The 141,610-nt window shown below is 46.7% G+C and overlaps 6 protein-coding genes across 8 annotated transcripts; 1 reads left to right on the top strand and 5 right to left on the bottom strand.

Annotated features, from left to right (window-relative positions):
• Positions 1–10,043: 10,043 nt before the first annotated feature.
• LOC128911344 (G-protein coupled receptor 55-like) lies at positions 10,044–12,715 on the bottom strand. Its single transcript, XM_054206070.1, has 3 exons — positions 12,617–12,715; positions 11,826–12,143; positions 10,044–11,139 (listed from the first exon to the last, which is right to left on the bottom strand). The coding sequence occupies exon 3, from the start codon at positions 11,124–11,126 to the stop codon at positions 10,209–10,211; it is 918 nt and encodes a 305-aa protein (XP_054062045.1). The 5' UTR covers positions 11,127–11,139; positions 11,826–12,143; positions 12,617–12,715; the 3' UTR covers positions 10,044–10,208.
• A 24,408-nt stretch (positions 12,716–37,123) lies between these two features.
• On the bottom strand, positions 37,124–44,196 carry GPR55 (G protein-coupled receptor 55). The gene is made up of 3 exons (XM_054206069.1): positions 44,116–44,196; positions 42,853–43,085; positions 37,124–39,782 (listed from the first exon to the last, which is right to left on the bottom strand). The coding sequence occupies exon 3, from the start codon at positions 39,773–39,775 to the stop codon at positions 38,846–38,848; it is 930 nt and encodes a 309-aa protein (XP_054062044.1). The 5' UTR covers positions 39,776–39,782; positions 42,853–43,085; positions 44,116–44,196; the 3' UTR covers positions 37,124–38,845.
• A 21,859-nt stretch (positions 44,197–66,055) lies between these two features.
• LOC128911341 (G-protein coupled receptor 35-like) lies at positions 66,056–69,429 on the bottom strand. The gene is made up of 2 exons (XM_054206064.1): positions 69,224–69,429; positions 66,056–67,833 (listed from the first exon to the last, which is right to left on the bottom strand). Exon 2 carries the CDS (start codon positions 67,805–67,807, stop codon positions 66,872–66,874), a length of 936 nt encoding a protein of 311 aa, XP_054062039.1. The 5' UTR covers positions 67,808–67,833; positions 69,224–69,429; the 3' UTR covers positions 66,056–66,871.
• Positions 69,430–73,519: 4,090 nt separating this feature from the next.
• Positions 73,520–80,569, bottom strand: LOC128911340 (G-protein coupled receptor 35-like). The gene is made up of 2 exons (XM_054206063.1): positions 79,928–80,569; positions 73,520–78,201 (listed from the first exon to the last, which is right to left on the bottom strand). Exon 2 carries the CDS (start codon positions 78,187–78,189, stop codon positions 77,245–77,247), a length of 945 nt encoding a protein of 314 aa, XP_054062038.1. The 5' UTR covers positions 78,190–78,201; positions 79,928–80,569; the 3' UTR covers positions 73,520–77,244.
• Positions 80,570–80,847: 278 nt separating this feature from the next.
• On the bottom strand, positions 80,848–115,093 carry LOC128911342 (G-protein coupled receptor 35-like). Of its 3 annotated transcripts, XM_054206066.1 has the most exons (4): positions 114,821–115,093; positions 111,834–111,988; positions 86,493–86,674; positions 80,848–83,036 (listed from the first exon to the last, which is right to left on the bottom strand). In XM_054206066.1, the coding sequence occupies exon 4, from the start codon at positions 82,997–82,999 to the stop codon at positions 82,067–82,069; it is 933 nt and encodes a 310-aa protein (XP_054062041.1). In that variant the 5' UTR covers positions 83,000–83,036; positions 86,493–86,674; positions 111,834–111,988; positions 114,821–115,093; the 3' UTR covers positions 80,848–82,066. The 3 variants fall into 3 exon arrangements, with proteins under 3 accessions (XP_054062041.1, XP_054062040.1, XP_054062043.1); XM_054206065.1 differs by lacking the exon at positions 114,821–115,093 and having other exon boundaries at positions 111,834–112,230; XM_054206068.1 differs by lacking the exons at positions 86,493–86,674; positions 114,821–115,093 and having other exon boundaries at positions 111,830–112,230.
• Positions 108,090–134,749, top strand: LOC128911080 (opsin-3-like). Its single transcript, XM_054205333.1, has 4 exons — positions 108,090–108,423; positions 111,218–111,546; positions 128,759–128,992; positions 134,670–134,749. Exons 1-4 carry the CDS (start codon positions 108,090–108,092, stop codon positions 134,685–134,687), a joined length of 915 nt encoding a protein of 304 aa, XP_054061308.1. The 3' UTR covers positions 134,688–134,749.
• The last annotated feature ends 6,861 nt before the right edge of the window (positions 134,750–141,610 follow it).

Genomic DNA, 141,610 nt, shown 5'->3' with positions numbered 1-141,610 from the left:
AAACAGGTGATTTCCCACTCCACCGCTGGCAGTAACTCTGTTTAAATGTGTTGTGTTTCCCTTTGTGGGCAAGGTCGTTGCGCAAGTCTCCCCTAAGTCAGGAGTCTGGGGCAGGGCAATGCCGTTAGCTCCTGGGACCTGCTTAGATGGCCACGGTAATACGGCAGCCATTTTGGGGCAGACTCTATCATGAGTCTTTTGCCTCTGTCATGCCGGATGGCAACTGTTGGGAAGGAGCTCTGAGCCTCATCCAAGGTCTCCACGCCTTGGCTGGCTGTGTGCTCCTTCCCTGGCCCACCAGCCGCAGAGATGGCCCTGAAGTAGGTCTTTCCCTTTATCAGGCACTTAGTTGTGTTTTGGGGACAAGCTGCATGTTAGAGGGGTCACGGCTGTCAGTCTCGCCTCTGCTTGAGCCCAGGACCTGAGAAGGAAATGAGGGCCAATTAAACACATTCTGTCTCCTGCCCTATTTTGGTCACTTTTCTCTATTCAGTTGAAGACGTCGAGGTCCCCTGCACTGCCAGCAGGGGCTCCTCTCTTGGCACAGCAGGCTGGGTTGGTGAGCAGTGGAAAAAGAATTGCCTGATAAAAGTGCTTTGAGAAGCATTTTGCAGTATTTGGAAAGGAGACGTTTAAACCTGATGCACTACAGAAATACGGACGGTTTGCAATGTGGCTTGGGCCCCTCTGAAATACGAGGCAGGTTTGCAATGGGCGTTTTGAACCATTTCTCTCTGAGCTTTATAACGGCTTTAAAAAATTGATTCAATTAAGATGTCATGGATATAAATGCTTTCTCTTTCTCCCCACCCCAGTATTTAAGTGTTAGCCCGTGAAATGCATGAGCGAACAACAAACAAACTCAAACCCAGTTGGCTTTATAACAGCAGGTACTGTATATTGAACTGGCGGGTTGAAATGTGAAGCGGGGAGAGGAAGGCACGTCAGTTCTGTAATGAGGTTTGCAAAGGAAATGCACTTTGCTTTCATTCAGTGCTTTTGATGAAGTTGTTTAATTGCACTAAAAGGTAAATATTTGGTATCAATCTCCTTGACAATTTGAATTCATCCAGCATAGCTGTTTCTGAAATGCCACCTCTGCCAGAGCAGTGCTTTGTACTTGCCTGTAGGGACTTGGTGGATCTTTAAATTTTCAGTGCACTTCTTTCCCCAAATTTTTCATTAACAGCAAGTGCTCGACTATTTTTGTGCTACAGCTGCTGGAACGGGCAGCTCCGTGTGGGGCTGTTTGCAGAAGCTGTAAAATGGATTAATGCCTTCTGATATTTGTACCTTGCATCCACCGGCTTTGGCCAAAAAGAGTGAATTTTTCGAGCACGGAGGAGTCTCTCCCCACCTAACACCTCCCTCTGGGGGCTCAGTGGCCGCCACCATCCCAGCTCCGGCCTCAGGCAGTGTGCAGGGCTGAGGGCCGCTCAGCGCCTGTGCCGTAGTGTATGGGGCTGCTCGCATAAATTAGCATGTCATTAACTCATCAAATAGACCCCTCGTCACTCAACTGGTTTCCTGGCCGTGCTGGCCACAGCTCAGCTCAGTTGGCCGCCTCATGGCGGCAGCGCTGAGGGAGGGCAGGAGCTGCCGGCTTGGGCCTGCATGCCGCGTGCTTCGGTCCTCTTCACATTTGGTTTTATATCTACTTTTGTTAATGTCCTGGCGCTTACCCAAGCACGAAGTAAGCGGGGGAAGCTTAAACAAATAGCTGGCTGTTGAAAACCACATTGTTTCCTTACAGAAACGTGGCCCCATGGTCAGCGTTTTGTCACTGGAGCTGTGAGCATTTCTGTGCAAATCCTTCCTCTGTACAGGAAACTTTTAAAAGTAATACTGCTTTTCTGACTGAAACTCTTTCCAAATTTGGCAAGTGGCTGTGAGGAGAAAGAAGTTAAATCATTTGCTGTCCGTATTTAAAAGAAACCCCCGGGCGCCCATGTCGAGGGGCAGTCTGCCTGCGGCTGGGCTTGCCCTCCTCGTCCCCCTGGTCTCTTGTTAGGGGCCATGGCAAAACCAGGATCCCCAGCTCATGTCAAATCCCAAATGTGGTGGTGTATTTAGGAAAATATTTGAGGGTGTTGGGGTTTTTTTGTTTGTTTTTTTTTTTGTTTTTTGTTTTTTTTTTAACAAAGCAAAGCAGCTGTGGCGGAGGGTGGCAGGAGGAGAGAGGGCTGGCGCTGCAGCCTGCTCTCAGGGGATGAGCGGCACCTCGAGGGGCGGCATTTCTTTGTCACTTGTCGTTGCTCTGTCATCTTTAAAAATGTGGTAAAAGAAGTATCTGGCATGGTCAAACGCTGGGCGGCAGCGAGCCCTTCCCAATGTGGGCGTTGGAATGTGACTTGCTGTTGCTGTGCTCTGTCAATGGTGTAGTTTGCAATGAAAAAAAAAAAAGAGGAAAAAAGCTGTCTTATGTCACCAGGGCTTAACTTGGAAAAAAATGCAAAACTGCTGAGAGAAATACATGCAAAATATATGATTTATTCAAAGACCTATCACTGTATATACCTTTTCTTGGCATTTCCCCTCTGTGGCAGTTTAAGGCTGGAGTTTTCCCCAGAGATGTGGCAGTGGCTTTAAATGCTCTCTGCCTTCTGCTGCGGGCGTTGTCGGCCACTGTGCCACCACTTGTAGCTTGCTGCACCTGCTCTGAGATGCTCCCTCAGCCCTCCATCCTCTCCCACCACCAGCCTTCCCCTGCACTTGCTTGTCTTGGGTCCAGGATGCTGTTGCCAAGATCTTCCAAAGGAGTTTTCACAGCCGGCACCTGCCGCAGAGAGCTGCTGTCGTTTGCCACCACTGCGTTTTCCTTTCCTTCTTTTTTTTTTTTGTTTTTATTCTTTTTTTCTTAAAGTTTGTTTCTCCTTTAAAAGTTTGGTAACAGATGCTGAAAATTGTTCCCATCTAAGGGTGTGAATAGGAGCTAAGTGACAAAAGGAAAGTTAAAGCAAATCGGACACTTGCTTTTGGTTGCATCTACCAACTCCCACCTAAGGATGCAAAAGCAAATCTAAAATCACTCTGAAATGTTGTTTACAGTTAAAAGAGCAGCTGATGCCTCTTGAAAAACCTCCAGCCTCGAAGGATTCTGCTGCTTTGTCTCTGACTTTTCTTTATTTATCCCTTATTGTTCTTCCTAACGAGTGCTATTTGCATGAAAACGGGACCTTTTGTATCTCAAGAGCTGATCTATTCCTATTACTTATTCCTCATTTGGACATTGACCATTGGAGTCTGAGTCTGTCTGGGGAATGCAATTAAATCAGACCCTCCAGACTCTAATCCTCTGAGATACCGGGCTCATTTCCACAGCAACTGATTGTGATATAGAAAAGGGTTTGTAACTTCAGGTGGATTAAGTATGCAGCAGAAATCGAGCGAACATGGTTGTAACAGAGAGTGGGGTGCAGCAATACAGAAAATGTAAGTTACGTTGGCGAACTACCTTTCTGACAGGGATGCTTCCCCAGAGTCCTCCAAGGGGCAAATGTAGCTGTTAAAGAGCTGAAATGTACATATGCTGTTTCCAGCCATGTTTGAAACCCTACTTCTTCCCCACGGGCTGTGAATCCTGGAGCCACAGGTGCCTGATCTGCTGCCCCTTTGCTCCTATGGGTCACCAGCAACACAGCTCTGCTCCACGGCTGGTTTGTCACCTGCCATAGGCTTGTGGTGCTGCTTCTTCATCTTACTGCATTTGGGAAACTTGCCTAATGGTACTTTGTGCTGTATTCATTAATACTCAAAATGTCACAAGACTTTTCTAGGTGTCCTTGAACTGACCAGCGAAGTGCTTCCCTCATCTCGGCTCTCTGTCAGGTCGACCTTCAAGCTTTGCTGCTTTGACATTTTGTATTTATCCAAGAAAATAGTAATTTGTACCCTGAAAAGTTTTACCAAAACTTTGGTAAGAGTGACCTATGTGGTTCTGTTTACACAGAACAGAACTGTGTTTAAAGGACATGTAAACACATGGGAGGTGGGAGCTGGATTGTAAACCTAATGTGACTATGTGGAAGAATGTTGAAAATAAGATTCTTCGATGCATGTAGCAGAGTTCTGGAAAAACAAACACTTCATCTGATGCAAGTGAAATAGTTTTTAGTATGGCTGCTGTGTTGTGCAAGTTAGACCTGATAGACTAAAAGTTAGAATGGGTCTATTTACCCATAGGATCAGATTTTTGAATGTGAAAGAGTGGGAGAGAGATTTGGGATGTCTTTTAAAGATGTTTTGTGATAGGTGTATGTGGCATCCCAAGGCAAGTGACACAGGCTGATTTGAGAGAGCAATAACCCATAATAGCGGGAAGTTTAATAATGATGTGAACGGTGTGATTATGTCCAGAAATGAAATCCAGGATAAGACTCACTGATACTGCTTGATTTCTGCCCTGTTGTTCCAAAACAAGGGAACATATTATTCTTGCCTCTGTATTTTGTGTTGCAAAGGTAGGGGACGTTAAAGGTCTCACTATTGCTACTTGAGTGTATGTAGGGTTAAGTTTTATCTTGCCATTGTAGCATGGAGTTGGTTACAAATGCAAATGTGTCCAGCCCATCGATTTACCTCCTCTCACTGCTGGTAGCGTAAATGTGTTTTTCTGAGGAATCATAAGACAAGGTGTGCCAGGCTGTGGGTAACATCCCATCCTTTTGTATGATTTTTGCAGTGAGAGACAGGTAGAGGTGAGAAGGGCCCAGAATAGCCCATCCCTGTTTGATTTGGCAGTGGAGGCTGGGTGGGATACCCCAGGGCACCTCAAATGGGAGCAAACAGAGCATTTTATAGCTCAGGCTTTCTTTTATTTTACCACCACTCATATAAAATGGTCTACATAAACAAAAATATTATTAATATCAAGTTATTTTACTCTGCATGAGGGACACAAGTCTGCAGGTGTTTTACAGCCATGCTGACCTTGGTCTGTCAAAAGTCCCATTCCTTTATTTCTGCCCCCTTCCAGCTGCAACATTTTTGAGCCACTGCACTTGCTGTTAGCATGGATGAAGTCAGGCTGGTCTCTGCTGTCTGCAACTTCTCGTGCTTTCCTAAGCTCCTCTTTAAACTGAATAAAGCTATTTCAAATAGTGCCCTTCATTGTCTCAGATACGATGGCTGACCGAGTGGGACCAGGTTAGATGCTGGTCTCTGGGAGATGGCTTTACTTGTAGTCACAAAGTTAATACTTAACAGGGAATGGTCGGGATCGTGTTGGTGTACTCTGAAGTGTAATCTAAACTGGATTTCCTGGGTTTGTAATGCTTTGGATTAACAATTGCCTGGCAGTGTTTATAACTCTAAACTGCTGATACTTGCTCTCAAGTATAATCCCAGTTTAATGCCTTTTTTTGTCTTGGAATAGAGGGAAGGATTAATAGGAATCTGCGGCATACAGCAGACGTGAGGTTTTACATCCTTTGGTGTCTGCAAATGGCACTGACTCAGCTTTTCTTCCTGGGAAATATTCCTGGTTCCTCATAGGTTTTTGGTTGTATCAGTATCCCACAGCCACTTTTTTATCATATTAGACAGTGTGGTAAATGTCATTCTTATGGAGCGACCATGTATAAAAATCAGAATAAGAATCAATAAAATAAAATGAAGGATAAACAGAGGAGTTGTAGGTATCCTTTGCCTTTTGCAGTAGCTAAAGACACTAATTCATTAGAGTTTGTTGCTATGGTAGAAGTTTGTCAGTGAGCAAGAAAACAAATGGAGGGAAAAACCTCAGCTTTTGTAGAGAATTCAGTGCCTCCATAAAGCTGAAGACAGAGGCATGTGAAAGGGAAGGAAGGATGAAGACAGGACTGAGTAAGGCAAGCTGGAGCACTTGATTGAATTGTAGCTTTGCACTGGCCATTTGCAAATCTAGGAGCAAGCTGCACAGGTCGAGTTTGAGAGTCAGAGTATCCTCCCACCGCAACCGGACACATCAAGGACTCTGTGCATCTCTGTAACACCATGGTCAGCAATGGGAATGTTGTGACACTTAGGACTTTTTTGCTTCTTTGCTAGACTTCCGTCTCATACCACCAGTAAATGCAGCAGATGAAAAGTGCACACAAACAGCTTTGCTGTGTGGGGAAATAACTGTGAAGTGAGCTGGGGTGTGATTCTGCATGTGCCTATCTGTAGTACTCCACTCACAGCAAAATTAACTATTTCATACTTCGTGTCTGTGAGAGTTTTCTCAGAGGGCTAGCATCTAGAGTGCTACAAATTCATCTTTACCTCACGGTGCTGTCTTTCTGCAGAGAAAACAAAGGACAATTTTAACCTTCTCTAGCGGCAATAGAAACGTTAAAACTACTTTGAGAGGAGTGTACGCATATGAAAATTTCTGTAAAAGCGTATACATTTCTCTTGAGATTTGCTTTTCTGAGTTTTTTTCCTCATTATCGCTGACTACAGATATGGCATTGCTCACGGTAAATATTTTCTTCAATTCGTTGCATGTCAACGTCTTTCATAAAACCTAAAAGACAATAGTGAAATCTGTAGGGGATACTGCATGCCTGGTACCTGTGCTGATTCTTTATTTTTGGGAGATGGGATCTTGGGCTGGCATTTCTGTGGTTATATATGTAAATATCATCAGTGATGTTTGCTTTTAAACCTGTTTCCTTCCCAATCCAAACAGATCCTTCCTGAGCCTGAAACACAAGCTAATGGCTGTTCTACAAGAAAAGAAATTTGGAAAGTAAAGGACAGATGTGCAGGTTTAGTGGATTCCTACGTTTGAGCTTCACTGCTTTCCCAGGTGAGTGAGTCTGCAGGAAATAGGACATTTAGCGTGTTTAAGTGTGAAATATCAAAGCTGCTGAAACGCATGCCCAGTTTTTTTTGTGAAACCTGCAAATAAGTGGAAAGTTACTATTGTGAATATGATACATGCATGAATGTCTGCAAGACAGGTCTTTCGGCAAGAAATCTGGCAGCCTCAGGGTGCATTTTGTGAAAGGCCTCTCAAACGAAATGGGTTGGTTGGCCTGGCAGAGCAGCTTCACCACCTCCCATGACCGGCTATGCAATCAGTGCTGGTTTAAACCCTTTCCCTATCCAAATGCAAAACCAAGTGCAAGTGGAAAAAGTGGTCCATAGCAGCTCTCTAGTCTCCATTCTCATTCTTTCAGAATAACAATTTTTAGTGAAGAACTTTATGTGTTAGTCCTCAGTTCTTAGGGGTGAATCATTTCGAAACAAATCCTGAGTTTTGCTTTTTTTTTCCCTCAGGTGAATCATTACCTGTATTCTGTAAAGCCTGTGATGGCTTTAAATTGCAGATTTTCAGATTTTTTTTTTCCTTTTATTTCTTAGCACTCTATGTCTTTAATATTCTCTTGGTGCAAACAGAAATCTCTGTAGTCTCACTCGATACCCAGTGTCATGATTTGGATATAAAGCCCAACAAAGGAAAAAGCTGTTACATCTACCCACCTGAGCGAAGAGAATGGATCAGACCACCCCAGATTTGACCTGGAAAGTTGGATGTTCAGAGGCCTAAAAGCAATGAGATCCACCAGAAATATAGAATGAAAGTTGTTACCGTGCCCTGATAATTATTGCTCTCTTAGAGCTGGCAGAGGCACTGTGAGCCATGTGTAGAGGCAGGGAGCTCAGACAGTGGTTGGCTTTACCCTGACTGTGGGGAGGTAGTAGCTTTTCCACGCCTCAGCCTGTCTGTTTCTAGAAAAAAATCAGTGGCCAGAAATGCTGGAGAAACCTAGGGGACAGGCTTGGGAGAAGAAATGTCTCAAGTGCTTTTAACTTGTCCTTCATATAGTTTTAATGATGCTTAATTCGGTCAACATCCCTGCCTGTTCTAAGCAGTGTGTTATTGCTGAGAGAGGTAGTCAAGGCAAAAATTCCTAAATATGGTATTCATCTCGCTACTGTCTACCAGCACTCCAAATGAAATTATAGTGCAAGTTACTTTATGATCTGTGGGACCAAGGACAGCAGGATAGCAAACAAATAAGAACAGGCATACTTAAAAATGGGAAAAAAAGCTGAGCAACAGGAAGCAAAAAGGTACAGGTAAGCTTCTGTTCTCAATTATAGCAGTGTAAGCCCTAAGTCGTGTCAGTAAAACTAATGGAGCTGCCTCGGGCTATAGCAGTGCAACTGAGATTAGTTTCCTCATATACTTTAGCATTTTCTGCCTCCTGAGGTGCTGACAAAATCTCTTTTCCCTGTGTTCAGGCGTTACCAGTTAAAGTAGAGACCGCCTTGGCATGACCCACTGCTTTGAAATGTAAAATGAATCTTCTGCATCAACACTATTTCCTTCTATTATTTGTTAACTCTGCTTCCAAAAGGAATCTGAAATCTCAGTGGTAAAACCTTTGTGTCTATTGAAGTGCAGTTAGTTAAGGGATAAGTTGTGAACAGGGAGATGATAAGGATTCAGTACCTGCTGGCAGGAAAGCTGGTCCCGTATTCTGAATTTACTGAGGGAGTCAATTGAAATGGCAATTGATATGGAGAGAATTCTTGCTGGAATATCCTGGTGGCTTTTATTTTCATGCGCTTGGACATAAGCAGGACATGGCTAGTGTAAATGCACAGCCCTTGTGTCCTCAGAAGCACGGTTCATAGGCTGAACAGCAGAAGGACCCTGTAAACACCAGCACACACTTATATCTATATTGGGTCAGTGTTACCCTCCTCAGCAACTGAACTTCTGTGGTACAGTCTCATATAAAGATGTAGTGCCTTCAAAAAACTTCACTTTTACAGACTGAAGTCTCCACATGCAAAGTCACTAGCTCAGGGAAGAAATCAATACATGGTTTGTGTGTTATCGTTCTCAAAAGTGTACAGAGAAAAGATAGTTCAAAGGCTGGGATTGGTACCTCTGCATAGAAGATACACTGCAAAGATCCAGCTCAACTTGAATATGAGAACTAGTTGCTTTTGTTGTCATCATCCTCATCACTCAGGAAAGTGGCAGCTGGCACCAGGGTAGCGGAGGGGGCAGAAATGGGGCCCCCAAGAGCTGTGAGCTGCCCCTCTCCAGGCTGGGAGCATGTTGTCATTCAGATTATCTAGATGCCTGTGAGCACTGATAAGAAGTAACTGACTGGCATGTTAGGGTCCTGCTGGTGGATTATTTTTTATTGCCTTGTTTGTTTGGGAAGTAGGAGGGCCAAAAGGTTGCTTTCCCCCTGGGATCCTATGTTGCTGGCTGCTGCTTTAGGTATCAGGGCTGCTCTTATCTTATACCCCAGTTAGGTGGGGGTTGTTCCTTCAGATTCATGTGTTTGCCACTGCGTTGGACCTCAGGCTTTTTATTTCATGCTCTTATTTGGTTTGGCTTTGTTCATGAAACTAGGTTTGTAACCAAGCAGGAAGGAACAGATATGTGAAAAGCCTGTGAACAGGAGAGGAGCTAGTGAGGAAGCCTGAAACTGGGATGGTCCGTTAATCTGAGCTATCCGGGGACTTGAGTTAGTGGCAATATTAGTTAGAAGTGCAATGTGGCAGGCACAAGACCTGTTGCTAAAACAAGCATTGGCATGCAGATCTTGCTATACCCATGTTAACTTCAAGCTGCCTTTGGACTCAGAGTTACAATCATTTCATTTTTTTTAAAATAGCATGGGCAAATCTAAACCTGACAAGTGTGCATGTACATGAGCACGAGCATACGTGATCAGGGCAGGGGAGGCAACAGAATTTAGTCTGAAGCTTTCTACCGTAAACTCGGAGTCTCTGTTTCTCAGCAGCCCAAGTCTGTAGTGACTGAAGGCCTGGGGACGTTTGCAGGTGCAATAAGGACAAGGAGGCTGAAAGAAGCTACTGCATAGAATCATAGAATGTGTTGGGTTGGAAGGGACCTTTAAAGTCTAGTCCAACCCCCCTGCAGTAACCAGGGACATATATAAGCAGGGACGCGTATAAGTGAACATTTTTTTTTCCCACAGTAAAGAGGAATCACATCTAAAGACATATGCATCACCATTTATAGGCAATAATTCAATTTCTTTTTACCCGTAAATGCTAACACAAAATGTTATGGAAGGAAATAAAGTTAAGAGCAGTCTCCTAGGAAAGAACTTAGTTTTGTTTTTTAGGGAATATTTTCAGATCTGAATATTTAAAATAAATTGCTTAGATAAGTAGTACAGGACCCTGCACTTTCCATGAAAACATTTCCACACATCATCCCAAGAAACTAACATGCAGCATGTGGATCAAGGCTTTTGCATGGCTGTTTTTTGACTGTTTTCTAACAGGTCCTCCAAGGACTCCTTTAAAACAAAATAATAACACGCCCCATCAAGACAGCAATTCAGGTTTGCCCAGCAAAGGGTGACCTGAATGATGTCTCGTAGCACTTGCTGAAAACTGGTATGAATGATGTTATTCTTCACCAAAAAGTACACAAAGTATACCACGTGGTAAGGCATGAAACAGACCAAAAATGCCACAAAGTTTGCCACCACTATCTTCTCCGCTCTGGTGGTGTGTGTTTGGGGGTTGTCTGGTTTTCTGCGCTTTCTCAAACACCTGATGGTCTGAACAGTGCAGAAGGTCGTGGCTGCCATGCTGCCAAAGAAGACAGTCTCCAAGGCGCTGAGCAGGCCTACGTTTTCCCACGTGCTCTTGGAGAAGTTATGGAAGCAGGACGAGATGTTGCGGCCCTCTCCATGCAGTTGGAAAGTAGAGATTGTCCCAACTGAGGTGCCCAGGCAGATGACAATACAGACCATAGCAGCTTTCTTGGTGGATCGCAGGGTGAGAGCTGTGAAAGGGTGCCGGATAGCAACATACCGGTCTACACAGATGCAGAGGGAGATGAGGATGCTGCCGTACATGTTTACGAAGTAAAGACTCTCTAAAGTGGAGCAAAACACAGACCCCAAGTTCCAGTTGTCCTGAAGGTGGTAGGAAATGATTTTAAAAGGAAGAGTAAACAGCAGCAAAGTATCCAGGAAAATAAGGGCTATCATGTAGACTGTAGATTCTGACAGCTTTTTGACCTTAAAAAACAGGAATGACAGAGCCATCACATTGAACAGCAGTCCCAGGGTGAACGTGGGAGCGTACACGATGAGCTGGAACAGTTTCACGGTTTCGCTGATACTGTTCTTGGCATGGGTGTCGTTCATATCTCCAGGTATGCTGGAAGAGAAGAAAATCACCTTCCCCGCAAGGAAGGATGGAAATCACATTTAAGACCTGGTACAAAGGCCAGTGAGGTCTCTGTGTGTCCACAGACCTGGAGACATCTTTTCCTTTTGGGCTGCTGTGTGATGAATTGTAGGTCCCAGTAACATGGAGCTGCTCAGTGCCAAGGGATCTGGGGGCAAGGTTGTGCCTCAAGGACCAAAGCTTTCTGGGGGCCAAGCCTCACTTGCACTGTTACATGTTACCCCAAACGGTGCTGCACTATAATTTAGTCTAGGCAGAGTATAGATATGACCGCACCGTCTCCTTGGAGTGAAGCAATCTCTTTGCAGAGCCAGAACAGCAGCCCCTGATTTTAGGGTTACTTGGATTGTGGGGATGAAGGCAATTAGTTGGATCAGATTTCCTGAATCAAGCTATCGTAAGAGACCTTGGGGAGCCAAGAGCATGCGGGTCCCCCATATTTATTAATGTGAAGATCCCAAACAGTCGTTGCCATCCTGCATGCTCTCCCACCACCGCTGGGCAAAGAGGGGCTGCGATTACCTCTGGCCCTTCTGACAAGCTTGCTAGGAGGCAGGCAGGAAGTTTCAAACAGGCTATTTCGAGCAGAGGTTAAGTCGTTAGAAGAAGAATGAGATTTAAGAACCCAACGTTTTGCCTAAATGAGCCAGACTTACCACAGTGGTTAAATTTATATCTGCAGAGACAGGAGTTGCAGAAAACATGCAGCGGTTTCTCCTCCACAAAGAGGGGACTAAAAATGCCGAGGTAGGCACTCCCTGAGCAGGGGTCATGAAGTAATTCTCTTCTTTAGAGGAGGAAGGGTGCTGGTTTGATCCTGCCCTCAGACTCTCCTGATAAGGACCAGGAAGGCTCTCATTGGTTTCTGCAATGCTGGTCTCAGCTGGAATCACTGACAAATGCAAACGCACAGGAATACCAGGTCCTTTCTTCCAGCCAGTTCTGTCACAGCAAATGTAACCTGTAAATAAAGCCTTTCGGAGATCGTTATGTCAGCGCCCAGAAATTACTTTAATCTACTGTTCTGTCATTGTTACTACTTCAACCTAGTGCCTTTCCTACGTGAGTTACTGATCTTGATGCTGTTTCATTTCAGATTTGTCAACTGGTTTCAACTGTGCAGTAAAAGTTCCTGTTCTGCAGATCAAGTCACTCTCCCACTGTTTCAGAGGTAAGCTCTCCCGTGCTGTGATTGACAGAGATTACGATCATTTTGAGAGGGTTTAGGATCAGCAAAAAGGAAATTTATTTCTTACTTAAAACCTAGCGATTATTGTTAGGAAGCAAAAGCAGGTTGGCTGTTAGCTCCTTAAGGACACACTGGTGCCAGGCAAATGATTCTCTAAGTTTCCAGTTCACATTACGGAAGTGAGAAAACCAGCTTCAGAAACCCAGCCTGATGAGGAGAATGAGGTGGTGGCAGGGCTGTGGGTGCAGGAGAGCATACCTCTGGTGGCGTCAGGTGCAGGGATCCATCTGCAGCTTTTGTGCTGCTGTAGCAGGTACAGGTTTTATTCGGGTCCCCGCAGCAGGCAGTGCTGCTCACTGGGTAAAGCACCTAACAGCCTCCTTCCTTGCAGAGCACTGCTGCCTGTAAGGCATGGGGGGATATGGTTCAGTGGGGCAGCAACCCTGGCAGCTTTGCTGCCACCTGTGAGGGACTGAGGGAGGACTGAGGAGAAATAATGAAATTCCGTCGCTCAAATGAAAAAAGGACAGGAAAGCCTGAGTTTGTCAAGCGCTTGGGGATCTGAGTGGCTGGAGGGGAGAAGCACCCCTGATTAAGCTGCAGGTTTTTCACTGCCTGGGAGTTAAGCCCTCCCGCAGCCACGGGGCTGGAGAGTTTGTGGGGAGCTGAGTTGGGTCCCTGAACCTCCGGATTCATGGCAGATAAGGGGTTACACTCACAATCTAGGCAGAGCTACTATCCGGTACAAGAGGGTGGTCTAGGCTCGGCAGCCTAATATGTTCCTTTCCTGCTGAGTCCCGTTCATCAAGTGAAGTACTGTGAGTCTAAGGCTGGGAGGGAACCCATTACTGAGAGCCAACGGGGTGAAAAGTTAATTAAGGAATTACTGAAAAGTAAGAAATATTGACAAAGTTCTTTACTTCATTGCCTCTGTAGGAGATTTCATTAGTCCTTTTTTGTTTGGTTGGTTGGTTTTGTGTGATAGTGTGTCTAGGAAATTCTGGGTCTAGAGAAATAAAATTCCAGCTTCTTATCAAGAATTTTACCTGAGAAAAATCTAGTTATGATAAAAAGGCATCTTAGACTAGAATCTGTTGTGTAAATTTAAAAACAAAATAGAAAAAAACTTTTAAAGCATAAATGCAAGGGGTAGCTCTGCCCATTCTTAAAAAAAATAATATGTAGATATGCCATAAACAGAACAAGTCACGTAAAATATTATTAATTTCTGGATCTTGTAGCAAGAAGAAAGCTTTTAAGGCAAGGTTTCACTACAGTGAAATATTCTCTCTTGTCATCTTACCTTTGGGTGCTCTGTAGCTCTGGTGGTTGACTTCTGCTTCTCAGCTTGTAGAATTCTCAAGTCCTGTGTTTTCTTTTAAGGTGGTGGAGTGAGCTGCATGCAAAGTAACTGCTGGTCAGGATGTCAGAAAATATGAAGTGCTGCTGCTTTTTGTTCCATCACATATTTCTATTACAACATCCATCTCCCCACACTGTGGCTGCGTGCACGCACTATGTACATAGTATGTCACACAGAGATCATTTAAGGATGTAAATAGATGGCTTTGTGGGGCTAGTGTCTCTGTGAGTCACCAATTCAAAAGTCTCCAGTAACAAAGAAGGAAATTCTAGCCCTACAGATTTTTTTGATTTTTTTTTTCTACAAGTTGTGATTTTATTCATTGTATGTAACATCTGTGGGTAGAGTTAGATGTCAAAACGTGCTTTAAGCTAAATCGTGAGCTACCACTGTCATTGTTGCCCTTACTTTTCATGATACCGAAAAGGAAAAAGAGATCATTGATTTTCAGCGGTGATCTGATATGTTCACTTCAAGTTGGTATTTTAATAAAAGACAAGGGTTACTCTTAAATTTGTTTATACTCCTAGGGAGCAGGGAATGTACCCATGGAGAGTGTCAGGTGCTGATTTTGTTCGTGGGGTAAAGGAAAAGAAAGACTTTTTTGCCCATTGTATGCATGTTTGCAATCTTCCTACCAAAAGAGGAAAGAAAGGCCAGAGGAGTAGTTTTGCTTGGTCCTCTGCATAGCCCTTAAATATAAAAACTGAGAATTATATTGGGTGAATTCAAATGGTGTGTCTGTGAAAGAGATGGGGGATAGGAGACAAGAGAAGAAACAGTACTTGGGGTTTCCCCATGGTATTTTAGTTGAAATGACTCTACTTAAGGAGAAAAAAAAAAAGAAACACCACCAAGGGGGAAAAACATGATAGAAGGTCTGAGTGAACAATACCTCATCACATTCCTCAGCTAGGTTTCACTTCTGTGATACAGTGCTGGTCCTGTGACCATGACTGCATTTTGGATATTAACAAAAAACGCCACAAAACACAGGCAGGCACCACTACTATCATGAGACCCGTGGGGCCTGAGCTAGCCTAGGTGGTGGGAACCAAGGCTGATGTAAGCATGGGACGCAAGCCCAGTTGCCAGGCCGCTCTCTGCTCCTGTCCTGGTCCAGGGTTTGCACATGCCAGTTCTGATACTGCCACCAATGCTCAGAGTGCGTGTTCTCTCTTCCCCGTTCAAGGTTTTCCCCTCATACACTTGGAGCTTTCTCTTCTTTCTCATTTTCTCTTTGATACTCATATTCTCGTGACATCTAAACACTGCGCACCTCGCCAGAGGCTGCCCAGAAGCATGCCTCCCTGGGCGTGCTTGCTGCACAAAGCCCTGTGTGGCTACACGCCTGGAGAAAGACGCTTTGGAAAGAGGAGGATGAGGAAGCAACAATGCCGCAGTTCACGCGTCATAGTCTAGCCAACACCAGTAGTTGGTCTGCTTTTGTTTTCTAGCAAACACCCTTGTGAATTTTTAGGGAGGGATCTGACGAGAAATGGCCAGGAAGGCACGCAGTGGGTACAAGGTGCACTTGGGACACGGTTTGAAGGCCTGCTCTTCCTTCAAAATCAAAAGGGTGAGAAAGGATGCTGCTGAGGGCTGATGGTGAGGGGAAAATGAAGCCGAGTGAGCAGTGTACTACTGGCAAGGCTGGGATAGTCCGTGAAGGATTCTCAGCCTGTTGATTAATACCTCAACTTGTGATGCAGAGGTGAGAAAGCTGTGGGCAGCTGAGATACATTTCTTTTCTCACTGCAGGCCCTACGTGTGCTAATGGGACGTGACTCTTCACAAAGTCCTCAAGACCAAGTGTGTGGTCCCTTTTCTTGCAGACCAGGGAGAAGAGGGCCACACCCTGCAAACTCTGCTCTGTCCTTGGCGCCTCTGTGCGTGTCACCAATGCCACCAGTGTGTGAAGCACCTGCTGCTACTTGTGATTTCAGATGCTGAACGCATCATCTTGTTCCTTTTTTTTTGTGAAACAAAGGAGCTGTTTCCCATGCATTTTTTTTGCTAGTATTCAGAACTTTGCCATATCGCCGCTGCCACACAGACCTCCCATTCAGGCTGTGTATGCATCCCTGGGTGGCAACCAGTGAAGGTCTGCTGATTTCCTGTGCTTGCCCTTGGGGCCAACCTTCTCCTTGCAGTGCTGGGCTGTGCCAACCCTCCCAAGGTACTGCCAGTCCATTGCTGAGCCCTGACACCAGACCGCACTGCAGGCAGCAGTGCCATGGTCCTGGCTCTTCAGTATGGGGCTGGTGCTGCTGACATCCTTCCAGTTTAGGAGCTAAATCAGTAACCGTTGCACCATACATGATCATGCAGTGGAAACATGGTGCTTTTTTGTTGATCTAAATCAGAGTGTAACCAGTGAGAAAAAGATTTTCTCTGATTGAGAAGACAGAGCATCCAGTGCTGTGATCCCTTGCTTTCTTCCTTGATTTCCCCCAGATGCCCTTCAAGTCTTCTCCACTTTTCAGTTTTATTCACCTCCCCACTGCCCTCCCATGTCCCCAGGCCCCTGGATTTTCTCTTTTTTGAAGGGCTGGTCTATCTCTGTGCTGGGGAGGAGGGTCCGGAAGCTAGCCAAAAGGAAACAGCAGGAGGTTGGGCAGCACAGGCCACAACAGAGCAATGTGTGGAGCCTTGTGATGGTCCCAGAGAAGCTTTTACTGCTAGAGTGTGCTTGGTTGGGGTTGCCATGGGTGGCTGAGAGCATGTTTGAGCTCCTTGGTCTTGCTATGAGGCCTCGCTGGGTGGCACCCAGGAACACCAACCTCTCCCTGTGTCCCACCTGGGACATGCGCCAGGAAGCTGTTGGAGCTTGCTCCTGCCCACCATGGGCCACGTACTCACCTTGGGCTATTGCAGCATCCCACCAGGGCTGCCTGCAGCCTCCGGGTGAGCCAGAACTGGGATGAAATACCCAATCACCTAAATCCAGTCACTCTGCAGAGCCGTTTGTTATTGAATTGCACCATCTCGTGGCTGCAGGGGAAATGAGAAACACGACTTCAGCCTTGTGATGTCTCTGTCACTATCTGTGGTTTCTCACCAGGAGGAACAAACATCTGTAGTTCAGATAGCTTATCCCACAACTTGCCTCCACCAGTCGAGCACTAAACTCCTTGTCTTCACCAGCCTCTGTGTTTGCTCCACTGTCCACACTGTGGACAGCCTGGGAGTGATGAGAAAACAGAGATCCAAAAGCTCTGATGGTGATGCGCGGAGAGGGCCAAAGCACAGAAGCAGCTGAAACGGAACTTTTCTGTAGAGATAGTGACCATAAGTGCTGCCTGTAGGTTGCTGGTGAGACTGGGGCCAGAGCCAGGAAGCTGCTGTGCTGGGATAGGGCTCTGACCCCAGTGATGGCCTTCTCACTGGCATTTAGTGTCCTCTGAAAGGACCCTACAGCTTGACGGAGGCACCAGCAAACCTTGGGTGCACCAGGGCCAAGAGTGTCACAGTGGAAAAGGATCCTTTCAACTCTGGAGAAGCTAAATCTGCTGCTTGGGAGAGCAGGTGAGCTGGTTTCTCTCTTTAAGCCCTGACATGTTTAGTTTTGAAGTGGTCTGGTATTTGTTGAGAGACATGTTTTGGTTTCCACAGACAAATCAGCTGGGGATGCTCCTGTAGGACTCAGCAGGGTGGGTATTTTCTGTGTCAGTGCTCTGAGGACTGGTGAAATGTGAATAGACCCAAAGGAACTACCGCCCTGTCAGCCTCACCTCTGTGCCTGGGAAGATCATGGAACAGATCCTCCTAGAAGCTATGCTAAGGCACATGGAAGACAGGGAGGTGATTCGAGACAGCCAGCATGGCTTCACCAGGGGCAAGTCCTGCCTGACCAACCTACTGGCTTTCTACAATGGAGTGACTGCATCAGTGGACAAGGGGAGAACTACAGATGTTATCTATCTGGACTTCTGCGAGGCCTTTGACACGGTCCCCCACAACATCCTTCTCTCTAAGTTGGAGAGATACAGATTTGATGGGTGGATGGTTTGGTGGATAAGGAACTGGCTGGATGGTCAAATCCAGAGGGTGGTGGTCAATGCCTTAATGTACAGATGGAGAGGGGTGACAAGTGGTGTCCCTCAGGGATCCGTACTGGGACTGGTGCTGTTCAACATCTTCATCAATGACATAGACAGTGGGATGAAGTACACCCTCAGCAAGTTTGCCATGACACTAAGCTGAGTGGTGCGGTTGATGTGCCAGAGGGACAGGATGTCATCCAGGGGGACCAGGAAGAGCTAGAGAGGTGGACCCGAGCAAACCTTATGAAGTTCAACAAGGCCAAGTGCAAGATCCTACACTTGGGACGGGACAATCCTCATTATCAATATAGGCTGGCGGATGATGTGATAGAGAGCAGCCCTGTGGAAAAGGACTTGGGGGTACTGGTGGATGGAAAGCTGGACATGAGCCAACAATGTGTGCTTGCAGCCCAGAAGGCCAATCGCATCCTGGGCTGCATCAAAAGAACCATGGCCAGCAGATCCAGAGAGGTGATTTTGCCCCTGTACTCTGCTCTGGTGAGACCGCACCTGGAGTACTGTGTCCAGCTCTGGAGCCCTCAGCACAAGAAGGACATGGACCTGTTGGAGTGAGTCCAGAGGAGGGCCACGGAGATGATCAGAGGCTGGAGCACCTCTCCTACGAAGACAGACTGAGAGACCCGGGGTTGTTCAGCCTGGAGAAAAGAAGGCTCCAGGGAGACCTTACAGCAGCCTTCCAGTACCTAAAGGGGGCCTACAGGAAGGATGGGGAGGGGCTGTTTGCAAGGGCATGTAGCAATAGGACGAGGGGCAATGGTTTAAACTAGAGCAGGGCAGGTTTAGATTAGACATTAGGAAGAAGTGTTTTACACTGAGAGTGGTGAGGCACTGGGACAGGTTGCCCAGAGAGGTGGTGGAGGCCCCATCCCTGGAGACATTCAAGGCCAGGCTTGATGAGGCTCTGAGCAACCTGATGTAGTTGAAGATGTCCCTGCTTACTGCAGGGGGGTTGGACTAGATGGCCTTTGGAGGTCCCTTCCAACCCAACACATTCTATGATTCTATGAAAATAAACTCTTTTTTCCCAAGTATTCTACTATGTTCTGACCTAAGGCCCAGGCAATTCAGGCATTCGTTCCCCTACATCCTTGTTCTGCTATCTCAAGCTGCAGCACCAACGGTAACAACTTGGTGGAGATCTGTCTCTTGCGTTGCAGCTTTTGCACTTTTAGTTATTCTCCGACTCCGCAGAGCAGACATTCAAGCAGGGCTTGCACACCCCGGCTGAGGGCTCTACATACCACATCACAGCGTGTGTCTCTTTCTAGCCTAATGACTGAGTCATTTTGACACTTCTAAGGTATTTTTCTATTTTATTTTTTTTTCCCTACTCAAACCATTAGCTACACTGGTCTTCAACTCATAATTACCTTTGAAAGACTTGAGACAGCATTTTCGTAAATCAACTCTTTCTCAACAGGTCATACAAATCTCCAAACCATAAGACTCTGCCCTCCCCCAGCATGATGAGGTAGGCACTTCAACTGCAATTTTGCAAGGTGAGAAAAAAAAAAAAAAAATCAGTTACTGAAGATGATCAAGGAGATCTCATTCTATTTTTCACAGTGCTGAAGTGCACGTACAACTCCAGCAAAGTAACTGCATAACAGGACCTCCTTTTGCCAAGGCACTTGTACATATTTTGAGCCAACTGGGCTGCTCGTATGGCCGAGGAACTGCGTCCTTCTGGGATTCACCCTGTGGTGACCGGGAGAATCTCGGTCAAACCCCACACGGCTCACGGCTCCATTTCTTCCTAATGGGAAAGGTCAGTTTTCCTTGCCTTGTTTCTGGGGCCTGTGTAATGGCACAGCATATGTCTATGAGAAATCGTTAGGCATATTTACAGCAGCCTTCATAGCAGGGAGGGAATTTTGTTGAATGTCATTACGAGAAAATAATGAACTGAAGAAGAACATAAGAGTCATTTTAGGCGAGAGAAAAAGTGCATCTAATATGGCATCCTGTCTTTGACTGAAGCCGGCAGTGGATGTATAGGGCAAGAGTGTAAGAGACTGAATTCCTATTGCTGACAGTGCTTCCAGAAATAAGAAGTTTAGAAAATAAGGAAAGATTGGTCATAAAGACTCCCTTATTTAGGTTCCAGACTTTCCTCTTCCCTTATTCCACAGTGTTTTTCTACTGAGGCCTTACAGATATATGCCATGTACTGAACACGATATGCCTGTGCATCTTTATGCTGAAATTACCAAAATGTTTTATCCATGTATCATCTGTCGTATTTTAGGGAACCAGTTGCATATCAATGACCTGTATTACCTGAAAATTGCTGCTTTGGGAACATTTCTTAAAAAAAAAAAAACAAACAAATTGCATGATACTACAACTTAAAATTTTCCATTGTTTAGTAGAGGTAGTTTGTTTGTTAGAATTGCTTAACAGAAAAAACAGGTAGGTTGTCAGCTGAACCGTGGTTTCTGGTCTTTCTAATGTGGCAGAAATTGAAAGACAGCAGACCTCCAAATTTAGATAATTAGCATGAAGAGATGAATTAGTTAGAAATGCAGTGACAGCAGTCAGAGTTTGGCAATGCTACTTTTTCCTGAATTTATATTAATAACATATTCCTCAAAGGAAATAGTTTTACAAAATGATATATTTTCAAAGGACTTGGGGGGGGAGGGGGGGAGAAAACTTTTTTAAAATTAATTTTTTTTAAAATTTGGTTTGCTTTCTCTGTGTTCTATTCTATTTCTTCATTATGTAAACTGTGTGTACCATTATTGTGCCAATCATCAACTCATGGCCTACTATAACATTAACAGGCCAGCAGCAATGCATATGTTTATTATATCATGACGTAAGATTTAACTTTGCTATCATTAGAGGTACAGTGCACGGAGGATTTGGCTGTTGATGAAAATTCCTCTCTTGTTGTATGCATAGTTGGACATGTTTAGTGCTTCACTAGCGTTACAACCTGGTCATCAAATATTAGCTCTGCTGAGCGTTGTGCTGCTGAGGTGTGGTGTTTGCTGTGCCTAACCACACAGCTTTTAGGGTCATTTGGATGTCTTCACCGGACATTGCAATGCAAGCTTGCCTGCTTGACACTCTCAAGGTTGGGGTTTTCCGTCCTCTCCTAAATGTATCTGCTCTGGTGTCGTCCTGGTGGCGTAGGTAGGATCTGTTACCTTTTCCATTTCACATGTGGGCAATCAAAGCGGAGATAAGCAAAAGGACTTTCCAAAGGTGACACAAGTCACCTGCAGTGGAGTGTGGTTTCCCAAATCCAGAAACCTCCCTTCCAATGCCAACACTATTTTTAGCCTGTGCTTTCCTGGGGCCCAGCTCCCCTGTCTGCACCCCAGGAGAGACAGCATGGCATGAATCATGTCTGGATGCTCACACTCCTCCCAGAATTCCTGCATTTTTCATAAATATTTTTTATGTTTGCCCTTTTATATTCAGAAATAACAATTCTTGGTTGGTAAGTGCTGATACTGTTGAAACTATGTAGTAACATGCAAAAGAAGTAATCAAGAATATGACAATGTGTATTTCATGGCATTTTCTGTATATATGTGATTGCTAAATTAATTTTAATCTTTCAGTCTTTCTATTTAATTTCAGTAACGTTTTAGTTAGGGTGAGGCTGTATGTATGTGATAAAAGCATAGTGTCTCTGCAATTATACTCTGTGCAGATTTCAGCAAGGATTGAGAGAAGAGTATCTTTCCCTCCCTCCTTTTTTCTGTAGGTGAACTCAGGAAGTGGTGGCTTTCAAGCAGATCTTGCACTGTTGTGTGTGTGTTGATGGTATGATGTTTATTCAACTTATCATTTAGTCACCTAAATTATGTAAATTTGCTGAGCACTCATAATTCATCATTTCTTTTTCCATTATTAGTCCTTTGAAGATGATACCAGCTTACAGAAAGAATCTGTACTTCTAAATATTTGGTTTCTTTGGCCAAGTGCCTCTTGTGCATTTAGCAGAAGGATTTCTTCTTTTCGTGTCTTGCCTTGCCTTGCCAGCACAATTTTTCTCATAACAGGCACAGGTGCTGAAACACCAGTTTGGTTACGCTAAAGCCTATTGTAGTGCTGCTGATGGTTTTTGAACTACTGTTATGCAGTGGTGTTAAGCATTTGCTTTCTCCTATATGAATCATGCGTGCGGCATCACACGTCTCTGAATCACAGAAAATAGTCTGCACATTTTTGTTTCCTTTTCACACATTTGTAGTTTTCTTACCTTTGATACAGTATTTTTTTTAGTTATTTTTTTTTTTGAGGCTCTGATTTTTATAGCTTTGGTTGCTAACAGCAAGAAGTTTATGCAGAAGGAAGCCCATTCTCTTATTCCTTTCAAGTTCAGATGAAAGGCAGAGGAAAAGGAAGACTTCTGAGAGCTTTGTGTCCCTTATCATTGCTACCGTTTGGCATTACTTATCTTTGCAAGAGCTACCTTCTGAGCTGCTCTCTCTTCTCGGAAGAGCTACTGTGCAATAACCACATTTGGGCACAGAAAGGGATTTCTGAATTTCCAGCCCTATTTTTAACACCCAATGCCTTTAAAAGCAGATGACTAATGGAATAGACTATTTCAGTTGGAAGGTACTACAGCGATTATCGAGTCCAACTGCCTGACCAATTCAGGGCTGACCAAGCTGAAGCATGTTGTTAAGGGCATTGTCCAAACGCCTCTTAAACACTGAGGGGCTTGGGGCATCAACCACTTCTCTAGGAAGCCTGTTCCTGTTTGACCGCCCTCTCAGTAAAGAAATGCTACCGAATGTCCAGTCTAAGCCTCCCCTGGCGCAGCTTTGAACCGTTCCCACATGTCCTCTCGCTGGATACCAGGGAGAAGAGCTCAGCACCTGCCTCTCCATTTCCCCTCTTCAGGAAGCTGCAGAGAGCAATGAGGTTGCCCCTTAGCCTCCTTTTCTCCAAAATAGACAAACCAAAAGCTCTTAGCTCCTCCTCATAGGACATTCCTCCCGACTCTTTCACCAGCTTTGTTTCCCTCCTCTGGACACATCCAAGGATCTTCACATCCTTCTTAAATTGTGGGGGCCAGATGGCACACAGTATTCAAGGTGAGGCTGCACCAATGCTGGGATAATCACCTCTATTGACCAGCTGGTTATACTGTGTTCGACGCACTCCAGAATGCGGTTTGCCCTCTTGGCTGCCAATGACCTCACGGGCATCTTCCCATTGCCTGGCATCGAGGCTGATGGAAGGAGAGCTCTTCATGGGATGGGGTGGAGAGGGGCTCTGCTGCGGGACAGGAGCCAGGGACCCTGGTGCATGCATCGGCTGGGACTTTGCACGGCAGGTTGAGCTGTGGTCACTGGCTTGTTTCCGTCCTGCAGGCTGGCAGCCATGCTCGTTGTAAACCAAAGCAGCAGACCAAAGTGCCTGAAGAAGCTGGTCAACCAGCAGCCCTATAGCTCGACAGGGTGAATTAACCCCCTCAGTGTTGGTTTACCTGTAAAATGAGGAATGTACGAGGTTTAATGTTTGTGGGGCAATATGTACAGTTTAGTTTTGCCACCACGTTGCCCTTAAAAAAGGTTTGTTGAACCGCATTCAGGACATAACTGATGGACTTGTTCAGAAAAGCAATCAGCAAGTGGCACGTTTAACCCTCTGAGCCCCTCATGCTGCAGAGGCTGGGGAGAGAAAAGTTCAAGCATTGTCTCAAGAAATAACCTGTAAATAACCTCATTTAAGGAAAGCAGGTCTTCCTAATATCCATTGTTTTGCATCTTTTTATTGTTCCATTGAATCGTACTAAATTCTTGGCTCTGAGACAAGAAGAAATGTGGTTTAATAGAATGTGGGTTGGCTTTTTCGTTGTTTTGTTGTTTTTGTTTGGTTTTTGATTTTTTTTTTTTACACTGTGGAAGTTGTGGGTTTTGATCATGTTTGCAAGTAAAGACTTTTCATATTATTGCTTATGCTCATATTTCCATTATGCTTTCCTGTGCCCCTAATTGTTCAGTAAGGCCAAATTTAGGGTCAGTTTTTACTATTTGTTCTCTCCAAGAGAGAACCCTTAGAGGTGCAGGAGGCTGACGCAGACAGGAGTGATGAAGCCTCTGCTTGCTGTCTGTCTGCACATACTTGTGGGGAGAGACAGGACACAATGGGAGGGGGAGGAAAGATGGAGGAAAGGGGTTTGATGGCCTTTCCACCTTTTCGCATGGATTCGGCTGAAATTGTGAGGGGGGTTTTTGTCCTTATGTGCTTTCTTTACATTTTTGCGTCTGTCCTTGCTGCAGGTGTGTGCAGGATGTTCCTGCCCTGCGGAACTAGGGTAGGGAGAGGTTCATGCCACCCATAATTCTAAGCTAGACTTTGTATCTATATGTAACTATATGCTATAGTGTTTATGCAGAGTTAGGTATGTGTGTGTGTGTGTGTGTATATATATATATATATATATATATATATAAAAAGGGCCCCACATGGCACCACAGCCTGGGTTTCAACCAAAGGAAGGGAGAGGCCCTGCTCCTGCCTTCCCCTTCATGCCATCTCTCTCCTCCTCCTCCTTCCACTGGCCATCTCTTGGTTTCTTCAGAGGGCTGATGTGCAGGGGCTGAGGCTGCACCATCTTGTGCCGCCTCTTTTTTTTTTTCTTTCTTTTCCCCCCTACGCCTTCAGTGAAAGGTATAAAGGGCTTTTTTTTTAGTGGACAGCATTTGCTATGAGTTTAAAAATGTCTGTCTCTTCCTGCCTAAAAATGGAGCTTATTTAACTGCTAATTTTGTACCATGATATGTGTATACTTCAGACTTCTTACATTTATTAATTCTTAGTGAAATCAAATTCATATGAGTAAATATAACACTGATTAAGTTGTTACAAGCGTTTATCAGGCCACATCCTTTTCCTGTTGTTTTCCTGGTAAGCAGTTCTAAAGTCAAGTATTTAAACATTTTAGCATAAAATTTCTCTGGTCTTGAACATTTCTTTCTAAATAACCACAACCACTGAAGAAAAAATAACTAGGGCTATAGCTTTGATGCTGATCTAGCAGTCAGGCTTGTGATCTGAATTAAGGGGGGAGGGGGAGAGGGGGAGAAAGTGTTAGAATACCTTTTTCTTTAACTATAGGCTTTTTTTTTTTTTTTTTTAATATTCCTACCATAGTTCAGTCATTTCAGAGTTGACACTTGGTTCATGTTTTGTAGTGTTGACACCTGTTTTTTCTGAGGAAATTATTCCTGGATACAGAATACTCTTTCTTCCGTTCCTTCTGTATCTCATAAATTTGTGAAAAGTTAGATCAAATTTGAGATCAAGGTGCGTCCAAGCTTTTAAAATTGCAGTTTAATAGCATATACGCAGTCCACCATATTTCAGCCAAATATCTTCCTGGAACTTTAACTAGTGGTTTAAAATTTGTGCCTCTTGTGTAGGAAAAATGAGTAACCACCCTAAATTAACTATTTGTTGTGCTTGCTTGCTTCTTCTTTTAACCTTATCTGGTTTATCAAACTAAGCAATATTGACCGTTTCTGTGTAGGGGAATTCTTTCTTATGATTCTGGATTGAGGAGAAGATACATGTTTGGAGGAAAACCCATACACACAAATTTAATTGTAATTCCCCCACAAACAAATGGATGCACTATATAATTTTGGCTTACCACTCTTCTGCTCAATAGCATTTTCCACACCAGTGTCCAAATGACCCCTGGTAGAGGGAGCTGCTACTCAGCAGGACAGAGATTTACGGCCCGGTCCTAACAACGTGTAAGCAACAGGCTAGGAAAAAAAAAGAGGTCCGTGATGCTGTAAAACCATTTGTATTTGTTAACTTGGTGCTAGTTAAACCACAACGCTTCTTTTCGTACATACTGGAATCACAGCGCGAATGTGAGTGCTGGGTTTTGTTTTGCATTCAGCTGAGTTTTCACAGCCAGGTCGTGCATTGCTGTGGCGTGCAGGCATGGAGGAACCACAACTTGCCTTTAGCCCCACCTCCAGCTTGCAGGGGGTCCAAGGCCCAGTTGCTACCCAACAGAAGGGCAGGAAAAGCAGGCCAGGCCCCCAGCACTGGCTCTGTGGGAGCCTAAATATTGCCACCTTGCACCTTCCTCCTCATGGGCCATGCTCAGAGATGGGCAATCTCCTCTTCAGAAATCTCGCTGCCTCTGGTAAAGGGCTGTGTTTTAAGATGTTTCCATTACTTAAAGGTGTTTCATATCACTTCAGATAGGTCTGTCTCCTATACCAAGATACAGAAGACACCCAGGCTGCGTCGTGCTGCTGAAGGCAAACCTGAGCGAGTGATTGAGAATGGCCTGGGTGCTGTGCAGTGAACCTCCCAGCAAGAAGGAAACCCAGGCAGGGTTTTCATGTTCATGTTGTTTTCATGTTGCACACCAGTCATTTCATTTCCCCCAGTTCTTCACTTTTTACTTAGCACCATGTTCTTCACCCCCAGGTATACACAACATTTTCAGGTTTCCCAGCTCACAGAAATGAGAAGAAAGGTGACTCAATCTCACACCTTTCAATGTACAAGAAAAAGCGGCCTTTTCTCACTGCTGAGGGGAATCCCAGGCAGATTCTCTGAAGAGTCCCAGCTGTGGCTTTCTAGCAAATGTCAAGACTGGGGAAAGAGCACCGTAGACAGGTGAATCCCTGAATGGACAACACAAGGTGGAAGAAGGCAGAGGATGCCTGAGGAGCAGGAGGAGGGGGATGGCTGCTTGGGGTGACCACCATGGGTGCTGGAAGGGATGGCTCTCCTTTTCCCTGGCCCGGGGAATCTTGGTAAGTTTCCCAGTGGGAAAGTATGGTAAGGAACCAAACAATCAATTTAAGCAACCAAACCACAGTCCAGTTTTGAGAACTGAAATGTAACATTAATGAGCCAAATTTTAGGTGCAAGTCTTGGGAATGGAAGAGGGTTTGCATTTCAGCCGAGGCCATGCTCAGGGACAGAAACATGTTAAAATTTGCAGTAATTGGTATTACCTTAGGACCTGGAGGAGGATTGTGATGTATTTGGTATGCTAGATGGTACAGCCACTTAAAAAATGAAAGAAATTTTGGTTGAAGAGCATAGCTAGCTCAGAATTTGTCTCAGCCCAAGCTCTGCACTTGCTGAGAGGCTGAAAGTGCTCCTGAGATCACTCTGCTAGTGTGGGTTGGATCCCTCTGCCAGTGTGCGTTGGTAGCTTGGCTGCCTATGGTGATGGGGAACAGACAGAGGTTTATTGATATTGTTTTATAATACACGTATTTTTTGACTTACTGACCTTTGCAAAAGGAATTGGTTTGAAGCTGTTTGCCAGGTCTTGTCAATGCAGCAGGTGTGTGTTACACGCTCTGTCATTTAGGGACTGGCTTCCAACATGGCCCAACTTCAGTGCTGCTCTCCAGGCTGTGCTTGTGTTAAAGAAGTATGCAAGTATATCACAGAAAAAGAGCGGAGCTGAAGTCTTTAATCACTTGAAAAAAAATCAGTACCTTATGATTCATGACAGCCTGCTGTTAAAGAGGTTTCTGGCCACAGAGGTGAGTCATGGACAACATCACATACATGCGATGCACGAGCAGACATGTTTAAAAGGACCACGGCTCAGCAGTGAGTGTCACTGTTGTGGTCCTGAGCACGCCAACCTGCAACATCTTCCTCCTCTTCAAACCTCTTTTTCAAATGGGGCTTCGCCAGGTGCTGCCCTACTGCTCCTGACAGCCTGCCAGAAAGGGAACAATCTGCCCATTTAATGAAGATGCCTGAAATTTGTCTGTGACTTCATGCCCAGATAGGTTAAAAAGCCGAGTGACACCTTTGATCTTGGTAGGTGATGTCTGTGCAACTTTGAGCTAGTCTTTTGGTTCCTGAGTTCTAGTTACAGTAAGAAAAACCAAAAAGCCCAATCCTGTAGACACCCAGTCTTAAAAAAAAAAAATAATTAAAAAAATCAACTATTGTTAAAAGACTTTAGAAATTACAATAGTCTGAAATTATTTTGAAGTTCAGGTGCCTCCTGCTAATGTTTCTCTGATCTTTAGGCATTTACAGATCTCACTGAAGCTTGTAGGTGTGCTCTCCACCTTCCAGTCAAACGAATTGAGGGAACAGCTGACTGTTTCTTTTTCAGTAATGACTGAAAAAAAGCGGACCTGAAGACCAGACTTATGATGGTGAGTCCCTGGCACTGATGTTAACTCTGGGATTGATGGAGATCGGCGATGGTATCAGCCACACTGAGCTCTAGTTCATTTTAAAAAACATTTGGTGTTAGCATTGAAAAAGGTTTCCATCAGTGGGTGGACTGGGTGCAAACAGGATGAAAGATTTATCTGATCACAGCTCTTGATTTGTAGAGGGGCCCAATTGTAGAAAGAATGTAGAAGAAAGCCAAGACACAGCATCTTAAAAGCAGGAGACAAAACACCTGAACCCTGGCTACATGACCAAGGGTGTTTCAAGGGCAGAAAGCTGGAGGGAAGATGTAGCTAAAGGCTGAAACTAAGAATATGTTTCCTTGCCATTTCCGACCTACTGCACGCTGGGAGACAGAGAAAGATTTATGTTCTCTGTTAAAAAAATTGTATGTTAAATCCTGTCAGCTTCTCACAGGGGACAATTCTCACTGGTTGGTTTGCTGGAGTCAGGCCAAAGGTGGTGATAGTATATTCTGACCTAAAGATCAACTTAAACACCTGTTCTACATAATAGACCTGGTACTTGGTGCGGTTAGGAGATACTGGAATGTTTTTATTTGATGGTAGGACTTTTTTTGCTACTCTTTTTCTCCTGTCTGCAGTATTGAACCAACACACGGGCAATTCCCACTGAGTTAGACTGAAATCTGCAAGTGATGACACTTTAAGGCTGTGCTCTAAATGAATAATGGTGTAAGAGAGAGCAGGCGTTTGCTTTCCAGCATAAGCGTGGAAAGGGAGCATGTGCTGCTTCTCACACGCTGTCAGCATCCTTGCTGGCAAGGCCCTGGCTGTAGCATCGGCTTTGATCCCTTCTTATGTTTGTGTGTTGCCAGAAAACAGCACTGAAATAGACTTTTACGAAGTTCAGCCAGCACTGAATTTGTTTGACAGGGATATATAAATAAGAAATGATCCAGCTGAATTTCCCCAAGCTGAATTTCCAGCACTGGAAGTCAAAACAGGAGAAAGAACAGCAGGTTCTGCTATGTCAATCAGGCAAGTGTGGTTTAGATTCATTTAGAGAAGTTTGTGACTCAAAATGAATCATGCTGTCTACTTTCAAGAAAAAGATTTAATTCTCAGGATATCTTTGTGTTTCTGCTACAAAAGCCTAAAGAGAAATAGCTTTTGAAGGTGATACTTTCTGTAATAATTTTACTGTCTTTATTGAGCTTAGTGCTTGGTGTTAGTTAAAAAAAAAAATAAAAAATCACACTTCCCGCAGTTTGGATTTTGGTATTTTAATCAGTCAAGTGATCTCCTGTAGTTTCAAGGCAATGGTGTCACAGGGCCCTGCTTTGCAGTATAATCCCAGTAAGTCAGAAGGAGTGACCTGGAGATACGTAGAGTTCTCTGATTTTGCTGGAACTGTAACGTGCTGGGCATGCTTAAGAAGATACAGTGCAGTGGAAAAAGAGGGACAGAGATTTGCAAGAATTCAATGCAGTTATTTTGATGACTTTACACTGTTTCAGCATTTTTTTCAACTGCTCTAGGAACTAGGAGTGAATCTTACTTTTACTGGATTGGAATTACTTGCCTTTGGAAAAGGCTTGGTATAAGAGCAGAGAAAAGGCAATGTTCTGTAAAACGTTCAAAGCTGAGGTATTAGGATTTTTTAAAAGAAATGGCATATTCCACATGCATTGATATGATTGTAGGAAATACTGAGGAAAATTCCCCAGCCAACATAAACTTGAAGAAAGGGGAGACGAATCGTAGTTATGTATATTCAGTAAATAAATGGATCAAAGGTTTCAGAAAAACACCGGAATCTTCATTATTTCCCGTAACACCAGGCAATCAGTAGATTTAATACAGATACTTATGACTGTTTGAACTCTTATTAACCTACAAGGGCAGTCATGTGTGGTCTCCTTTCCAGGGCTCAGATAGCTTCTGGCGTAATTATTGGCTGCATCTTTTTCAGTAGTGAGTTGATTGGGGTGGCAGAGATGCTTAATAAGCAGCTCTATGGTTTCATCTGCAGGATACAGATACGCAAGTATCTAACAGATGCGGAGTACACAGATAGGTGATCTGAGCGCCCAGATATCCTAGCAGCCTGCTGTCCTTGGGGAGGATGGACTGGTTCTTGTTGAGGGCAATCCAGATGTTAAAAATTTGAACTGCTTGCTGGAGATGCCAGAAGCTCTTCACTGACTGTTGAGGGAGCCTCATTAGTTTCTGTACTTGGCGCTGCAGTTGGGTGCTTCGCTTGAGGTAGGAGCAGTTGTTTTGCAAGAGGCAGTATTAGCTTTAACTGGAATGTCTCGTGTATTTACTTAAAGCTGCGTTTTGGCTTTTGGTGTGTGATCCTGATGTGGTGATCGTATGCATGAATGCTGCTGTTTGCGGTTTCCAGAACTGTAGTAACACTTTACCCATGCACTGAACTAGGTAAATGCAGTCTTGGTCAGAATGAAGATTAGTTGTGGAACAACTACTCTCACTTACTTACAAGTATAGTTTGCCAGGTCTCGGGAAATATGAAAAAGGAAGCAGTAGACTAGGGCCTTAAAACTGAACAAAAAAAGCAGTTTCCCTCTTATTCTTTTAACACAGAAATCCACCTGTATTTGAAGCTGTTGTGCTTTAGTAAGTGGGGCGGAAAAGTAACTGGGTTTTGGAACCTTCCATAAACCTAACAGTTCACAAGCAGCAGCCTGCCCTTGGCAGCAATTCTGGGCATGAGCTGAGTGCCATGGAGCAGGCTGCGAGGGGGCTGCCATGGTGGCAGCGTCGTTCAGCTGAGATAGGATCTCTCGTGCTTGTGGGAAGCTGGCCACTGCATGTGGGTCCAGGGCTAGGGCCCAAGACACTGGCTAATAGAGGAGCTGCAGAAGTGGCAAGCTGGGGTGAGAAGATAAATGGCAGGGCGTGGTTGCTTTGAAACACCTGCATCTCAGACAAGCTTTGAGACGTGCCACGAGGTCTGCAAGCGTGCCCTGCCTCCCCATGGCACTGCCTCCCCGTGGCACTGCCTCTCACGGCTTAAATGAGTAAGCACTGCGACCTTCAGTACAGAAAGCATGTGTAAAAGCAACCAGACATGGTGTGGAGGATGTGTCAGCTGCTGGCGGAGGGTTGTTTTTTTTTTTTTTGCAGTGAAGTGTTTCAGATGGTATAGATCAGACAACATAGATGGCATCCTGGTGCCCCAGAGCAGATTTAGTGCAAGTCTGTTTGACTTGGGTGTGTGCAGTCCAGCAGTGTCCGAGTTCACTCCTGGGAGGATGAGTCCTCACCTTGGAGCAATGGGTGCTGAGGAAAGCAGTGCCATCCCTATGGCCTGTTGGCAAGGCAGAAATGGCAGTGATTTAAAAAATAAGTAAATTAAAAATCCCTTTTTCCTGCATGAATTTGGTTCTGGTGATCCCTCTGTCGTGCAGTATGCTGCAGTGAGTGCTGCCAACATTTCTCATTCTATAGATACTTTAAAGTGAAATAAATGAGAGCAAAATTTCCTACAGGGCCAAAGGCAATGAATTGTGCCACTCCAGGGACGCAGAATCACATTGCAGGACCTGAGCTACACCGGCTGCTTGGCTGCTGTCCATCTGGTTCACCATTCCTGCTTCCCATGTTGTCGGCACTAGATGGAGATCAGTCTGTGCAGCGGAGGATCGCGTCTCTCTTCAGTCATTCTGACTTCCTCAGATGAAAGACAGTATATAAATACAGCTATTCTTAGTCTGGCAAGATGTGCTTCAGTGCTAACGCTTGCTTTAGTCTGTGTATTGGCCTGATGATAAAAAGATAAACAGAAGATTGCTTGTGTGAACTTGACATGTCTGTGCTGAAGGGGTGAGTTTCATCTCTTTGGAGCTTTCTAGCTAACGCTGAGGTAACAGAACTACAGAAGATCACACGGTGATATTTTGTGGCAAGCAGTTCCTAGGAGTGATATTCCAATGAAAATAGCTCTCATGCCAACAGAAACTCATTTCATTTATGTGTTTAGAAGCAGCACAGGATCCCTCATTGAATATTTTCCATAGACTAAAATTTCCTAACTTTAAAAAAATAGGTGGTTTGGGTTTTTTTTTTTTCTTTCTCCTATGCAGCTTTACAAGAGAAATAGTTTTATCTGTTTTCAGACGCAGTCACTGTAGCTGAAGGAAGCCTCAGTTTATGCAGACCAGTGTCCATCCCTGTGACAGTGGGCACCTCCCCTGAGTAGAAAGATGGGCACCACACCGTGTTCCCAGTAACCAGTCCTGCCCTGCCGTGTCCTGCCTGCAGAGCAGGGTCTGTCTCCTGTGTGAGGGACGGGTGGGAGCTGGGATGTGGGGTGCTATGGCAAAGGGCATGACTTTTGAGAGTGCTGGGTGGGCACCTTGGGCTGCCCAGGCAGATCCTTCCCATGGCAGGAGGCTCAGCTCACCCTCTGCAATAACCACTTTCCACTACACGCTGCAGCATCCTCTTTTCCTCTTCCTCTGGGCCTTTCTTCCCCCATACAGAGACAGCAAGCTAGAGAGTAAGAGAAGAAACTGCTACCCCTTTTGGTAACTGAGCTTTTGCACTGTTCTCTCCATGTTCCATATTTTGGCAGTGCTGGGAGAGCAGCCAGAGCAAAGAGTGTGTGTGTAGCTTGTCTCTGTGTTTCTCTACATGCTTAGGAAGCATGATAATTTGAAATCTAACCAAGCCAACTTTCCCATTTCTATTGTTAGGTAAATAACAAAGACGGGCAGGTTTCTTTTCAATTTGCTCAGGGCAAGCACATTTCTGCCCCTCTTTGTAAAGACAGTTCCCTTTGGGAAATGTTAAGTTGCTTTTGGTGTGTGACAGCCAAGGTCTCATCATCCTCCTGGCTTCATAAAGGGGTTTTCTGAGCTACTGCCATTTGCCGCTCTGGTGCTGAGCGGGTCCCCTGCAGGCTCTCGTGGCAGCTGCCAGAGTCATCTTGGGAGGTTTGTACGCAGGGCTGGTGGGCTCTCCGCTCTCTGTTTTCTCCTGTTAGACTTGCCAGTTCCTCAAAGAACGCTGCCTCTCCATAGCTCCTCTCCTTCTGTTTGGGTAGAAGGATGGAGAGTGCTCCCAAGACTCGTAGGAAGGAGTTAGTCTAAAGTGGAAGACGTTTTGGATGTGAGGGGGAAAAACCTGCAAAACCGTTTTGATGAGAAAGGCAGAAGTCTACCTTTGAGTAGCATTGGCTTATCTTCCGTTCCTTTGCGTGCATTTTGGACAGGTTAAGTTGCAGTGTTGGAGAATAACCTTTGAGTGAAATACCGCTTAGAGCAGCACACAAAGACATGAGGTTTAGGACGGTATCTCTCTGAAGATCAGTTTCAGTCTTCAAACCTGTTTCAACTTCATTTTGTGATCTGGAGGCTGCCTTAAGCAGTGAGGTGGCTGCTCTTCTCACTTTGCAGATTTCCGAGCACTTGAAATTACTTGATATGATGAACTGCTAGACTGGTATTTATTAGTCTTTCTTTGTGAGTAAAACTCACAAAGAAGAAATGGTGGTTGATCATTCTCACACGGAAAAACTGCCTGGTTTATGTTTTATAACTAACATATTTAATCATAATGAAATTATGTTGGACTGCCCCTACAAGGGCGCGTGTCCACCTCTGCTCACCACGGCCCCTTGCTAGAAGGCTGGAGACTATCAGTGCTTTGATCTAGGCTTGGATCCTTCCTCAGATGCCTTCCAGCTCGTAAATCACCTAGTTTGATACAAGCAGTTTTATGAAGGCTATAAAAAGAAGTTCCGTTTTAGATCCTCTACTTGCTATTAAACCAGTTGAATTTAAATTAAATTTTTTTTAGTTAAAAATCATTTAGATATGTTATTTCCAAGGGACTTCTGGGGCAATATTACTTTTCAAAAAATCCCACATTACTCTGACAGTACTTTTATAGCATTAGAAGTTAGTGGAGTGGCACTGATCTGAAGTTCAGTGCTCAAGCAGGCTTGGGAAACAGAAGATGATATAACACACCAGGCAAAGGGACAGGAAAAGAGTCTGGGGAACAAACCCTTTGTGGTTTTGTTGGGTTTTGGTTTTTTCCTTTTTTCCAAACTACTTTTATGCTTTACGGGCTTTCAATTGCTGCGTGAGTCTACAAAATATAGCTTGGGGATCACATTCGCTATTGAACAAATGCTAGTTGTAGGATGTTGGTGGAGTAATCTGCCATTGATAAAAACACTCTTGAGAGCAGCCAGCCCTCTCCTATGTTGTGAAGACATGTGGGCTTTGGACCAGCTGGAGAAGCTTGACTGGATAAAAACAAAATCACTTTTTGTGAATATTCTCACCTGGGTGTCCTGACACAGCCTTCTCCAGAAAAATTAAGGTTAAATACAACTGCTCTTTAAGGACTGCGCTTAATTGCATCTTTTTTTTTTTTTTCAATTCACAGAAGAGAGTAGCACTGAAAATATAATTTTTAAAGGCATTACTTTTGGTGGTTTTGTTTAGTACTTGATTTTTTAAAATTTTTTTTATTTTTCCACTAGGATGATGCTTGTTTGGCTTTACAGTATAACTGAGTCCCTGGGAGGAGACCTGGGTATGTGAGGCATTCACATTCACATTCCCACTGCTTTTCTGTGTATTAAGAATAACATCAAGAGAGAAGAAATCTCTTTTGTTGTGCTGTCTGAAAATAGAAATTGTGAACTTGTGTATTGACTCAGGAAGGGTTTTGTTTTTAAAATGTCAAATGCTTTTCAGTTTTATTCATCAACAAAATTGTTGAGCACCTTCTCAAGCTGCAAGAAGTTTTTCATTGCTTTTGTCCTGGCATAAAAATAGAACCAACTGGAGATTCTCCAGAGGTAACGGTAAATTTCATAAAGGAGCCTGTATGTAAAATTATGATTTAGAAAGAACTGTAGTCTTAGCTGCAGGTCAAAGGCAGAATTTAAGTGTACTATTTAAATGTAAGTTCATCTTGAAAAGCGGTGAATTGAAAGTGACACCTTCTTGCTCAAAAGATCTGCTCTTTTTGTGCTAAAATTTTTGACTATTGTAATAGCCCTGTAAAACCAACACAGCTGGGCTCTCTTCCTTCTTTCTCTTTTTTTCAGAAATTTCAAGTATGCTTAGACAGGCTGCTCTTATTTACATATATGATAGGCAAAATTTAGACAAATTTTTATATATAAATTCACTTTTGGCCAACAAAGAAGTGGCGCTGGTGGGAAGAAAGTAGTCCAATTTAATTTTCAGATTGTGTGCTCTGAGTTTGCTGCCATGAATGACATGAGCAAAGTGAGTCTGTGGGTTCCGCCACTCCCCATTATTACAGCTGATTTTCATAAACTGACTTCTGTTTCCTTTACTGAGAAAATTACGTTGATTTCTTTCTGTAAGTGGAAGTCTCGCCCTGCCTGAGTGTGATGGACCTCAACCACTGACCAAGCATTGGCAGGAGTGAATCCTGTCTCCCTAGCCCTGGCAGATCAAACTTCTTCCCCACCCACACATACGAGAGTCCCTATACACTTTTCCTCTCTGCCTGCTCCATATGTGTGCTTATTCCTTTGAAGATTAGAAAATTGTCTTTTCCAAGTACTTAGTGATAAATGAGTTGAAGACAAAGGTACCGCTTCATTAGTCCTGGCTTTAAATATCATAGCCTTGTGTGATGGGCCACAGTTGCTGCGACCTAGTAATTTTTAGGCAGCTAGTGCGTTTCCTCAGTCTTGCGCTGTGCTTGCAATAGAGCTGCTGACAACCAGTGCCATAACCTCAGCAGCACTGAGAGGTGGCTTTTTGTCTTGAAGGAGAAAAAAATAAACAAACCTGCTTTGGCTGAGAGTCACAGAACAGTGGAAAGGGATATCTGGAGACAATTTCCTTCCAACAGTAGATCAGATCAGCCATGACTTTGTCTGGCTATATCTTGGAAACCTCTGTGAGAGGCTGTTACAAAGCTTCTCTGAGTAACCTCTTCCAGTGCTGCATTGCCCTCCTAGTGAAGATGTTTTTCCCAATATTGAACCTGAACCAAGGGAGTGAGTCTGTGGGTTTCAACTCCTTGTTATGTTGTTGGGAACTACTGGGCAGTGCTTGGCTCCATCATCTCTGTCACTGCCTTCCAGCATGCTGGATGAAACCAGTCCAGCTCCTTTGACCTCTCCTTGTAGAACTGTGCCCAAGATCCCCAACCATCCTGCAGACCATCTGCTTGAATGTCTCTGGTTTCTCCCCATCTCTCTTGAAGTGGGATGCTCAGAGCTGGACATCCTATTCCAGTAAAGCCTCACCAGCTTGAGTAGAAGAGGTTAATAAATTTGTTGTTTTCTTTTTTTTTTCCATTTTTTTTGCACTGACCCCATTTTTAGTGAGTCCTGGTGTCAATTTTGCCATATTTACACAGAGAGGGCACCACTGGCTTGTATCGAGCCTGGTGCTCCCCGTTGCCCTTTTTGGAGAACATCAGCCGCGTTTTCCCAGCCTGTGCTGGCCCATAGGGTTGTCCTGCACTGGGTGCAGTACTCTAAGCTTCTCCTTGCTGCACTTCAAGAGGCTTTTTCTTCCCTATCCTGGAGATTGTAGGGCCTCTGGAATGAGGCTTTGCCATCTTAGCCATACCACTGGTTTAGTGTTGTGCACAGGCTTGCAAAGGGTATGCGCTCTATCATCGCGTCTGCATGAAAAGCTTTAAATAAAAAGGCCAGTATAATACTTTGTACCTTAAAGTGCTGTGGTTTTTGCAGTCACAAATTGCACTGATGGTAATGTAAATTTTCAGATAGTGGGCTAATTGTAAAAGCAGGAGCTCAGAGCATTTTGGAGGAAAGATTGTAGGGGATTTAGCAGGGGATTGTGAAGAGTTTATGGAGAGGGTTTCCACAGAAAATTTATTAAATTATAATAATCCAGACTTCTGGGTGTGATTATCTTTCCTGGTTTTACTTTTTCTGTTCATTACTGTTTGTTCAGTTGTTCTTGATTGCCATAGTTACAAACCTGAAGCAGTTCCTGGGAAGAAAAATCTCCAACTAAGTCTTGGAGCTGTTTTAAGGAGAAAATGGTAAAAGTTGGTGATGAAATAGGTAGATAAGAATCATACACTGCTGTCAGATTGGGGAATTAAAATGTATTTTCAAATCATACACTTTATATACAGTTTATTTAGCGGAACTTGTTCTTTCTCACGCATGTTTCATATGCAAAGTAATGTGAAAGGTGCAAAAAAAAAAGGTTAACTCAAACTGAAAAGGCTGCAAGTTTCTGAATGATTGAGGCAGTAGCAAATAATGTTTTGAAAACCTACTGTTTTGGAAATCTCTTCCTCTTGCCCCTCTGCAGATAATGGCGAAGACGATGATAAAAACCTTTCTTTGCCTCTGAGATCCTTGCGTACCTCAGCTGGGATCACAGTTTTAGTGCTAAAAAGTTTTAAAATGCTTGTACATTAGGCCCAGTATTAGCTACGTGCAGCTGCCCACTTGCACAATCAATCATTTCTATGGAAATCAATTGATGGCAAACTGTATTTTCAGAACTGGCCCGTTTCTTTTTAATTTGCTCCAGACAGAAGGTAATTTCTTTTCACATTTTGAATAAAGGGAACATCTGCCCCAGAATGACGACTTGATTACAACCAATTGTAGACCATTTTTACAGCTTTTTTTAAAGGGTGCAGAAATAGATTTCTTGATGTGAAAGTGTTTCTGGCTAGAGCATGAACCATGCCAACATAACGATAGGTTTAAATTGCGACAAGGAAACCTTTAGTTTAGACTCAGAGCCAAACTTGCAAATGGCATAAGGGTAGTGACTGAGAAGGCTTGAGGCATATTCAGAGAAGTTTCGTGAAGCGTACAGTACAGGCTAAAAGGAATTCTCTAAGGAATGAGGGGGATAGAGATGGTCCAGTCTTCCAGCTGGGAGCAAGGAGTATATCAGACAGGTGCTCACTATTTTTCTGTGATGCGGGGCTTGCCTCCCTGATTCCCCTCCTCCAAGAAAGAATGAGAAGACAGGCAGAAGAATTTCATACATATGTCGCATTATATCTTTGATAGAAATACAGAGATGTAGAAATACATTTAATCACATACAGTCTTTCATGCCATATTTGACGGAGTTCCTTTGGTTTTCATGTGCAAAAACAGGTTTAAAATTGCAGGAGAAAACCATGCCGATTCCTCAGCAAAGATAATCAGAAAATGTTTGTTGCTCAAGGAATTGCTGGTACCCAAGATACTCTGTTGGGGTGCTATACTGAGCAGCCTGTCCTCCACGAAAGAGAAGGCCCTGCTCTTTCGTGGAGGACACACTGCTCAGTATACCACTGTCCTGTGTAGCAGCCCCGACCAGTGTATAATGCTTACAGGAAGGAGGATTCACTATTATCGCAGCCTGGCCAAACTGTTCAAAGCAAATGAGCGCTGACAGTGACTTTCTGTAAGATTTACAGAAGGAAAAAGCACTGTCAGACTTTTGGCCAGATACTGCCTTTTAAGTCTCAGATACTTTCTAAGTTAGAAAGAAGATTTTGAGTAGTTATTTCTATGTTTGGCCATTAGCAACAACTTTCTGATCACATTGACAAAAAGAAAACTGGTGCAGCAATGACAAAACCTGATTTTTAGTGGCATTCCAGTGATCTGGGTAGCTTTCCTCTGGCAAGTCTTTCACATTTAGTATATACCGTCAAGGCTAATGCTTCTCTTGGTGTCACTCCGTCACTTTGGTAATGCTGGTTCTTTCCCAATATGTTTCTCCTTTTGTCTTTAAAGGGAAGAAAAATATGGAACAAGTTCACATTCACTGGAAAAACATTGTCCTCCCTCCTGCACCCTCCCTGCCATGGTCAAGTTCACCCTACTGCTGTGTTGGGGATAATGCTGTTGGCCTCCTGTGAGGCAAGTGGGAGCGGAGGAAGAGGCATTCTTCCACCACAGGCAGTCCCATCATGTAGCACGAGGCTTAAAGACAGGACATAGTTCAATAACCTTTTTCAGATGTGTTTTCTCACGAAACTCTTTTGCAGCAAAGTAATAAAAGACGGCATCCAGGCAGCAGTTCAGGTTGGCTAATATCATTGACACCTGAATGAAGAAGCTGATGCTTTTTTTCAGACTGCAGTCCACTATCACATGCTGTCTTACCAGGCACTGTAGGCAGATAGCAAGGTGGATGGGTGTGAAGCACACCAAAAACACCACTAGGTTGATGATAATGACTCGTAAGGAGCCACTGCCTTCTACCTTCTTTTTAGCTTGACTTTTGTGATTCAGAAGAATCAAGATGTTTTGGGCAGAGCAGAAAACCATCACTGTGAGTGGGATCAGAAATCCAAAGACTTCCAGAGAAACAATGATGGGGGTGCTCCATGCAACCTGTTCTGACATGTTGTAAAAGCATTTCAAATAATTTTTCTCTTGAAAAATATACATTGGGCTGCTGTAAAGCCAAGTGACTGCCCAGATGAAGCAGCAACTCAAGATAGCCCATTTGGGGGACTGGTTAGCTCGCCCTTCAAATGGATGTTTTATGCAGATATATCTGTCGACAGTAATGCAGACAATGATGAAGATGCTGCCATACATGTTGATGAAATAGAGAGACTCTATGAATGAGCACAGAAGTCCGGGTGCTTCTGTGGTAGAGTAGTACAGCTTGAGCGGGAGCGAGAGAATCAGCAAGACGTCTGCAAGTGCAAGATTGATCATGTAAACTGAGGTTTTGGTCTGTTTCTTCCAAAAACAGCAGAATACGGAGAGGGCTAGGGCATTGAGAACCAGCCCAAGAATGAAAGTGGGGATGGAGATCCCCAGCTGCAGGGTCTTTGCCAATCTGTCAATATCTGTAAAATTGCATTCCTTGCTGCTGTTGGTCATTTCTCCCCTAAAATGACAGAGAGAACAGGTTGGAAATGTGTAACGCTCTCAGTTAATGCCTTGATATATCAGAGCAAGATACTTTCAAACACAACTTTGGGCTTTTTTTGTTTTGAGCTATACACTTAATCAGTCTTTGTCAATCCTCATTTCAAGCACCGAGCTTTCTATTTTCAATTTCAGTGGATTGATCTGTTATAAAGAAGCCTGATTCTCAATGGCAGGTGGTCAGCATCCATAGATACCATGCCCTTTAAGATAATCCCATGTCGATATTGAAGAGACTGACCCATTCAAACGTATGTTTTCAAAATCTAAAAACCTTTAGTACACTGGCTAACCCTAGGAACTTGTACATCTATTGAAACTTCTGTAACACACGCGTTCGGTTCCTTCCCTACACAGAAATTAATGAAATTATTGTTCTGTATTAAGGCAGCTCAAATTGATTGCTGGGATTTTACTCTTATATCCATGATTCCCTGTGCATGAGTACCTTTTGCTGATATGCTTTCACTACACCTGTATTTATATGGATAATTTAATTTCATGTAGTACTTGTATCCGATGCAGCTTTTTAGAAGGTCATCTTAAGAAGACTGATCTTTTATCTAGGTGAAAATTGAGTAAGCGCATCTTCTAACTCGTGTTTAACTTTCAGCATTGGTTAAAATTTGGGTTTGCAAGTACTTTAAATTTTAACTGATTATCTTAGATAATCTGGCAAAGATTAGCAAATGGAAGGCATGACATCTTAATAATACAGTTCTTTACAAAAGTATAATTCGTGTGGAGTGTTATCACTATTCTTAAAAATATACATATGCTTTAACAAACTATGCCTTAAAAGTGCTTTTTGATAACCTCTTTAAATCAAAATCACAAAAAATCCTAGTGAAGGAGAAGAAATTGGCAGTTAAAGTTTCCAGTCCAGCTCAGCTGATCAAGTAGGTCAAAAGAAATTTTAGGAGTAAAAGGCGTTTTAAGGAGAACTTGATCAAGAGGTGAATCTCTGCTTTGGAGGGCCAAAAGTGACAGGTAGCTCATAAGCACAATCAAATGGAGCTGAACTATGCTAAAGAAACCAAAAAACAATTAGAGAAAGATTTTTTTTTTGTTTGTTTACATAGCTAAAATAAAATATAAAAAAAGAGAGAAAGAAATGGAGAACAATTAGATCTGCTAATTTTAACTGAGGACATGGCCTTGAGTTTTGCTAAATCTTGTATCTCAGCTTTTCATAGAGATGCTGATATTGTGCTGGAGATCAGAGGTGGGGTGACTTACAGGAATAGGTGAGTGATAATGGAAATAACTGTATCTGAACACAGAATAGACTCAGAGCTTAATTTGCTTGTATTAGGGAAAACAGTTTATTTCCAGCTCAGACTACAGAAAGAAGAGCCATGTAAAGTCCAACCCAGTAATTGTTACGAAGTATGTATGTTACTAGCGTATCTGGGAAAGGATCAATCTAATCTAGTCTATCCTGTTGAAGGAAAGAGTGTCAAATGTGATTAAAGCAATTCTATAACTGTTGAGTCAAAGCTTTGTACAGATTTTTAAGGAAAACTACTGAGTAAAGCTTTGACAGATGTTGCCAGACCATTACCATCTTTGGTGATGTATCTGCTTTTTCAGATAAGGGAAAGGCTGAAGGTTGAAGGCTCTTGCATTTCAGTAAAGTGTACTAGAAATAACTAAATAGCACTGGAAAACCTGGGGGTTAGAACAAGGACCGTTAAGTAGGTGAGGAAATGGTTGCAGGAAGGCTGATGAGGACTCCAAACAGGCTGGATGCAAGTTACTGAGGGAATGCACAAATTCACAGAGTCCACTCCTTGGCAGTGTTTCCCCCAGTGACCCCACTGTAGGAGCGAGCGTGACCTGCGGGGAGGTGCTGTCGGTCAGGGGATGGATCCCACTTCCAGAGAACTGGACTGAGCTGCATGAGTGGAATTGCTGCAGCTTTGTGAACTTAGGAAATAGCAAAAGGAAATCGGATTGTTATTGGGGGATTTATCTGTCAGATATGAGAACAAAAAAAAAAACACCTTGGTTTGTTAGTCAATCCGGGATTGAGTCAATCCCTCTGAGCCAGCTGCTTACAAAATCAGGTGATTGTGGTACATGAGAGGTGAGATAATTCCATTACAGGTGGAGATGCATTGGTGCCACATGTACAAGGGATTAGTGTAGGCAGACGCAGCTATCACCTGCAGGCTGGACAGGTAAGAAGAAATAGGAGTTTTGTGCTATTGTGTGAACCTGTGTCCTGTGACAAAGAGCATCCATTTAGCTGGGTGAAATCCAGGTGACATTAAACATTTTGGGGGAGTGACAATCCCTGTTAATCCAGGACTTCATGTGCTATATAAATGTATCAGAAAATTGCTTGTGATGTATCTTAAAAGTATGAGTTTTGATTCTACTTTTATTCATTTTCTATTTCACTGAATGCTTTTTTTTTTTTTTTTAGAATTCATTAGTACAAAGTTACGTATAGCATTACTGCTGAAAATGGTTAATGTCAAGAAGATGTTACCCAGCCTTTAAACTGGTAATTTCAAGTACTCCGATGGAGCGCCTGATTCTCAAAAACTTGATATTTTTTTATCATTTTGCCTCCCCTCAAATTTAAATTTCACATCTTGAGTAATCCAAGGGAATTGTTTGCAAACAGTTCACACTCAGTAACATGTTAGCCCCAAATTAGTTTAATTGACAAATAACCTTGCAGTTGTTTCATAAGCATCATCTTTACTGCATTGTGTAAATTATTAATAAAAATACTGATGATACTGAATCTGAAAGATACTGAACTGTAATAAATGCATCTTTCCTGTATAGTAGAGACTGATTAGTATCTTAGTGGGTACTCACTAATCATATAGAAGTTTCATACAGATCATGTTTCCTTTGTTTTTTGCTTATGAGAATTTCTTTAGAGATAGTGTTTGAAGCCGGTTTCCCCCTCCTACACTCTGTCCCCCACTGCTGTCAGTGTGTCACAGAAGAAAATTAAATTACTTCTATTTCAGTCATTCTCAGATGAATCTCTGCAGATTGTTACTTACCGCTGCGTTGTCTTCTGGGTGCTTGCAAAGAGATCTTTGGTGGGTGATTCCAATATTTTCCAAATACTGAAACCAGGCTTAGTGATGCACCATTTCCCAACTCCTCCTTTTCCACTCTCTTAAGAGATAGTGACCACGTTTGCTCTTTTCTCGTCTTCTGAAGAAAATTCCTCTGTCCTCCAAGAATTTCCTGAAGGAATTGCCTGCAGCTCTAGGATTGTTTCAGACAAGTTCTAGAAGCCAAAAGGTAACATAAGAACCTGTAATTAACACTACTCAAGGGAGTCTGTCTTAGCTGGTCCAGACCCTGTGTCATCACTGCTCCATTGGTTCTCCATTTCTCCTCCTGAGTGAGGATTTTCCACGTCCTATGGACTAGTTAAATGTTCATTGGGTTTACTGATAGCAGGGGCCTTGTGGTTAAGCTAGCGGCAAAGGTCTACTGGAAATGGAACAGCAAGGTTTTACAGTATTAGCTTTGCTACATTTTTTTGCAGCACAGCAGGATGCATGAATGGTTTTCTCTTTGTAGATCAGATCTAGGTTTGTCTGGCTCTGGTTGAGATTGACACAAGTCTGTATGTTAGCACAGATTGGGGATGGCAGATTGAGGATATTCTTATCCATGAAAGCTTCATTATCAGGAACATCCTCATCATAAAATGTATAACTTACTGTACATGTACGTGTAGCTTTAATAAAAAGGAACTGATAATCAGATGACAGAACACAGCAAACCAATCATTCTTAATCTAGCTGCGCTGCAAAAGAGGAATAAGGAAAATTCAGGTCACTGCTTCAGCAAGGACTTTTGCAGCGTTTACCATAATTACTCTCCTAATCAATACAAACCAAGTAATGTTACTGCTATGAAGCAGACTTTATTTGTATCTATTTTCTAGAACATTATTCATGTTAGATATAAATTATCCTCTTGTGGAGGCACAGGAGAAGAGTAAGATGGCTCAGTGCAATGAACAGCAGTAAGTCCCACATCTGCCATACATTTCATCTGTAGTTGGATAATTTCTTATCATTTTATTCTGAGTATTTTGATTGCAACAGAATATATTTATGCTTATCACTAAAGCTGAAATCTTTCTTTCTGCTCTAAGCTAAGCAACACTACATCTTTGATCTAACTGTTTGATCTTTATAAGAAATAATCATCTAACTAGCTTAAAAATAGTGCTCTACAATCAACACTACTATTAAATTATTGGGGAAAAAAAAAGTTATTCGTTAAAATATGAATTACTTTACCTGTACCCCAGCAGGCAGAGCAGCAGTATTGCTTCAGTCCGAGTTGTTCTATAAAACACGAGAGCATTTGCTTACATAGCATACCCTACCAGTACTCTTACTAAATGGCATAACCACATCCTTCTTTTCTTCTCTCTTTTTTTTCTTTTTTTTCCTATTTCGAAACACAGTCTGTGTTTCTTTATATAGACAAGTGAAGGTGAAAGAGTGTAAAGACTTCAATTCTCAACTGTTTCCAGTTAGTAGTCAATGTAGGGTGGGGAGCAGTTTGTCTCTAATGGGTTTGGACTGGACTTTATCTGGTGTGAAGCAGCTGAGAGCTTTTATGGGCTTATGGTTTCTACCTCCAAATTTCCAATTTTTCCTTGAGCTGGAGGGGAGATGGGGAAGTGGAAAGTTGTGGGAGAGGCTGCCATAGAAATAGGGCTTCTTGCCCCAGTTTCTGCTCAATTTGCATACTGGAGAGCAGTAGTTCAGCACTCAGATGCTTCTGAAAGATACAGCTACTTAAATGCATGCAGCTGTTAAACTATTTAAAGGGCATGTGCCAGTTTTAGCCAGTTCAGGTGTTTGATTCATAACTGCAAGTCAGCAAACAAATGCTTATTGGTGAGAGGAGTGTGAGTATATTGTGAGTCATATAGTGGCCGGGACACACTTTTCTTGAAATGATCTTTCAAGGCTTTTCAATAAAGGTAATTATGTTTGCAAAGAATGAACAGCAGGAATATGGGGGCATTCATCCACTGCTGTCTTCAGGAGACAATGGACAAGTGTGGGACATAGCAAAGGACCCCAAGCTCCTGGTCTCCTCAGGCCCTGGCCAGCTGTGGCTTGGTTGGGACTGGCATCAAATGAGAGTTTGTGGTTACACGAAGTGACACAATTTACTGAAAAAGACTTAATTGCTCTTTGATGACAATTCTCATGAGCAACAAAACTTGGAGAAGAATAGAACCCTGAGCAGGGGCTCATCTGTGTATGTCATATGGATGCTTCATTTGGATGAGTGCAAATAATGCCTCTCTGGAACCCTCTGGCTGAAGTGTGTGACTCGTTTGCTAGTGCTGAGAGCCACTCTGCTGACTTGTGGACTGCCGTTTTACTGTACACGCCGCAAGCCTTTGCTGCGGCAATAAGTACAGAAAAATAAAAGCTCGGTGACATTTTTCAAATTGTCACCTCATTTTGGTGGCAATTTGGTCTTTCTGGGGAAATTCTGCACTTTCTACAGAAAAAGCAGCACCAGCATTTGTACCACAGGACTTGGAGAAGAAAAAACCTGCCATTTCTTAACCCCTTTTTTTTCTTCCTGTCTTATCTAAAAATGAGATATGAAGAAAGAAAAAAAAAAAAGTAAGCAGAACCCAAACAAAGTTTGGGTAAACCTCATAAGAAAATCACATAGCAGAGGAAATGAAGGCAATACGATTCATATCATTTGAGAAACACATTATGGAATTGGGAGGTTTCAAGGGCTTTTCAACTTCTGTCTTCTCCGAGCTGTGGGCTAGCTACCAGTCTCAGTAATGGACCGTAATGAACCTGGAGTCATGAAAAGAAATCAAAGAGTGCAACTAAATATTAGCAAAAAACAAATACCCTACAATTATGTGTAACCTTTGAATGAGTTATTCTGTGTCACGTTGCAGCTGAAATAAGGTTGCTTCTTTAATTCTCTCGCCACAGGCATGTTTCAGACGTACTTTAAAAAATAATCGTAATGCTTTGTGGTGCTGTCACTCCCAGCACTAGGTTCATTCCTTGTGGTTCTATGAACTTCCCACTTAGTATCACTCGGTACAGCAGAGCTAAACAAAAAGTCAGCATTTCTGCATACATCAACCGCATGTTTGCTAAGTTGGTAATTTGTTTGTGATTTGTCTGGGTTCATCGCTGGTAGGTGAGCGTGTAATTGTTAGTGTGCATGTAAGTCATTCTTTTGCAGGTTGGCCTTTTTGGTTTAAATTAGGACAACTTTAATCTAGAGCATATTTAATGAGGGCAAGTTATGAATGACTCAGTTCCACACCTGCAGATAGATTATTGGCTGAGAAGTCAGAGCCTGTTTGCCCCCCTGTCTTTGGTGACTGCTTTTGTAATTTCTCGCACCAGGTGCTACATGTGAATATGTTCAACAGGAATTATTTCTGTGAGTCCTTTGTGCTCCCAGTGCCTTTATCACGCAGCACACTGCTGCTTGCTAAATGCTGAATTCCAGTGACCCAGATGGCTGCATGGCTCTGAGGTTTTAAATGGGAAGAAGGGCTTTGTTTGTTTCAGGGTTTTTTTTTTTAATTAACCACAAAAATGTGATGGATGTATATTGTTTGGCCTGCCTAGAAACAACCTTATCAACCATTCCAGCTAGCAAATGAATAGTCACTGGAAGAACCTAACCAAACTCTAACTAAAAGGTAATGTACCAGCAAAAAATTTGTAACCCTTACAGCAAAGATGAGTAGGATTTTTGTTTTTTTGTTTGTTTGTTTGCTTTTGTAGAGGTTGGTGAGCTTTCTCCATCTTTTATCCTCTAGGTCCAATAAGTGCTGCTCTTGCTAAGGTTAGGCAACGGCAGGCAGCACTTGTCATTTTCAAGTAATCAAAATCTGTTTCAGAGGAAACATTTGTACAGCGCAAAACCACATACATTTGCATTACAGCATCATGAATTCTGCTGTTCTTCTTTTTAAGTGGAAAATATATGAAAGCAGCTTTGCAGTTCAGCTTTCACAAGTGTCTAAAATATGTGTTTGCTTGTACTTAATGTCCAGAATGGAATAAGTTGGGTCTAGGACCTAGAATTAGGATGCTCAAGTGCAAATGAATCAAATTTCAAAGGTCGGGTCCAATGCGTTTCTCTGCCACTCTGAAGGCATGTGTGACTGACTTCTTCTCCCAGACAGCTATAAAACATCACCTCAGATAACAAGACTTAATCATCCAGGGCAAAAAGAGTCAGGAAAAGACATTGCCCAGTAGAGAGCTAGGAGATGAGTGAAAAACTGTCTGTCCTTGTGAAGAGTGCTGGATGCAGTGGGGAAATAGAAGGCTTATCAGCCCAGACCTGAGTCTAACTTACCTGCTGTTTCGTGCTGTGACTGGTTTCTGATATTTTTGTGTTTAAAGGTTTCAAAAACTGGATGGACAAAGTGAGTTAGGCTAACAAGTCTTGTTCTAAGCAGGCTGCCACAGCTTGCTACCACAAAAAGGATTGGCCTCCTTCTTTTAAGAAGGGAGATGCTGGGGACTTCATCTAACTCCAGATGAGCAGCAGCACACTCCTGGAAAGGAGAACTACACAAAGAGCTCGTGTTGCTAGCACCTACCCAAAGATGTACCTTAATGCTCGCTCTTTCTGAAGAACAGGTAAATTAAAGAACAAGCTCAATTTTCATTGGTGACTTAGAAATTGTTGTTTGCACTTGAGTTGGAATACAAACATTTTTTTCTTTATCAGAAGGCCTTTCACTTCACACTTCTGCTCTTTGGGTTGCTCAGTACTCTTTTCCTCATCTTCATAAGCAACCAAAGCCTGGGTTACAGTGAACTACCTTAATTGTGCAGTTGGGAACTTTGGATGGCTATGGGGTTGTGGTTTTCTCATGTAGCCGCTTTTTTGCAGCAAGTGCAAGAGGCTGCAAAACTGTAAATCAGGAAACCTGGCAACCGCTGTATTTTATGGGGAACAGCCACCTTCAGCCTCTCCAAGATGAGGCAGAGACCTTTAAAGGCAGCCCAGGGCAGAGCAAAAAATGCAGTTGTTTTTGGAGCTGGCCAGCTATGAGTTTAGATTTGTTTCTGCCTGCATTTGAGAAACCTTACAAAGATTTCTTAGGGTTGTATGTTGAGAGGAAAGGAACTGGCCAGTCTGGTGAGCAGCCGGTCTCACGCTAGTATGGTTGAGTGAGCAGAACCGTGAGAGCAATATTTGAAGGTACTGAATATCTTCAGCTGTATCTGAATCAGAAGTTCACCAACAGGACACCAGGCATGCAGGGTGGCATCTCCTTCATAACTTCAGAGACCTACAGTCTACAACTGAGATGAAATTATAGTTGAGTTTGGTCTTCCAGAACCAAAAAGGCCAGTTAGACACGGCTAGTGTCAGCCAGGTGCCAATGAGGACATGCGTTTCATGGCCAGTCCATCCCTCCTCCGAGGCAGGGACAGAGCAGCTTTCATCTAGCCAAAAGCAATTCTTGGTTGTGGGTGTACCAATAGGCTATAGCTTTTCTTGGGTATTTGTAGGAAGGAGCAGCCAGTCAAGCTGCGAGCTCAGCTTTAGTGAAACTGTGTAAGAATAGACACAGGGCTTCCTGCACGAATGTGCTTTGCAGTCCGTTCCACGAGATTCACCAGCACACGCCACCTGTGCCAGCTGGCCAGTCGAGAAGGTTTGTGGTTGCTCAGGATAGCTGGGCTGGTGTTGGTGAAGCACAGCCCACAGCAATTGCCATCCACCAAGATGCACGCAATTCTTACAGGTGTTTCCATGGGACGTATACAGACTGTTTCTTTCGAGGAGTCTCCTGGAAAGCGAAAAATGCGAGACTGCTATGTTGATCTCTTAAAACAGAGGAAAGGGTTTGTTTAATGAAGATGGCGGGCTCACTGAGCAGTAGCACTACCAAAGGAAATGGAAGGTGTGCACAAAATTAAGGTTTCAGATTAAACCACCAGCTAATTTCACAATCATCCAGTAAAAGTAGCTAATGATTAGCAGCAGTGTGGATACAAACCCAGGACCTGAGCAGGGAGACCACATGGCTTCTTAGCAGGCCTCCTGAGCACTCAGGCTTCTGTAGGTTATAAAATCGTATTGCAGTGAAATACGATATTTCTCTGCTCTGTCTTACTGCGCCAGTGGCAGTGCATGGTTATTGCACGCTATTCTTTTTCCTGACACAGGCAGTGATCAGATCAGAGAGTCATGTTATCCTCGCCCATCTACACCATATCACCTCATACTCTGACAGCTGGTGTCCCTAGATTTTTTTTTTTTTTTAGAGAAAAAACTTTTCTTCTCAGCCTTTGCATTACATTTGGTAATGAAACACACAATAAAAATTATTTCCTTTGCATTTTCATTATACCGAGTATTACCTGAGCACTGTTGACTGGACCATCACTGTCTTCCATTTGGACTGGTGGAAGTCAACAACCATCACTACAGTCTGGTGCAGAGAGACGCCAGTGCAGGAAAGCAGCAGCAGCAGCCACACTGCACATTCGTGCCTTGCACAGTCATTCCTATACCTTTCCGCAGACGGCCCTGCACGAAGGGGTAGGAGCTGCCTCATCGGCAGGGTTTATGCATTCTCAGTGCTACAACTTTCTGGAAGATCCGTTTCTGTCAAATGGCTTGGAGAGCTGACTTGTGTGGAAACTGCATTTTTTTCATTTCCTTTAACTTTTCCTCATCTATCCTCAGCGTAGGGAGTGGCATTTCTGTAAAGGAAGCCCTACACACTGAAGCCTATAACTGCAATGGGTTAGAGTCAAAAGAAAATCACAGTTTGGCCTAAAAGTAACATTTTCCAGATCTGAGATTTGCCTCGTTTCATTAGTGCGTGTCATCTTTGCGCTTTGGTTCTTTCCCATTTTAGCTTAGGTGTTGCCACTACCTTTTTATCGTTTTCAGACCAGTGTGTATTCAGCTGTGCGTTAATAAAGCATGTCACAAAGCATGTCTCAAAGGACTGCAGGAGGCAGGACCAGCTCTGGCACCTTGCAGTATGGCTAAAATGAACATTGCTGTCCCAGGGACAAGGCCATTTGAGACAACAGTTGGGGATTGTTTCTCCTGCTGGTATTGTCTCACCTGGACAATGGCAGTTAGCATGCCCATGGCTCTCGTGTTTGCTTAGCTTGGTTTTTCTTGAGGTTTCTGCAGGCTATAGTATGAATTGCTCCATCACAGCCCAAATGTACTGGCAGGGTGTGCTTGTCAGCGCAGACTTCCAGCCTGTGGCCCCTCATGTTGGCACTTAGACTGAGGGTATGAAAATTGCTGTCAACCTTGCTGTTGCCGTAAGAGTGTCCTGACAGATCCCAGGGCACCAAAGTCCTAACTTGAATCACTGAGTGAGTTAATGTGGAGACGCAGTGAGTGCTGCTGAGAAATAGAAAGTGCCCAGGAAGAACTAGTGAGACAGACAAAAAAAAGACAAAAAAATAAAAGGGAAGTTTAAGAAAATGCTTACAGGGATCCTTATATTTACTTCAAAGTCGTAGTTTCGTGTCGTTGCTGGTGCTGGTGGGGAAACTCTACCCAACAGTGCCATCTTGGGGTACGTTCTGTCTATGAGTCGGACAAGAGGCATCAAGGTGGAACTTGGCTTTTCCATTGTGAGCTTCTCTCTCTCCCCATATGTGTATATGTAAAAAAAATGTATTTATATATTTTTGTGTGCATCAATATTATACTGACTTATTAACAGTCATTACTTTATGCACGTGGGTTGCATGCACACCTGCTTTATGAGCTTTATTTTGTTCTCATCTCTCCTACTCTGTCTTGGCTAACCACTCTTTATTTTAGTAAGATAGCTAGCCTTTGAGAGAGAGCGCTCTGTTTCATGCTGCTAAAAAAAATGCCTCTTTGTGAAAACATGGCTTTGTCTGTTCTCCCTTGGAAAGGGCAACTAAGCGAATTTATTTATTTATTCCAGTGCAGAAGGGGTCTCTGCCGTGAAGAGAATTGGCCATTCTTAAATCTGGCTTCTGAAGAGGTAATGGAGGTAAATTCAATCAGCTGCACTTGTTTCTTCTATGTATTTAGGTTATCTGCCCTTGCTAGTTAGTATTTAAAATATAATTGGTGGGTCTTGGATGCTGCAGAAGGGGGAGCAAGGTGGGGATGCTGCAATGTGGTGCCAGCCCAGCTGACTCCCAGCAGGGAAAGGCACTCTGGCTTGTTTTGCCGAATTCATCCTCCTTTGTGCACAGAGAGGTTCTGATGTTTGAGCCTGAGGGTGGCTAGGTACTTATTTCTTTCTGATGTGTAATGTTAGTCTAGCTGAGTTGATAACGGTTGTCTTTGTTCTGGCTGCCTGCCATAGCCAAGTGTCTTTACACATGAGTTAGAGTGAATGAATGACTTTGGAAATAAAACTACACTTCATTTGAGTATAATCACGCCACTTACAAAGATAACCTTCTAGCTTTCCACTTCAAACCAAGTGCTAGAGACTTATTTGAAATGGTGAAAAGGCCCCTTCACTTTAGCACAGGTGCGTTCCTATAAATAGACTGTATAGAAAAGGGATCAAGAAAGCAATTTGCAGAAAAGTGAAAAACCCCAAACAGGTGAAAACCTTTCAAATTAACTGATGCTAGAATGGCAGAAACTATCACGTATTTTGGTCTTTGCAAAAAGGGGCTTTATATGTGATGCTGGGCTTAAATTTTCCAGGCCACAGGAAGAAATTCCTTTGCAAATCATTTCACTGAGCCTAAATCTCCAATTGGCATTGTTCTGGAGCACCCAGCTATACAATGGCAGCTCACCAGATGTGCAGCTATTTCTCCAATTCCACCTTAAATCTGCAGCATTCCTCAAAGAACAAATCTTTACACCCCAGATCACAGCCTGAGGGTCATCTCCCAGCCTGAAAGAGCAAAGCTTCCCTGGAGATGCCTTCAGCAAGTGAGTCAGGGACTTGCAGCCCGCCAGAGTCTGGTCACAGCTCAGGCCTTTGCCACTCTGCCAGAATGGGTGCTGGGGGTCTTCTCAGGATCAGACCCTCTGCTCCCATGGGATGAAGCTGCAGCCTGCAGGGATGCCAGGGAAGGCCAGCATGATGGAGCCCCAGAGCTCTGCTCAGGGCCATGGTGGGAGAGGGTTCAGGGCCTCCTCTGGTCCTGAGCAGCAGAGGGCAGTTTTGGCCTGGGGGATGTGTTCATCGGTCACTAGTTAAACATAAAGACAAATTTGGTCATCACTTTAGCCCTGACAGAGTTATCCTGTCAGGCGTGGGGTGAAGTAGAAGCCACCCGATGAACCCCAGAGTGCCTGGCTGCGGCATTACGCTGCGTCTCTGCTGTGCGTGTTGTTCCCTGTTGTTTAACAAAAAGGTCTTAAACTGAGGTTAATGTAAAACCAAATTGTGTTGCCTCTCAGCTTTGCTATTCTGAAGCACAGCAGCGGTGTTGCTTGTGTTGCATAGCTCACAGCTTGTGGAGGAGCAGCATCTGTCACGTTTCTCTGATCTCGCGCAGAGGAGGGTAAAACGCCTCGCTTTTGCAGCCTGTGGGAAAGGGCTTTACCTTCATGCTGTCTTTAGATCTCTGACAACTTACAGTCAAGAAATTGGTGCATAAAACAGAGTTCTTTCATGAGAAAGCAACAGTATTTCCCAATTTTTGTGTAGGCTTTTTACTAACAGCGACTAGAGTAATTCATAATGGCACAAAGAAAATGGCTGTACTTTGTGACTGTACGAACATACTCTTTTAGAATGATATTTCCCTATATTATTATAAAGAAATGAAAAGTGTTTCACTGTTTGCGATCTCCTTACCTAAGAATTAGCTCTGTTTACAACATGATTCGTTGTTGCAGGAATGAGAAAGTCTACAAGACAGTGGAAATGAAATTTAGTATTTTAAACGGTGTTGATAAGTTGGATAAATAGTTTGGGAAAGAAAGAATTCAATGAGGAATAAAGACATATGCAAAGTTTTGCACATACATAGGAATAGTTGTAAGCACAAATGTGAGGTATGAGTGAGCTTGATACGCTGCAAACCTGAAAAAGGGGATCTGGGGCTTACAGTAGATTGCAAATGACATATGACTGGAAATGAAGTGGAAGATTATGCTCTTGTAGAAAAAAGTCAGCATGATTCTGCTCTGTCCTGCTGAAATTTAATGAGGAGAGCTTGCCTCAGTGTGCTGCTTGCATTGCAAATAAATTAACGGTGGTCAGAGCATTACTTTTAAGTGTTGCCTCTTCGTCTGGTATTTCTAGCATTTGATCAGCATCCTCGCCGCACCCTCAGATCTAGACCGCCTGAGGGGGTGTCGTGGGCAGAGGAGCTGTTGGGCAGAAGCGTGGGAGAGCCCGGCTTGGGGCTGGGGCGGGCGCGGGGGAGAAGCGCAGCAGCAGCAGCAGCGCTGGTGCCCGCAGGGCTGTTGTCAGCAGGGGTCACTGCTTCACAGCGCTGGGAGCTGCCACGGCCTCGGGGCTGGACGTGCAACGCTGTGGAAAAGGCACTTTACTAACTCACCCGAAAGCTCTCAACCCCGAGCCGTGCTGCATCAGCTTATGGGCGAGCGCAGGCTGCCGTGTGCACCGGGACGGGCTCTGTCGCGGGCAGGGATGGCCGGTGTCCGGCTGCTGGCAGGCTGAGGCCGGGGAGGACGTCTGTCTGTCTGTCTGTCTCTCTCTCTCTCTGTGGCTGCGTCCTGCGTGTCCTGGTTCACAGGTTGTCACTTTGCTGAGGGGGGTGCCTGGGATCTTGGGTGTCAGAGGTCGAGCCAGCATCTCGGTAGGCCTGGAAACATCACTGCCTGTATTTCCCTTGTTAACTTGTGAAGCCAAGAATGAAGACTTCTTTTATTTACTTATGGTTTTTAAAAAATTTACGGACTGTGAGATGGAAATAGGTATGATGTGTGTTGCCGGGTGTTAACCCTATCAATATCACTTTAGGTGTGTACAAAGGACATGATATCGCCTCACTCACTTGATCGGTTCATCCTATGAACTCACTTGCCACAAAACACCCCTGTGGCCAGCTGCTTTTGCAAATCAGTGCCCTCACCTGTGGCCAAAGGTGTCTGGGTCCAGTGGCCCTAGCCCTCCAGAGCCACTGCTGTTGCCTCTGACCCGAGCTGGTGCAGGTGCTAGCTGAGAGCTGAATGCATCACTTCAGCTTGCTGCAGTGGTTTCAGCTGAGGAGAGTAGCTAGGTTAAAGTATTACCTTCAAAGTCTTTATCTTCAGTAACTCCAACATCCCTGATATCTCTAATAGCATACATGGCCCCATATGACTGACAATACCAGGAAAGTACCATTTTTACGAGGCTCTTCTCAAGGTACAGCAACATGGCAGGCCTTCCCAAAAGAAAAACTACTTCAGTGTTTCTTTTTCTGTGTGCAAGATGTTTTTCATCACAGACCAAAGCTTTTCCAGAAGCGAAACCACATCAGCCTCCCTCTCTCCCCCCAGCAAAGGGGAAGTGTCTGGCCAGTTGTAATGACAGCACATGGGAGAGGTGCTGCCTGGGTGAAATGGATCAATCCTTCCACGAAGCTGTCTCCAAAAGGGAACTGCCCTGTGAGCCGGAGTGACGCAGGAGGAGGGGCTGCCCCTGCAGTGAGTGCCAATCCCCAGAGAGGGGTGGGGAGCAGCTTCATCAGCATCTTCCTGCTTATCGCCAGGGGTGGGAACATGTCTGTGACGTTTTCTTTTTTAGATTATCCCTCTGAAGCAGAATGGGAATTCCACTGAAAAAAATGACATTTCTTGGCTAGTGTTAGCCCCTGCTTCCCCTCCTGTCGCCCATGGAAGTGAGTAGAGTGAGAGCATGAGCATAAAGGCATTTTAGAGGAGCTGAATGCATTTCAAAAATATCAAAACCAGTGGTCGTTTGCTTCACACCCATGTTTCTTTCCCTCCTCCCTTTCATTTAACCCCAACTTGGATTTCCTTCTTTCCCCAAATCCCATTTGTTTGACTTTGAGGTGAGCTGAGGTCTCCCTGGCTACCTGCATAAGCACCTGTGGGAAGGAAGAAAATGGCTAAAGAAGGATGTGGAAAAGCATTTAGGAAATAAGTTTTCAACTGATTTTTCTCTTCCAGATGTGTTAGACATACTGCTGCATGAGTATTTTTAAATGTCTCTGTAGATACCCAAGCAAAGGTATCCGGTACCCTGGTGTAAGTTTCCAGGGAGTGTCCCTTGGGCAGCCCAGCAGAAGTCTGTCCCAAAACACTTTTCCCTGCTTTCTAAGGTGACCTTCTGCCCTTTCTCTCCCAGGTGTGCTGGAGATTTTGTTGCAGGCAGAGGTCAGGTTTCCCTCTAGTGGTTTGACACTTTCTGTGCAGCCCTGTAGTCTTGACAGCATAACTTGGGCCTTTTGGAGTTTCAGAGCAATCTTTAGCTTTGGCAGCTCTAGGTGGGTGCAGATGTTCTCCATTCAGAGGAGTATCCAGCTCAGGATTTACCTGGTGGGCTCTGGCTCCAGCTGTCTCCTTTTGCTCTGCCCGGTGTGATGCTGCACCAAGCTCTGGCGGGTACAGGGACATGCTGACTACACTGCGAAAGCTAGTTATCGATGGTGTGTTAGATTTTTAATTTTTTAAATAATTTTACAGATATAAAAAGTTATTCTGTGTGCTCATGGAAGGCGGAAAAGCCCCTGATGGGCCATTTTACATAAAGAACTAATCTCTGGTTTAGGAGGCTCCTAAACTACAGGCTGCAGTAACCTGGGAAAGTATCTGGTGGGCTTCCAACCTGCTACAGCAAGGATGGTCTTCCAGCTCTGCGGTATAATTCCGGGGCCCTCCAAATCCAACCTTCTCTGGGCTCAGATGCTGTAGACAGACAGCCTTGCAGCTGCAGCGAGGACTGGCACGGCATGGAGTGGGCTGGATTTCTGCTTCCTACCAGACGGACTACAGCTGGAAAAAACCTCGTGGGGAGGCGACCTGTACTGCGAGAGGCTGATTTCCATGCGAGGCTCTCTTCCTCATGGCACGTGGGAGAGGTGGTGAGTGCATGCACTTGCACTTTTTCTCTGGCTGCCTACAAACAAGACCTTTGTACTGACAGGGGAACCCAGAGGCTCACAGAAATTGCTAATACCGTGCATCAGAGCTAAATCTGAGCCAAAGGAAGAAGTTTTGGCTACCAGTGACTGAAGACAGTTGTTTTCAAAAGACCCACAGAGAAGTGTGGGAACACGACTCCTTCAGACACTTGAAAAGGCAGCTTAGTACAGAAATTAATCACTGATTGCCAAAAAAATAGAAAAAGCCTACTTTCAGTTTGGAAGTCCCATCTGGAGAATATTTACTAAAACTTCTGGTTCATGTGGAACATCTTAGAATCAGGAGTTCAAGAAAATAAAGCAGTTTATAAAAAAAAAAGAAAAGATATATAGTAAACTACCCATGCTCTCTGCTCAGAAATATTAGTCATGGGGAATTCCTAATTTCTCTAGTTTTACAAGCCTAATGCATCAGGAACTAAATTTATGCAGAAGTTTTTGTTTTCCACTCCTGCTTTCTGCAGCCACTGCCATTTCTCCATCGCTGCATGTCTCCTGGATGCTTACCTGCTTTCTGTTCCCCTTACATCCTCTGTGACACACTGCTACTTTTTGTCACCAGCATAGGGAAGAAAGCAGAAAAAGGGAGTATTTCGTCTCTACCCTGACTGATGGGTTATGTACTTTTCAACCGGAGACTGAGGTTTTTTTTTCACAGTGTTTCTTCTCAAATCAGGATTTTAGACATGATAGAGGATGACTCATGGAGAGTTTTTCTTTAGCTCTTGTCTTAAAATGAATCTTCAAATATTTTCTTCTTCCTTCCTTTTTTTGTGACAGCTTTCTGGTTGATTGACCTCCCCTAAGTTACTGACATCTAGGGTTTGTTGCTCTTGTACAGGTCATTTATTGAATCAGATCTGCTAGAAATCATTTAATGGTGTAGGCTTTGTTGATCAGAGACGGGCTACTCTGGCACAAGGTGGAGAAGCAACAGGTCAGATGAGGAAGGCGAAAGATGGTTCCTCCTCCATTTTTCAGGCTGGTCCCAAGTTATCTATGGAGCTTGGTAATAAAATGGGTGTCGTGGTTTAACCCCAGCTGGCAACTAAGCACCATGCAGCTGCTTGCTTACTGCCCCCACAGTGGGATGGGGGAGAGAAACAGAAGGGTAAAAGTGAGAAAACTCATGGGTTGAGATAAAGACAGCTTAATAAGTCAAACAAAGAAAACCAAGGAATTTGTTCACTCCTTTTCATCGTCAGGCAGGTGTTCAGCCATCCACAGGAAAGCAGGGCTCCATCACATGTGATGGTTACTTGGGAAGACAAACATCATCACTTCCGAATGTTCCCCCCTTCCTTCTTCTTCCCCCAGCTTTATATACTGAGCATGACATCACATGGTATGGAATATCCCTTTGGTCAGTTGGGGTCAGCTGTCCTGGTGGTATCTCCTCCCAACTTCTTGTGCACCCCAGACTGCTTGCTGGAAGGGTGGTGTGAGGAGCAGAAAAGGCCTTGACTGCTTAGCAACAACCAAAACCATCAGTGCATTATCAACATTATTCCTATCCCAAATCCAAAACGCAGCACCACACCAGCTGCCAGCAAGAAAGTCAATTCCGTCCCAGCTGAAACCACGACAGTGGGTCAGTGAGGGATGCTGGTGCAGGGGGGGTCAACCTGGCCCTCGGGGCTAGGGACTTTCTCCTGCTGGGTTTGTCACTCCTGCAAGGGTGGGTTGGAGGAGCAGACCTTGAATAATCATTGCTCCGTTTGGGGAAGAGGGATTGCTGGTTGGGGTCTATTAGCCATTCACCTTCCTCTCTTCGCTGTCTGTCTTCTCTTCAGTCATGGGCTGTTTTGTTAAGCTGTGGCAGTGAAGGGGCTTCACCGAGGACCAAGACAGTCTGATTTCCCGGTCCCAACTTTCCCAGTGCCTGCTTGAACCAGGGGTGATTAATAGTCTTGTGAAACCATACTGGCCCTGCATTGGCACCTGTTGGGAGGGGTTAGACCACTTTTGCTGCCACTGGAAAGGTGGGTGATGTTGCACCAGAATTAGCAGTAAATGTTGCTTTTAGAGAAAAGCACTGTATTTTCATGAAACCAAGGCTCCCTACCACCTGCATCAGCATGGCCTATAAACATATTTAACAACAAGACAGTAAATACAGACCTGAGGAAAAGCTCTGGCACCTACTGCTCTTATCTGATAAGAGAAAGTGTCTATTTTTAACTTGCATGCATTTCCCCAAAAATATTGCTGTTTCCCAAGCCAGCTACTTATCCTTCATTATATCCCTGCCCCACAGCAGTGCCGCAATCTTACAGCACCAGTGCAGCACCTGGTGGTTGGGCAGCAAAAGGTGCTGCAGAAAGGAATGGGCTTGCACAGCTCAGCACTTTGCAAGTTCACAGTTAAAAAAATTGCCCTCATGCTGTGGTTTCAGCTTCTGTCCTGAAGTAAATTCATTGTGATGAATCAGGCTCTCAGCATGCTCACGCCTCCAATATGCGTTTGACAGCTGGGGTGGCAGGTAGGCAGGGCAGCCAGGCCTTATGGAAAGATCCCTGACTTCGGTGATCCTTTTTTTGTAATAAAAATATTCTGACCATTACATCTGGCTTTAGATTAAGAATGGTTTTTCTTAAAAGAGGGAAGGAAAAGGAGTGTGAGTGAGACAATGCCAGAGACAGACAAAAATCCGGTACTTCTTGTGGAAAGGTTTGGGTTCGGGGTTTTTTTATGGTTTTTGTTTGTTTGCTTGTTTTTAGGTTTGTGGGTTTTTGATAATTTTTACTGTAGTTGATAACATACTAAAAAATGCCCTGGGCAAGGATGACTGGCCCATACTGGGGCTGGATGCTCAGCGCTGGTCAGGATAACTCACAGCGGCAGCAACCAGCTCTGGCCACCAGAATGTGTCCCTGTGACTACTGAGCTGTTTCTGGGGTCATTTACAGGAGAAGATGACAAAAAAAGGAAAAAAAAAAACCACCCCAAGACCTGGAAAGGATGAGTCCAAGTGTTGATGGAAATAGTGGCGTTTTGTAAGACACACCTCTTTCCTCCTCATTTGGTGGCCACATCTCTGCATACCCAAGAATTGCTCACACGAATCACCTTTTCTATGGCTGGTAGATCGGTTAGTTTGCTTGTTGTTGAGGTTTTGTGGTTTTGTGTGTTGTTTTGGGGTTTGCTTGTTTGTTTTTGGTTTTTTTTTTTTTTATTTTTATTTTCTCTTTGCTTCTTTTTTCTTGCATTTATGCATGTGGTGCATGTGTTTCCTCACTGAGAACTGCGCTGGGTACCCTCAGGCGGGTTGGGGATATCACAGGTCTTCTGAAAAAAGCTTGCCCTGCAGGCATGGGACCTTCCCCGCCTCCTCCAGCTGTGGTAGCCTGTTCATCCCCTTGTCCTGGTCATGTCCAGCCTTTCCAAGGGGAGGGGAACCCCCTTGTTTCTTCAGCTGATGGCAGGGGAGGCCGGGTGGTTTTGCTGAGCAGCTGGATCCTGCGTGGCCATTCACAGGCAGGCCAGCCCAGCTGGTGGCATGTTGCAGTGACGTTGGATAGTCAGAGACTTTGAGTGATCCTGCCAAGCACTGGCTTTTGCTGAGGACGGAGCCACCTGAGGAAAGAAAGCCTCTGAAAGGTAAAAAGAAAACAGAGCTGTGCAGCACAGTTCACTCTCTGAAAAGAGTAATTGCTAATACGGCATTCTAAATTTAGAATTTCTAAAGCAATTCTAAAGCAATTTCTAAAGCTAGATTTTCATGTGGGTCTTGTACCCCCGTTTTTTTCCTCGGTCCCAGCAGTATAAGACACAAAGACAGTTTGCCATTGCAGCAGGATCCTGGGGCAGGCTGGGCATGGGTAGTAGCGCTGGGGTGGGAGATTCCCATGCCAGAGAGTCTGGAGGACGACAGGGATATTGGACAGCTGGATATTGTGTGGCCAGCAGGTCAAGGGAGGCCATCCTTGCCCTCTATTCTGCCTTGGTGAGGCCACATCTGGAGTACTGTGTCCAGTTCTGGGCTCCCCGGTTCAAGAAGGACAGGGAACTGCTGGAGAGGGTACAGCAAAGGGCTACCAAGATGATTAGGGGACTGGAACATCTCTCTTATGAAGAAAGGCTGAGGGATTTGCATCTCTGCAGTCTGGAAAAAAGACGGCTGAGGGGGGACCTTATCAACACTTATAAATACTTAAAGGGTGTGTGTCAGGAGGATGGGGCCAGGCTCTTTTCAGTGGTGCCCAGGGACAGGACAAGAGGTAACGGGCACAAACTGGAACATAGGAAGTTCCATCTCAACATGAGGAGGAACTTCTTTCCTTTGAGGGTGGCAGAGCCCTGGCACAGGCTGCCCAGAGAGGTGGTGGAGTCTCCGTCTCTGGAGACATTCCAAACCCGCCTGGACGCGTTCCTGTGCAACCTGCTCTAAGGTGATCCTGCTCTGGCAGGGGGTTGGACTAGATGATCTCCAGAGGTCCCTTCCAACCCTATGGTTCTATGATATGCACACCTCCTGGAGCCAAGGGAGGGCATTTCTTGAGTCACAGATGGGACTGAAAGACTCCCAGAGCTTCTCTGCTCATCCCTTCATGGAGGAGAGGTTCATTGGCTGACTCCAGTGCAGATCCAGGTGCAAACCATGCTGGGGAAGAGGACAGGCCAGTCCCTGCCCTGGGGACAGGGCTTGTGAACCAGCACCATCAGTGCCAAAAGTGATGGAGCAAAGAAGGGCTGTTTTGTTGCTGTTGTGTGCACTGCACCAGGAAGCTGCCGGTCCCCATTGCTCTTCTAACACTGGCAGAAACCTTTGTGCCATTGGGGCATTCACCAGTACTAAGGGGGTGGTTTTAAGTGCACAGAAAAGAAGCTCTTGTGATTTCTCTCTTCTGTATATGCCGACTGACATGCTGTGCCTTTGCACAGCTGGAAATTGAAGCAACTTGGCCAAGCACAAGTGACACACACTCTTTAGCATCTAGCTTATGCAGCCCTGTCTGAAAGCAGAAGAGCAATTCCTCCTTTGGTCACTTTTACCAAAAAAAAAATTCTAAGAAGTTAAATAGGGAAATGTTTCAAGGGAAAGTAGAGTAAGATGTGAGGCACTTGTGTGTTTATGAGGAGGAGGATAGTGTTGAAATAAACCAGTGGAATTAAATCAGCCCGGGATTTACTGGCAAAAATACAGCCAATGTGAATTAATCATAAACCAGAAATATGCTGGATTTAATAACTGATTTCAGTATCATCACCTCAAATCTGCCTCACAATGATCACGTGAATTGTCACCAGCAGCACAGTTTGAATCTGGGGTGTGCCTTTAAATGCAAAATCTAGGAAACCTCTTTTTGAAACAGAGTGCTTTTTCTGCCATGTTCTCATCTCCATGGGAGGCCTTTTCTCTTCTTTTTAATTTTGTTTTATTTTTTTGAAAACCAGTGGGGGATGCCGCCTCGTTGGGATCCCTGTCCCAGGCAGGCAGATAGTGGGATCCACTTCTCTGTCATGGGGGGAAGGCAGTGGGTGTCCGGGGAGGTGGGTGCTGGGGTGGCCCTGCCCTGGGCAGCCCAGGAGGAGGTGGGCACCTGGGTGCAGGGGAGTGCATCGCCTCCATGGGACCTTTTTGGCAGGTCTTCCATTTCCTAGATTGTGCTTTATCTAGTGGGGAAGTTGGTCAAGCACCTGCCTCTACTGAGACCTCCCTGCTGGGACTGAAATAGCTCTGAGATCCCTGATGTGTGAGATGAGAACAGAAGAATCTTAAAAAACAAAACAAACCAAAACAACCCAAACATGCATATCTGGAGCACTGCTGTTTTATTTGACCTCCCCTGTCCCTTCTTCCAGAGCTGGAACTTCTGCAGGCCACCATCCCTCTGGCAGGCAGGAGGTGAGATCCCCCCGTGTTGCTCTCTGCCTGCTGAAAATATCACCTGCTCATCCCAAAGGGACAAAATCCACCATTTGGATCCAGCCAGCTGGTAAAAGAGAAAAATTCCAGGTATGTTATTAAAGTCAGATATATCTTTTATCATTGCACAGTTCATTGCACCTTTGAAATTTTTCAAAGTTCTGTTTCTTTAAGAACAAAACAGAAGCCAAACCCCACCCCTGCTCTAAAACTGCTAAACTACTCTGAATATGGCTGTGTCACTTGAGTCTGATATGGTCAGTGCCCAGAACATGAAAGGAAGCAGCCTCAAAGTAATAAGATAAAGGGCTTAATTCTTCATGATTACTCAGTTGCCATTGGGAGAGTACAAAGGTATTGAACATCAGCTGCATTCTTCCATTCACCAGAATAATAGCAAGGAAAGGAAGTGAGCAGCAGTAGCGTTTACCATTAAATTCTAGCTTAAACAATAATCTCTTCCTTCCTGCCCCAAGATCCCTCCTGACCTCCTTCTGCCCGCACTGCCTTGCCTTGCCCATGGTGGTTGTTGAGCAATTGTCCGTTGCTGCCTCTCTGCAGTGAAACCAGATTAGGTTATGCAGTCCCCTTCCTTCTGCCACCCAGTGCTCTTCTCAGAAGAAATTATTGAATAGCTGTTGTGACAGGTAGAAGTATAAATGTGTTAACTTAAGTAGGTCATGAAATAGCTGCGGCAGCGCAGAGGAGCTGTGTGACCCACATAGAGTGTGCATGATGGTGTCCTGCCCCTCTGAAGTGTGACGTCTCTGTGGTGGAGACATGATGCAGAGTTTCTCTGCTGGGGTGCTGAGAAAAGCTTGTCCTTTGGTCCCTGGTCGGTGAAATGTGACTTCTGGTGGAAAAGTGATGTTTCTGCAGCCCATTTTTGTACAGCAACAAGGGTAAAAGGCAAGGGTTAAACAAGTGACTGTGGGCTGTGGCACCCACCAAGGGCAAGAGACCTACAGACTTGCCGTTGCAATTTTGAGGCTCGTAAAAGTCAGGCTTGAAATATCTGTGCCAGATTTTTACCAAACCAAAGCAGAGAGCCTGTTTTGAAGGCCAAGGGCCAGAAAGGCAGAAGTAAGAAGTATCCATCTGGTAGAAAAATGTCAGCAGGCAGAAGTGAAACGGAGTTTTGAAGTTAGTAAAGCTGCTGGCAGAGTGCTGCTGGGGTTTCTGATGGACAGGGTTGCAGATGCTGCAGCCTTTTAGCACCTTTGAGGATGAGGAATGCCTGGTGTCAGACGCTGTCCTCAGCTGGTGCATGTGGCGCCCACATGGGATAACTCATCCTGTTGGAGTGACCTGGTGATGTTTCAGAGCCTTAATGCAGAAACTGAGAGACACAGGAATGCTTCTATCTCAAGCTAACGACAATGAGCCACCTTGATTTTCACTTCCGCAGAAGTGCCCTCTTTTTCTGTCTTCGATCGTAGCATCTTTGAAGTATGTCACAGTTTTTTGGTGACAGGTTTCACACTTTCCCCCCCCATCTGACATTCAGTTGAACTCTCGTTTTTCAGTCAGCTGCCCTGGTTCAGTACTTGGCAGCAGGCTTCATTTGAAATGTGACAGCAACAGCAAATGGAAAGCCCCCAGCAAGAAAACTGGTGTGAGACGTTACCAGACCTCTGTGAGCAACAATGTGAAAGTTAGTGAGAGGTTTGGATGTGTTCCTACACGACGCTGTGTGTGTGTCCTGCCGGCGCAGCCACCTCCAGTACGCTGCAGCAGCTGCACTCCTGCTTTCAAGTGATCTGTTTTTCTAACAAGTCCATTCAGTGCTTGTGAAGGGTATCAATTTGGCTGTGTCCAGCTCTGCCATCAGTTCCTAGAATCAGAACTAATGTAATGTCAGAGATGCCAGTGCAAGATGATTGTGGTTACCTGTGTCTTGCAGCTGGTGGGAGGGCAGCATGGCCTGAGGAGGGCAGGATGCAGTCATGCGTGGTGGGAGAAACTTGCCTCAGCCAGGCTGCGAGGTGTATGTTCCGGTCCTCCTCACACTGGTACCCTCATCACTTGGAAACTGTGAGGTTGATATTGTCCAGACTTGGCTCCAGAGAAACACGGGAAGTCTGAAAGGCAGAGCGCATCCTATGCTAGGAAGGTTAAGTTACACATATTCGAAAGCTTGGTGCATGTGATGAGGTAGCTAGGTTTTTGCAGCAAGATCAAAGGAAGCCAGGCAAGGCCTACTCCACCTGAATAGCTATGGTCTGTCTGTGCGTGGGCTGGGGGCTGTCTGCCTTCTAGGCAGCGGTGAAGGAATTGGTATCTTGTTGGCAAGTGCTCAGATCACCCTTGTCTCCCGGAGGTTGCCGAGCCCACCAGAAGTTTATTACTGTACATTGCTGCTGCCTCCTCGCTGCTTAATTCACCCCTTAGTTCTTCTCTGTAGGGTGTGGCAGAGCTTGGCCAGAATGGGTTATGAATTTAGAGGACACTCCTTCTCCTAAATCAGCCCAAAAGCTCCAGGTGGAAAAGGCACAAGAAAAAGTGAGTAAACAGAACAGCATAATCCAGTTTTCTAGCTGGGGAGCCTTGAGGGAGTTTCTTGGTCCTTGTGCCACATATTTCAGCCCCAGCCCATCTGAATACCAGGCTGCCCTGTACTTGGACAGACCCTGTTCAAATGGTGAAGAACAGAGGTTTTGGTCCTCTGTCAAAAGGATAGTTTATCATACCTCTTATCTGAGAGTGAAACACGCTCTCCTGCCTCTTTGCCCACACTAACCTGCTGCTCCTGAGCAGTCATTAGGAGCGGCAGTGGTCCTGCTCAGAGCTGCTGTGGAGGCTGGCTGTGGCAGTGAGCACCACCCCTGCGTTCCCTGCCCAGCACCATCCTGCACTGGCACAACCCAACTGTCTCCTCCACAGTCTCTCCGAGGCTCCCTCCCTCTCCAAACCTCAGTAAGCACCTGAGCTGTACAGAGGCTTTGGTGTGAGGTTTCTGTGGTGAGGACGTTTTGCCATCTTTGGCCAAGCGTTCATGGTACACAGATCTGGGCGAATGGCTGCTAGAGGAAGGGGCGTTACTCGGAGCAAGACGGCTTAGCAGAATCTGCTCGGAAATTCTTTGTTTGTAGGCAGCTTTGTTTCTCCTCCACCCATTTAATTACCGGTTACTGGACAAGTATTTTTTTCCTGTGCATCTAAAATAGCAGTTTTGTTTGTGCAGAGCTTTCACCTCATGTTGGTGGGACTGAAGGTGTAGATAAAACACACTGGCAATCAGGTGATCTCTCAAATCACTGTGCTCTCAGCACACAAATCCCATACTGGGGAGGAAATCTTAAAGGCATGTTTAGCCCTATTGGGGAACAGTCTATCAAATTAAAGTCACAAAGGTGCATATGTTACTACAGTGATGCAGGAGACCCACCATCACACAGGGATGGGGAAGGTAAAGTGCGAGTCCTGCTGCACCGGGCTGAGCAGTGTGAAATCACTGCCAGGGCCGTGCTGCACCTTAGTCTGGGCTGGGAGGAGATACCCATCTCTGCATGCACAGCACCATTCATTTGATCTTTTCAAAGAAAACGTAGGGGTAGAAAAGGGGAGAAACCAACCTCTTTAAAATGTCTTTTTTGCAACCAGACCCTTTCCTAATTCCCCTTTCCAATTGTGCGGTGAGTGAAGGCGAGATACTGCTTTCAGACTTTGGTGATGACAAAGCAGATAACCCGTTTCTACCTGAATCTCTGGCAAGTGTGACAGCAAGCCTGCATCCCCTTGGGAAGGTGTCAGGGCTTTGCTACTGTCCTGTGCAGCTGGTGTGGGCTTTACTGGGCAGCAGTGCAGCCGCTGGCCAGGTGGATGGAGGGCTCTGCTCAATGATTGTCTGCAGAAGGGTCTCTCCTTGAAGGGTTTTCTCCTTTTGGCATATGGCTTGAGTAGGAGGAGATGCAAAGGCCGAGCTGGGTGTGGGGCTGTAAGGCTGCTTAGGTGGTGGCAGGGTTTGGCCCAGCATGAGCAGCCAGATGGAAGCCCAGCCTGGGGTTGGGAGGGGTGAGTGGAGGTCTGTGCCTGGTACGTCCCATCCAGTGGCATGGTTTTACCTACTTAGCTGCTTGTGGGTAAGTGCGTCGTAGAGTAGCATGCGCTGCTCTGCCTTTGAAAATCCTGCTCTCCGTTGCAGCTCATACCCACTGCCCCTTGCGTGGACAGCGAGGAGATGAGCTGTCCCTCTTGGGGACAGACAATGGAGCAGGTCCTGTACCACCCAATCTCCCACCCTTTCCATTTAACTCATTAAGAGACTGAGCTCTGTGCCAGTAACACAACTTTATTAATGTTGGTTTCTTTGGAACAGTTTGCTGCTGTTTTCTTTAGACAGTCCTTTACATTATAGGGTTGAATAGACCCCTAATACAGAGTCCTTAATCCCACTGCCCCACCTCAACTCTCTGGATAGTAGTTTTAATGCCATTTGACTTAAACACTTTTGATGTAAAGTTTTTCCCCAGTACAAGGAATTGCAATTTCTTCTGACCTTGTATTACAATTGATGATTATTTTGTAGCTGTTATGTAGTATGAATGGTGCTGCAAAGTTGTCTAAAGCAGGCTGAATCTGCTTCTCTTACTGTGATTGTGCATTGTTACTAACTAAAATACAAGATATGACTTACAAAAATACTCTCTTTTTCTGCTGGGGTTTCTCTTTGACTTTTTTTCTTTTTTGATGTTTGGAATAACCTCTGTTTCTTTGTCACAGCTACAGCTGCATAAAAACTGATCCAAGAGGGAGGCGAGGGACAAAAAAAACCCCTTTACCACTGGATGTACTTGTTCGGGGTTTTCTGGGAAAATGAAAGACAGTTTTTGCAGGGGAAAGCTATAATTTTTCTCAAATTTGCATAAGGCAGAGAATTATCAGTGGCAACCTAGGTCATTACAGCAGGATCTGGACTGCTGTGGTGGTCCAATTTTCTCGTGTCTGAATCCTTCCCATTAGCAGAAAGTCCTTCCATCCCACTCACACAAAAAGAAACTGCGAAAGCCTGCTATTGAGTCCCAGTTTAACTTGAACATAGTGAGTCCCAGTTTAACTTGAACAGAGCAAGTATAAAACGTGTGCTGCATGTGTTTTGCACTAATATGTTATGCATGGGAGCTGAATTTCAGCTTCTTCACTGGCTTCAGATTTGGACTTTGCTAGCTTGGGAGATGCTTCCTTAAATTCCTTGTTGACGAAGTAGTAACAAATAGCATCGAGGCAGCAGTTTGTGTTGGCGAAGACTGAGGCCAGGTGAACAAAATTATTAACCCTCTGTATTGCAGAGCAGTTGGAGCTGATGGAGTCCATTACAAAGCGAAGGAGATGCCCAAGGTAAAGGGGTAAAAAGCATATGATGAACACAGCCATGTTTGCAGACACGATGTAGACCGCCTTCCTGATTAACTTTTCCTTGTGACACTTCTCATTCTTCTTTCTCATGAGTTCTGCAATGACTTGTATGGAGCAATAACTCAGGATGATCAAAGGTATGAAAAACCCTATGATAATCGCACACAGTGTGATCACTGAGGGCTTAACGGAAGATTTTTCAAAGCAAAGTTCATCTTCTCCTCGGTCCTCTAACTTTTTAATGAGGGACATCACACAGATGATTACTATCCAAAGAAATCCAGAGGCAAAAGCTGCCTTCAGCGGTGACCTCAGCACCTTGGCTTTCAAAGGGTACTTGATTGCGAGGTACCTATCAGCTGCTACGACAGTGATGATACTGATGCTCATTAAGCGGTTTATGAAATAGCCACCTTCCAGAACCAGGCACCATCTACTTACCTTCAGCTGATGGAACTGGGAGAAAGTTTTAAAAGGCAAAGTAAAGAGCAGGAAGCAGTCAGCCACAGCCAAGTTGACCATGTATACTCTGGTTTCTGTCCATTTGCTGAGTTTGCAGCAGAACACCCACAGCGCCAGCACGTTCAGTAAAATGCCAAAAACCAAAACTGGGATGTAAACACACAGCTGGACAAGTGGAAAGATTTCATAGGCTGTGATATTGCAGCTGCTGAGGTTCATTTTGGGAGTATTAAGACGCACAGTTCCTGCAAAAGCAGATTAAACCTTTTAGAATCTAGAGTCTTGACTGAATCGGTGATTAATTCAGATAGTTCAGGGCTTTACCAACAGTGAAAACTAGACCGTAGAGATGACTCTGCAGAAGAGCGCTGTCTGTGGGTACCTAGTGGGAAGAGGAGGGTGCAGGACATGAGCCTGATCACTTGTGGAGGAGAGAAAAGCACAGGTTCTTGCTGGGTCCCATTTGGGGAAGACTGCTTGCGGAAAGCAGCAGAGGAAAATGCTTGGGCCTCTGTTTTAGGCCAGACTCAGATCAGGCGGCAGTAAGTATCCTACAGCTAGCAGTTATGTGAGCTGTTACAACCATCTGATAATGGAAAGGGGATGCCTAAACGTATCTCTCATCCTGTTCCTTATAGCCGTGCTCAGAAGCCGCCAGCCAGCATCCTCGCAGCTCAAAATTCTCCAGGACATGTGCAGCCAAAGGACGGCTGTCCTCTCCTTCAGTCCTAAGCTGTCTCTGCAACACTTCTCATCAGTGATAAGAGCAATTATTAGCACATTGCTCATTAGTTTTAGCTGCCATTAAATCCTGTGCTCAGTGGCGGCATTTAGTGTTCTGCAGCAAGAATCATAGTACTGGGATCTGTATGCTGCCTTTCAAGGATCATAAAAGTTGGTCTTCGTCTCAGAAGCATTAATCTGCCACAATTCCAAGACCAAACACTCCACCAATGCCATGGCAAGAAATGTGATCGGCAGCCATGTGAAATAGAGAGATGTGCTGTATCTGGTCTAGTGGGTGGTTTTATCACCCTAGATCTAAGGGGAATATTGTTGTTTGCCCTCCTGCTTTGGAGGAGTTAATGCAGGAGTATATTCCAGGTGCAATTGTTCATGGACAGAAAAGACCTGGGAGGTCTGAGATGTCTTTGGATTTTCCCTGCAAGGGGAACATGGCTCCATGGGTGCAGGTTCCAAGGGCTCAAAAGCATCCTGAGCGAGCAAACCATAGGACAGTGCTGCAGCATCTACGTGCTAGCAGCTCTTGGCTAGCTTTGAAAACCATGCTGCTGAGGAATAATGCCAGGAAACCTCTTCGGAGGTGAGAGAATGTGCTACAGCCAATACCTGCAGCAGCTCTGTGCTTTGAACACAAGGAATGAGTTATGAGCCCAGAATATATAAAGGCAGATCATAACAGAAAGTAGAAAGATCTAGCAAAGGCTGAGACAGCCTTTAAGCATCCAAAACATGTCTAAAGTGGCCAGTATCCAAATGAGCCTTTGAAAATACACAGTCTCTAGCCTTCTCTCAGTTTCTCTACCGCCATTTTGGTGTCCCACTATGGCTGGGGAAAGGCAGTGCCCTGCAGAACCCAAATAACCACGTCAGCAAAGAGCCAGGAGGAATTACCTGCTTGCTCGCCGTCCTCAGAGAGAGTAAATGTTCCTCCAGACCTGTGCGGTGTGGCATGCAGTCACGATGAGCCCTCCTAGTGCTGCTCCTTTCATGTGACCAGCGAGGTGTCCTGCGATGACCATTTGCCGGTGGCACCAGCAACACTGGTGGAGAAAGCACCCCCACCCCTCCTCAATGCATTTCCCCGGGGTTGAGCTTCCTCTGTCGGTACTGGCATGGCTCGTAACACCCCCTGTTGACTGAAGAGCCTGTAATAGCCCTGCAGCGAGGTGAAACGCTTGTCTGCCATGCGGCCCTGCAGCAGTCGCTCCTGCGATGGAATGGCTTTGTGTTTTTCCGTTGATTTCCTTTCCAGTGCCTGATGTCTGACTAGGCAATGGCCGTTGACCTTCCTTGCCCAACAGGCTGTGTGCATTGCTTAGAGGGGACCCTGGAGGGTTCTGAGGTCTTCTCTCTGCCTTCTAGACTGTCACTCCTGCTGGGGCTGGGGCAGGGACTGCTGCCTGCCGTCACACTGCCGAGCCCCAGGACAGAGCAGCCCCGGTAGGCCCCCAGACCCATTCACTGAGCTGTTGGAGAAGTGAGGGCCGTGGTTTGCAGACAGTTTTGTGATTATTATAACTGGATTTCACTCTGAATCATGATAATTCTCTCATCTTCAATAGTTCTCATCAGCCAGCAATTCTGAGAAAGCGTGGCACTGTGACCCTGTGACCTGCTGACTTTATGACTGCTCTGTGGTTGCAGGTGCCTGCTGGCCAGGGTCTGCTCCTTGGCTGTCCATTGCAACCCATTTACAAGAAGAGCTCAGACAAGTTGATCAACAAGCTCAAAGGTCCCACTGTGTGTTAGTACCTTGAATTGCTGTCTTGGGCAAGCGCGTTTCCCCTTCCCACTGTCCAAGTCACCTTAGAGCAGATTCAGGAATATTTCTGCATTTTTTGCCTGCGCATTGCAAACCAGCCTTTGAGATTAATTCCTTGCCAGTGTATAGTCAGTATAAAGCTTAGCTTACATACTTCTCCTGAGCTTCCAGGGACTGCTTTTGCCTTTCTTGTGGCTGCTTCTTGGTGGATACTGATAAGTAGTTACTGACAAGTAGTTACTGACCTATTAGTACACCCAGATCGTTGATCCCCAATTGCCATCATTTTCATGTCATGGTCCTTGTTAGTACTTTAGTTTTCAAAGTCATTCAGCTTCTGGGTTGTGATAGTTTCACCACTGTATAGGAAACACTTCACTTTGCATCATCCTCAAGTGTTGTCTGCTCACTCCTGTTGTCTATTTCAGGGCAATCACTACCGGTATTAACGATGAGCAGCCAAAATCAAGCCTGGAGGGAACTCAGCTCATAGCATTTCTCCAGTCTGATGCTTCCCATACACAGCTTGGTGCTGTGGTCGCCAGATGAGGGCAGCTATGTCTCTCATCAGCCCAGTGAAGCTTCAAGGGAGTGACAAACTGTTTACCCAGGCACAACGCAGCTGGCTGTGATCAGCAGTTCACCAGGATACACCCGAGCAACTCAACAGCAGCTACCAGTAGGCAAAGCTACAATGAAGTGTTATCTGTGGAGAACTTACATGTCTCCTGGTGTGGCTCTCAGGTCCCTGTCTGATTCTTGGGCACCACTGGGTCAGGATCCTCATGCTTCTCTTATCTGCACCTCAGCTCCCCATCAGCCACCCTCTAGGCTCTTGCAGCTGCTTATGGCCCCCTTCTTCTATCCAGTTGCAGGTTTTGTCACCTCTGTCATGGACCAATAATGCTCACTTGGTATTTTCCGTTGCCTCTGCAGTTCTCAGCCTGTCTCAGCCCTGCAAGTGCTGTCACCACGTGGCGCAGTGCAGGTGACACTTGTGCTGTTTGCTCTCTTCATTGCTGGCAGATCTCTGGTAGGGTAGTCAGGGGGGCCTATGGCACTGCTGAGTACCAGTGCCTGTACAAAGTGCATTACCGCTCACAACATGCTCCAAAAGACCTTTTACCAACACCAGTGTCTACCACACCTTGGCTGGAAAAGTGATTTTTCTCAGTGAAAGAAGCCAGTGAGACAAAATACTCCTGTCAGTTGAAGCACCACTTAACTTTTGCCTTTCTATTTGTTCCCTCCCATTTAATGTTATTCAGACATGTTGTGAAACTGGACATTTTTCAGATTTGAGCATAGCAGAGCTGCTACTGGCCAGACCCTTCCCTTTCTTCCCCCATCCTAGAGAAGGGACTGTGTTTGATGGTCGCTGCCCCCTGATCCTATTTTGGCTGACCTATTTAAAAGCCTTGCTGCTGACGTGAGATTTCATGTGCCAATTCCTTTAAAATTCTAGACTTCTCAGGTTCCTCATCCTTACTGAAAGCTGTGACAAAGCAATTGGATAGTTTTCAGAACGTACCTGGACAATTTTATTGTTTTTATCAGCAGGAGTACTGGGTGGTCTCACTTCTTTGTCTGTACTTTGTAGGTAGCTTTTTATATCTAAGGGAAGAATTTGCTAAGACCCATTTGATCTTTACACTTCTTGATCTCTAAGACTTATTTCTGTTCTGTACAATGTACAATCATTTTTTCTTCCCTTGTAAGTTCTGCCTGATAGCCTGCTTGAGTTTGTTTCCCAGACAAAGAAAGCCCTTCTCACGAAGTTTTCCTATGCTCCTGGTGCAGATTGCTAATAGACAGGACAGCTCAGATTTGATAGGCTCCTGCCTCCTTTCCCTGCCAGGGAAGATCTCGGTCTCCTGTGCCCCCCAGAGAATATGCTGGCTGCAGCCACTGTCATGTCACAGTGGGCCAGAACCTCTGGCAAGGTAAGAGAGGTACTGGTGCCTCCACAGGTGTGAGGGGGACACGGGACACCGTGCTACCCTGTGGCATTCGGGTTCTTCAGTGCCTCTGCCCCATGTGGCTTTTTCCCTGGCTTTCTCATGGGAAGACAGGATGTTGCAACAGCAGATCTTGACCAAAACAGAACTACAGCAGAGCAGAACGTGTCAGTCTTATTTTTAGCACAGAAAGCCTGTGAAATGGCAGTGTCAGGTTAGCTGCATCAACCTCACACGTGATCGTTGAGACTGTTTCCCCTTTCCCCTTCCTTTGCACCACACAGGAACTGAGCCACGTCAGATAACACGCTCCCAGGGCTCTCTGTACTGTCAACATCAACAGCATCAGCGCTGAAGGGATCAGACATGTGTCTCTGTGCAAACATACCAGGGAGGGCAGGGAAAAGCCTGTGCTTCCCAGCTCCCTGCCACTGCTTCGGTGCTTGCAGAGTGCCCTGGAGACTGCTGGGCCATGCTCGCAGTTGGAACAACTGTGCTGCACTGAAAACCAAAACCCCAGAAAAACCTCTAAAGCTGAAAGCAGCACCCGACTCGCTAAAATGCAGAACTCCCTGATATGTGTCCTTCAGCCACCGGGAGAAGAGTGCTACTGGAGCCCAAACTTATGGTGAGAACTCAGATTTCAGGCCTGCCCAAATGCCACCAAACAGCAAAATACTGTCTTACATCAGCCCCTGCCTTCCCTGCTTAGAAGGGCCAAAAAATGCTAAATCTGATGGCTGCTCACTTAGATGCAAGATTCTGGATTACTTTGTAGGCTTTTCCTTGCGTTATCTTTTTCTCTCAAGCCTAAATTTTGACTGCAGCATCAATTTGCTCATTTAAAGTTTAAGCCGTTCTTAGCATCTTTTTATTTTAAGGGGCAGAGAGATTGTATCTTGCGGAAATGTCAGCAGAATGCAGTGGTCCAGCCCTGCTTGTTGGAGCTGCTGATGGATGGTGGCTGCTGCTCCCCACTATCATTAGCCAGACTCTTGTGCTAGGAAATGGGAGAGATTTGTGGATAACCATGTCACTGTCCTCATGCATTGCCATTCCAGTGCTATATGATGGCTGGTCACTTGTTGTAGCCCAGTTGCTGATAGATCATCTGTTTCATTTACTGGGAGCACTCAGGGAGCGGAGCTTTTGTTCCGACTGAAGAAAGGTGTCAGAAACCCATCATAAACATCATTATAACTTGACGCATAAACCAGATACTAATTTTTGTCCAAGGTAGTACATACGTCTTCAGATAATCAGAAAGTTTATTGCTCGTGTTTGAGTTGCGCTATAAATATCCTGTTGTAAGGCAGATCTTACGTCATGGTAGCTAAGTCTCTTCTCACCATCTCCAGTACAGGTTGACCATTGATAATAGAGGACTCCGATGTATAATGGTAATAAATTAATATTTACTTACAAATATATTACTAAGAGATAGCTTTATTTGCACTTTGTTTCACTTTATTTTCACACAGCAAAAGAATATTTCCTTTTTTGCTTTTGTTGCGTTCAGTACAAACAACAAAAAATATTATTTAGTGATGACAGGGATTGTGAAGTCAACAAATTTCCACTTCACAATACGAAAAAGGAACCCTTTATTTTTTAAATTTAGAACATGAATGGCAGGAGACCTCAGTTTGCTCCTTACAAGAAAAAAACATTAACTTCATCCAGGTCTATAAGCATTAAGCTTGGATATGTATAGGAATGGCAACTGTAAATTCTTTAGTGCAGCTGTTGTGCTGGTTTTGGCACCGACAGGGAATGAGCGAGCGGCTGCGCAGTGCTTTGCTGCTGGCTTGGGTGAAACTGTGGCAGCTGTTTAGTTTAGTAGAGTGCCTTGTCTGTGATCCTTCCTTGATTTAAAAACTATAGGCTTGGCTGAGAAGAAAGTGCTCTGAAATTCTTTGGTTACAAAACAGTAGCGAATGGCATCTCAACAACAGTTAGTATTTGCTATACTCTGAGGCCTATAAATGAGGCCACGTGCACAAAAGCATTACTATTTTGTGTTTCAGAGTAGACAACCTAATTGGAGCTCATTTTAAATTGGACAAGCTGCCCCATGTTAACAGGGAGAAAGCATGAACGTGACTGGGTTTGCCAAAAAAGTAAGTTGTTCGCTTTCTGGATTAACAGTAGGATAACAGGTTGATATGAATCACCCTTCATCTTTTTTCAAAATACTAAAAAATTTCATAATAATCTGTTTGGAACAGGCATTCATTATAACCAATGAGATGCAAAATCCCAGAGGGGATCCCAGAGCCAGAAGTGGTTTTGGAGGCCCTCTGCACCATTTCCAAAAATAGTCTTTTCCCTTGCTGAACACCACTTGCCTGGACACGGGAGTGATGCCTGTCCTGAAGATCGATGGCACACCACAAAGGAGAATGGGCTAACAGGGACCCTAAGCCTCTTCCTCTCCGAGGATAGTTAATTGCAGCGTATTTGTTGACAACTGCAAGGGTGACACCACTCATGCATCATCTCCTTAAGCAATAGATGTTTTTAAGATCAGGCACTATTTCACAGAATCACAGAATGGCAGGGGTTGGAAGGGACCTCTGGAGACCATCTAGCCCAACCCCCTGCCAGAGCAGGATCACCTTAGAGCAGGTTGCACAAGAACGCGTCCAAGCGGAGTTCGAATGTCTCCAGAGACGGAGACTCCACCACCTCTCTGGGCAGCCTGTGCCAGGGCTCTGCCACCCTCAAAGGAAAGAAGTTCCTCCTCATGTTGAGATGGAACTTCCTACGCTCAAGTTTGTGCCTGTTACCTCTTGTGCTGTCACTGGGCACCACTGAAAAGAGCCTGGCCCCATCCTCCTGACACCCACCCTTTAAGTATTTATAAGTGTTGATAAGGTCCCCCCTCAGCCGTCTTTTTTCCAGACTGAAGAGACGCAAATCCCTCAGCCTTTCTTCATAAGAGAGGTGCTCCAGTCCCCTAATCATCTTGGTAGCCCTTTGCTATACCCTCTCCAGCAGTTCCCTGTCCTTCTTGAACCGGGGAGCCCAGAACTAGACACAGTTTGTCTCTTGTATCTTTTCCTGTCTTTGAAAATAGACTTTAAAAGGTAGAACAAAGACCAAACAGTGTGCAGTGATCAAGTTGGCCCCATAGGCACACAGCCCTTTTGCTCTGCTTGCACTGAAATACCAGTAATGCCAGAGCATTAAATAGTACACCAAAGAAGAGAATGGGGACATAAACGATCAACTGAATGACCTGAGCAGTTTCATCCATTTTTGTGCCGCAGTTGTTCACTGCAGCTTCCATCATGCTGGGACCTCTGCCAGAATATTGACAGAAAGCAGGTAGATATAACATTTGAACGGGGAGTGCTTTCTGTGACAGGAAGAGTTGTTTCCCGTGTTGTTTGGCCCATGGCTAGACAATGGTGTCAGCATGTGGTCTGCAGGCACCAGGGGGTGACAGGCCACTTGTAGGGGATCTATTTGTAAGTCATCACTGAGAAAGTTAATTGTCTGTAGGTTTAAATGAGCAGAGTATGGGTTTGCATTCCCCGGAGGAATTTTTTAGGGGTTTACAAGTCAGAGGACACTGAAAGTCAAGGACCATGAAGCCAACATACAGCCATCACATGCATTTCAAAAACTCTAGAATGTTTCCCACGCTGACTTTAAGTTATTGGAGTGACTACGTGGTAAATTGTTAGATTAAATATCTACGCAGATAAACACAAAGTAGTCACACCCTGGCATTGGCTCCCCTCTCAGCCCAGGTTTCTCTATGGGTTGCTTCCTTCTGGTGCCCCAAGACCTCCCTTTGTGGCTTAACTGTTTTGTGCTGCTCTGTTGTCATTTCCCTGTGGGGTGGGAGGATACGTGGTGCAGAGTCAGCAAGCACAGATATTATAGAGGAATTTGGTACCTGGAAAGCCAGACATTAAAACTGATGTCTGGTCTGGGATGCAGCTAGGATAGATCAAGGCTGTCTGTATAATGCACGGAAAGAGTTAAATGTCTCAAAATGAGGTGCAGGAGAGCTGTTGAACCCCCACTGTGTACTGTCCAAGCAGCTGCAAGAGAAAAAAAACCCAAATCCAAAGCAAAAGCAATGCTTCATCACACAGGGCAATGCCGAGAAGCCATCAGTGGTGGGCCTGCCCTGTCTCTGCAGAAGGGGCCTTATACACCCCAGTTTCAACGAACCTCCCCTGAAAACTGTTCATGGATGGTGAGGGAGGGATCAGGGCTGCATCTGCTTCGCGTTGCTCACTGCTGCTTTCTGCACATCACTACTGCTGTAGCGTGAGGCTGTGACGACTGGGGCAGATGCGATTACCTCTCACCAGACAGGACACCCATTGAAGGTGTGGTGCCATTAAAGTACAACAAACCTGTCACCAGGGCTTATGGTAGTCACTTGTGTGAGGTCAGATCTTCACAGCTTTATACTTGATATGCACAATGCTAGGGGTCTGTTCTGTGGTCCGCAACGCTTTACATAGCTCAGTTTTTCCATGCAATAATGACTTTATTTATACCCACAATGATTTTAGTCTCACAAATGCCAGGGCACTGCAACAAGCTAATACAAGTGTTATATGGCAGGAACAGGGAAATAATCTCAGGCCACTCTCTGACTTCTGCAGTTTACTCCATGCACAGCAATAGCTGCATCCTGGTGATAGCTGCAAGCTTCAAAATTATATAGGCTGGTAGGAAACTACCACTGTAAGAGCAAATTCTTTGATGTGAGCAGCACAGATGTATTAGGTCTGGCATTGTAGTATAGGGGCTTTTTCTTGTTTTTAAGGGTCCGTATATATTACAGTGCCAGAAGTGGATTTGTGTATTACTGTAAGGGTGCTCAGTCTCCTACGTTTAGCTGTATGACATGTACAAATACACACATGGCAGAAACAATGGCCTTTATAATCTATTCTCCATACCACGTGGCTCTCCCCCTTGACTAGGAGATGCCTGAAGCTGCAATACAACGATCCAAGACAATAGTCAGAGGTAGAGTCAAGTCACTGAGGGCAGAAGGACAAAATTCAAGTTAATATCAGACCCCTGGGAGGGGGTTGCCCCTTTTTGTGGGTGTGCCTATACCTACAATGATTGCAAATGCTGCAGGTGGTCCCATTACCTCTGCCTCGAAACTTCAGCAGCACTCTGGCTCTTAATACCTATAATGCCCCACACCTTGTTTATGTGATGACTTGATCTGTGGGTGGCTGTGACTCTTGGCTTTGGTTCATCTTGAACCTCATTGATATACAGGTGGGGAACACAGAAGGAAATTCCGGAAATTCCTTGGCTGCAAAGTAATAGCAAAATGCATCCAAACAGCAGTTAGAATTTGCTAAGCATGCACAGATCTTAATAGAGGCTCTAACTTTCAATAACAGAGAACAAGCTCCACCAAAATCCACTACGAACCGCAAGAGCAGTGAGATGTAGAGAGGTGAAAAACACACGATGAACACACACAAATTCACAGAAATAATGTGGATTGCTTTCTGGATTAACTTTGTCTGACAAGGGCATGTGGCCGTCTTCTTTTTGAGACATCTGATGACTTGTACTGAGCAAAAAATCACAATCCCTAAGGGAATAAAAAACCCAAAGATAAGGGAGAATAACAATGAATAATTAGGTTGAGTGGATTCTTTCTGAAAGCAGACTGTTTCCTTTCTTTCATAGAAGTTTCGATGCCAGTAGGAATAAATTATCAGCATTATCCAAAGAAACACACAGATAGAAGCCGATTTTAGTGGGGATCGAAGCATCTTTGCTTTTAGAGGGAACTTGATTGCAATGTATCGATCAATTGCAATCAGGGTGATGATCAGGATGCTCATAGGCATGTTTGTAAAATAGATGTCCTCTATGGTGGCACACAGGTTGTCTGTGGGATGCTTGTACTTGGTAAAATATGTCACAAAAGGCAGGGCAAAGAGCAGGAAACTGTCCGCAACCATGAGGTTGATCATATAGACCCTGGTCTCGGTCCACCTCTTGAGTTTGCAGCAGAAGACCCAGAAGGCAATCATGGTCAGGGGCATCCCCAAAGAGAGCATTGGGATGTAGACGATAAGTTGAAATAGCAGAATGCCTTCCTGCAGCGTGTCATCTTCAGTGCAGTTCTGCATGTTGGGCCGTCTCTGCAAGAAAAGGGTGTAAGCACGAGACTGAGCTCAGGGACAGGTTGTCTGGGGGGCGGTCGTGCTGCAGAGCCCCTGCTGTCATGGCTCTGTGGCTCCTCACGCACCTGTACTGCATGTGTAGGCAGCCCCTGGAGGGCTCGGTGGCTCATCAGGACCGTCTGTCCCTCAGCCATCAAAGTAACACTGTCTCTCGGCACCAGCTAAGACAAAAACACAGAAGCAACCCTCTCTTGCAGCTATTATGGGGTTAAGCCTGCCTTGCCCTCCATCCAGTCCTGGTTTGCACAGTTTGAGTAATAGCAAAGGGTCTGCAAAGCAGAATGATAATTTTTGTGCTCCCTTACCTTTGCTGCTGCTGTGGTTACCAGAGAGCTACTGGCTTTAGGGCAGCCCGAAGCAGAGCTGGGCAGCATTCCCCTTTTCCCCTCCAAGGCCCTTGCTTTGCTGCTGAAACCACCCCATGGGTTTACTCTGGGTCTTACAAGGCCTGTGAACCTCCACAGGACTTGAGCCCTTCCAGGTAGTTCAGGTGGCTTTACTCCCGGGGGTGGTGGGAATGCTGCTGCAGGATGGTGGGTGGGTGACCTGGGGGCAGGCTGTCCCCAAGCTCGACCATGCTCCTCTCACTGCAGGGTGCTGGGGAGGAACAGCTCAGCATGTGTGCTACCAGCCCCAGCAGGTAACAGCTCTCTAAAGAGAGAGGGGAAGGTGAGCACAGGTGCCTCATCTCAACCTTCAAAGACAGGCAGCCAAAATGTTGCTAGAGTAGAAAATATGAATCCAAGAACTTAGACTATCTCCTGGTATTCCTTTAAATATTTCAGGGCATCCACTACCAGCAAGGAGGCCGTGGGAGATGAAGCAGACTTAGTCTGCAGCTCATAAAGGAACTGTTTACAGTGAGGCAGGAAAGGAAAATGCCCAGATTCCTACAATCTCTTATAAATACATTGCCTTATAAGTCAGCAGCTTCTAAGCATCAACGTCCAAACAGTGAAAGAGCCTGACTGCATGAAAAAAGTGAACTGTTTTTAGTGTCCAAGACTCAGAGACAGATCTGGCAACCACGGAGGAAAACGCAGCACCTGCCCTAGCACCAGAACTGGTACAGCATTACTGAGCCACAGGGATACAGTCATTTTTAGGGCGGAATTTATGGAGGAACTAACATAGGGTCAGTGTCCTGGCTCTCTCGGGCTTTCAGCCTCACAGGTCCTTGGCTGCACTGTGGTACCACCTATCCTGCAGCCATTCCCTGCCACCCTACTGTGGTAATGCCGTAGTGCATGCTTTCTGCATGCATAGCACTGCCCCGAGGAGCAGCTGAGCCCTCCAGGTTGGGCTGGGCACCCCAGCCCCACCGAATCCGCCATGAAAGCACAGAGCCGGTGGTGGTTCCTAAGGTCCCGTGCCGCAGTGTGCCTGGAGCCAGGTGTCTCCATGCTCACGGAAAAGGTGTGGTAAGAAACACTGGTGTGAAACTGCAGCAAGAAATGAAGACACCCCCCCCGCCGAATGACACGTGTCTGAAAAACGGTGAAGCGTAACAGTTGTGAAAGCAGTAGGAGACTGAGGCATTTATGTACCGCTGAGGACTAACTCGTAAATTAAGAAGCAGGCATCCCCAGCTAGCGCTTCAGGTTAGAGGTGAGAAAGCACATCCTGAAGTACTGAGCAGAGCACACTGCTACACACTGGCGTGGGAAGAATTAAAAGACATTACCTGCTTCTTCTGGGGCTGTCAGGTGGGTTTAGTCCTCAGAAAGGTTGCAGCGTAGGCATGGGCGTCCTAGCAGGGGATGACATCTGTTGGGGCCGTGGGTGTCGGCGCAGGGGCACAGCCGCCCAGGAGCTGCTGTCAACAGCTCAGGAGCGCTGTAACACAGCAATGAACTCCTCTTCTCCAGAAGTGGTTCATTTATCACCTGCTTTTTGGGACGGTGGAGTCTCTGGTGCCCTCTGTTGTTCTCACATCAGCTCAATGCTTCACCATCATTTTTTCCACCCAGTCTGCGCTCCCCCCCCCCTCACCTCACACAAACCAGCAATTAAAATTTAATATTTTTCAGTCATGGGAAAGCAAATAATTTCTGAAAAAAACCCATAATGGTTGCAAATTGCGCTTCTGGCAGTGAAAGGTCCCCTAGGGAGCACAGCAGCCCAGGCAGCCTCCAGTGTGGTTGCAGAGAGTGCCCCAGGCTGGCAGTAGCATGGGGGCTGATGGCCTTTCTGAGGGGGCACATCAGTGCTCCCGCACCCTGTGACAGTGAGCCCAGGGCAAGGGGACCCAGCATGCTTCTCTTCGGTGACAGATGTTACAGGCCTGCTTGTCCTCTGTGAAGCAGCAGGTGTCTATCACTGCTCATCAGCATCACTGTAAAGCCCAAGCTGGTAATGACAGTAACTGCCAACTGGGCACAGGTGTGAAATACTGGTGTGGCACTGAGCACACCATCGGTGTCAGGACCTGTAGAAACATATTTAAGAACCTGCCCCAGTGGTATTTCATAGTCATTTTGGTGGCTTTTGCTCTCTGTTGGCTCTAGCAGTTGCAGTCCCATCTATGTGAGCCAGCTGATGGGAGCCAGACTCTGACTCCCTCAGGGTTTGTCCCATTAACTCATGTCTCCTGGGACTGTGGTCCCAAAGGTGACAACAGCAGATTGAGCAGCAGCCGTGGGCTCCCTGAAGGCAGATGTAGGTCCCGGGGGAAACTGCATAAATGGGCAGGGAAGACTCCTCCACACTGTCTCCTGGAGCACTCTGAGCATTGCCTGGGCGGAGCTTGGAGGCCATTTTGGAGATTTTTCAGCACTTTTTTCAGGAAAAAGCCCAGTCCTAGGGAGCATTTGAATAACATGTAGGGGGTCAACCCATCCCGCATCTCCCCTGGCTTTTCTAGGCTGCTGACTCATGGACAAATGCATCTCCCCCATGGAAATGTCAGGGGTGTCAATGTGGGCAGGCTGCAGAATCCCGGACCCAGCCATGTCCAGCTGGGGGGTGATACTCTGACCCTGAGCTGTGGCCGAAGAGTGAACCTGGGGGCCAGCCTGGTGCCACAACTTAAATCAAGGGAATAGCAATGCACGGTGGTAAAGGTCGAGACAGAGTTAAAAGGGCTTCCCCGTGGGTGGGAGCAGCAGCCCCTCAGGAATGGCTGTTCTAAGGAGGTGTCTCTGTGCCAGGGCTCAGCAGCACAGCAGGCGGGGAGCCAGCAGGAGGACCCAGCTCTGAAATCTCCTGGTCTTTGTGCCTTTATAGCACTGGACAAGTCTTGCTTTCATCCTAAAAGTGTTCTCTTACATCTATCTGACCCATTGACTTGAAGGAGAAGGGCAGTCAGCAGAATCTAGGCTGTTTTGTAGGGCCATGTACCTAGTAATATGCTCTCACACACACCCCTCGCCAACGGAAAATGATAAAAATACATTGGATTATTTTAATAACGTAAACAACCTGAAATACACAGGGAGGTAAACATGATATATTCTTTTGTACTTGTTGGCAATAAGGATCAATTGACTTTAGCTGCAAAATGAACTAAAAAAGGGAGATATGCATGGGTCACCTGTCAGAGTAACAAGTAGATGCTGGAGGGTGGAATGGAGACATGTTAGTGACCAGCGATTATATCCACACTTTTACACATCTCTGTGAAATAACTTATTTGTTTCATAGAAACATAGAGTATAAATCGCAATTAACTTAGTAATGCTAAACCTAACAAAGATCTACCTAGAGATAAGGAGCAATAGTTATCCCAATGACGCTGAAGCTATATCGTCTCTTGATCGTACAGAGTTGTTGTGGTGTTTTCTGGGTTTGGTGTTTTTCATCCCCCTCGGCTCCCCCCCTTCCTTTAGCAAGTGTGTGTCTGTGAGGGGTGGATTTGATTTGTTTTTTCAGTGCTGGGTTTGGGCAGTGGAAGGGCTTCGTGGAACTCCTTGGTCACAAAGTAGTAGCAGATGCTATCCAGGCAGCAGTTGGACGTGGCAATACACCTTGTCACAGAGGAGAAGTTCTTCATAACCTGGAGCAGGAAACAGGTAGCTCCAACTCTCTCCATTATGAACCTGGCAAGTAGCCCAAGGTAGGCTGGCAGAAAACATATTAGAAATACAACCAGATTTGCATAAATAATGTGAACAGCTTTCTGGATTGATTTCTCATCTGGTGAATTTGTGTTCAGATGTGTCTTAAGGTTCCTGATCACTTCTGTGGAGCAAAAAGTCAGGATTGCTAACGGAAGAGTAAAAACAAAGAAAATGTAAAGCAGGCTCAGAGCAGCGGGTGCAGTGGTATCCTTCTGAAAGCAGAGAGTGGCTTGTCTCTGCCAAAGCTGTAAGGTGGCACCGATTATCACAGAGACCCACAGAGATCCGCAGAGAAGGGCAGCCTTTGTTGGAGACCTGAAGGTCCTGGCTTTCAAGGGGTGCTTTATGGCAATGTATCGATCGATTGAGATAAATGAAACGATGTAGATGCTCACTACCATGTTGATAATATATATTGCCTCTACAAACTGGCAGAGTTCATTTCGGGTTGACTTATTCCAGAGCAAATAAGACATGGAAGGCAAGGTGCAGATGACGAAGCAGTCTGCAAAGACTAAATTGATTACATACACTTTGGTTTCTGTCCACTTCTTTATCTTGCAGAAGAACATCCAGAGGGCAAAGGCATTAAATAGTGCTCCAAAAAAGAAAATGAGGTTATACAGAACAAATTCAGTGAGACGAACATGATGATACAGTTCTAGATTTGCGACACTGCAGTTGTTGGACACATTCATTGTCCTGATGTGTAGGTGTTGTATGATGTTCTGAGACCTGAAATGGGAAAAGACATAGTAAGATTTTCCTCCTACCTCTTAATGGCTCTATAAAAAAGGGTATTTAAGTAAATATTTACTTTGTTATGAATGTGAATTTGAGCCTACAAAGCTGACCACCTCAGTCAGCCTGTAACTGGGATGCATCCTTTGTCAAACTTTGTTTATGTTTATTCAGTTTATGAGTAAGTATCTCCAGGTACTCTTCCAATAGGACGTGGCAGACAGCCTTTATTAAATAGGGGGATCTTGAATGGAGGGGTGGAATAGCACTTAAAAGAGCCTTCACAGATAGCAGGGGCATCCTGCGACAGTGTGAACACTAATTCTTTAAGCCAGGCTGTGAAAATGAGGTAAAATTACCCGTAGCTTGTTTTTGAGCTAGCCAGGGATTGCAGCAACCAAAGCTAAAGCCCAGCACAACCCACAAGCAAAAGCTCTTCTACAGTTCTGCTGGTTTGGGAGACAGACTAGGGGGGGTGAAGGGCTACAAAGGCATGGCAGATGTCACTTGGTAGACACCCTCATGCTCTTGCTCTAACTGGGCAGATTTCCGAGCCTTTGGGCTGCCTTGTGAACCTGGAGCTCCTGCTCCAAACTGAGGAAAACAGAGCTGAATCTGAGTTCCTGCATCCCAAAATCATGCTTGAAACCCTAAGGGAGTGAGTGAGGCATTGCTGCCCTCCACCTCCTTGGGAGGGGAACATGGGATGGAAGGATTAACCTGATTTTAAGCCCGTTCATTCCAGGAGAGAGTACAAGTCTGCAGATGTAAGGCAGAAAGACACACCTGGAAGAGGAAACACCAGTGCAAAATAAGGACCTGCATTAGGTGATTCCTGCTCAAGGCAGGCATCCTGCCGCCCTGAGAAATCCCTGAGGTGTAAGCAGTAGGTGCTGAGCCTCTGTCACACTGGCTGCTAGATATTTCGCAAGAGTATTGGTTGTGTGAAGAGTGTGAGTTCATGGGCTGATAAAAATCAGCTTTCGTCAGACCCCATCCTGTGCAAAGTGGCTCTATGTGACGTGCACATGGAACAATTCTCTGAACTGGTGATTCTGTGTGTCACTCAATTTCTGCTTGCATCTGAATGCGCTTTGTAAAGAATTTATCTTTTTAATTTAAGATAAGCTATTTACCACTCTAACAGGAGAGTGAAGTGGTGAGGGAGCTGGTGAAATCCTACAGCTTTCCGAGGTGTAGGAAGGGACACCGTGACTGACCATGCCTGGTTAAGCAGTTATTTGCCTCTGCAAGCAATGCAGGCTTTCTGGTCAGTTGGTGAGGGCACTGCCTGCAAAATCAGACTTCAGTCCTGAAGTAACTGATAAACACACAAATAACTCAGTTGCTGGGGGGATATGTAAGTGTTTTGGGCACTAGCAGACAATAATGTGACTCCTGCGTAGAGCACTCTCCCAATTCTTGTGTGGTCAGGTCTGGATTTCCCAGCAGAGACTTGCTGCCTGCGCCCTGCAAGGAAGCTGATGGCTGTCACCCGAGGAAAACCTCTCTGAACTGCAGTAAGTAGCAGCAAGGAAACACCTTACGCCAAGGGCTGAAGCTGCCACATCGTTACGCTCACTAACTGCACAAGGCAGATGTATTTGGCTGACGCCCAGGTTGCTTTTCATTGGCCCTGGTCTGCAACTCCGGCAGCAGCACCCGTGCTGAAGTACAACGCAGGTAAACCATGCTGGTGTGCTCTGCAGCATGAAAGGGCTCCGGCCAACACCACCTTTGGAGCTGGAGATGTGGCCCAAATGCAGTTCCCAGCATCAGGGCTTGCAAGTGCCCCGGGCCACAAGACAGCCCAGCGGCTAGTGGGAGGATGGAGGAAACAAGCAGAGGGTTTTAAAGAAGGCCACATAGCACAGATAGGATATGACTAAGCACAAAATATCTTTAAAGAGATCGAGTTTGATAAGCTAGCTTATCTTGTGGCTGCCGCAAATGCTTAGGGTGGGGTAGGTGAGGTGGCTGCAGCATCAGAGGGGCTAAGCAACCTACAGCTGTGAGAAAAGGATGGAGACGGCTGTAAAACAGCATCTTGCTGCCTGCTGGAGGACCAGAAACAGGCTGGGGCTCGACAGACAGGGTCACCAGTATTGTGGAGTGTGTCCTGCTTACCCCTCACCATAGACTGGGGAGAGCTGTCCCCAGCAGCCGTCCTCCACCATAGAAGCTGGTGACCATCTGGAGAGGAAGGCCAGGTCTGGGCTCATTTCCTCCAGCAGCTCAAGAAGCAGCAGGCTTCTTCCACACCCTTAGCGGAGAGCTTGGAAGAAGAGAAGCAAGGCAGAGGCTGAAGGAGCAGTGGGCATTGCAGTAGCACCATGGGGGCAAACACCCTATGTATTCCCCAGTGGGATGCCTGTGGAGAAGCAGCTGCAACGGAGGGGGGGGTCTTGCATGTAAAATCCTCTTCCCGCCTTTTGGGGGAAACTCAGAAGTGAGCAGGTATCAGAGGAGCAAAGGGCAAATGTGGTGGGTGAAATGCCTAAGGACACCGCGGGAGCCGAGGGGTGGGTAAGGGAAGGGAACTGGAACTGAGCAGAGGGAGAGGAAGAAGGAGAATGGGGTAGGGAGGATGGGGTACACCACAGCATCTTCTGCATCGACTGCTTTCAAACCTGCCACGCCCACAGCAACTGCCCTGATTTTCACCAGCTTTCCTATAAATTGAATGAGCTGCCAGTGAAGATTTAATAAATACGCTGCAGAGGTATGAGGATAGACTTGGACAGGGCAGTGCTTCACAGGCGTGTTAGGGCCTTGCTCACAGGGCCTTGCTGCCCAGGCAAGCTGGCCTGGGAGGGACGCATGGCTAGAAAGAGAGAGCAGATAAACTGTTGCCATGGCAGAAGAGCCCTAGGTGAGGGCCCTGCCACAGCACTTAAGTGAGGAGCTTTTCCTCTGTGTTTCCAAACAGCATAAAGAAACCTGGAAACTGCCCGCTCTGACTTTGCTGCTGCTGTTTACAGCTCTCAAACACAGTGATCTAAGGCACAACACATTTCGTTTCTTTTCTTTTTTGAAACTTCTGTTGTTTCAGGCTTATCTGACAGTGCATCCCTTGAAAACAGTAATGTGCTCACCCTAACCACAGAACTGCTTTGAAAGACCCTGGATGGGGACGCAAGGGTTCACTTAGACAAAAGAGAAATCTCTCGGAATTGCTCGTTTCCCACGTTGGGATGATTTTAGCTACCAGTTCCCAGCTGTTGTTAGGAAGTAATATGCCATAAAGGTAAAGTACCCAGAGAATACCGTAGAGTAAGAACAGAAACCACAAGGCTCAGAGATCACAATCGACGGCGGGGACCTCTGCATCGCAGGGACTGCACTGCCCTGCAGAAATCAGGCGTCTAAGCCTCCCCTGCCCACTCCCACCCACAGCAGGACCCTGAGCAGCAGTTCACAGAGAGCAAGAGAGAATCAAAGTGTTGTTACCTGTAGGTTTAATGCCACAAAATTAGCAGCGGGTCCCGCTGGAGGCAGGGCACGTGGGGGCTATGCAGCCACGCGTCCTGGCCAGGAGGAGCAGGGCTAGCTGGGCCACCCAGTGGGTCTGGATGACAGGCACGGGCTGCATGCTCACTGGTACTTGACGGTTTCTATAGCACCTCCTCCTCCTGCGTAGGGGAAGATTACATGTCAGTTTGGTCTTGAAAATAGATGGCAGCAATACTTTCCAGTGAGGTCTGGCACCTCGTCTTTCAGCACTTTCTAAAATGGTGTGTTCAGCAGCGAGCAGTGGTACTGCGCTACTCTGGATTTGAAATGCTGGGCTGCAACCTAAGCCAAGCAAGGCCAGGAAGATGCGATATCTGGTATTAGATCACCCTGTGCAGCCGGAGGTGCTGGGCCCTCCAGCTGAGTGCTGAATTGAGTCACGCTTAAGCAGCTCTGGGTGGGAAGGTGGGCATGCTGAGCAGCTTGGCACGTAGCATGGGCTTTCTAGGCTGGAGAAGGTCTCCCCAACCCTCCTCAAATGGAGATTGCTGCACCCAAATGGCACCTTGGGGTGGGTTTAGTGCCTGGGGCAGGGATGGGGCAGGAGATGGCCATGATGGGGCCAGCGGCAGGGCTCCAGCCTGCACTGTTGTTTGAGCACAGGTACAGCCAAAGCACCTGAGATCTTCAGGCTCTCTGAATCAAGGCCTTGACATCTCACATGGGTGGCAAAGAGCCTCACTTGTCAGACCATGCATTGACGGAATTGGAGGGGGGGTGAGAGCTGTAAGCCCTAAAGGGCTCAGTGATGGGCTATTTAATTGGTGTCGATAATCATCATGCAATACAGCTAGTGGAGAATTGTCTTGCTGCCTGTTTAGCCTTAGTACCTGACCAGCTGTAACACTTCTTCATTGCAGTGACGCTAATGGTGGTTCGCTGCTCGTAAAATAGTACGATGGGTAGTCTCCTGGCTATGTGAGTTGTGAGAGCAGAGAAGCCTGCTGACTTGAGCTCAGGGGTGAGAGCTCGGGTGGTGAGCAAAGGATGGTAGGATGCCAACATGGCCCAGGTGTCCCTGGCTCAGAAGGCACCGTGAGACATCCAGCAGAGCAAGTGCTGCAGCACAGCTGTCCAGCAAGGCTGTGCAAGGGAGAGTACCCAACAGAAGATCCTGAAGATAAGGCCCACTCGCTCTGCTCCGCCACATGGCTTACAAACCTTGCAGCCACCCTATAACCACAGAGATGTCCGTGCCGATGATAGCCCTCAGGAGGAAACCAGGAAGCCAAAGCCCCCCAGTTCATCTGTCATGGAGGACAAACCATCATTGCACAAGGTAGGAGCCACGTAAAACCTCTCTGAACCACACGCTGAAAAGACCCTCAGATACCATCTGGCATTTGTGAGGTGCTGTGACAGAAGAGGGCAGGGAAGTGTGTTGATATGAAACGCTGCGGTGGCTCCCTGGGATGCAGCATGGAAGAGGGACTGGAGGGTCACTGCAGGTGTTTAAGGCCAGGAAAGACATGTGTGAAGAGAGCCACAAAGGAAAGGCTGTGGGAGCTGTTTTCCTGTACTAGCTGCAGATGTCCTTCCCAAAGAAAGGAGGATGCTGTGAGTTGTTTTTGACTGAGAGCCCAGGATGATGGCCTTGTTCACAAGGTGGTTGAGGTTGGAAGGGACCTCTTGAGGTTTCCTCCAACCCCTTGCCCAGAGTCCATTGCTCAGGGCCATGTCCAGTCTGGTTTTGAATATCTCCAAGGATATCTCCACAAATTCTCTGGGCGATCTGTTCCAGCATTTCATCACCCTGAGAGTAAACATTTTTTCTTATGTTTAATGGACTTTCCTGTATTTCAGTTTATGCTCATTGCCTCTTGTCCTCTACTGTCACTGCTGAGAAGAGCTGCATCTTCTTCACTCCCTCCCATTGGGTATTTATACACATGGATAAGATCCTTGTGAGCCTTCTTTTCTCCAGGCTGAACAGTCCCAGCTCTCTCAGCCTCTCTTCACATGAGAGATGCTCCAGTCCTTCAATCATCTTTGTGGCCCTTCTCTGGACCTGCTCCAGTAAGTCCATGTTTTTCTTGTACTGGGGAGCCCAGTACTGGACACAGCACTCCAGATGTGTCTCACCAGTGCTAGGTAGAGGGGAAGGATCACCTCCCTTGACCTGCTGGCAATGCTCATCCTAATGCAGGCCAGGATGCTGCTGCCTGTCGTTGCTGCAACGGCACATTCCCGGCTCACGGTCAGCTTGGTTTCCACCAGGATCCCAAGTTCTTCTCTGCAAAGCTGCTTTCCAGCCAGTCAGCCCCAGCCTCTACTAGTGCCTGGGCTTGTTCCTCCCCAGGTGCAGGACTTGTCACTTCCCCTTGTTGAACCCAATGATATTCCTGTCAGCCCATTTCTCCAGCCTGTCAAGGTGCCTCTGAATGGTAGCATAACCCCCTGGTGTATCAGCCACTGCCCTCGGTTTTGTATGATCTGCAAACTTGCCGAGGGTACACTCCGTCCTAACACCAGGACATTATTGTCTGGCGTCTTCATTTTTTTGCCCCAGTCTCCACCCCCAAGGGACTCCACTAAGGAATGGCCTCCAGCTGGACATCATGCTGCTAATCACAGCCCTTGGACCTTGGCAGTTCAGCTAGTTTTCAGTCCATCTCACTGGCCATTTATCTAGCCCATACTTCCTCAGTCTGTCTATGAGGGTATTATGGGAGGCAGTAAGGCTTTCAACGCTACAGTTGAGATAAACAACATCCACTGCTCTCACTTCATTGATCAAGCAAAGTCATCTCTTTAGAAGCAGCTACCAAGCTGGCCAGGCATGATTTTGTAAATCCGATCACCTTCTTGTCCTTAGCATGATTTTAAATGGTTTCCAAGAAGATTTCATCCACCTCCTTCCCACGGATCAAGGTGAGACTCACCGTTCTGTTGTTCTCTGGATGCTCCTTCCTGCCTTTCCTGAAGACAGGGGTTACATTTGAGTAAGTCAGCAGTGTTAAAGGGAAGAGTACACCATGAGTGCCAGCTCACATGCAGACCTGGCTGGAAAAAGAGAGACGAGCAGCAGTAGGAAATTACTTTGGGCAGTAAGTAAAAAAAATAGAAAAATAAAAGGAGCAGGCTAAGCTTTCCTGTGGAAGATGCCAGCTCCAGCTTTATCTGCTGCTGTCCAAAAATCTGGGTATAGCGCCTGGGACAGGAGCAGTTTCAAATAGAAACGCTGCACTGAGTGTGCTTGCTGCAGCCCCTCAAAGCTGCAGAGTGGATGCACTGATGGAGGGGAAGCAGAAAGGCAGGAACACCCGTCTTCCAAATCATAGACAAGGCTTTGAACTCTGAACTGCTGAGTGAACAAAAGCCACAGGCCAGTGGGGAAGGGAGCAAATACCTCCCTGGGGCTTTGTGAGGGGTGATGCTTTGGGGCAGCAGCATGCTTCAGTGTCTGAGAGTGTAGCATGATGGAAACGATGCAGTGGAAACCATAAAAGCACAGTGCTTTCCCTTCCAGGGGGTACTTGTTGGTAAGTGTGTTTGTGGCCACAGAGACAGCATCAAGATGAGTCACACGAGTGTCAGCTCTGCAGAAAGGCATCTGTCAGCCCCGGGCGCCAGACTGCGCTTTCCTGAGAGCCCACTGCCGGGGGTATTGCGCCCACGGCCCCACTGCGACAGAGCCAGACACCCAGCGTGGGGAGAGGCCGATCCCCGCCGTGGCTGTGCAGGTGAGCTGTCAGCCAGGCAGAGCCAGGGAGCTGGAGCCTGCCGAACCCCTGCGCAGCGGCTGTTGCACACCTGGTTGCAGCGGGAGTTGTGCAACAGTGGGGCACCTGGGTGGGAATAGGTGGCAGCATCTGGTGCTGCCGTGGGGCTGGGCAAGGTGGCAGCTCGGCACCACGCGCTGCCTGCGTGACCTGCCAGGGTGGCCCCCACGGGCAGGGTGCCGGGCAGGGGGACACACAGCTGGCATCACCAGAGTCATGGCAGGGGCTTTTGCCGCGTGGAGGCAGAGCTCCTGTGTGAAACACGCCAGGGGTTGTGAGGGTGTTTCAGATCAGGTTTTCCCGTGGCGTACATGTACAGTGCTATCGCCTCAGTGTGTCTTATCTCATCCTTCCTCCTCCTCCTCACCACGGCTCAGCTCACTTTCCAGTCCTACCTGTCACTTAAACAGACACAAATGCCTTTGCATAAGGACACTTCTGTCTCACGACTGTTGAGTGTGCCCCACATAAACCTTCCCAGGGCAGTACTCTGGACTACCAGTGCAGCAAATTCATGTGTTGAAAAGTGTCTAACGGGTCATAGGAAACATCCCGGTTGCCGCACACACACTTGTGCAAACATGTCCTGCTCTTTCAGTTAGTGCTAGACAAGCAAAAGCAGGCTGCAGAGAGCAGGGTGTCCCCGTGCACGCTTACACCGCTGTATTTACCAAGGCAGCCATGCTCACTGTCCATCACTCCCAAAGAGGTCCCCTCCGTGGCAAGGTCGGCACAAGAGCTTCATTTTCTCCTGTTCCCTGTGTTTGCAGGGAAAGCAAAGCCCTCAGCCTTGGCTGTCTCCATGCCAATGGTGCCCAGGCTCACTGGGATGCGTGAGCTCGGTGATGAGCCCTGTCGTGTGAGGCAGGATGGGGGTGAGCGGTGACTCACAGGGTCACCCGCCTGTCACCCACCTACACACAGCTGTGGTTATCTCACTGCATGGTGGGAGCCAGGAAGCTCCTGTAGGGTGGTGTGGCCCATGTGGTGGGTAGCTGCCTGCTGCCTGTAGGGCACAGAGGTCTCCCTGAGAGGACTCGAACACAGTTTGGGGCAGCCTGTGGAAGAAACCCTGTCCATAGCCTAAGTCCTTGAGCAAGCTGTCAGCATTGTCCATCCAAGCTCTGTCATCCACAAGCAGGTCCTGGGAGGACAGGTGTCCTGCCAGCAGGACAGACTGCTCAGCTGCACTAGGTGAGGCAGAAAGACCTGAGGGGCCCCCACATGGTTTGGTGACTCTCTCAGATGAAGACAGGAGGATGTCGTGGGTCACCTGTCCTAGCACTGAGACCCAAGGAGCAGCTGAGGTAGGTGTGGTGGGATACATCCCTGGCTGGACTCCCATGCACTGCCTCCTGTCCAGGGTCTCTGCCTTCCTCAGGGACTGGGGAGAGTAGGGTGTCATCCAGGGGACAGACCCCGCCAGCCCTGTGCTGGGTGGAAGAATCCTTTGGGTTGCATGGTACAGCCTTTGGCAAGCGGAGAAGCAAATGAGCTCCTCCAGAGATGGTGGCTGCAGTGGTGTTAGCACAGCCTCGTGTGCCACCATGAGCACGCAGGAGGCCGCAGTTGGCAGTGGGGACTAAGAAGTTGGTGGCTGACAGTGCCAGCGCCAGAAGGAGATTGAACTCAGCCCAGGGAGGAGGGAGAAGGGATGGAGGAGTATTTCATGGCAGAGGATTGGAGGTGCAGGTGAGAAGCAGCTAATTTGGAGATGGTGGCCTAGGAAAGAGCCCCGAAGGGGGATGTAGGCCAGGAGGGTAGGGCGTCTGGGGGAGGAGACCATGGATGTGGGGACAGGCTGGCCACATGGTCAGGACTGATGTGCTCCATCCTGCGCAAAGGCTGGAAGTGACCAGGGCACACAAGAACATGGCAGGAGAGAACCTCTTGGATGGTGGCAGCCAAAAAATACTGGGAGAAGGTAGGTCTGTGCAAGTAAGGCCGGTGGCACCTGCCTGCAAGCAGGGTGTTTAGCCTGGACACAGGGATTTGTTCCTCCAAGGAAGATAGGAGAAGGCTGTTCATGCTGGGACTTCCTGAGGACCTGTATGTTTTCCTGACATTTCTCACCTATCTCTTACCAAATCTCAGTGCTGGAGGATGCTAAACTAACACAGATTACATCTGTGTTTTGCTAAAATATAGTACACTAAGCAGGACTAGACGATGTGGTTTTGGTTGTTATGCGAAACGGGGACCGCCTACATGGGATGCTGCAAACCTTCATGAGACAATCTGGGTGACCTTTGAGGATACCACCTTTTCCATGGCAGCAAAGGAAAAACACTGTTAAACTTGGGTTGTTTTTTTTTAACTTCCCACCCCTCAACGATGAACATCTCTTTCCTACGTTAGCAATTTGAAAAGGTCTCGTTGCTGTGCAATCCTTTGGGTGTGGAAGGTCTTCACCTTTATTTGAATTCCAAATTCAAAGCTTAATTTACAATTTACATTCACATGTCCAAGGAGGAGGAAAAAAAAAGATGATGTAAGGATAGCACTATTTGTAAAGCCAGCCATGCTTTATTCAAGGGCCGGCTGCAACAATACCCCACTTGTACAACGCTGTAGAAATACATCATACAGGTGCCTCTGTTTTGAATGAATCTTATGTATGACCTGCACACATACTGGAATGGATCATTAGTGCTCTTCAGGCTGTATACCAGCCTATTCAGCCTCGTTGATGTTGATGCTACAGACCCATATCATTGATTTCTTGAGCTGAAAGAAACCCTTTTGTTCTTAAAATATTATAAGAACCATTTTGTTTCTGAGTGCCCTGCGCTTGGGTGGAGACACTTGATATTTCAAGAGCTCCAGCGGATTTCTTTATCTTTCTTTCAACTGCAAGACACACATGCACGAAAAACATAATTGGTTTTTGCTAATAGGAAGCAACAGAGGAGAGTGGAGGTAGGTCTGATAATTGTAACACATGCGCGCCTGACCTTGTTCTTTTCCCAGGAGAACAAATCAGTTTACCCTCTGCTTTCGCCAGCTGGTCTGTAATTTGCCTCCCCGTTTCTACATTTGAACGGAGGCACATCCGGACTAGGAGGAGGACTCACTCCCACAATGTAGCACATGCAAGTGTTAGAGCTTATATTTTTGGACTTTGCCCATGGGACTTTTTTGTTCCTCGTTTTCTAAGTGTTACTGGCATAGACTAGGTTAAATACACGGATTTCCTGGCAGAAGAGTGTCCTTAAAACTCACTGCCCTCTGGATTCATTACCTTTCTTCCCCCATGCTTATTTTTCTACTTGTCTTGTAAATTACATTACATCTTGTTTTTTATAAATGCAGATGAGAACCTACAGTTTAGCTGCTGCCTACAGAAATGGCTCCGTTGCCCCATGCGGTGGCATTTCCTACAGCACACAGAAGAAAGCCCCCTCCCCAGCCCTTCCTCCACTCTCTGCACCCGCTGCTGCCTCGTCACAGGGGCAGGGGTGGCTAATCAGCACACCATCAGCCTTTTCGGGTGCTGAGGTGGGGGGTGGCTCCAGCACAGCACTGCTCAAGACCTGGAGCCAAGGGTGCACCCTGCGCCCGCAGGCACGCGAAACAGAGCGCATAGAAACAGCATAGCGAAGAAGTCAAAAGCTAATGGCCATTTTCTCCTTTTCAAAGTCACCACTCAGGGTCCCGTTTCCACAGGTGACCTTGCCTTTATGGAAAAATGGCCATACCCTGCCACAAAGACCCAATGCATCATTAAACTGTGAAACTTTTGCTGCTGGAGGCCAGAGACAGGAAAGCAGTCAGAGGGTTCACAGAGGTACTGGGGGAAGAATGTTCCATACATATGCATTTTTCAGAAAGAAAATTATCGCATCATTTAAGAACTAGCAATGAATCAGCAAAGGAGAGGTGACAAATTAGGTTCAAATCCATCTCATGTAATTCGTGAAAGGTGATAATGCATCTGTGCCAAAAAGCTGATGGTTTATCACAGATCTCAAAAACATTTAGGAGCAAATGTTTCATCTGATCTGTTGTCATTTCCTGAAATGGAAAACAAATTTAGGAATACAGTTTAACAATAATAATCATAACTTAATACTAATAATAATTAGAGTCAATGTTTTCCGAAGGTCAATGAGCTAACTGACTTAAGTCTCTGAGGTTAAGAAGAGATAATTAGTGCCAAAGAGTTATAATTTAATGTCTTCTTCATTACTTCATTCTTCATTCTTCATCATCCAGCAAGGCCAGGCTGGATGGGGCAGCCTGGTCTAATGGGAGGTGTCCCTGCCCAGGGCAGCGGTGTGGAACTAGATGGTCTTTAAGGTCCCTTCCAACCCAAACCAGTCTGTGATTACTGTGTACCACATAACCATGCGTGTTTCTGCTGGAGAGGTGAGTCATGCACAGGAAGGTAGCAGATAAGCAAAAAAGCCCGTAGAACCGCATGAAAAAGCACAATACAGCGTGGCAGCCTTGTTAGTGATACAGTGGCGATGGGTGATAAAGCGGACATGTCACAGCGTCACTCAGGACGCTGACTGCACTTGGCGACCGCTGCTTATAGTGCTTGGGCTGGGGTCCTCAATGGGCTGCACCGAATGGGAGGTGGAAACCCACCAAAAAGCATTCGGTGGGGGGTCAGCAGTCAGGAACATCGAAGTGCCCGCCACCAAGGAAGACTGGCATGGAGGAGTCGCCAGATGGTGATCCCCGCCTGGTCCTCCAGATGCCACAGGTGACTGCACCAGACCCGCTAACAGCGTCATTACAAAACCCAGCATTTGAAGCTCTGCCTGGCCTTGAGCACACCATCAGATTCCAAACCCTACGTGAGGTGTAGCCTGCATCCAGATAACCAAGGACACGGCAGGACTGCGCTGAAGGACTTAGGCATGTTGTTTATCCCTCCTGCGTGAGCACGTGGATAACGCTACAATGCACCAGCACCTGTCCCAGCTCCAACAAAGATCAATGTCTCATCAAGGATTAAGTGGCTAAACACTTGTTTCTGATCAGTGATTTACCAGATCTGTCAATGACATTTCACAGCTCCAAAGCACTGGGACGGAGGGCACACCAGCTAATGCTGGGTTTTTCCTTCCTGTGTATGCTACCCAGCATTCAATATAATTAAACTGTGCAACTGGAATAAAGGGATTTAAAGCACATGACGCTACCTGAGCCTGCTGGGTGGTGTGAGCTATAGATCTGTCTGTGCATTTATAGAAAATGTAAAAGGTCAGTGATTGGATTGATTTTTAACCTTTGCAGGACTGCCTCTTAGATTAAAAGAGTAAGTTGTTCATGTTTGCTTTGATTTTCAGGACAGGGAAGCATATATGCATACCTATAAATGTCAGCCTTTCCTTTTTCTGGAGCTGTGCTGACATATTACACTCAGAGAATAAAACAGACGAGCAAAGAATGTGAACCTGACCAATGAGCACGGGCTCTGGAAGATGGGCACATTTCCCCCTTACATGGACACGAAGCAAGGAAAATGTGGTTTGAGAAGTTCAGCTCCAGATTCTGCCACTGGAATTTAATTTTGAGCTTGGACATCTTGGCTTTCAGCATCTCACAGTTAAAACGAGCGTGAGGGAGCGGAGCTGAAAGCAACACACCTACAGAGAACAACTGATTTGCACCAACGCGTTTTTCACTCTGAATCGCTCTTTTACTCAGTGTCATCCAACTACCCATCACCAGTGAGAATTCAAGGCAGCACGACACTTGGAACCCCCTGACCTCGTGCCACAGACAGCCTTTAGTCCCAAGCCCTGAAAACGCGACAGCTTTGCCGGCATACACGCGCATTCCATAGGCCTCCCACTTGAAGACCTCAGTGTTGTCTAGAAAGAAAGAAACAAAACTTGGGCAGGAAATTTGGCCAAAAAGACACCATCCAGTGGTGGTGGCCGCTCTCCTCCCCGGCCCTCGCCAGCACTGAGCGAGCGTGGGGCTGCACAGAACAGTGAGCTGCGGGCATCAGGGAGCGTGCGAGGAAGGGAAACCCAGGAAACGCGTAAAGTTGTGTTGGATCCCGTTTAACTACAAAGTTCATTTGGTGGCTGGGGCTTTGTCTGCTTTGCTCCGTTACATTTCTTCTGTGCTACAGCCTCTCACCACAACTTCCTACTCATGAAAGTGGCAAATTTCCCCACAGTTCCTTTGTGCAAAGGTCTGACCACAGTGCGTTTTCCAGATGCTAGTGATACGGACCCTGAGGCTGCAGATAAACACGCACGACGTCAGTGCCGCCTCCTGCCTTTTCAGGGCAGGGTTTCACTTGGTGTTAGTCATGTGACTTCTACACCTGCCCAAGTTTTGTTGTCATCGTACTCACAACAGGCTCTTATTAGGGTCCCCTCCTTTATCTCTCCCTAGATTTAATGGTTTAAATATTTCTAATGGTTTAAAATACTCATTTACTGCAGTATTGGTGTTTTTGGAGAAGGAAGGACCTCCTGTGTGAAGTCGGTCCTCAGGAAACATCACCGGCATCTCCTGACTCCCTTATCCAGCAGGGCCTGTCACTGAAACATAGTGATGTCACCGGCTCTGCCAGCGCTCGTCCAGTTGCTTCAAAAACCCGGAGATGGATTAAAGCACTGAGCAGCTCTCCCAGCGACGGGACCGCGTTAGCAGGTCAGTGCTAACCATTCAGGAGACAAAATTTTGGATTCACTTGCTGGGAGTCTCTGGCAGCTGCTGATGTCAATGCTGCTGCACACGTAGAAGCTCGTGAGAAATCCCCACCTGAAACCTGAGGTTTCTGAGCAAATCGGCTGCGGGCACTCTCTAAAATGCACTCTCAAAATCCACCCTCTAGTGTAATATATAGATAGCAAACCCACGAACCCTTGGGTCACGCTGCAGCAGGAACCTCTGGGGACACATGTGCTGCTGCAAGTTGCTGACGCGACTTCGGACAATTGCTTCTTTCCAACAGCCCCTCAAACACGCCTAATTCATTTCAGCGAATCAGTATCTTTTTGGCATTTTTGACTAAGATGTACAGTCGCTCTACTCGCCACGGCCTTGAGCACAGTACGGTGTGTCTTGCACACAGACGAAACCTCTCATCTAGTAGTTCTCCTCTCCTCCCTAAAGTAAAAGGTCAAAGAAAAATCAGTCTCTCCTGCTGGTATTACCAGAAGGCATACAACAAAGTCAGATGTGCTATTTATTTTTTGCCTCATAGACCCCTAGGTTTAAAAACTTCCAAGTACAGGAAGTAATTCCCCGTGACTTACATTAATTTTTAAAGTCATTTTCTACTTTGCAGAGTTATAAATCGGTTGTATTGAAACTCTGGGCTGCTAAAACACGGTTACTATTAATGTGCCCGTAACCCTTAGTCACTGTAGGAAGAAGGATGGTGATCCTACGTGGCTGCGAGCGCGGACCTGTCACCTTAGCCATGGAAACCTGCGTGTATACTCAGCAAGATGTCCCTCAGCAGTGACACCATGGCAGGGTCTGCTGCACGGGCTCAGCACACCGCTGAAGGGGCACCAGCCACGCAACGGGCTTTCCTTCAGTGTAAGCAATCCCCTGCCCCACGCCGAGGAGCCGGCAGCAGCCATTAAACCAGAGTGAGGATGGCGGGGGACTCTGGGCACAGCGGGAGGGGAAAGCTGGGACAGGCACCGCCAGCACCGACCCTGCCCCAAGCCACCCTCGCACCCCGCAGCACTGTGACCTGCTGCCCCACGGCCCCCATCGGTTCATCTTTTTTTTCCCATTGCCAAGCTGTACTTTCCCAGAGAATTGCTTCTTTTTGCTATTGATAAAGGATAATGCACAGGTAGGGGGCCCTGAGCTGCCTTTGAGCAGCAGAGGACTGCTCTCCCCAGTGGAAACCATGGCTCCCGGAGGAGCCCTCTTCTCCAGGACCATTCCAAGCACACTTTTTCCTTTGACCTTCCCAAATTCATGCACCTCGTACCAAATGCAGGCTGTGTTTTGTTCCTCCTCGCATTAGCATAAATCCAGAGTGACACTTTAACAGCTGGACAGACGTAGGCCCTCATATAGAAATACCTGCGTCCAGTAAATCCGAGCAGAACCGTGTCCTCTGCTTGAACAGGGAAGAAATGATTTGCTCAACTTGCTTACATGCTTAATTTCAAAAGTCATGGTTCCTCCTTTCCCTTCCACTCAGTGACATTTATTTCATCGAAAACCTTTCGTCACGGGAAATCTCTGCTTGATTTGCGTTTGGATCATTGAATTGCTTTTCCTCTAAACGGCGATCAGTCTTCATTTTGCTCGCAGGCTATTTTGCAGTAGCTCTGTGGGGAACTAATACTACTATTTTTCTAATCGCTCTGTTGGATGCTGTAACAACGTAGGTCATGAGAAGGTTATATCCAGGGGAAAACAGTGTCTGAACTAGGTGTCTAAAGGTCATTTTTTAACTTTGTGTCACCACTTGCAGCTCAGACAGAGTTTTTAGGTGCGAGAGTTTGCACCCTCTCCACAGTTTGCATCAGCCCCACTGCGTGTGGGCAGGTTCTCGTGACAGCCATGGTTCCTCTTGACATTTGGGCACGTCCAGCTCCCATGGCCTCCAGCCCCTCTCCAGGGAAGGGCTCAGCCCACACCTAGGAGGGAGGCAGTCATCCCTACCGACCTGAAGTCCTAAATCCGGTTGGGGCTATTTTTAGGTTCTACACATACATAGTAAAACCCATTGCTGCCCAAAAAATCTTGGGGTTTAAAATACCCAGTTCTGAAAGCACAGCATCACCAGCATTAGTCCAAACACGGCCCAAACAGCCCTACCAGCCCGGCGTTGTACACGTGCCCAGGGCAATGCCACACGATGAGCCCTACCTGCCACAGCCAACGGCCCCGCTGAGGCCTCGGCATCCAGCACAGAGCTTTTGCTGCATTTTTTGAGATTTCAGGATAGGTCTCTCACAGCCGGCACTCTGTACTTATAAAGTTTGAAACGCCAGAGTTTACAGCCCTGGGTCTTGTCTTCTTGAAGGAGTACCCCTGCAGCCTTTCCAACCCAACAGGAGCTCGCTGTGGTACCCGCGGTGTGTGAACCTTGTTGTTTATATCTTCTGTCTAGGGGACGTGCACAAATTAATAAGCTTTGCCGTCTTGATCTGCTTGCGTGGGCAGGGGCTGGTGGGGTGGTTTTGGGGCCGAGAAGAGTTGATTTTCCTGAGAGCAAGCCCAGCTCTGCAGCAAGAGCTAGTGTAGTGCAGGGAAGAGAACCAGAAACCGCAGTTTTGCCACATCATAACCCCAGAGAATGCAGGTTTACACCTACAGCTGCTGAGACCGTCTTCAGCCCTTTGGAAATAAGAACAAACCCAAAAGCCACTATTATCATTCTTTCTTATGGGAAGGGCTTCTCACCCCCACGCTCCTCGGTGTGTCTGGCGGGTTTGTGCCCTTGCTGAAGCTCATCTTTGGTACCTTGAGCTAAAGGGCTTCGCTGACACCAAAGTTAAATTTGTCTGGGGGACAGAGGCTCAAATTAATTTTAATGCAGCCAAAGAGGGCAATTGGCTCATTTGAGATACTAAGGTCTGTCTGGCAGATGTTCCCATCGATACCACGAATATCAGGTGTGAACAACACCGAGCTTTGGGAAATTCACATTTGCATTTCAGCCTATTGGAACTGGTCATTTATCAGAGCAACGAGTGTCACGTCTTGTCAGCACAGCTCCCCTGGTGCAGCTGCCAGCAAGACACCTCAGCTCCGCAGGAGGCTGTTCTCTCGTTTGTCTGGAAGAAAAGTGACACCTGAACCACAGCGGAACGTATGGCTTTTGGGTGTGTGAACCACAATTTATCTATGTTTCCTAGCCTGCCAGGCATGCAGCAATATTGCAGATCTCTAGCACTGTAAAGGGTAGCATCTGCTCGACATTTTACAGTTATAAGACTTCAAACATACCTTACCCGACAGAGGCTTATAGACCATAACACACACAGCCTTTTTCACTGACTCCCTTTCCCGGCAGCCCCAGGTGCCGCTCCCAGGGATGGCTCTGTTTCTAGCCCCCTAATTTCAACAAAATATCACAACAGAGCAGTGCATGCAGGCAGACGGCGCATTTCCAGAGACCCCTCTGTACTGATGCCGCTGTCACATCCCGGTGATCCCCAAGCCTGCGGGAAGCCCAGCCCCACGGATGCTGCCCAGGCAATCCCAGCTGCAAAGCACGCAGAGTGACAGGGAACCCGGCCGTGCGGGGACAAGGTCCTTGGATCCTGCAGTGAAGCATGGCGAAGTGGCGTACGAGGACAAGATAAGGCCACTGGGGATGAGAACTAAAAAGTCTTGAAATTTTAACTCAGTGCACACCCAGCAAGAGCTTTGGAAACCTGCCTGTGGATTCCCCACACCGACAGCATCCCCTCCGGTTCAACAGCTGCTGACGGAGCTCACACTGTCCATGGCATTAGTGTCACCTTGCAGCTAACATTGAGGAGCGGCTGTAACAGAGCGCTGCTCAATTGCTCACCCCAGGGCAAGTGTTCACTTTGTGCCGCTGCTTCTTACAACTTAATGACTGCTGCAAAGTTTTGAAACTCTCCAGAAGAAAAGTCATAAGTACATTTAAATGCGAAGATTCCTGCTTTTAATGAAATTCCTACATGCTGTAAATAGTTGTCCTGAAAAATCAAAGACTTACTGCAGGACCACATTCACCTTTCTGTACTGTAAGACGTTTAGACTGAGAATGTGACAAAGGACGTTTTAAATACTTGCAATTGGACCAAAAAAAAGTTAACCAGCAGGTCCAGAATTGCTTTTGGGATCCAGCTGCGTGTAGCTGGAGTCTCCCAGCACACCCTGGTTGTTCGGCACTGACCCTAAACCTTCACTTAAACCTAATCCTTCATGGTGCTGTGGCCATGGCACATGTGCACCCTTCAAAGTGGAAAGAGGCAGCTGACACCAGGCTCACCATGTTTTGCAGCCATGAGTGCAAAGAGGTGAGCAAGTAATCCAGTAACCTATCCAATGGGCTTGCCTAACTCTCAGCTGGGGGTTTTTGAGGAAGCCGCATCCACAGCCAGTGCCCCCCCGAGCTCCAAGCACTGTCCTGCTGGGACCAGCTCCGTGCTGCGCCCATGGGGCCAGGGATGCCCACGGCCGTGGGAGCAGGGCAGAAGCATCTGATGGCTGAAAGGGAAGGACTCCCTGAGTATTTGCCCTTTCCTAGTTCTGGAAAAAAATAATTTCTGGAAATGTCTGTAACACTGAGAGTGCAGGGACCTCTTTGGCTTTTAGCTCACTCCAGAAGCCTTAATAGGCCTTGAAAAAAAAGGAGAAGAAAAAGCCATTAAGCTTTTTCTTTGTTTTCACAGGCTATTATCTACCCTCTTATTTCACAGTCTCTTGCGTGACCCGTCATAGGGCAAATAATGCAATAAACTGCCTTCACTGCCAGTAATTGTCCTGCGCTGCCCTGGCCACGCCACTGCTGCGGGGGCCACCTGTGAACCCCGCCACACCGGGGTCTCCCAGCTCCCCGAGGAGGGGGTATCCACACTTTCTGCATCCTGGAACACACACAGCTGTCACTGCAAAGACATGGCTTGTGGCTCAACTGCGAGCAAATGCTTTGCTGTGTGAAATCCGGCTGGGGGTCTGGCGGAGAGGATAGACCTCTTGCTATGCAGGCTGCTGGTGGACAAGAAATACTTTGGGGACTGTGATTTTTCTACTCCTGTACAGAAAAACCAGGAACATAAAAAGAAAAAAAAAAAAACAACCAACAAACAAACAAGAAAAAAACAGGAGAAAGTAAGATTTAATACTTTCAACATTTGAGACAATGACATTGTGAACAATGACAACGTGTCATTGACCAATTTCATAGGATACATTTTCTGCAGCATGGATCCCTTTCATATCATGGCGGTGCTGTAGCCTTTGAGCTGTGCTGGGGGAGCTTCACATGATGTGTACCCCCCTGCCTGGGCCACAGGGCAAGGAAAGAGGCCAGTGACTCCCAGCAGCCAATGCCCTTCCCTGGTTTCCGTTGAGGTTTCTGTGTAGGGAACACCTTGGTTTTGTACCGGCTCTGCTTTCACCGCTACCGGCTTTAGGATCTCAAGCAAGGAAGAATTTTGTCTTTTTGGTGTGTAATTGCCCTCAATGCTAAATGAAAGCTGCCTTTCCAGTTTGATACCCATCAGTTTAAATTTCCAGTCTCCCTGAGTCACACTTTTCTCTGGGACCCTTTCCCCTGCATGGAGCAGGACGCTATCTCTCGGCTCTGCTGGTTCCATAAGGACACCAGTGCTATGCTCGTTCTTTCCATGACGCCCCATCTTTTTGTGAAGCTGGAAGCCTGGAGAGGAGTACAGACTGCAGCTCTGCACTAATAAAAACTACCAAGAGCAACATTTTGCATGATACAGGCTGCTCACAGCTTGCGGCAAGAGCTGAGCCTGCAGCTCGGGGCTGAGGCACACTGGGTTTCTCTGACCCCAGCATAACAAAGCAGACCTCAAAATGTTGCCATGACAATGTGTTACTTTCTCTTCTTCATGACTATGCTCAGACCAGGGACATTACCAGAAGCCACATAGGTTTCATGTAGCATCAGGGGCTATTTTAGAGAACAACCACCAAACCAGCAACAGGCTGCCCAGTGGAGGTCTCATTTTAATGGGGGAGTATTTCTGTCAGTAGGATAAAGCCTCTGTGTGTGTGTGCATATGCGCACACACGCTCCTGGGCAGCAGGATGGCTCCGTGCAAGCCGTGCCAGCTGGGAACCTCCAGGGCTGGCACAGATGCTGGCCGCTGCCTTCCCCCACTTTCACCTTGCCGTACTTTGCCTGCCCACGGGCACCCTTGGGAGCAGCATCGCTGTTGCTGTGTCCCAGGACAGCACTACCGCAGGCAAAGCTTGTCCTCGGCATCTAATTAAATCTCCGCTGGTATTTGTCCACACACTGCAAAACATTCCTGATAACCTGGGGACAACTGGCTGCTAATTAGTACGGTTCCTAAAGGCTTCATTACTATCCATGGCTACTGTTGTTTGAGTTTTAGTTAAAAACAGTTTAATTCCATAACTGTTCATTACTGGCGAGAAAAGGGTGCACAGACCAAAGCTGCTGCACTCACAACAGCAACAAGTTTGCCCCCAAAGTTCCCGGTAGAGGACCAGCAAAACACACATTTGATGGGACAACCCAAAGGGATCCCAAGGGAAGCATTTGGGTGCTTAGAAAAATAGGTCATCCTAAGCACCCAGCACCTCACTAAAATCCTACCAAAAATCTAGTAGGACCGTCATTAATGAGTGCTCCCTAAAAGCATCAACTAATATTTATAACGATCTATATCAAAATAATGAAATGACATCAACCCATTGCACGTTCAAACTCACCAAGTCCCATTAAGATACCTTGGGGCTAACAGCCCTGCAAGCAGATGATGATTTATAAAGAACTAAAAAAAAAAAAAAATCTTTAAGAAACAAAAATACCAAGCCCAAAATACAAGAATAAGAAGAATCAAATAGGAAAGTCTGTTCTGAGCCTGCCCATTTATAGCAAAGAGTAGCACTGGTTTACACGGGAATTACTAACACAAACATTAGGAAACTCATTAACTAACAGAGTTTATTTCGTGGAATAAAGATGAGATGTCATCACGGACTGCAACAGCAAAAAGACAGATAATATCAAATGTTCAACTACGAGCAGTTAGAGGAGTGGCTTTTGGAGGAACTTGGGCTGATCTGCCAGCAAAACCACATCTTTGCCATCTATGGCCAACCCAAAGGGTGGAGGGCAAGAATTAGTGTGCAGTAATTAGAGTTACAGAGTCAAGGCATCCAGGACAAGGTAAATTAATGGTGAGAGGACTTTATCATGTGTGTTACTGGCAGATGACCATGCGCAGCTCTGGCAAGGGAGATACTGGCAGGCGTTAGGATTACTGACCCCAGCACAGCCGGGTGGTGACCTCCCAGCAGAGGGCTGGCCACAACCCGCGTCTGCTTGGTTGACCCCTACCAGTGTGTTTTGCAAGCAAGGATGGATAAGGCAGGAGAGCACCCCAACCTTCTCAACACATGTCCCAAAGAACTGGGGAGCTGCCTCCAAATCCACAGGGATCCAGCCGTGCAATGCCAGGGAGACACCCAGAAAGCTGTTGGACTGCTAAACCTTTGAGGAAATAACTTTGATTTCTGACAGCAGCAAGAAAGGGCTGGCAGGTAGGAAGCGGAGCAGGCAATACATTCTTTGTGACACACAACCCAAGTTTAAGTCAAAACCAACCAGAGTTTTGCTTCTACATAATCTCCCAGCCCTTTCCCTGCAGCATTTAATCCTCTCTGATTAATTACACCGTGATTTACTGAGATCAGAATAGATGGGGCAAGAGAGAGCCATGTACAAAATAATAATTGCTATTCACATAAGCGTCTTTTTTCATGTAAATTGTAACTCTTCAAATACTGGCAATGGGAGTTATTTTCATTACCATATTTTCACTGGCTGTAATTAGCCAAGGAGGAGGATTATTACCGCTCTTATCACTATTAAGAGAGAAAAACTGCTTGGCACATCCCAGAAACGGCTTGAAGCCCAGGTCTCATGGGCATCATATGCCTGGATTTCATTTTCCAGCAGCCTTTCCTCAGCCTGGATTCAGGCAACCTGGAAAACCCATTTCTCCCGTGGTCACATTCTCATCTTCCTCGGAGGGGCCCTGTGCCATCTTGTGGCCATTGTGAAAATGGAGGGAAACTTAATCAAACTTAATAAAAAACCTGCCGCTGGCTGCAGCCCCTGCCCCAGCCCCGGCCCCCACTGTGGGGGATGTGCCACTGCTGCGGCAGCTCGGCAGCGAAATCGGCTTTTTTAAAAAAAATAAAATGGAAAAGAGAATTGAAGCGAAATAAGATACGCTTCTGCTTGAAAATATGTCCTAAATTTACCTCTGACTTGCCCCCGAAAATGTACACCAAATGCCATACGCGAAGGGGGTGCCCCACACCTGCCCCGCAGCCCCCCGGCAGCAGGCAGGGCCGGAGGTGGTCCCAGCCAGGGCATAGGGATCTGGCCAGACCCAGAGGGCAGCAAAACTCACAAATCATCACATCGCAAGCTCTCGTTGTCTATAAATTAATCCTAAATTAAGGTGGGGCAGTGCAAAGACCCCAGGACAAGTGCATTATTTCTTTATTCACATCAGGAAGGATGAAAAATACCTTTAGCAGAAGATTGTCCACGAAAGCAGAGAGAAAAACCATCGGGACAATATGGATTTTTTTTTTTCTTCAGCAAAGACTGGTGGGAAATGTTTTTGGTGCTCTCAGCAGGCACTTCTGCTGCTCCCCCAGAGCCCAAACGGCACCCTGCTCCTTGCTGGGTACCAGCTCCAGCCTAGCTCTGAAATCTTCTGAGACATAAATACGCATTGCAAAAACTGTACATTCCACTGTCTCTGCAGAGCAGAGGAGACCTGGAAAAAGGGTGAATTGTCCCATGTTCACATGCCACCGACACGGCCACACTCTTCCCGGGGAAGGGACCGCAGGCAGCTGTGGCAGGGCTACCCTCCTGCCAGCTGCGCTGCTCTCCCCCCAGTTGCCCTCCCTTGCACCCACTCGCAGAAGGTCCTGAAGGGCAAGTCATCCCTGCGTAGTGCCGCGGAGAGCTGCTGCTGGCCCCGGCGCTGAGAAATCCCCGCATCTTACTGAATTTAGGGCTGCAAAAGATACTGGTGTGGCAAGTGGCTCTTCCAATCTGCAGCCCATCCTCCGCACCTCGACTGGTGAAACTCTGCTGTTAAGCCAGAAGCAGAAGCTGGTTTGGGTTTGGTTTTTTTTTTGTGAACAAACAACATTTCCCTCTTCACTGTTCCTATCGTAATTTTTTAACTAGAATTTACCCTTCCTGAAGCATCCCCAAAGAGCTGTCGTGGGGATAAATGCATTTGTCATTGCCAATACCTTTCTTCTGCCTTCAAAATCCAAGACCTGCTCCTCAAAGGAACTTCAGCACCTTGATATTTCCATCCAGCTGAAAATCAACAAGCTGCAGGCTGGTAGGGAGCATACCTAAATAGATTTCTGTGCCATTAAGTTCCCAAGTCAATGACAAGAAGAGAATTTAGGAAATGAGTCCCGCAGGCTGTATCGCAGTGGTATGTGATCAGGGGATTAGAATAGCCAGGGATGCAGACTGGACACCCAAAATGAGAGCCACTGAGGACGCTCGGCCACAGGTCCTACACAGGCAACCCAGTTTTCCACCTCTGCAAAGTGCAAAACGTTCCTTTGCTGTCTCTCTGCCTTGCCTAAATCTCTCATTGCCTTGCTTTCCTCTTCGCTTACTATTTAAGGCAGCAAAGGGACTTGGCATCTCATGTGCAGCAAAGGTGCCGCACAGCAGCACATTTGTTGATTTGATCATCTGGGAACTTGACTGAAATTGCACAGCTGCTGGTGAAACTTGTTTCTCCTCTGAAAAATGGGTAGGAATTACCTAGAAATAAACGTGAAATCTCAACAGATGCTTTTCACGGATTTACTTCTCTGAATACTGTTTCACATCCAATACATTCTTTTGTTGGGTTTCGCTTTAGTAGGGAGTGAAAATTCCTACTCCACAATATTCACCTAGAAAATCATATCACTTAAAATGAGATGATGAGTTCAAAGCGATTTTGTATTATCAAAATGATTATTTGACACATTTTTCAGTACGTGGCCTGAAGTGTCTCAAGCCAGTGGAAACAACCTTTCGGCTTTTCACCTCTTTTCACCTCTAATCAAAGTTCCCTTTAAGAAACACATAGGACCTGAATTTTACTTATATTAATATTTATTTTAATTCTATTAATATTTATGATTATATTATAGTTTCCATGCAGATTACCTAGTGTTCTTGACCATCCAACAAGCCAGCCACATGTGAACTCTGCCTTTCTTCATTTTTGCGGGCAAAGCTCTTTGCCTGCCTGCACAGGCAGTGCCCTCTGTAAGCAGCCCATCCTGAGCGCTGCGACTTATCTACGCAGATAGGGGCATGCAAAGCTTGAAATTAATCAGACGTTTTTTTTTTACACAAGCACACAGAAACTTACTTCCTATGGGCTCCCAAGAGTAGACCCATCAGCAATAGTTCACAGGAGCATCTGGATCATCCCATGCTCTTCACAGCTTTACCCTGAAAGGCTCTACCTGGCAGATCTGAGACATGCATCACTTTTAGTGCTATAGTTAAGTATGTTCTGCATTTCATAGAATTGTAGAATTCTATGATTCTATGATGATTCTATGACAATTCTGTCAGGCAATGATTCTATATGCCACTTACCGCTGGAGTTAAGTACGTCCTGCATTTCATGTAACTTGCTGCCTAAACGCAGCCGACTTTTGCTCTGATCTGAATTTATTTGTATTCCCAGCTTCGCAGCAGCTCCCCGAGCTATGAGACCTCGCTCGACCGCGATACCCCCCCCCCCGCCCCGCCCCACCTCTGCCCTGTGGAGGTCTCCCAGCCGCAGCCGTGGGAGGAGAGCACTGAAGGACGCTCATCCCCAGCCCGCGGCGCAGCAGCTGCTCTGCGCCAGCCTGGGCTCCCCGGGGCCGCTTTCCCCACCCACACCTGCGATGAGGTCGCGCCCGGTCTCAGCCCTCTGGGGGAAAGGCGCCAGCTGCTGCCGGCCGCGCGGTGGAGCACGGCCGGCACTAACACCCCCCCCCCCCACGCCTCCCCCTTTAGCGTAACGAAGCAGAAACCCCCGGCCGGCGCTCGGGGACTGGCAGAGGCGTCGGGGAGCGCGGGCAGGGGGGGTCCTGCGATGCCCGGCGCCCCGCAGGGATGCCGGTGCCCGCCGCCGCTGCCGGCTGCGGGGCGGCGGCCGCTGCCCGCGACCCGGGTCCGTGCCTGAGCCCCGGCGGGCGGCTGGCGGCCGCGGTCTGCCTGGGCGCCCTGGGCAGCCTGGGCTTCTGCAGCAACCTGCTGGTGCTGCTGCTCTTCTGGCGCTACCGGGCGCTGCGCTCCCCCATCAACCTGCTGCTCCTCAACATCGCCGTCAGCGACCTGCTGGTCTGCGCCCTGGGCACCCCCCTGGGGCTGGTGGCCGCCGCCCACCGGGGCCGGGGCTCCCCGGGGGTCGCCTGCGCCTGGCACGGCTTCGCCAACGCCCTCTGCGGTGAGTGGGACCGGCACCGGCACCGGGGGGGTGGCTGCGGGGTGCTGCGCCCACGGACGGGGGGACGAGGCTGCGCCCCGCAGCCTGCCGTCGGGGAGGGGACGGGGAGAGGAGAGCCCCGGCAGGTGCAGGGGAGCAGAGGAGGGTTTGTCCGAGTGCAAGCGGGCTGTGTGGGGCGCTGTCAGTGGGGAGCAGCTCCCCGAGGATGCTCAAGGCCCAGGGTTGGGGTTAAACTTGCCCAACTTCAGTTGCTTTTCTGGAAAAAAGGCTCATAAGCCACCAGGCAGCGTTAAGTACAAGTCCTTCGGGCTGCAAGTGCGTGTTTCTTGCAGTTACTTACTCGCAGAAGAGCTCCACGAACTTTAAAGAATGAAAACGGAGCAGGCAGCTCTGAGCCTCAAGAGCTGCTATTTCTCTGAAATCTCCTGGCTTTCAGACCCGACTCCAGGTCCTGGCTGCGGGTACAGGCAGCGCTGGGCAGGCCAGGAGGAGGTTGCACACCCCGGGGCAGCGGGAGCGAGGTGGGGGCAGAGGAGCCACAGGATGCTGCCATGCAGGGCAGTCGCGATGCCGGTGCAGAGGGACCCCAGGAGCACCCCAGTGTGCAGGAGGGGAGTACAAAGCTCCAGCTCCTGGGGACTGGCGTGACTCCCGCCTTTACCAGCCCCTTCCTCGCATGCCAGCTGGGCACATGGAGGGAGACCCACATTGCAGAGGGGGCCATGGGGACAGCAGGTACACAGACCTGCCCCTGCCTCATCCTCCCAGCTCTGTGGTGTTGCTGCCTGAGCTTTAGAAACAGAAGTTTAGAGTAATGTCACTTTGAGTAACAATATCGTCTATTTACAAGCTTCCCAGCACTCAAAATCTCTCCCAGCCTCCTTTACCACTCCAGACACGGACACCCAGCAGTGGGGCCCCCCCCCCCAGTTAGCACTCATACGGGTCAGAAGCTTTCGCAGTAGGGTCACTGCTCTGCCCATCAGTAACAGCCCTGAACAACCGGAGGAAAAGAGCTCAGCATCCCATCCAGCCTGCCCGCCGCGGCTTTTGGAGACGTATCACTTAAACCCACTACAAAGATACTTGCAGCAGCGGTTTAGGTGTTCGCTGCCACCTCTCTCCCTGATGAAGTTATACAGGGTAGCAAACCAGCTTTGCGTACGTAAAACCTTTACATGCCAAGGAAAGTTTGAAGAGAGCATGTCAGCATTAACCAGCAGCTCCAGCTACATTCACTTGTACCTGCCAGCATCGCTTCCAAAAAGCAGGCTGGGAGGCGTGTGTGGAGGGGAAAGGACAAACTCTAACATCAGCATTACAAATTATCTCCCCCCCAGCACTACTGTTTGCAGAAGAAATCTTTGCTTTGCTGCTAAGGGCTTTTCTCGCCCCATTCCTATCCGCTGACAGTACCCCAGTTGCAAGAGACCCATAAATGTCTCTGCGCAGGCTCACGAGCAGCCCAGCACGGCCGTGCTGAGGCACACCAGGGCACCTGCTGGCACAGTGGGCTTCGTGACATGTTTTAATCTACATTTCTTCGTTGGCATATGGCGATAAGTCCGTATGAAAAACCTGGGGGGCTGTGCTTCCCCAGAGGGGGTTCAGGCTGCTGTACTTGTCAGCCGGCAGAGGGGCACCTCTCATTTTCCCCATCTCAGAAGAGGTGCCTTGCCCTGTGAAGAGGACTTAGATTTTTGCTGACTATTAAAGTCAGCTTTAGATAAGAAAAGTGTCGCTTTAAAGAGCTGCGAATCTTGCCCTTGGAATCGAGTTAGGTTTCAAACCCAAGCAACAAAGCGTCCGTGTTCCTTACGCTCTTTCTGCTTTTTCTGGTCTAACACGGAGAGACACAGCTCTCTATTTTGACTTTGTGGTTTCGTCGGGAGTTACAAACGCTCTGCAGGGAAAGCTTTCCTGTCTCTCACCGGGAGATTTATTTAAGCAGGTTCCTCCGGTGACGCACGCCCTCTTCCCACTTCCACAGAAAGGTCTTTTCTCTCCCACAACTGAAATTTCTCAAGCAAAGTCACTTTTGTTCCTCCGCAGTGTCTGCCCTTGCTCACGTACATTTTGTTGTGAGAATGCCACGTTCTCGAGGTCCAGCACAGCACAAGGCTGGGGGGTTTGTGCGAGTCTCCAGCATTCATACGGCCGCATGAAAACATCCAAGAAGTTCCTGGAGACTGTAACGTTTGGGAAGTGGGCAAGGAGAGGGAAGGTTGTGTGAAGAGCTCAGAATACAGGCATAGGCATTTATTGTTCCTCACACACCTTTCCCGCGGGGGAAAAAAAATACAAAAAAAAAAAAAAGACATCTGGGAGAAAACATAAATCCCAGGAAGCAGAGCCAACACTACCATTTCAGGCAGAAGCAGTGATGCTTAAGGAAGCCTGTGAAGCTGGATAAGCCCTGAACTTTGGGCAAATACCGCTATTAGCCCTTAATCCTTAAGTCTTACCAGTGCACCGAATACCAAATCCGGTAGAGAAACCAGGATTTTGCTGCAGGTCACACACACGCATAGGTATACATGCAGAGGGATGTGCTCAATTATTAATCAGTGTTTTGGCTGGACACATGTTTAAAGACTCCCCAGTTTTTGGTGAGGGAGCTCAGGCTCTCAGCATCTCCTGCCCTTGGAGGGACACCTCCAGCCCCAGCCCTTGCCACTGCCCCACAAAGCCACTGCCATCAGTCTCACCTTTAGGTGGAGTATTGCTTCGGGAGATAAACCAAAGCCTTAATTCAGCCACTTCTGCTAATGCAGATGTGTTTTTTTTCATACAGGCATCGTCTCGCTCATCTCCCTGGCTGTACTTTCTTACGAACGTTACTGCACCATGACGGGAACGACAGAGGCCGATACCACAAACTACAGGAAGACATGGACAGGCATCATCCTGTCCTGGACGTACTCCTTGGTCTGGACCGCACCCCCTCTTTTCGGCTGGAGCAGTTACGGGCCAGAAGGACCAGGGGCAACGTGCTCCGTGAACTGGCATTCAAAGGACATTAACAACGCCTCCTACATCATATGTCTTTTCATCTTTTGCCTTGTAATCCCTTTTGTCATTATTGTTTATTCGTATGGGAAGCTGCTGTGCGCGATAAGGCAGGTAAGTAGATTCCTCAACTGCATTTGTACTATGACCCCAAACCACTCAGAAACCAGTAACCACCATTTTCCACCATTACAACTTCTCTGCTGTCAGATGCGCTGCCACCCTTGGAAACTGGCTCTCCCGTGACTGCCTTGGTGACTGGCTCCAGTCTACCAGGGCTTTCAAAATCACATTCCAGTGTGAGCAGCTGCAGGTCCCTAGGACAGCTTCACAGACAGTTTGCCAGACCACCCAAGATACTCCTAATTACCTCGAATTAAAACTAGGAGGGACTTACTTACCTTGATGAGCTTGGTCCTAGGACTTCAATCCGCAGCAAGCCTATGGAGGAGTGAGCATCGCCTGCAGGTTCCGAGGCTGTATGACCTGGGGGGGGTGCTGGGAGCTGGGATTTCTGAAGATCATTGCTTCTTCTCTGAAAGCGTAAGAGCGAACCCTGGAAAAAAAGGGTGCTAAAAAGAAAAGTCATATAGAATCCAGCTGCTGGCAGGATCCAGGCAAAGTGAGAAGCTGGAGTTTAGCAAACGCAAGCTGTAAGGCAGTCCTGTGGTATGAAGCTTACTCCCTGCACAGAAAGCAAAGCCAATCCATAAATGACCATGAGCTGTTAATCTTTTCCCAAGATAAGAGAGATTCGCTTTTAATAGTGCTAACCCACCCAGTGCAGCCTTTGGTACGGAGCACTGTCAGGTCGGCACTGTCAGGCAGCTGGAAATGCTGATGCAGTATTTCTTTTGTTTTCTGGTGAGTAGCATCTGCATTTAGCCCGAGCTCTAAGGAGCGACGCACCAGCGCTGCCTGCTCACGGCACGACAATGGCCCTCGTGGGAGAGGACCCATGAGCGTGGCAACCCCTCTGTCGGGGACCAGCCTGCAGGCAGGCAAGGACCAGGCAGCTCAGGCCAGCCCACCCGCTCTCCCCCAGCACAAAGGGAGCATTCGCCACCCTACCCAGCCTCCCTTGGCCCCTGCACCCTGGGAGCCCACCCCAGGCTGGGCGTGAGCTCCGTCAGTGCTAGGAGGTCTGGCTTTGTCCCAGCTCGTGCAGCAAGTGCCTGAAAGATAAGAGGGAGTTAGATAAAATCACTCTATAAGCCACATTTCAGATGTAAACATTTAACTTAAGCTTATTATTGCTTTGGGACTTTGGGTAGAATTAAATCAAACCAGTGGAGATGGTTGAGTTAATCCTTCTCAATTGCCTCGTCACAAACACCTTTCGTTCCCCTGGTAGCGAGCTCAGCCCTCTTTGGCCACCCTTTGCTGGGAATGGCGACTGCTCCGGCACCACCACGGACCTGTCCCTGAGTGCGGGCAGCGGCTGGCTCCCACAGGACTCTGTTTTTTCCACCTTTTGAAGCTACAAAAACTGATTTAGAGGTGCTGCAAGCCAGTCCTGGCAGCCAAGACTGGAGCGGGAGAGTCTCTTCCTCTCCAAAACTACTCCACGGGCAAAACCCAGCGAGATAACCTGGATGGAGGGTTGTCCCCTGTGGGAAGGCCGTGCTGTCCCATAGTTGGAGCCAGCCCCAGGGCTCAGACAGGTTCTCCTGTCCCTGTCCTCCCCAGGGCAGCAGAGCCTTCATTTCTGCTGGGGCTGCACCTAGGTGGGAGCACCAAAGGGTGCTCCGACTTTTCAAATGAAATACTCTTCCCATTGATGCATCCATGACATAACATGTGAGGTTTTGGCCCCGGAGAGCTCTCTGTCTTCAGGACAGCTTCGGACACTCTCACGGGTGTGAGCGTTGGTGTGCCACCAGTTGAGGCGGCAGCAGGACTCAGCAGCTTTAGCAGAGCCCTCTGCAAACCCAGCGAGTGATGGGACCCCTTCAGGGATATGAACTGGTCCTCTGGTGACCACTGTGGTGTGGAAAGGTGACAGGGTGGTGGCAGGGGGCTATAGCACCTTTCCTCAGGGGTGACGAGTGTGGAGGTCAGGAGCTGCCTTTCCTGGGCTGCCTGGTCCTGCGGGGACCCCAAAATATGGGAAACCATCTGGGAAATAACATGAAAATTATTCTTGGAAGTGGAAGAGCCATTTTTCTGCAGTTTGTGCCAAGTCTGCGCGTGTGATGTGTTATATTTGTTTCATGACCCTGCGGGACGGGGCTCCTGAAGCCCCAGCATCCAGGACAGCTGGTTCTGAGGCTCAGCCTCTACCAGTGTCATCACACCTGATTTTCCAGAAACATGCCTCTGTCTGGATGCAAGTTATCCTGCCATGAAGGGGGATTTTTCATGAAGAGGGAAAGTCAACACCAGCCAGTGCTGCCGGAGACACCTGGAGCACGAGGGCTGGACACTGGGGAGCTCATTTGGGAAGCTGCAGAGCAAGGGGAAGGCAGGAGGCAGCGGAGCCCCAGAGCCTCCCATTGCCCACGGGCTTCTCCCAGCTCATCTTCCCCTGCAGCAGCAAGGTGCAGAAGAAGCAGCAAAATCCCTGGTGGGTGTAGGAGGGAGGAAAAAAAGGCTGAACAAAAGAAGCTTCACATGCAAGCTAAATATTTAAGGGATAGAACAACAGACTTTTTTGCTTTTACAAGGTCCCAAATTATAGGGAATACTCTGTAAGCCTTTTATCGTGCCTTCAGCTCCTGCCATGAATAGCTCCCTGTGACGGAGGTTATCTGCATCGCTTACAGAAGTAAAGTTGCAGTGGGAGATCGGGGTGTTTGGTTTCAGCCAGGCATGAAAAATTATATCCTTTCGCTTGACATTTGTATTTTCATGCTCTGGTTTCTGACATGATTGTCATCACAGGAGGTACGCAGGGATGCTTAAAATCTTGGAAATCAGTCCAGGCTCTCATAGTTTCCTGTGCTGCTTGCAAGTGGCTGACAGATCCTACCGTCTTGCTTCGAGCTCTCAGTTTCCTTAAGCCAAACTGTCACCACTAAGGGAGGACCCCCTTTTGCCCCCACATCTCATTTCAGGGTGGCAGGCGACAGCCAGCGGGAAGGGTTCGCTCTGAGCCATTCCAAATGAATAGCAGAGGAGCTTGAACATATTACAGTACGCTGCTGACAATAAATCTGAATACTGAAAACATCCATTAGAAAATGAGGGCTATTTAGGTTCCCAAACACCTTCAGCTTTCCTCTTTGTTATCTCCTTTCTGTTTTGATACCAATTTCATGCCTCCCCTGTGAAGCGCTGTGTGGGACCAGGTGAGAGCAAAGGCTGCTGCTTTTCCCGGGGGAGGCTGTTGTGCTGCAGAAGCACAATGAAGTTGTGCAGCGGCAGACAGCTGGGTGCCAGGGTTTACCTCTCCTTCCCAATGTTCCTGCGCGGGGGGGTTCACCACAGCACCTCAGCGGAATGGCAAGAGCCGGCTTTGCCTCCCATGGCTGTTCCCGTTCCCATAACGGAGTTGCTAGAGGAAAGCTGCTGAGTGGGGTTTGCTGCAAAGAGGAGGATCACAGAATCATAGAATGGTTTGGGTTGGAAGGGACCTTAAAAATCATCTAGTTCACCACCCTGCCCTGGGCAGGGACACCTCCCACTAGACCAGGTTGCTCAGAGCCCCATCCAGCCTGGCCTGGAACACCTCCAGGGATGGGGCAGACACAGCTTCTCTGGGCAACCTGGGCCAGTGCCTCACCACCCCCACAGGAAAGGATTTCTTCCTAATATCCAATCTAAATCTCCCCTCTCCCAGTTTGAAACCGTTACCCTGTGTCCTCTCACTACACTCCTTGATAAAGTGTCCCTCCCCATCCTTCCTGTAGGCCCCCTTTAGGTACTGGAAGGCCGCTATAAGGTCTCCCCGGAGCTTTCTCTTCTCCAGACTGAACAACCCCAACTCTCTCAGCCTGTCCTCATAGCAGAAGTGCTCCAGCCCTCAGATCGTCTTTGTGGCCTCCTCTGGACCCGCTCCAACAGGTCCATGTCCTTCTTGTGCTGAGGGCTCCAGAGCTGGACACAGCACTCCAGGTGGGGTCTCACCAGGGCAGAGTAGAGGGGCAGAATCACCTCCCTCGACCTGCTGGCCACGCTTCTTTTGATGCAGCCCAGGATGCAGTTGGCTTTCTGGGCTGGATGCTTTTTCCTTAGTTTTGTTAGCAGAGTTTTGGGAGCGTGTTATTTCCCCTATAGCTGAGCAGGTAGCTTCAGATGAGTACACAGGATCACATCCATGCTACGTGCCCCAGCAGGGAAGCTGTAAGCCCTCAGCTCAGACGGACTTAGAAGTTCACAAAAATGACAGAAGTGAAACAGCGCGTGGGAGACAGCTGGCAGCCACCCCTCAGCCTGCTGCAAGAAGCTGAAAAGCAATTCAAACAACTGCTTCTTATTTTGAATAGCCCAGTGCCCCAGGAGGTCCCAGGAGCCTGAGCAGGGTTAGGGGACATCAAGCTAACACATTCCAGTGCTCAGGATGAACCATGCAGGTGGCTGCTCGCAGCTGGGGAAATCCTCTGGGACATGAAGCTGAGCAGCACAGGAAAGCTGGATGCATCCTCCATCCAAATCCCCGTACTGGTTTGAAAAGCCCAGTCACGTCTGTTATTTTGCTGCTTCAAAACCATTCTAACCAGCAGAAACAGTGCTGGACATGGACAAGTCTCAAAGACAACTTCAGCAATGCAAACCATTCATGGGCTACTGAAAACCATAGTTTGGGATTCCTTCTAGGACAAATACTTCATAGCCAGCATCAGGTTCAACCTGAGCTCTTGGATGTCCTGGAGAAGCAAGAGATCTTTCTGGCCATTCCTGGGTTTCACCAGCACGGCCAGCCTTGTGGGACATGGGGAGTAAAGATGCCAAGTACATACCTGCTTGGGTGAACTGTCACATCAAATGTGGTCTTCATCCGAGTTCCCCCACTGGAAATAACCGGCTCACTGAAAGTAACACACAGGCAGCGGTTCCCCCGTTGCATCCATAAAACTTGCAGGAGACAACCATTCTGCTGCCGGGTTTCGGAATAGCTGTAGTCAGCACATGAGACCTTAAAAATGTTTGTTGGAAACAGATAAATGATTTGTTGAGCACAGGGCTTAAAAAGTCATTATTTAGAGTCTTTGACAAGCTTGGCAGAGTCCTCTCACATGAATTGTCAGAATGCAAATATAATCCATTCCAGCTTTTGTATCACTATATTACACCATGGATTTATATTTTTTTCCTTAATTCACTGAGAGGCTACTCTTCTGTCATCTCCTTGACAAATGAATCCGAAGTCTTGCCTCCAAATTATTATCTGTGGTTTATCCTTGGAAATTAGTACATGGACTCCATACTTTGCATTTCCGCACAGATTCCTGCCCCGGGTTGAGTTGCATCAGCGTAAAACTACCATAAGTGCAGCGATGCAGAGCTCCTGAGGTTTAAGGGAGGGTTAGCAGCTCTTTCACCTCAGACTCCAAATCTGACCAGTTTCCAGACTTTCAGTTCCCCTTCTTGTCCCACCCCGCCAGAGCATCCATCCTCGCAGGGGGAAAAGGAGCAGCAGCGCAGCAGCAAAGCCTGCCAGAGGCCAGGTTCTCTGGCAGGGCTGCGGCCCCATCTCCCCTTCTCCAGCTGGCACTGGGACACCAGCCAGGGGACAGGTAGCCAGCACCAGCGGCCCACAAGGACATTCATGCCATGGGCACCCATGCCAACGCACAGGCTGGCCTGCTGGCATGGGGAGGGCGAGGAGGCAGAGCACAGCCCCAGGCGATGCTCGCTGCCCCCAGCACCTCCCAGGCATGCTGGATCCATGGACCAAAGGCATGTCGGGGACTGTGGTGTGGAAATAATCACCTGTGGGTTCTTAAAGAGTATCCAGGCTTGTACCATCCTCGTTACCCACTGCAGAGCCCTCTGAGCCCCCTCGCTCTAGGGGGAATCACAAGCAAGGCAGGAAAAGTCAGGATCTAGGCACGCTTTCCATCAGACCTCTGCCCTCTTAGTTCCTCAAGTGTTATAGAAAGGAAAAAAAAAACGTAGCAAGGCATTTGATGTGTTATATATTAATTTCATTAATTAATCCAACAGTTTCTAGTGTTGGGGTAATAGTTTCGTATGGCTTGGGCAGAGGAAAATGGGGGGAAACAGCACTGTTTGACAACGATTCCCTTCCACTGATGAGAAGGGGAAAGGGTAATTACACTGGCCCTCGAGCATTTATCAAGACAATTATTAATGCTGCTGCACTGCTTACCCAGAGCAAATTGAGACTGAACTGGGGATGTGAGACAAACACATTCCCAAAGGCAGGAAGCATTAAAGCTTAAGCACTGAAACCCTTCAGATGCCAAATAAGAGAAATCGGACTTCAGACAGCTGAACCCAGAGGAGCCTGCAGTAACAGCACAGCCCCAATGATGGAAGGGAGCAATCACCTTTAGAAACAAGAAAATCTACCCACGTACAAAATAAACAAGGAATTGGTTTTCTTTGCTCCACTCGACTTCAATCCCAGAGAAAACGCAACTGTGGGATGCATTTATATTTTCCCCACTCGAATGGTAGCGGGCGCTCTCCTCATTAGAGCTGCTCGTACTTGGTTCATCATCAGAGCTGCCCATACTTGGTTGGTCTCTGCTGCAGGTTCTCCTGCAGTCAGTGCTCACTCTCAGAGCTGGAGGAGCTCTTCCATTAGCAATGATAACCATGGGCACTGGAAGATCAGACATCTACGCGAACACAAAATACAAATACAACAAGGGCAACAGGCCACGTGGTGGCTCTGAAGCAAGGGGCAACATTTCCACCCCCGGGTGCTGTGATTCCCTGTAGGATTTGCTTTAAGGGAGGGCACTGCGACTGTCCTCAGCTTCTCCAAGGAGGAGACATAGCCTGTGCTCTGCCACTGCGTTTGAGTGCAGCAGAGATTTTTCCAACAGCAGTCACTTACCTGATGAACACACTAAGGATTTTTCTAGTTGAAAACAAAGCAGCTGTGAACGTTGGGGTTTTTTTTCCCCCCTTCTAGCTCAAATATTTTTCAGCAGGTGTTTCAAAAACTCAGAAGCGAAGGGTTGAAGCCTTTGCAGTTGGGGAAGGTAAGTTTTGCAGACTGCTTTCAGGCTGCAGGACAGCAGGGAGCAGCCGTGCCCCGCAGGCAGAGCTGCACTTTCCTTCTTCCCAGAGCACAGTCACCCGCCAGTGCCAGAAACCACATTTTCCTCCTCCACTGGCTCTACGTGATACTTCGCTGCGTATCGCAGGGGTGCGGGGCCAGCCCAGGCTCACATCCTGCACTGTGCTACCTGCCAGGCAGCGTCTCCATCCATCCTGTTCTCTGCCCCATCACTGCCCTGGGTTTCAGCCCATGACCATCTAACCTGCAGGGAAAGTGTGCTGTGGGAGTGAGAAGGGAGAAATCGGCCCCCAGAACTCAGCCATTTTATCATTAGGTAAAGGAAAAAAAACTAGCGAGGAGACTCAGCAAATGAGCAAATCCCATCTCTGCCTTTCTAGGGGAGCACCCCTCGCAGCAGTCCTTGAAGCACTGCTTAAAATCCCCTCCAACTCAGCAACCAGATGCAAATCACTTCTCATTAGCAGTTGCTTTGGGAGAACACCCTCTCACCCATCAATCCCTGGTCTAATGACTGGTCTTTAAGGCTCTGCAGAGAAAAATACCACAAAAATGCAAGTCTGGGAGTAAGATTCACTGCCTCACTTTTACAGGTGGACTGTGTCCGAGCTCCCCTGCCCTGACAGTAACCTGCCCCCAAAGGGGCTCCCACTCGCTCTTCGAGCCCAGACAACTAGAGATAGATCTGCAGGGGACCGAAAGGAGAGCAAAACACTAACCCGCAGCACAAAGCCATTTCAAGCCTAATGAAGCTCTACTCCAAACACCATAGGTTTTCCATGATAGCAGCCAGGTTTCACCCCCAAATGGCCAAATACTCTACCTGAGCATACCGGAAGACACAACAGACACAGCAGCACATCGCCAGCTCCCTGGGTTCACAGAGAGGGATCCCCCTTCACTAGGAGACGAGGTTTGGCACTGCAAACCCTCCACACAGAGGAGCCTGAGAGTCTTCTCCGAGATGTCCTGCAATTGCAAAGGTCCCACTTAAGAGTGCACATCAGCACAGAGTTGCTATACAGATATACTTGGCTGTTACCACATGCAGTAGCACTAATTCAATTAATTTTCTTTTAAAACACACCCATCTCGGAGCACGGCTATTGCCTGTGCTCTTTGGGAGACCCGTGCAGGGTGTCCCGCTCCCCTGGAAGGGGAAGCACTAGGACACCCTTCCTCATGGGTGGGCTCTGCTGCGTGCCAGGAGTGAGCCTGCCCTCCTGGACACCCCAAGGACACGCTGGACAGACTTGGGTGAACAGATCCTGAGGGTCCTATTCTCCTAGTATTTGATTTTATATCTAGAAATCACATAGTGTTTGAGAAAAGCTCCACTCTCAATGAGAAGAGCGTGCCATCATCACAGTCATTACCAATTACAGCAACAAAGAAAGATGCAGAAGGAGGGGAACCAAACCAGTGTGAACAGAAATAGTGCTGAAGTATTTTAATATTCATTCTCACTGACAGATGTGCTATGCAGATTAATAACTCCGAAGGACATGCTTCCTTCGAACTGTAAATGTTTCCTGCTTTACCCATCTAAGCACCCCAAAGCCTAGAAGCTCACCCGCTGCGTTACAGAAAGCTAAATAGGAGAAGGACGAGGCAACGCTGAGAACCCAGAAACCTCCCAGCAGCGCTGCACCATGCCCGCACTTAGTACGTAAGCTTTTGCAAACATCAACCACGATGAATTATTTCAATATTCTGATATTTAATATGAATAATTAACCACTTGTAGTGATTACAAGACCTCTCCTTACAGTTATAGAGCCCTCTGTGTTTATAAAGGCAAGCGAGGAACTGAATTTAGATTTAAATTTTAATCTTCAATCAGGTGGTCCACCCTTGTGAGGATGGGGATGGGTGCAAGAGGATGCTGTGAGCATTTGAGGGCATGTCTGAGCCACAGCGCTCTCTCCCTCGCACAGCACAAGGCCCTTACTATTACTCGTCTGGCACCTTCCAAGCCCTCCCAGAGATGAGAAAAATTACAATAGCAGAGGTGAAAGAGGTCAGCACAGCAGATGGAAATGGAATTCTTCTTCTCTCTCCCCCGGCTTGCCTCCCTATAATCTTTGGCAGAGGTCTGCCTTAATGTTGGAAACCACAGCTTCCAGAAAGCAATCAGTGGAGGTCCCTGCAGGGGCCGTGTCATCCCCTTCCAACGGGACAAAGCCTGGGACCACCTTCTCTTGCTTACAGCCACCTTTAAGTGCTTTTGGTCAAATTTCCACAGTATCGTTCTTGTTAATACGCTTACCACAGGAGATTTTCCACAGCTTTAATTTATTGGAAAAAAAGACGACTTGCAGAGGCAAGTTTTCACCTGACTCTTAGGGCCAGGCAGCACCGAGAGCACAGCCCAAGGGTCAAGAGTTTTATTTGGACCCACCTCTTAGTGTCCCCTCTGTAAGAATAAGCAAACTTGGGATATTCTGGCGTAAACCCAACTCATTAAGGTATATGAACTTGCCTTTAAGGTTGAAGTTGTGTGGTTTTAAATACAATTTGATGCATAAGCATTAGCGGGGTTCAGGAGCACAAGACGTTCTGCACATCATGAATGGTCATAACATCTGTCATCTGGTTCCCTTCCCCTGTAGCCGGGTGAGGTGGACATCTCTACAGCACTCCAAAAGCAATGGGATGCTCAGGTCAGCCCAAACCGTGCCTCAGTCACTGAGGGAGTCAAAGGTGAAACAGCATAGGAAAAAGGCAGGGAAAAGGAAATGTTTGGCTGGAAAAATAGATCGCTTACGTGGACTGTCATCAAGCCTCAATAATAAAAATGTACTCATCTAGTTAAAGGTTTCTTTGCATTTTCACACGGCCCTAGAAGAGAGGGTGCCATCTCGTAGCAGTGTAATCCACAGACATTCGCTCTTAAATCTCTACTCGGGCAAGAAGTGGGCAGAGGGGCAGTGCAGGTGAGACCAGAGACCTTGGGCAGGGAAAGCAGAGCATCTCCTAAGTGAACCCACACACGAGGCTCAGCTCCCTCAGGCTACATGGCTTTTGCAAAAAAAAAAAAAAAAAAGAAAAAGGATGGAATTCTGGTTGAAATTAATTAGTGGTTTGAGGCAAAAGCAATTTCTTACGGATGTTTTAGTCCTCCCTGTGCATAAGGTGTTCCACTATCCATAAAATTACACTTAGTCCCAGGCAAGAAACCAGGCGCCAAGAATGCTGTGTGCTGTGGTCATGGAAGAAATGTGCAACTGCTGCTGCGAGAGTCTCCACAGCCCGCCACCCGCCGCCTGCCGACACGCTCGCTTCCTTCCTGGAAATCCCGAGGAAGGTTTCCCAATCTTGAGGATAATTGCATTTTTTGCTCTTGAAACTAAGTATTTTAAAACAGTTTCCACCTCTGCTCCCCACTGCTAGCTCAGCTTTGCTCGGGCTGAAGCAGGAGCCAGAAGAACCTCCCGGTTTCACCGAAGGCAGAACGGGGAAGCTGCGGGAGGTGGTGGTGCATTTTCTCTGACTTGCGGAGGACTGACAAACCTCTTCCATTTCACAGTTTCTACAAGGAATCGCACACATGCAAAGAACTAGTATACAAAAAAAAATAAATATATAAATCCCAGAGAGGTTTAGCAGCTGCCCTCTTGTACATAGGAAAGACCTGGACCCCAACAAGGCCAACCAGCTGTTATCGCACAAGGGACACAAGAAAAGGTTTATCTTTGACTCAGATGAAGGAATCTGAGTTTTTGCCGCTAAGACAGTGATACTGCTAAGCCTCACGAGATGTTAGTTTACCAGATCTAGACCAGGAAAGCAGCACACCAGGAAACTGGAGAGGTAGAAGTTTCCAAGTGACAAACCAGCATTGCTGCTGCTTTTTGCCTCAAGTCATTTTAAGTCCTGTCTCCTGTTTTGTTCTTCCCCAGCTCTCTCTGTGCTGTGCTGCAGTCTGACCAGCTGGGTTCAAACCTGTTACACCGATGTAAAATCTGTTTGGTGAAGTAAAAGCCCAAGGTCTGCCAGGAGCAAAGCGCTCCTCCCATGGACAAGCGTTAAAATGGAAAAACAACATAAAGTGGGCGACTTGCTTTTCTCACTCTTGTTTCCACAACAAGGCACTGAATGCACGGGAATTTTAAGAAAGCCTAAGCTCTGAATCAAAGATTGTATGAAAATATTGTCATTATCAACACGGGTAACATGTTTCTAGGTTTTATGATTGCAGTGAGAAGATTTTAAGCATAATTCAAAGACTCAGATGCTAGGAAGGATAGAAAAAAACTTCCTTAAAATTAAAATCTAACCTGATCTTGCAACGTTTCTGGATGGTAGCATCAGCCACTTCTTTTCCTTGATAAACATCAGTATTTCCTCTCCAAGTAAACTTTTTTTCATTATTAGGAGAGACCATGAGCTACTGTGAAACCAGCCACCGTATCACTGCCCCCTGTCTCAGAGCTTCAAGGACATTCTCATTAAGCTTTTGAGGTTAACTTCTTTCTTTCTCTAAGCACCCTATTGACTTTTTGAAGCTTTCTGCTGGGCTTCCATTTCTTTTAGCTCAGCCTTTGCTAAGCAAGCCTGTGCTTGCAGAGGTAGGCTATTCTCACGCCAAGAGGTCTCGTGGACTCTAGACCTCTTGTCCCCGCTTGTCAGGCTCCCTTGGCTTTGTGCATGGGATACGCCTGATGGCATTTTAAGCACCTCGTAGCTCTTTCCAAGCAACACACAGATGTACTGACGTGTGTGCCCATAGATCTCCTGACCTGAGGTATGAGCATCAACCAAGAACAGACAGCACAGTAACACTGCAAAGGGCTGAGAGTTTCCCCTGAAGCATCCAGCATATCTACTGCAAACCCACTACCGACATTTATCAAGTCTTGAGAGTAGGGCATACGCTGATGTGCAGGGACCATCAAGAAGTCTCACACCCACTTTAGGAGATTGAATTGACCTTTAATGTACAGGCAAACCAATTTAATTGCAACTTTCTTAAATTATAGTCTGGTTCTCTAGTACGTATTCAAGTAACTGCCACTATTAATTCACCAGGGCAGAGTATGACGGGGTATATGTGATTTCATAGCTCTCAGGCACTACTTCTTGATGCACAGGCAGTGATGTCTGAGGTGGTTCAGCTGCTGCCACAGCTCAGGGGTGTCTGTGCTGCCTGTTTTAGAGAAATACATCAGCATTGCTCACGTAGGCCAGGGGACTCAGCTGGTGTGCTCAGGCCATCGCATAACCAGTTTGGTTGAGGTTTTTTTCCTCCCTCCATCTCGCTTTATTCCAACTTTTCTCAAAGATCCCCCTCCTAGTCCCGTGAGTATCCTTGTCAGCTCTCCAAGCTCTAAATACTATGGTGTTTTGACAAAAAAAACCCAACAGAAAACACGATCAGTCACTCAGCTGAGATTCTCAGATCATCCTGGGGATTCAGGAATTAATCCCAGTGGGAGCTTCATGGCTAAAGCTCCCAGGTGGCCCTGGGTGTACTCAGCTGTGCTCTCTTGTCCTGGATGTTACTGAGCAATCCCATACGCGTTGCTGAAAAAGCATATTTGACTTTCCTAGCAATGTGATGACTCCGTTATTTCTGCACAGTATGTGTCAGCAATATCAACCAGGAATGTGCTGTGTCCACAGTGACCTCTATTTAAACCTGTTCTTATTGTTTGTTGCATTATTCTCTCATCCATGTCCTTCTCCTGACCGTGGCACCCAGTGCCACACCACACAAATGCTGTATTTGTGAGCATGCCCGTCCTACACCAGGAGGATGGATGTGTCATTAACGGATTACGGTCAATGAAAAAAAAGAAAGAGAGGCAAATTAATCACTTCTGCAGGCTGAATCACCATCTAGAGGTGCTTCTCTGTGGTAGAAAACATAAAGTAACTTGGCTATTAAATGATAGATCTCAGCACAGGGACTGTCCTTCTCCTGTATCCATGGCCATCTCCACCATGGATCCTGTCTAAGAGCAGAAGTTCGTACACGGCAGAAGCACATCATGGTTTATAATGTCCAAGGCAGAGGCAAACAGGCAACACAACAGACTCCTGCTGCATCCAGCAAACCCGCAGAGTCATGGGCTGCATTAGGAGAATGCATATTCCATCAGCTCATCTAGAAATGCCTATATAATATATGGGACTAAGTACTTCATTGGCCCCAGTGTTTGGCATCTTTGTGATCAAGCTTTAGATGAATTTTGGCTGGAAAGGGCACAGTGAAGACTGTTATGGCAAAAAGGACAGATTACTTGCAAGAATGAATGCACAATAACATTTCCAGTACATTAGCCTTTGTTCTGCTCACGTAAGTTCTCATGGAAAGTGACTCCAGCCCATCGGGAAACCATCTTTTCACTAGGCAGTGATGGTCCCCAACGTCAGCCTTTGCTGGCTGTCCATGGACTGAATGCTGAGCAGAGCCCAGGATAAACGTGGTTAGGACCTTAACTGGGTGTGGCAGATGTTTGCAGAGATTGCCAACTATTCCTGACCTTTTTTTAGTTTCCCGTGTCAAAATTAACACCTGTGGGAAGCATGTGAAAACATCACTTTTGTTACATCCCAGTCCAACTACATCGGGCCCAGGAGAGGTTCGCAATGATTCCAAGTGCGAAATTAAGACGCGAATAAGGTCAGATGCTGCTCACTGCAGGTTTGCAGGTTTATTGTTATTCCCCAGCAAAAGTGACTAAGACAAGCGATAGAGTAAAGGCAGAAGTAGAGGAAAGACAGAAAAGAGAAGCAGTATTACGGAGCGTAGCAAGAGTATACTCACCACCACAGGCACAACAACATCTCAGCGATCCCCCAGAAGTTCAGCGGCATCCCGTTGATCCGTGGTTGATGGTGGTGGGAGTCTCGGTCCTGATTCCCAAATTGTGGTGGGTCATGGCGCTGGTTATAGTCCAGGTAGCCCAGGTGGGGGTCCATAGCTTGACCAATCAGCGTGACGGTGGCCTTTGGCCGGCTAATTGTCATTTTACACGGTTGCTGTATAAGCTTTTCCTGCCCCCTTGCTGTTTGGGCAGCGCTTGGCACGTGCTTCAGCAGTTTTGGAGTTAACATCAGAGGCTCAGGTGGCCCCCGGGCTAGGCAGGGTCTGGCCACTCTGATAGCCAGGGGCCTGCACCCTCCCCAGCTTGGGGGGCAGCTCATCCTCCTCAGCTGATGGCAATCCTGGGTGGTGACTGGCAAGCAGGAGGACGGTCTGCAGAAGGTGCTAAATAGATACAAGCAAGCTTCTTGTCGGCCTGCAGGCCTGCCGTCGATTTGCAGAAGCCTAAGTAAGCTTTGAGACAATTATTTTGAAGTTCCAGTCTTTCACACACTCTAAGAGCAAGATGTGACCAGGGCCTCCAATTACAGTGGAGATGAACCCCCCACCTCCCCCCAATCCTGCTAACTCCGTACACTGGACCACACATGGAATGTATGGAATGAGTGATACAGAGGCATCGTAAATTTTAGAAAATGGAGAAGATCATTTTTAGGAGAAACAGAGACTCAGTTTCCAGAAAGAAAAAATAGAGCTATAAAAGCACATTTCCTGTGGATGTTTTCTGTACCGAAACCTACAGAAATAGTGAGGGGGTTTTTGTTTTGTTTTTTATTTCTTGCACAGCAGATTGAGGTTTAGACTTTTGACCAAACCAGAAGTGAAGGACACTACAGCAGCTCAGTGTGGTGCCAGGGTAACCCTGGGATAAATTCCTGCAGCAGCATCACTGCTGTTAGCCCTAAGACAGAAACAACCCGGGCTGACTTTCCAACCTCTACGGGCCAGCAACTACGGACAAGCTACCTGCGACAGACTTGTGCTTTTACCTTCCCTGGAAGTTATCAGGACTTAAATTAAAGAAAAAGCCCACGGCATCACTTGTCAGCATCGCACAAGCTCCTGTCCATCCACAGAAGTCGATCCGACAGAAAAAGTCGGGGCATAGCCCTGGCGTTGTCTGTTATATCCACATCATCATCTGCTGATGATGTGCCAGCAACATTTCCAGGGTGCTGAGTTTGTTTAATTTTGCAAAAGTTTTCTGCATGTGCCTTGAATATTAATATCAAGGTCCCAGGTTTCCTTGACTGACCAGGGGAGCCTCGCAATTGAAAGCAAAAATGCTTCAAGAATTACAGAAGGGGGAGGATATTCAAAATTTCTGGCTTCAGGAAGAAAATAATCACTTCCTACTGCTGGCAAGGAAATTAAAACCTTTCCTTGCTTATCCATGAAACGATTCCCTGGCAGCATCAGTTTGAAAACTGAAAGCTTTCCTTTTTTTAAGGAAAGGAGAGAATACTTTAAAAAGTAAAGAGAGTAATACATGACATAGGTTTGCCTGAGAAGGGTGCTGTTGCCCTGGTAAAACGCGTGCCATCAGAAGTACCCCACTAGCTTTATTTCAGTGTTCAAGCCAGTGACAAAAGAAAGCTTTTTCTCCCTGTTCAGCTGTGCCACACAGCATCAGGATATTCAGGGAGAGACGTAGAAACCAAGTAATACACCGGCTGCCCTGTGGCCTGAGCTCTGCTGGAGGTTATTAGATAGGAAATATCTCCAGAGCCCCGCTCTCCTCTCAAGACCATGCTGATTTTCATCTAGAAAACATCCAGAAAACATTTGTATTCTCTGACCTTACCTGAAGAAAGAGGAAAGGGTTGTTAGCTTGCCATTTCTAAAATCAATAGAAGTCAATAGAAAAAAAAGGAGCTCTGGTTTTCCTCAAGGTGTACCACTCACAAGGCATCGCTCATCACCTGCCCCGGGTGTCTCCTGGCATGGGAGGGCAGACAGAAGGGCCTCAGGAAGGCACAACGAAATGGGTATTTTGCGTGGGGATAAAGGAAAGGACTCTGGCAGCCATCTGCTGATGCCTTTTGGTGCCTCTTCTCAGGAGCCTAAAATCAAGCGCACCTGATGCAAAACGCAGCTCCTCTTCCATTTCCACCCCTGTATCCATGTGCCCCAATCCAGCTGCTTCTACTTCATCCCACAGCCTGAGCGACTTGTAAAGTTTTCTACCAAGTTGGGGCAGACTTTCAAAAAATCTGAACACAGGGAAAATGTCATCCAGAATCAACTCCATGAAACATAAGAAGATAAATGTGAGCTTTCTGTCTGAGATGTCTGTGAATAAATCTGAGCTACTGATGCCTGTGGGCGTCTGAGTGAAATATTCACCTCTCACTAATGGAAATATTTTGATTAACAACTTTATTTGCCTCGTGGCAAATACCACTTTTTTTTTTTTCTGTTAAATCACAGACAAGTGTCATAAAAGATTTCATTTGCACATTAACAGGATATTTATAAAGTATTCGGTAGGAGATTTCCCTCAGCAGGCAACTACAGATATGTTCTGCTTTTTGAACAGTTTTGGTTTGGTTTTTTAATTGGTCTCAAGGTGACTTCCAGCGCACGAATAGATCCCGCTGGATTCCCCGTAAAAGTGCTTGTACTAGTTTCTTGTGCTTATGGCAGCACTTTGCAGTGCAGGCATTACACAGCAATCAGGAAAAGGTCCAATTTTCAAAACATACTGAAAACTAGGAAACAAGGTGAGACATAAGACAGCAGTATTTCTATACAGTATGATTTATTTACGAGTACACGGGAACCCCAAGTCCAGAGAAGGAGCCTGTTGTAAATCAGTTGTTTAATTCAACTTCTGACTTTTCCAATGGATTCCAGGGAGAAAGTTCTCTCAAACCCTTGTTCTTCATGTTCTTGCCTGTCTCCTGTCCTGCCCCAGTGGCCTCTGGGTACAGAGCATTCCACCCTTGGCTGGGTGCATCGCTGCTGGTAGGACACGGACAAGCAGTCCTTCTGGGACCACTGGGTCAACCATCCTCCAGTTAGACCAGGGCAGGTTCCCCCTTCTTCCCTCCGGCCCAAGATACTCACGTTAAATGCTGTCGTTTAGAGGAAGCTGGAGAAGGCTATTCCAGATGAAAAGCACTATTGCTAATCCTATTCCAACCGTTATGTACACAGTTTGGGTACATAACATACAAACCCTGCCCGCATTGGCCAGCTCTTCTCCAGCCAACAACATTTCAGATGACACTGCCAACCCTGTCCCTAGTGCGGCCGCTCCAGGAGCTCCCATGTGTCATCATCTGCTCCCGTTATGAGCACTGCTAATAGTGTATTTGTGCTTCTCTCCCACCCAGGTGAGTGGCATCAACAAAGGGATGGGTCGGACCCGGGAGCAGCGCGTCCTGATCATGGTGGTGGTGATGGTAATTTGCTTTCTCCTTTGCTGGCTGCCGTATGCGACTGTGGCACTTATAGCTACTTTTGGGAAACCTGGTCTCATCACCCCTGCAGCCACCATCATCCCATCCATCCTTGCCAAAAGCAGCACAGTCTACAACCCCATCATCTACATATTTCTGAACAAACAGGTAAGTAAAACGTTATCCTTACGTCTACTCAGATTCAATGTATGCAGGAAGTAAAGAAATAACGAGGGGAAATAAAGAGTGTATTGGTCACATCACTGAAAAACCCCAGGAAAGGGAAGCACAGAAAAATTGCTACGAGGAGCAAATTTCATTGACAAGTCCAGACTTTTGGAAGTTAAATAACCAACTTCCCACATGTCCAAATGGCAACTGATGGGCCCTTTCTTTCCACTACACAATTTGATGAACAACAAGTTAAATGTGGAGGAGAAGAGAACAATGTTCTGGCAAGCATGAAGGCATCAGATACTGTCTGAAGTTGATTCAGACACATGAAGTCTTGTAAGGACGTGAGCCTTTGCTACCCTACGCCATGCCCTGGCACAGTGCATTGCCCACGGTAATGTCCCTTATTTGCAACATCAACTTCCTCTTTCCCTATTTACACTTCTAACCCCCTGGGTACCCCCTAGGTACTACTGAGCCCTTCCCTGCATGCGGGCAGGGGGAGGACCATGTGCCGGTCCCAGCTGTAGTCCCACACCCAGCAAGGGGAAAACTCACGATCCAGCAGGGAAAAGAGTTCGAAATCATGAAACCTTCCCCTTTCCCCTCCCAGTAGGCTACATTTTCTTGTGCAAGCTAAGAAAACATGATGCTGTTAATGACAAAAATCATAGAATCATGTAATGGTTAGAGTTGGAAGGGACCTTAAAGATCAACCAGTTCCAACCCCTTGCCCTGGGCAGGGACACCTCCCACTAGACCAGGCTGCTCAAAGCCCCATCCAGCCTGGCCTTGAACACCTCCACATCAAGGTGATGCACAGCACACAATGGGCAGGAGCCCCTTGCACAGGGATGGAGAATAAAACCTCAGAAGAGGAAAGGGGGGTGAACAGAGATCTACAGAGAACAAGCAGAGATCATCAGAGCTAGTTCAGCCCCTCAACCATCTACAGCTCCATCAGCCCACGTAAGTCAGGCACATTTCATTGTTCTTTGCATTTCTGGTGTTATAGCAGGTGGATAATTTGTTTCTCTGAATCCAGCAAATCTTCCACTTTAATTAAGTTTTGGAAGCTGTTAGGAAGCACAGACAGTAAATCACTCCCTCCCTCTCGAAAACAAATGATGATGGTAAAGGATTGATTTGAAGTCTGGCAGTAACTGTAGGTGTTTTTACCGGTGCGTGAGAAATTCCCGAGGAGTAAAAAGTTTCCATGACACGGTCTGTCAGCTCTACTCACTGTCACTAACAGCTCGGGGAGTATGTTGCTTTCTCTGCTCATGCTCAGCCTCCTGCGGAACTCCCCGACTTCTTCCCTGTGACCTGAACAATTCTTTGCCTTCTCCTTTTTTTTTTTTTTTTTTTTTTTTTTTTTTTTTTTTTTAAATAAATTCTCTCATGAAGCTGCCTGGAACACTGAAGGGAGATTACCATCCCTTACCAGGGGAAAAGCACCCAGCCAGCCCAACAGCTGCCAGTGCTTCCCTTGTGCTTCCCGCAGCCCCAAGCCTTGCTCCCACGCTGGGAGCACTAGCCAGAGCCAAGCTTGTAAACTGCAGCAGCATGACCTGCCGATCCGGGTACCCAGGGGAGAGGTGGAAGCCTGAGCTAATTACGGTAACGGGTAACTGCCGTCTCATCCCAAATCCCGTGGTGGAGGCACGAAGAAGTCGTCTGGCTGACTCTCACCTTGCTCTGCACCTGACCCATTCCCATGGCCAGAGCCTCCGCCCTGCGAAGACGACTCTGCATCACTTCCACCCCAGTTAAATCAGGAGAGGCAGGTTAAAAATCACAGGCTGATATTAACATGTTCATGGGCTGGAAGCATCACCCTATGAAACAACAGAGAGGGTGCGGAGGACTTTATCTTTTCTATGGCTGCTTTCTTATTTAATCTTTTTACTAAATATATTGCTTAGAGGCAGCAGGTAGACACAAATTAAACAGGGTTTATCCATGTCAAACACATCCCTTAAGTTCACGCTAAACTTTTACTACCAGGGTTACGTACACGTTTGTTTTTTTTTTTATTTTTCTTCTAAATGCCACTCGGTTTTCATTGCTCAGCTAGTATTTTAGGAACCATCAGTGTTCAGGTTTCTATATTCAGTACAGACCACCAAGAAGTCAATACTCAGAGTTTCACTACGCTCAAGAGAGCAGACAGTAGAAGCACCTCAGATCAGAATACGCTGACCCAGTTTGTTTTGATGTTTCACACACATGTGTGAAATCCTTCGTACTAAACACCGGAGCCTTTCCCATGCAAGGGACACCCCAAGCGCCCACCCAGAGGCTGCTCCGGAGGCAGCAGAGCCACGAAACACAGGGTCCTGCGGGCTCTGCCCAGGGAGGGCTCTGTGGTGGATTGTACGACCCTTCGTGCTTCCTCTGCTCTGTCTTTCCAGCTCTCCCACTTCTGTCCAGCTGCCTCCCTTCATAAAACTCATCTAGGAAAGTGGCATTGCTAATTCCTCCGTTAGATCTTGCTCCAAAACTGGTTCAAAAGTGAGCTGTGTGCAGAGAGGAGGGATGGCCAGAGCAGGATAAAGTGAGATTTACTCCTTAGTGAGCCATGCAACAGAAAAACCCCAAAACCAAAAAACAAACCAATGCCAAAACACACAGAATAATGACGCAAGTTAACCCGAGTTGTCTCAGGCTATGTTTCAGCACGACTCAGTGCTGCCTCCACCTTTCCTCCACCGCCCTCTCCATCCCATCCACCTTCTCAGGCAGCCTGCCCTTCCTGTCTAACACTGCAGGTCAATGGTTTCCATACCTCTAAATTAAGCTCCACAACTATGGTCACAAGAGGAACTCCTAGGAACTAGCGTGTTTTGTTCATGCCGCACTCAAAACACTGGTGTTTATTTATACGTGAATTTTAGATGTCTGACCTCTTTGGCTGCTGGATCATCTAACTGGTCCCAGATGTTTTATTCCAGTTTTGAGTCGGGGGTTTCCTTGACCCCTGCGTGACTGTCAGCTGCCCCTGGGATCGCAGCTCACTGTGCTGATGAGCAGCAGAGTAGAGACCAGCTGGGAGCCAGCTCTTGCAGGAAAATCCGTCTGCCAGCAGCAATCCAGCTCCTGGAGAGTTACAGCCTGGCTGGTACCATGAGACCTGCACCAGAATCACCCCTTTGCCCTCACACCCAAAGTGAGGTGGTTTTCCTCCAGCAGCATCCCTGTTGCCTTTTTGATTTGCAAAATATTCCTGGGGCCTCTTGCAAACTCAAGGCTGGGAAAGGACAGGGAGAAGCGGCGCACCCAGCCTCCCGGGGGTGCAGATTTGGGGTGCAAACAGGAGGTGCCGGTCACCCAGATAACCACGTTCAACACAGACAGCTTTCCTGACGCTATGGAAACCTATAGGGGATATCTTGTTAACTCATGCAGTTTTAATTTCTAATTTCATGGTATTTCTAAAACACTTCTACATCCCGGCTTCCCCCCAGCTTTGGTAAATGTTCAGAAATCTCTGATTGGGCTGGATAAAAATCAGAGAACAGGCCAGATAAAATAACATTTGTGTCGAGCGAGTGCCTCCAGGCAAGGGGTAGGTGAAGGTTAAACAGATAAAAGAGATTCTTACGCTGTAACAGAAATTTCCTGGGGATTAAGCAACTACAGAAAGATGGCTGATAAGAGCCTCACCCGCCCACACAAACTCGACCACGAGGGGAGGGGGGGGAAGCAAACCCCAGAAAAATAGACATTTTAATAAGTAAAATATATATATACACACATTATATATAATATAATGAAATAAAGATGATAATTACTTTCTTGTATAAAGTCTGTAATTCCTGTGAAACTTCAGTTTCTCATGAAAAAAAAAAAAAAAGGCCTTTCAGCTGATGCAAAAATTGTGTGAAACTTCTCAAAAGCCATTTTCCCTAGGAAGCAATCCTGCCGACAAAAAGCAGCGTGATTTTTCCCTTGGCTGCCAATAGCAAGAGCTGTCAGGGCTTGTTGCTATCAGCTGCGTTGTACAGAGAGTCACTATTAAAGTTGGTTTGGACTCTCTTGACGCTAGAGAGATCAGCTCTCAGCGTCTGACTGTGCAGTTGTAGGGAGGCCATGCAAACAATCTAAAATATGTCTAAAATACGTTCTAAAATATGTATTTCCTCTGCAAAAGGCAGTTTCCTTAACTTCACGCAAGAGCTCCCCCCCACTCTCAGATGCGCTGTATGTTTTTCCGTGCAACTGAAAAAAAAATCCCTTGAATAATGGATGCCAACCCCACCCCATCTGAGAGCTTAAACCAAGCACGTTACACAGCTTTTCATCTTTTCCCATGTCAAACACAAATCGAACCAGCCAACATCGCTTCCATTGGCGATTCAATTAGCTCAATCCCTGCCATGCTTTTAGTAACGGGATACATCAATAACCCGACTGCAGGGTAGCACGAGCGGTCTGTCAGAGCCCCCCAAAACCTCCACCCCACAACAAACTGACAGCATTTACCGCTGAGCATGTGGTCAGCTCAGCCGGGTAACAGGCTCCTACAAACCTGAAAACAGCCTAAAAAGCATTTAGTCCTTCCTATTCTCTGTATTGCTAGATAGAATCATAGAATCACAGAATGGTTCGGGTTGGAAGGGACCTTAAAGATCCTCTAGTTCCAACCCCCCTGCCCTGGGCAGGGACACCTCCCACCAGACCAGGCTGCTCAAAGCCCCATCCAACCTAGTCTTGAACACCTCCAGGGATGGGGCAGCCACAGCTTCTCTGGGCAACCTGGGCCAGTGTCTCACCACCCTCACAGGATAGAATTTATTCCTGATATCCAATCTAAATCTCCCCTCTTTCAGTTTGAAACTGTTACCCCTCATCCTATCACTCCACTCCCTGATAAAGAGTCCCTCCCCATCCTTCCTTTAGCCCATTTAGGGACTGGTAGGCCACTGTAAGTTCTCCCCGGAGACTTCTCTTCTCCAGGCTGAACAACCCCAACTCTCTCAGCCTGTCCTCATAGCAGAGGTGCTCCAGCCTCTGATCATCTCTGTGGCCTCCTCTGCACCCACTCCAACAGGTCCATGTCCTTCTTGTGCTGAGGACTCCAGAGCTGGACACAGTACTCCAGGTGGGGTCTCACCAGAGCAGAGTAGAGTAATATAGTCAGTAATATTTATATTAAATAAAACCACAGGTTGACTGTTACAGGCCTGCCTGAAAACTTCATTCCTGGCTCTCTCCCCTCCCTACTGCTTTTTAATCAAGGGACAATGAAAATATAAATCGATCTAAAAAATGAATTAAAAAACCCAACTGCCCCTAAATAAATACAGCACCCAATCTGCAAGCAAGCAAAATGCCCCATCTGGATTTTAGCAGTTCACCCATCCCCTGTAGTGCTGAAATATTGCAGTTGTGCCAACATTGCCTTGTTTGTGAAACACTGGCCAAAAGGACTTCTTTTTTCTTCCTTGGTTTCATTCTTCTTTCATTGATGTGCTGGGTTTGTGTGCCCAGATGAAGGAAAAAGGCAGGCATCTCTCTCCCCCAGCTCCTGCTCCCTGGGAGCATCCCACCTTAGCTTATAGAGACCTTGACCTCAGCACGAGCTCCCATTTAGCACAAGGACGTAGTGTTTCCTACAAAACAATTCAGTTTCTAATACAAAATATGATTACATCCATTTTTTTTTCAGGACCAGCCCAGGAATTGAAATGAATATAAAAAGATTGTAAGATGAAGCCTGTCTTATAAGAAGTGAAATGAATGAAACCCCTGGTAACTTGCTGTTCTCTCTGTGCGTGCGATAGTTTTACAGGTGCTTTTTGGCGCTCCTGAGATGCAACAAGGCAACCATGGAGTCCAGCAGCAAGTCCTGGTCCAGGCCCTGCTGGGCGCTGCAGCGGGCGCCGGGCGACACCGGCCCCACGGCGGCCAAAAGCCCGCACCTGCCTCTGCCAGACATCCCACCAGCTAAAAGGGCCACGCTGGTGGCCCACTACAGCCCTGAGCTGGGCTAACGCCACCGGCTGCTGCTGTGTTTGGGGAGTTTGAGTCTAGACGCATGAGTTTTGCCAAATAACCTCAGCTTGTGGCTTCATTTCTGACAAAAACTTGCCCATCTGCTGCCTCAGTGGTTGACTTCACTGATAAGCCATCTCCCTCTTTCTGAAACACTCTTCACCAATCAAATACCATGACTTTTTTGGGAGTTTTGGAAGAAAACAAAATAAAAAAACTCAGATACCTCTAGAAAAAGGTTTAAAAAAAGTTAAAAAATAAAAAAAAAAACCCAACCCATGTGCCAAATACTTACTGCCAAGACCCAACCAAATGCAAAACCCCAAACCCACCACCAAGACGACAGAGATCCAGAGCACTGTGCTGCAGAATAGCTCCAAGAAACAATCTACGTGCAAAGGGGAGAAACAAAGAGGTTATTTTCCAGTAGAAAAACTATCAACTTGCAGGAGGTTTCTCTCTGGTTTGGATTCTACTGTATCTTAAAAGTCTCACTTTGCTTTTCAGTACAAATCTGAACAGATTATGAAGAACCGTAGTTATGAATTAAGGCTCTACTAAAATTTAAAGTGCATATATTGGATATGTTTCAAAGAGTAGAAGTTGCAGCTGAAGCTTGAGAAACCAAGTATTTTAGGGACTTTTTAAAAAATTATTAGCTTATAAAATTACTGAACCAAAGAATAATCTCATATCGCCCAGCAAACAAACAACTCTCCGAAAACGTGGGACTCAGCTGGGTGAAGCCCCCACCTCTGGAAATCTGCCAGTTTGTAAGCGTTAAGACAAAAGCAGGAGTGATTCCAGCTCTTCTGAGAGGTGTGGTTATCTGAGGATTTGTGGAGCCAAAAGGGCAGTGCAGGCTGTGAGCAGCACTGCTGCAGTCAGTGACACCAGGTGAAACCCTGAGACATCAAGCAGTAGCGGGTACAGTGTATTTTCACCCAGAATAGTCCCAGTGACCCCATCAGGAAAACTGGTTGGGGACCTTCTCCAGGATCTTCCTCCTGGGCCGTCTCTGGGAACTGAAGTGACAGATGGTGTGTTTTACAAAGAGGAAAGCGTTGGGAAGGCTCAGAAGTACAGCTGGAGGAAGAATTAAAAACAAACAAACACGGTCCCTCATTAACTCTGAGCACAATCCCAATATTTTGACATATTTATCATCTCAAATGGGAAGGAAAACATGAAACAGCAACATTCTGTGGAGAATTACTTTTCAAATCCTAAACTGCGGGGAAATGCCATCTTTCAGACGAGTTTCACACTGAAGTACATCCACAGCCCTGCCACAGTAGCTATTGAAAACCGGCGTCGCAGCACTTTAATTACCTTGCATTAGTCAAGCCAGGACCGGGGAACACAGAGGTCTGGGGGAATGAGTAATGTGGCGAAAAAAAAGGTAATTGGATTTTTTTGATCACGGAGGGAGTTGGATCCATTTCGAATTGCCCATGTTAGATCTCTCCCTACACATATGGACACGTATCACACGTAGCACGGTTCCCAGCTGCAGCTGCCCAGGAGTGAGGACGCAGGAAATCTGCCTGCAATTCTTCCCTGGAAGTAAAAACATCCAGCCCTAGATGAGACCATCAACAACCTTAAAACTGTGTATTACATTTAAAAGAGAGCAGTACTGAGAAATGACTGCCACAAAAGCCTTCCCGGGCTCAGCGGGTTCCCCGAGCAGCCCACGCCAGACGTCTCCAAACAGCCCCCAGGATGATGCAAGGCCCTGCATCTCCGCTTCCCCCACTGAGCCTGCCAAACGCCCTCCAATCCATCAAAAGGCATTCCTCTTCAAAGGTCTTAAATCTTTGGTTTTACTGCCAAGCACCGAAACCCTCGGATGCAGGCCTGGCCTGGCGCAGCGCAGCCCTACCACCTCCTTCAGACCCATCGCCATCATCTCCTCGCCACCATGCGCACTCTGTGCGCATCACTACGAGTGTCCCTGTTTCAAAGAGGTATTACTGATTTTTACAGGGGTCTTTTCCTTCCAGGGATGTAGGGTTATTTTTTCTCTGTAGCGTTAACAAAAGCCTTCGCATACTCACACATTACTGCACAACCTATTTCTTTTTTTATCCTTAAGCCACAATTGTAGTAGTAACCTAAATAACACCAAATGTTTTGAAACACAGAAGCTGAACCCATGAAGTGAGGCTTTTGCTGAGGTTATGTTGGTGGATGAAATCGAAGCAATCGCTATTCATTGCTAATGAATACGCATCAGTTATTTATTCCCAAGCACACACTTTCAAAGGGTGGTTTGTTCTTTTTGGATTACAAAGCACACCAGGAATTTTTCAGTTTATCTTTTCCCTTCCTTGATATTGTCTTTAGGTGGATTATTAAATGTCAATATGTATTTCTACATTAATATTAATTTTGCAACTATGTGACTGGCGATTCTTGTATATGCAAGAATCTGTTCTGTCTTAGAGTATACAAGTTTGGCTTTGGTACGTGTCTTTGAGGTGTTAAATAGCATGTGGCTTGTGACATATATTTATGTTTTCAACACAGATTGCTAGTTTCTGTTCCATTAACCCTGGAACCTGTGGCAAACACCACCTGCAACCTGCCCCAGCAAGCGGCTTGTCACTGCACTCATGCTGTTTGCAAACATGCAGGACGTTGGAGCTATAAATAAAAAATATTCTCGTGCTGTACCTTGCTAGCCTTATTTCCTGCGTGCAAGCGGAGCGGTTGGGTCTCTCCATGCTTCCACAGGTTTTGGCAGAGGACTCAAAGCTGATTTTCACAGTAGCCATAGCAGCAGGGATAGCAACTCGAGAAACGGGATCGCCACCACGCAGTGTACTCCAGAAAGAACCCCTGTAAAATATTATGGTCCCAAAAGGTTTCTAATCCTTCCGAAACATTTGGGAGGCTTCAGCTTTCTTCCCAGGCAAAAAGTCTGGGAGCGCTTCGGCAAAAATAAATTCCCATTGTTGGGTGCAGGAACAGCAACAACAAAAATCCACTTTCAGAAAAGGATTCAGCTTTCTCATAGAATGCGTTGGGTTTCCTTGCAGAAGAAGTTTTATCATCTTTTCATAGAAGGAGAGAGGAGGCAGCATCAAATACTCTTGCTTTATCCACTGTGTTTACATGTCATTTTACTTTAAAATACATTACTAGTTTTATGCACTTTGCAAGAAGGCCAGACGGCAACACACAGATAAGTGCGAATCCCCCCCCCACCCCCGTCTCTTGCGTAAAGTGTAAGTTATCAGTTGAGATTTAAACATAAAAGGAACACATTAGCAGCAGCATTGAGACTGCCGGTTAAATTTGTCACCGAGATGATAGAGCCCGAGAGCTTCTCCACATCTTTCCACAGGATTTTCCAGTTATAAGTGGAGCAGAGGGTGTCTTGTAAATAGTTTTTAATTACAACGGTGGTTTTAATTGTAACATACAATGTATGTTCCTCAGCCGGGAGGAAGGCCATTTCCAGCAGGGGAAAAAGCAGAGATGAGGCAGTTTTGGGCCGTCAAAGTCTGTCACTTAAAAGCTTCTGCCTGGGAGAGAAGTGCCACGTTACAGGACATTGGCACCCTGGACCTGCCTGCTCAGAGACAGAGGGAAATCAGTCCCAGTTAACTAAAAGAGGTATGGATTTAAAGTGAATTGGTTAATCTGCATTAAGCTACTTTATTTCTGAGTAGGTGGTCTTTACTCTGCTTTAAGATACAACTAAACTGAAGTCCAGTACAGTAAAGCGAGACTATTTGAAATCCAAGTCCACACGAGGGTTTAACGCAAGTTAAACAATCTGCTTTTAAAATGTTAATTCAGATTAACTTTCCCCACATATCCCTCACGTAGCCAAAAGTCCTCCAAAGAGTGGACACTGGATTGTCCCCAAAGTCGGTCCCTGCCCTCCTGATGCCCTGAGCATCTGCAAAATGCACCACAGCTCCGGACATGTCAAGGGCTGTCGAAGGGCACATATCCGTCACAGACCTCCACTCTTCCCAGCCCTTTCCCGTGCCTCCCATGAGGTGAACACTGTTGTATTTATTCAGTTTAGTTATTCGACAGAAGCTCAGGGCAGCGCCAACAAGGTGCCTGGAAGGGGGGCGGCTGTGAGCGGAGAGGGCTGGCTGAGTGGGGGGAGCGCTCACCCCCACAGCTCTGCACCGGTTTGGGTACCACGTACCCCCACTGCAGAGACACCCCAGAGATACTGACACCACCACAGAGCCCCCGCCGCAGGGCTGGCCTCCCCCAGCCACTAGAGATGCTCCAGACCTCAAAAGCCTTAATGAGGTACCACCACAAATTTGCTGATGGCTTCTGTACAAGACAGCGTGACCCAGCGGCACGCCTATAGCACCCTAAGCCACAGCTGTCATCAAAGATAAAAATGAAGCCGACGATCCTAACAAGCTCAAAGGATGCCTGTTGCTACGTCCTAATGGCAGCCCATTTGCCATGTCACATTTGATGCTGCTAAAAGATGAGACTTCTCATTGCCTTCAGTCCCACAGCAGCCAGCATTACGCACCATAACCATGTTTTCATCAAATAAATCAAAGCCTGCTGCTCCTGCCTAATGAACCCTTGCAAAATACCTCCCAGGTATGAGATTTAAAAGCCTGGAGTGCTTTTGAGGGCAGAGACACTGAAAAAAAGCTCTGCTGCTGAGGGTTCATTCAAGTGTCACACTTATGATCTAAATGTAGTAAAAATGCCCTAAGTGCCAGCCAGAAACAGTTCTAGCAGCAGTCACTGCAATCCAAGAAGAAAAACATCCTTTCAAAGGAGACACGGGAGGAATGAATACAGAGGATCCTATTTCACTCACTCTACATTATCAGCTGATGCAGTTACGCAGCCCAAACTAGGTGAAGAACAGAGCAAGAATTTCAGTATCTATTAAAAGAAAGATATCAAATAAAAGAAGATGATTAAAGTCAAAGTGTACACAATCCTGTTTCATAATAAGAACTGGAAATAGATTTATACAAGCATTCTATGGCCAATTACCTGCCTTTGCTTTGGGGAGCTGCCTGGGCTTGGTAACTCATTCACATCAAACAGGAGTGACTCCTACACAGAGGAAAAAAATCCTGTCTTCCACATCTACATAACCCCAATACAGTCAGTAACTTGAGGTATTTCTGCATAAGCCCCTCTATAATGACCTTATAGAGAGAACTTCCTGTTCCTTTATATTTATTTCTGCCCATCGATGTTTATCCTCGGCACACAGAGGTGTTTGCTTCCAGTATGAAACCTCTACATGGGCACTACCAAGCAGAAAAGGGATTTAACTCTTACCCTTAAGCTCCAAAACCTCAGACCCAGCCATGCTGCAAGTTTTTCAGCATAGCAGAAACCAAGGAGGAAATAATTGCGCACCAAATAAGTCAGCTATGAAAACTGACTTCTCCAAACTAAGTCGTTCTTGGTCTGTGGGGATGTACACGGCCTCCTCCTAATGTTTTAGGAGCACACCAGCCGGAGAAGATCTTCACTCAGGAAACAACCAGTAGCCTAGTTTGCAAAAGGTACAGATTTGGGGGTACTGGAGTTTCTGGGTGTCTCTGGTCCCAGTCCCACACACATACATAGCTTCACTTGAAGGCTGTTGAGTAGTTCCCTCAACACCAGTGTGGTCAGTCTGAGTTAGGAAGCTGCATTAATTCTGTGCAGGATCCAGCCTGTTTAGCGAGCTGTACATTTGAGTATAAAAAAAATGAAAGACTTGGGCTCCTGGCCAGTCTCCCCGTGTGAAGTTCTCAGGCCTGCTCTAGAGAAGTCATCCCTCTGGGCCTTTGAAGAGCCAACCAATCTATAAACAGCCCGTGAGAAACATCTTAAAGTCTAAAATTAGCAGGAAAGACACTGAGCTCTCAAATATCTCAGCAGGAAGTTTCACAAGCTTTTTCCGTGGTTAGACCTACAACAATCTCTCCACAGCCGCTCCCTGCAGAGCCCTTCCACCATCTGAGGGTCTCCAGGCCTGGCAGCTCCCTGCCATAGCGCAGGCACCGACAGCCCTGTGCTTGAGCTGAAACAAGATGCCCCATGTGATGTGTCAGGGTCCTCGTGACCCCTTTGCGCACGATAGAGGGAACAGCGGGTACTCTCTAGTCGCATCAGCCTTCCATTGCAAAGAACCCAACATCGACCATGGTTTTTACCTTGAAACGGCTATCTAAATACAAATGAGGTAGAGGAAAGCAGAAAAGAAAAAGCCAAGGTAACCCGCATATAAATTTGGGAAACAACAAAAAAACTTTCCTTTTAATCCAAAAGTAGAGAATGTATTGCAACAACAGGTTTATTTTTAGTAAAAATAAAGATGAGGGGTTTAGGGTTTTTTTGAAATTGAGGTTTGAGTTATTCCTCCCAGTAGGATTATCATGTCTTATAAGACGCTTGTACGACTTAGTATGTAAGTATGACCTCGTATGTACATAAGTATGTATATACAAGTATGTATTTGTTTCTGACCTGGTAAAATCATCCCCAGTACTATTTAACTCTTTTGGGCTGCTGTTAAAGCTGTGTCCAAACACCCCAGGAGGCAGTTAGGAAACAGTTTAATTAGACTTTAAACCGCTGCAAACTCTTACAGCAGGGCCTCAGACA

This window comes from Rissa tridactyla, chromosome 6, assembly GCF_028500815.1.
Source record: "Rissa tridactyla isolate bRisTri1 chromosome 6, bRisTri1.patW.cur.20221130, whole genome shotgun sequence".
NCBI lineage: Eukaryota > Metazoa > Chordata > Aves > Charadriiformes > Laridae > Rissa > Rissa tridactyla.
This window is presented reverse-complemented; position numbering and strand designations above follow the sequence as displayed.

What these genes read in the sequence shown, in the direction of transcription:
- LOC128911344 (XM_054206070.1), bottom strand. Translation starts at nt 11,126, where the DNA reads ATGAACGACACCCATGCCAAGAACAGTATCAGCGAAACCGTGAAACTG.
- LOC128911340 (XM_054206063.1), bottom strand. Translation starts at nt 78,189, where the DNA reads ATGCAGAACTGCACTGAAGATGACACGCTGCAGGAAGGCATTCTGCTA.
- LOC128911080 (XM_054205333.1), top strand. Translation starts at nt 108,090, where the DNA reads ATGCCGGTGCCCGCCGCCGCTGCCGGCTGCGGGGCGGCGGCCGCTGCC. An exon ending in CTTCGCCAACGCCCTCTGCG is followed by an intron (nt 108,424 to 111,217) that starts GTGAGTGGGACC and finishes TTTTTCATACAG; the next exon opens with GCATCGTCTCGCTCATCTCC. An exon ending in TGCTGTGCGCGATAAGGCAG is followed by an intron (nt 111,547 to 128,758) that starts GTAAGTAGATTC and finishes TCTCCCACCCAG; the next exon opens with GTGAGTGGCATCAACAAAGG.
- GPR55 (XM_054206069.1), bottom strand. Translation starts at nt 39,775, where the DNA reads ATGACCAACAGCAGCAAGGAATGCAATTTTACAGATATTGACAGATTG.
- LOC128911341 (XM_054206064.1), bottom strand. Translation starts at nt 67,807, where the DNA reads ATGAACCTCAGCAGCTGCAATATCACAGCCTATGAAATCTTTCCACTT.
- LOC128911342 (XM_054206066.1), bottom strand. Translation starts at nt 82,999, where the DNA reads ATGAATGTGTCCAACAACTGCAGTGTCGCAAATCTAGAACTGTATCAT.